The 121,896-nt window shown below is 45.4% G+C and overlaps 1 protein-coding gene across 1 annotated transcript; it reads left to right on the top strand.

The window, feature by feature from the left end:
* The first annotated feature begins 1,401 nt into the window (after nucleotides 1–1,401).
* msna (moesin a) lies at nucleotides 1,402–110,433 on the top strand. Its single transcript, XM_072505582.1, has 13 exons — nucleotides 1,402–1,771; nucleotides 62,230–62,313; nucleotides 83,758–83,853; nucleotides 87,505–87,779; nucleotides 90,317–90,400; nucleotides 93,324–93,470; nucleotides 94,521–94,617; nucleotides 96,030–96,193; nucleotides 97,036–97,166; nucleotides 100,383–100,543; nucleotides 103,063–103,155; nucleotides 107,070–107,306; nucleotides 108,455–110,433. Exons 1-13 carry the CDS (start codon nucleotides 1,760–1,762, stop codon nucleotides 108,617–108,619), a joined length of 1,746 nt encoding a protein of 581 aa, XP_072361683.1. The 5' UTR covers nucleotides 1,402–1,759; the 3' UTR covers nucleotides 108,620–110,433.
* Nucleotides 110,434–121,896: the final 11,463 nt, after the last annotated feature.

The following is a 121,896-nucleotide window of genomic DNA, read 5'->3' as shown; positions in this document are numbered from 1 at the left end:
AATACTTGTGAGTGGTGTGGGAGGGGCCTGTCCAATCATGTGTATATGGTCTGGTTGGGCCCTAAGTTGGAGAAATTTTGGATGTCGTTCTTCAGCACCATGTCAGCGGTCTTGCACATGGATTTGGAGCCCTGACCGCCGGAGGCCATATTAGAGATGTCGGTAGCGGTGGCAGACGTTTTAGCCTTTGCCTCGCTGATCACTCGTGGGCAGGTCCTGTTGAGGTGGAGGTCAGTTGCTCCACCCTGTGCCTCGGTGTGGTTGGGGGATTTAATGGGAGATTTTGTATCTGGAAGAGGTAAAATTTGCTTTGAGGGGGAGAGTGAGGTGTTCCACAAGAGATGGGGTTTGTTTATACTACTTTCAAGGAGCTGGTTACCATTAGCTGTTAAGGAGGAAGGGGGGTGCAAAGTGGGGTGTTTGATTGAGGTTATGGGGGGGGGGGGGAGTTGTGTTGTTTTTTCTTTGCTATGTTGTGTGCATAAAATGTGAAAATATCAAAAACTTGAGTAAACATATTTTCAAAAAATGTTTCATGGTCAAGATGAGCTCGGAGAGGGGCATACTGGGAGATAGCCAGCAAATAAGTTTTACTCAAAGTTTAAATTACATTACTGATAAGTGGTTAGTGATACAATGCCTTATCACTGTGCCAACACTAACATGACTGTTCCTCAAGTATGGTTTGTAAATCTGAGTTCCTCAAGTATGGTTTGTAAATCTGATAGGCCGTGGAATGGTTACAGAACAGACTGAGGCCATTCACCCCATCAGGTTGGTGTCTTCGAAAAAAGATTTCAAGAATTTGACAAAGCTCCATATATAGTGAAGGCCATTTGCTCTGTTTAGATTGATCCATCCACAGTACATGGGTAAAAGCAAATTACTGCGGGTGTCGCAATCTGAAACAAAAACAGAAATTGCTGGAAAATCCCAAGCAGGTCTGACAGCATCTGTGGGGAAAGAACCGAGCTACCGTTCCGAGGCTGATGACTGCCAGTGCTGAATAGGCGATCATGGGTGATAATTTCCACCTATTTCCTCGGACTGCTAACGCCCAAATCGTAGGAACATTAAGTTCCTTCTCCAATTCATTAGGGAAAAAAATAGTACCATTGATACTTTTGAGAACTCCCACCTCGTTTGTTGAGAAATGGCTCCAAGAGTTGCCATTAATGTGTTAATTGATTCAGCAAAATCTTTTTATCTCTCTTTAAGATTAGAGCTTGCTGAAGGCAAATATAAAGCACGAAAAATGTTTCAGACAATGTGTTAAATATGCTTTGTCTACTTATGTATCAAACAGTTGTAACCCAGAAGCCTATTTATTACAACATTGCGAGGCGGGGTCTGTTTCCTCATCACTTAAAATGTGAACGTTTTCCTGGGTGTGGTGTCAGATTCAGACATTGAAGTTCCGTTAGCAGGAAGTTGGGGCTGTGGTTCAATACTAAATACAAGTGGAGACGTTCAGCAGCGTGCAGAGAATATAGCTCCAGGCTCCTTTTATTTTTTTGCTATCCACCGGCTTTGAAGGGCGCGTGTTTGATTCGTGTGTGCTGATTTCCAATCTGAATCGCAGCAGGGGCGGCCAGAAGCCGATGGGCAGAAGAAGCCTCTGATTTCAACACAGAAACCGGCAATTCGTGGCCGGGGGCGAGAGGGGGTGGTGGTGGTGGTGGGGAAATAGAGAAGAAAAACTGGTAATTCGAGCAGCGTTTCAAACTGAAAGTAAGAGGACGCCTGCAAAGAAAACAAAATGCCGAAAACGGTAAGCAGACCATCTGACATCCATCCGCATTTGTATAAACGCGGCGTAATGTCTGCCTCCTGGAGGAGTGAACCCTTCATCTTACTTTTGAAAAAGTCATTTATAACTGGGGTTATTGGCGTGACTGCTTTTTTGTTGCGGCTTTTTTTTTGGCATGGTCTCTTGAGGCTTATTTTGAGCAAAAAAATGGTTTTATTGCTTCTTCTCTGGCCTCCTCTTATCTGTAACTATATTGAAACTTCAATTTCCGCTCAAGCTACTGCTGACGATGAGGATGGTTTGGAGTGTGGCTGCTCTGATGTCCAGGACACGGGCCGCCACAGCTCCTGCTGCGGAGTGGGGAATACACTCGGGTCAGTGGCAGTGGGTTCACTGCCAAATCCCAGGCCTGCCTCGGGTGGAGCGGAGCACTGAACCGCCGTTACTTTGTAACTCGCTCAAACTCCTGACAGCTTTTCTGGAAACGAAATTGGTAACGGCTGTTCCAGTTTGCATCGGGCCAACCTCCTTATCACCCACTTGAATCATCATTTTTTTTGTCAAGGGGGGAGGGGAGGAGCAACAACAAGTTTGGATTTTGATTTTTTTTTTTTTTCGTTATTGCAAATGTGCTGCTTGCTATCTGGACGTCGCTTTTTAAAAAAAAAAACATTTTAAAACATTCTTAATGTCTTTGATATTTGGATGTTGTTCAATTTCTAACGGAACTAACTAAAATGACTCAAAGCTTCCTGCAATGCGTCATGTATGGGATTCTTTCCTAAAAGTAATCTAGTGGGCAATGGAAGAACCTTATTTGGCAGTTTGGCTGCTGCCTTGTGCTGTAAGGCCCAGCTTGAGGACAATGGCCTGTTTTTATCTGAATTTAACTCCGCATAATCACTCACCCCTGCTTCCCTGCCCGCCCTCGCGACAAGCTAGTTTAGTCAAGTCCCACTTCAACGCTGACAGGCAATTTCTCGTGAAGCACCCACCCAGAATTTATTTATTTTTGGTCTTAAAACTGGCAACTTGTTGTGCGTTCTTGCGAACTTCTGAATTTCCTACTAAATAAGGTCAAGGACGAAACGTTAATTTGAAGTAATGCAAGTTTATAATCTTGGCGTCCTTTAGGCGCATCTGGTCACCACGATTTAATTGGCGGGAAAAGGTCACAGAAATTCTCTTGTGGATGTTTATGGGTAAAACTTTAAAAAGCACCTCACTTGAAATTCGAAACTTGGGGTCGTTTATTTTTCTAGACAGAAGATCTGGGTGGTGGCAAGGAATAAGGGTTGTTTAATAAGCTGGAAGTTGGCATTTACATTTCTACTCTTAATTTGTGCCGTCTGCATTTTAATTCAAATTCCATTGTTAAACAATGTGTAGGAAAACATTTTTTCCCCTGGCAATCCTGAATGGCAATAAAGTTGCAATGCATTGGTTCCTTTTTAAGAAGGCTATTGTGAGTCTTGAGCTTTTTATGCTCCTCCACTCTGGAATGTGTTTGCTATCTCTGTCACTGCCCTGTGCTCTGCTGACATCATCGATTGCTGCTGTCACCTCACATTGTGTGTGCACGTCCCTTTCTAAATTAATGGATCCCATTTTGGTTTTACAGGAAATTTGGTGTTCTTGTTCACACTGGGTGTTGTTCCATAGATAATGTGTGGTGCCTCACCCAAGAGGCCACTCTTGTGTGTGCCTTGATGTTGAGCATGCAATTCCAGTGGCTAAAATTAGCTGATGTAGGGTTGAAACTGGCTCCGTGCCAAGTCAGGGCAGTGCGTTTATTGAATGAGCCTCCAGAGGAACTTAAGTACAAATCAGTCTTGTGAACATGTTGTCTCTTGAAAATCCTCACCACATTATGACTTTAATTGAAGTTCACTTGGTGATTGGCTGACATTACCAATTTTTTTTTCCGGAGTCTGGAGCTTCTCGTTTGAACAGTCTTGTACTTGCAGTCTTGTACTTGGAGCTTGAAGACTTCAACACAGTTGGAGTCCCGATTCATCTTTTTGTGCAGCTCCTTGTAAACTATCGCCCAGCCCAAATCTGCCTTTCCTCTTGAGTCCATAGCCACCTCGTTTGTTTCCAATCTGGTCTCTTATCATACCACCAAAATTACTCTTACTATAAACTGTTCCTTCACTACTTGTCTGCAGCCTTTAACATGGTTGACCACATCCTGTTTCTCCAGCTGGGTGAGATTGTACTCGCCTGGTCCTATTTTTACCTAATTGTAGTCGGAATATCATTTTCAATGCATCTCATTTTGCATCTGCACCATTAACTTGCTGTCCCTAAGGAGCTATCCTTGGACACCTTCCAAGCTCTCATCCACATGCTTCCCTTTGATATTATGTGTGCTGATGCCACCCAGCTCTACTTCACCACCACCTTTCTTGACTCCTCCATTGTTGCAAAATTATTAGGCTGCTGTCCTATATCCGGCACCGGATGACCAAATATTTCCTCCCAACTAAATGTCGTGAAGACTGAAGCCATTATCTTATTTAACTATTAATTCCATCCCTCTCCCTGGCAACTGCCTGAGGCTGACCCAGACTGTTCGTAACATTGGTGCCATATTTGACCCTGAGTTGAGCTTCCAAACACATCCTTACTGTCACTGTGAGACTGCTGATGTCTACCATTCGCATTCCCTGACTCTGTCCCTGACTCAGCTCTTTTGCTGCTGCTGAAATTCTCATGCATGCCCTGTAACCTCTTGGATATTCCAATGTACTCTTGACCAATTGTGCGCTGTGTCCTTATTTGTACCAAGTCCTGGTCCCCAATGATCTCTGCTAAGTAACCTGGTTGGGCAACACTTTTATTTCTGTGTATTATAAATCCTTCCAAGCCTCACTTCCTCCATCTCCTGTAATGCCCTCCTGCCCCTCAATTCACCAATCTGCACTCATTTAATTCTGCCCTCTTGGAACACGTGGGGCGGGGTGCTCCGTTTTGATGGCGCCTGTCGGTTTCCCGACGGCGTGGGGCTGCCCCACAATGGGAAACCGCATTGACCGGCCGGCATAACTGAGCATCCTGCCAGCGTGTTGAGGCAGAAATGTGGTGGGGCGGAGCATCCCGCCCCTGATTTTCATTGCTCTACCATGGGCAGTCACGCCTTTAGCGGCCCAGGCCCAAAGTTCTTCAATTCCCTCCCTGTAACCTCTCTACATTTTCTACTTCTCTTTTGTCCTTTTTGAGAAAGAAAATATTCAAATTGAGCTCTTAATTTGTTTTGATCATGAATATGGGGGTAGAACATTTGTATCCATTTACTCCCTTCACTCCCACCAGCCTATGGAACATGGGAGTATTTGTAAACTTGTAGCTGTACCATCCATTTGGGACAAAACATTTCCAAACAGTCTATTTTCTCTGCCAAGCTGAAAATGGGGCGGGGGGGGGGCTGTTGACTGCCGATGTGAGAAACTTATTGTCTCTTCTCTTCTCTTCACCCCCCCCCCCCCCCAAAAAAAAAAAACAACTTGTTGGGTGGGCTCTATATTTAGCATATAAATGATAGTTTTGCCTTTGTGACACACCCAAATGTAAAACTGAAAAATTGTAACTATATTTTTAAGAGATGATTTGGAAGTCATCTATTTTAAACTGCTGAGCGTTCCATTTAGCTTTTTTTATTTTCTCTCCACAATAGTTTGTTCCTAAAAGTTCTGACTGCAATATTTGGCTGCTTTTCCAGAGTTGCTGCTACTATGTTTGAGTCTTAACACCTGATGCACCGAATTTTAACTGCGAATGAGTTGAAATTGGGTGGTGACAACAGGCTTTTTTATATATACCATGGGAGGGAAGTTCTTTTTCACCAGATTGGTTTCACCAGATTGGTCTGATGTTTACATCTGTGTACACCCGAGGAGAGGCTTCTGGTTAGTGTTTGAATGCAGCCCCTGTCATCGTTGCTGTCCCTGGCACGGATGCTGAACCAATTTGGTACTTGTGTCATTGCTGACTGAAATTAACTAGCTCAACAAACACTAGGTATCAAACCTGAGCGTTTCAGCTTTATGTTGTCATTGCCACTCAAGTTAGCAGTTGGGGGAAAGTTGTGCTGAGGAATTTTCTAATGTAAATCCTGAAAACAAATCATGAATATTTAATTGCTACCAGGATCTTCACTTGGATGATGTGCTACTTTACAAAGAAAGGTGTTTTATATCATGTAATGCACACTTGTATGACCAGTTAAACTGTGAAGTGAACAAAAATTGACTTGTTTCCTCGGCGAACTTTGTAGATTGTGAAGTCAGTTTTTTGCTTGGCTTTTTAATTACATCTATAAAGCATTCTAATACACTTTAGGAAGTATTATATTACACTTCTGGCAGTGGGGACACATTTCCCCTTGTTTCACAGAAGTTACACTTGTCTGTGTCCACAGTGGCTTTCTTAACTTTGATTTCAGCTTCCTGCTTTTAATATGGGCCAAATGGACGATAATTGTGCTTTCCTGTGAAATATATATGTTTGAAAAATTATTCTGCCAGTGTTGATCATAAAGAGGTGCTTAGTCTCTCCTTGTTTAGTATTTTTTACCACTGCACACCTTGTTTTGTCGTTAACAGGAAACCGTTTACAAACACAAAAACAAAATGCTGTTTTCTATTTCCCTTTCCGTATTTGATCCGGAATCTACAAAAGCCCACTTCCAAGCCACATGTACTTCCTTGGAAAGTAGCTCTGGCTCCAATGTATTGCCAGTTAGCTGAAATTTCACCTGCACATTTCGGATATGTGGACGATTACCGATATATCTTCTAAATGTTCTGAATTCCTCCAACTGCTGTTCATGCTGCATCCTAAGATGCACTTGCATATGTCCATTTGATCTCTTCCCTTCGGCTCTGTTGCAAAACTGTCTTGATCCACAGTTTCATTTCCTCCTTTGCCTCATTCGGTGCTTTAACAAAAAACATTTTATCTTCCTTTCAAATGTGAAGAGTCGCAAGCTTCAGCAATTGATGAGTACCAACAGCCCTCTGGCCTTTCCTCCCCATCCCTCCAAGTCTGTTCCTCTTTTGAATCTCGCCCGTTGTTGTGTTTTCATTGATCTCTGCTCTCTGAAATATTTGTCCTCTGGCAAGGCCTCCAATTCATCCCCTTGCCTCATTGAATTTTGAGCCCGACATGACACTGAGCTCATCTTCCATTGTCTCCCCGCTCTTTGGCCAGGAATTTTAACCCTGTCCAGTGGACATTTTTATCTATCTTCAATATTCTTCCAAACCTTTTTATTGAGAACTGTGATGTATGCTTTCTCAATTTCTCTACACTCGTTCCCTCCAACCCGTCTCCCTGTAAACTTGTAGCGTTCTGTATTCCTAGGTTCAACCCTTAACATCAAATCTGCTGACCAGGGTTGTGCCGTGCTTCTCTGGCACACTGACCCCAACCAAGGTGATGTTGAATGCCATCTCTTGTGTAATAGAAAAGCAAAGTACCGCAGATGCTGGAAGTCTGGCCAACTCTCACATGCTTCTTCCTACCTGGTTTCTCTGGTTGGCAATCAGTAGTTAGTGGTGTCCCTCAGGGATCAGTGTTGGACCCACAATTGTTCACATTTACATAGATGATTTGGAGTTGGGGACCAAGGGCAATGTGTCCAAGTTTGCAGACGACACTAAGATGAGTGGGAAAGCAAAAAGTGCAGAGGATACTGGAAGTCTGCAGAGGGATTTGGATAGGCTAAGTGAATGGGCTAGGGTCTGGCAGATGGAATACAATGTTGGCAAATGTGAGGTTACCCATTTTGGTAGGAATAACAGCAAAAGGGGTTATTATTTAAATGAAATATCAAAACATGGTGATGTGCAGAGAGACCTGGGTGTGCTAGTGCATGAGTTGCAAAAAATTGGTTTGCAGGTGCAACAGGTGATTAAGAAGGCAAATGGAATTTTGTCCTTCATTGCTAGAGGTATGGAGTTTAAGACTAGGGAGGTTCTGCTGCAATTGTATAAGGTGTTAGTGAGGTCACACCTGGAGTATTGTGTGGTCAGTTTTGGTCTCCTTGCTTGAGAAAGGACGTACTGGCACTGGAGGGTGTGCAGAGGAGATTCACTAGGTTAATCCCAGAGCTGAAGGGGTTGGATTATGAGGAGAGGTTGAGTAGACTGGGACTGTACTCGTTGGAATTTAGAAGGAGGAGGAGGGATTTATAGAAACATATAAAATTATGAAGGGAATAGATAGGATAGATGCGGGCAGGTTGTTTCCACTGACAGGTGAAAGCAGAACTAGGGGGCACAGCCTCAAAATAAGGGGAAGTAGATTTAGGACTGCGTATAGGAGGAACTTCTTCACCCAAAGGGCTGTGAATCTATGGAATTCCTTGCCCAGTGAAGCAGTAGAGGCTCCTTCATTAAATGTTTTTAAGATAAAGATAGATAGATTTTTGAAGAATTAAGGGTTGTGGTGTTTGGGCCAGAAAGTGGAGCTGAGTCCACAAAAGATCAGCCATGATCTCATTGAATGGCAGAGCAGGCTCGAGGGGCCAGATGGCCTACTCCTGCTCCTAGTTGTTATGTTCTTATGTACCTCAACGACCATGGTCCCACTGCTGAGCTTCAAACCATTACATCCAGGACTTTCAGTATCCTGCTCTCCTCTGGAGATCTTGCACGCACATTCTCAAACCTGAACAGCACAATTATAATAGCACTGTGGGTATACCTGCAGCATAAGGACTGCAGCAGTTCTAAGGCAGCTCATTGCCTTTTTGAGGGCAGTTAGGTGTAGGCAAAAGAATTGCTGCCCTAGCCACTGATGCCCATAGTCTGTGAATGAATCTTTTAAAAAAAAAAAAAAACTCCCCTCTTATCTCCCATCATCCTGCCACTTCTTCCCATCATCCCGCCCCTTCTTCCCATCATCCCGCCCCATACAAGCAGAGGAAACCGTTTTACCTCCTACCTTCTTACGTGCAAGGCCCCAAATGCTCCTGTGAAGTCAAACTGCTTTACTTGTGCTACTTTTTCGTTTGTATACTGTGCTTGTTGCTTACAATGTGGTCTCCTTCACATTGTGAAAGATTATATGTTTAAAAGAAAACATTGTTTCCTGGTTACTTGTCCTCCTTTTCCCTTCCTCTATCCTGTTGTCAGTCTTGGTGAAAATCTGTTGAGAAAGTCTGTTAGTAAGCACTGGAGCTGCCTCTGGTCTTTCCTAAAATCTACATCCACACTTGTTCAACAGGAGTCACCAGCTTGTAATCGCCAGCAGGAATGCTGACAACAATTCTTATCATGGATTGGGGAACTCTGTTTATCAACCAGGACTGTTGGACAGGCTGCCATCAACTTGAGTCTCTACAGAGAAGGAACCATCCACTCTGTAATGGTCAATGCTTTATGGTCCGTGCTTTACTAAGTGATTTTGATGGAATGCAAGGCCAGTCACAATTTATCTCCTTGAGCACAAAAGGGGTAGTACAGGGATGAAAGTTTCTATATTGCTCACTTTTATAGTGGGTCTGGGTTGTAAGCTAATGCCTTTAGCTGTCAGACAAAGGTCTGAACTTTGCTGAGGCGACCCACAGTTGTCTTAGACAGTATTTGATCAGAGTACACATTGCAGTTACTGAAGGTAGCTTTTGCAATTGTACTACCCTAACAGCATTGGTACAATTTTTTTTTCTAGGCTATAAGATCTGTGGTACTAGTCACATTCCCATGTCCAATCACATTCTCATATCCAATCAGCAAGATAAGCAAAATGCTACAGGTGTGGCAACATCTATGGCGACAGAAACTGCATTAATGTTTCGGGTCCAAATTCTTTTAGCTGAACTGGGGAATGCAGCCAGTTTTAGAAGTGCCCATGACGTTGAGATGGTGGTGGTCCCATGTGTCATCTACCCCCATCCTTTTGGATGATAAAAGTTTGGAAGATGTCATCAAAGGAGCCTTGCTGTCACTATGCATCAGTGGTGGATGGGGTGTCAGTCAAGCAGCCAACTGTGTTCTTGACGGTGTCTCGCTTGAGGTGTTGAAGCTGCACTCATTTAGGCAAGTGGTGAGTATTCTCATCACACTCCTGACATGTGCCTTGTAGATTGTGGACAGGCTTTGGGAGTCGGGGGCTGAGTTACTTGCTGCAGAATTCTCAGCCTCTGACCTGTTTTTGTAGCCACAGTATTTATATAGCAAGTCCAGTTAGGCTTCTGGCCAGCAGTAAACCCCAAGATGTTGCTTTGTTGTTTTTTTTTCCTTTTTCTGCAATTTTCCTTCTGCATAAGTGCTTATAGTACAAGGGCTAAAGTAGCCCTGCTTATGGAAAAATATTTATATCTTGGCATTGGCATACCTAGTGTTGTACTTGAGCATATTTATTTGGGACAGTATTTAATAATCTTCATTAGTGTCACAAGTAGGCTTACATAAACACGGCAATGAAGTTACTGTGAAAAGCTCCTAGTCGCCACACTCGGGCGCCTGTTCGTGTACACTGAGGGAGAATTCGGAATGTCCAATTCACCTAACCAGCACAAGACCGTGACCTAAGCTGGGAATCAAATCCAGTTCCTTGGCGCTGTGAAGCAACAGTGCTAACCACTGTGCTAATGTGCTGCCCACAGTTTGACCAGATTACACTATTGTGGACATTATTTAGTTCCCAGTTGCACCATAGCACCATCCCAGATATTGCAAATAAGCCAGTGTTGTGGTACTTAATTGTTGGGCTTTCCTTTTGCTTTATTGCCCAATTATACTGGAATTACACGGCACTGCTCTAAAGTGCCTCCAGTTTATAGAATTTTGCCTTCCTCACATTTTTGCTCTGTCGAGGAAATATTTTCCAAGTGGGGTTCTCCAGGACGAGAAACTTCCATTTTTTTTTTTTAGAAACAAAAAACATTGTGCAAAGGGATCAAAAATTCAGATGGTAAATAATTCCTTCCTTGGAGATAAAATTATTTAAAATTTAAAAAAAAAAAAAAAAAACTTTCTACAGTTGCTGTTACTAGTTCTTACTTTTGTCAAGCTTTTCATGTTTGCCCACATGGGCTTAAAAGATCAAGTCGATTAATTAAGTTACTTGGTATGAAGCTTCCAAAACCGAAAGTCATTAAGTTTTAGACTGTTCAAAGCATTTGATCAACAAGTCTGTGCAGGCAGACTCGAGGTGTGCTGGGGTACTCACTCCAATTGCAAATAGCTGATGGCACCCCAAAGTAAACTTGCGTTTGGTGAGGCTAGTAGCAGGGAAAATCCATTTTTTTAAAAAAACTACTTTGCCGGGTGACTTAAATGAATGATTTTGAATCTGGCCGCTTTTCAATTGGGACCGTTACCAATGTGGAGCTCCCATCAGCTGATTCTTGCAGGTCAGGAATCAGCAATTCTCATGCTCCACTAAATCCAAACAACAACACATTTTCAATTGCGCTCTACCAGTGGACTGAATGTTTCCCCTCTCTGATTGATCGTGGGTTACAAACACTAATAACATCCCTACCTTACCTGCTGGGATAAAGTAATATTACACATCATGGATTAAGCATGCTGACCAGATATCTTGAAAGCCTGCACTCGGCACTAATGGAAAACAATGAACCTTTTTCATTGAGGTCAGCTTTGTTGGTTCAAACAAGCTTTTTCTTTTGAATGCCATGCTTGCTGGAAGCCGGCACTTTAATTGAGTTCCATCATAGATTTGTAGGGGTGGCAAAGACTTGAATGACAGGTTTTTTGGCATGCTGGTCGTCTTGGTACTGGAGAAAATGAATAAACCGAGTGAAAAAACTTAGCTTGCTGGATGCAGAGAGCTGCTGATAGCAATACGTTCTTGACGAGCTAAAATTCTGAAATATGATAAGTCTTAGGGAAAACCTCTGAATGCAAATGCTAGATTGCACTTCTATTTAAAAATAAAATGCAAGTAATTTATAACCTGTTCATGGGTTATGTTATTATTGGGTGAATTTCCAATTGAGCTTGTGAACAAACTTGCAAAAAAGACTCACTTTAATTTGATAATTAGGTGGGTGCATTTTACTGTGCATCTGATGGTGCAACATCTAGCCTCAATTCCTTGGTGACTATCCTATCCCATAACACCCATATGCTCTAGATCAAACCTCACAGTTAAGGAAAAATAGAGAATAAAAGTGACATTTGCCCAGTTCCTAGCAGCTTTTAAGATGTGAAGCTCTGGGAGATCAGCAAACTGCTTGCCATAATGTCTCAAAATAACAACATATTTGCTCTATTTACTACATACTGTAGGCATAATCTTCCCAAAGGGGAACAAATTCCCTAGCGAGCGTGTTTAGCTTCGCATTTCCCAGCACCCGCAGTGCTGAGAAACACGTGGCTATTCAACATGAGTAGTGTTGAATAAGGGGCTTACATGGGGCCGAACCCATGAACGGGCAACTTGCTGAAACACCCCTTTGTAGCAAGATATCTGGCGTCCCGATCTCCGCACATAGCCCTGTTTTTTTACAACCGGGAGCTCTGCTTGCTGAAACTCTGTTGTAGAAAAATATCTGCGCCCCGATCTCCGAGGCCCACAAAGATCCCTAACCTCTTGCACCTCCCCCCGAATGCAACATGAGGGTCCCCGGTCCAATCGTGTGCGTGCAAAAGAAATGCCAGAAATGACTGTGACATAAGTACTGGGGATTGAATCCCAAAGCCTCGGGTACCTTGGGAATCTGTACGTTAGAGTAAGGCTACTGCCTTGCTCTAATATGCAGATTTGCCAAAAGACTGATGGGTAGGATTCTCCTAGCAACATTGTGTTGCATCTTGTGAGGCGGGTGGATCCAGGGAGTGGGTCTCCCGGCTTTCACAGGGCACGCTGTGCAGCTTCGAGCTGCTTTTCTGGGGCAGCGTGACCGCAAGTTGACAGTATTTAAAAAAATTCCAATTGAGGGGCAATTTATTGTGGCCAACCCAGCTATTCTGCAAATCTTTGGGTTGTGGGGGTGAGACCCACTCCGACATGGGGAGAGTGTGCAAACTCCACATGGACAGTGACCCGGGAACGGGATCAAACTCAGATCATCGGTCCCAATGAGGCAATAGTGCTAGCTATTTTCTCTGCTCAGCAATTCTTGTATTTTTTTCAAAGCTTGGCTGATGACCATATGGAACAGAAGATCCAAACAGGTAGCAGGATTTTCTTCAAAATTAAATGGAGCTGGGAGATTGCTAACGATAAAGTGGCTCATGTCAATGTCTGAATTATGAGGAAAGTTCCAATGCTGTTCAAAGTTGCTGAGTTGTATTCCAGGATGTTAAAGGAAGTAGCTGCAGAGATAGTGGATTCACTGATGTTAATCTTCCAGGACTCTTAAATTCTGGAAAAGTTCCAGAAGATTGGAAAACTACAAATGCAACACCCATATTCACTCAAAAAGGGAGGGAGAGAAAAAAAACAGTAACTTTCGGCCATTTAGCTTAACCTCCTGTAATTCGGAAAATGTTCAAATCCATTATAAAGGATGTAATAGCAGAGCACTTGGAAATGTGTAATATAATCCGGCAGCGTCAGCATGGCTTAATGAAGGGGAAATCCTGCCTGACCGATTTTAGAATTCTTTTGAGGTGCTAACCAGCACGGTGGATGTAATTTACTTGAATTTCCAAAAAGCGTTCCAATAAGAACCCATGGTGTTGGGGGTACTAAAAGCCTGCTTGTGACAATAAAGATTATTATACATTATAGTATATTAGCATGGCTAGACGATTGGCTAACTGATCGATAGAGTTGGGATAAGAGGGGCATTTTAAGGATGGCAACCTGTAACTAGTGGAGTGTCAGTGATCCATGCTGGCGCCACAATTATTTACAATATATGTTAATGACTTGAATGAGGGAAATGAATGCACTATTGCCAAGTTTGTGGGTTAGATGGGAAGGCAGCTGGTGAGGATGACGGACTACAGAGGGATATAGACAGGATAGGTGAGTAGCCAAAAACTTGGCAAGTGAGAAACTATATTCATTATATTTCCGTCATTGTCACCATACAAGTGAGAAACAAACACAACACCACCAGCAATATATAAAAGAGACGACAACCCCCCTCAACAGTCAATGGTAACAAACTCCCAAAAGTGCATAGTGAACAAACCCCTCCTCCCCTGTTTGGCGCGCACCCCCGCCCCCCCCCCCCCCCCCCCCCCCCCAACCCCCAGCCTAACCTTCACACTCTCCAGGGAGGAAAAACTCCAGCAGGTCCCCCCCCGCTAGGCCGAGGCACAGGGTGGAGAAGCTGACCTCCACCTCAACAGGACCTGCCTGTGAGCGATCAGCGAAACAACATCTGCTCCCGTCTGCAACCCGGGCCGGTCCGACACCGTGAATATGGCTTCTAGGGGACCAAGCTCTGCATCCATATGCAACAACCCCGAGATTGTGCTAAATACCGTCCTCCAAAAACTTCCCCGCTTCGGTCAGCACCAAAACCTATGAACATGGTTTGCGGGAGCCCCTCCCATATCACTCCCAGACCTCTCCGCCCCCTCGAGCAGCCGGCTCATCCTTGGACTTTGAGGTGCACCTTGTTACAGACTATTGCCCTTCTGCTCCCACTTTGCTTTAATCCCTTCCATAGACACCTTTCCTCCTCCAGGGTACTCCCATAGATTGCCAAAACAACCCCCCTCTCCAGCCCTCCCACTGACAGCACTGCCTCCAACAACGAGGATGCCGGTGCTATTGGGTGTGTTGGGAAACCTTTCTTGCAGAATTTGGCAGGTCGAATATAATATAGGAAAATGTGAAGTTATGCACTTTGGTAGGAAGAATAAAGAAGCTGAATATTATTTGCATGGAGAAAGACTGCAAAAAAAACCCAAAAACAGCGAGGATTAGGGATCCTCGTGCATAAGTCATAAACAAGCTAGCTTGCAAGTCCAGCAGGAAATGGAGTATAAAGGTAGGGAGGTGACGCAAGACACTAGTTGGACCATGCCTGGAATAGAAAGTCATAGAAATTCATAGAATGTACAGTGCAGAAGGAGGCCATTCGGCCCATCGAGTCTGCACCGGCTCTTGGAAAGAGCACCCCACCCAAGGTCAACTCCTCCACCCTATCCCCATAACCCAGTAACCCCACAAACACTAAGGGCAATTTTGGACACTAAGCGCAATTTATCATGGCCAATCCACCTAACCTGCACATCTTTGGACTGTGGGAGGAAACCAGAGCACCCGGAGGAAACCCGCGCACACACTGGGAGGATGTGCAGACTCCGCACAGACAGTGACCCAAGCCGGAATCGAACCTGGGCCCCTGGAGCTGTGAAGCAATTGTGCTATCCACAATGCTACCGTTTGTCCCCTTGTCCAAGGACTGATATGCTGGCAGGGAGGCAGTCCAGAGAAGGTTCAGTGATCTTTGCATGGAGGGATTTTCTTGTACGAGGGGAGGTTGAGAAGTTTGGGCCTGAGTTCAGAAGACTGAGAGGCGACCTTATTGGGACATAAAGGTATTTCAGGGGGCTTAACAGGGTAGATGCTGAAAGATTGTTTATTCTTATGGGGGAGTCTCCGGTCGGAGGGCAAAATCAAAGAGTAGGAGTTCCCCATTTTAATAAAATAGAGATTAAGAGGAATTTCTTCTGAGGTGAGTGAATCGGTGGAATTCCTTAGTGCAGAGAGCTGGGTTATTAAGCATCTTCAAGGCTGATAAACAGATTTTTAATCAGTAAGGGAATCCGGGGTTATGGTGGGAAAGTGGAGTTGATAATCAGATCAGTCATAGTTTCATTGAATGGTGGAACACTCAATGGGCTGAATGGCCTACTTCTATGTCAGGGAAAGGAGGTGGTGGGGGCTTGCAATTGCACCTTTTCACATTAATTATGCACAGATTTGGAATGTTTAAACAATGTTTTGCTAGTTTGGTCACCCACTATGCAGACTAGTGGCAGTTATGTATAGATGGCAGTGATTCCAAGAACACCCCAATTGCCCTTCTTTGTTTTTTTTTTGGTTTCAGATATCAATGTTGTGAAGGAAAATTCCACCTGTGGGCCTTAAATACCCTAGGATCTTTTACATCCATCTGACTAGGTGGCTAGGATCTTTATTTAATATATTTGTATTTATTACCTGGGAGGTGATAATCCTTGAGTCGTAAATTGAATTTCAGTCTAGATTTTCCAGCCTTGGAATGAAATTAGAACATGGAACAGTCCAGGCCCTTCAGCCCACTATGTTGTGCTGACCATTTATCCTAATCTAAGATCAACCTAACCTATACCTCTTCATTTACTGCTGTCCAAGAGTCGCTTAAATGTCCCTAATGACGCTGACTCCACCACCTCCGCTGGCAGTGCATTCCCCACACCCACCACTTTCTGTGCAAAGAACCTACCTCGACATCTCCCCTATACCTTCCTCCAAACACCTTAAAATTATGTCCCCTTGTGACGGCCATTTCCGCCTGGGGGGGGGGGGGGGGAGAGACAGTCTCAGGCCATCCACTCTATCTATGCCTCTCATCACCTTGTACACCTCTATCAAGTCACCTCTCTTCCTTCTTTGCTCCAGTGAGAAGAGCCCTAGTTCCCTCAACCTTTCTTCATAAGACATGCCTTGGGCAGCACGGTAGCATTGTGGATAGCACAATTGCTTCACAGCTCCAGGGTCCCAGGTTCGATTCCGGCTTGGGTCACTGTCTGTGCGGAGTCTGCACATCCTCCCCGTGTGTGCGTGGGTTTCCTCCGGGTGCTCCGGTTGCCTCCCATAGTCCAAAGATGTGCAGGTTAGGTGGATTGGCCATGATAACTTGCCCTTAGTGTCCAAAATTGCCCTTAGTGTTGGGTGGGGTTACTGGGTTATGGGGTTATGGGGATAGGGTGGAGGTGTTGACCTTGGGTGGGGTGCTCCTTCCAAGAGCCGGTGCAGACTCGATGGGCCGAATGGCCTCCATCTGCACTGTAAATTCTATGATTCTATGCCCGCCAGTCCAGGCTGCACCCTTTCCAATGAGGTGGTCAGAACTGGACACAATACAAGTGTGGTCTAACCAGGGTTTTATTAAGGTGCAGCAAAACCTCGCGGCTCTTAAACTCAATCCCCCTGTTGATGAAAGCCAACACACCATACGCCTTCTTAACAACCCTATCAACCTGGGTGGCAACTTTGAGAGATCTATGTACGTGGACCCCAAGATCCCTGTGTTCTGCCACACTTCCAAGAATCCTGTCTTCAACCCTGTATTCAGCATTCAACCCATTATTTCGTGACTCCAGTCTTGGTCCTAAATGCACTGTATGAGTGATTCAATAATGGCTTTCCACATGGAATTGGATAATTTCTGAGGATACTGAGAGTGGCACGTTAGCACAGTTACTTCACAGCTCCAGGGTCCCAGGTTCGATTCCCGGCTTGGGTCACTGGCTGTGTGGAGTTTGCACTTTCTCCCCGTGTCTGCATGGGTTACCCTCGGCTGCTCCAGTTCCCTCCCACAGTCTAAAGATGTGCAGGTTAGGTGGATTGTCCCCACTAAATTGCCCTTGGTATCCAGAAAGGTAAGATGGGGTTACTGGGTTACGGGGATGGAGTGGCGGTGTGGGCTTATGTAAGGTGCTCTTTCCAAGGGCCGGTGCAGACTAGATGGACCGAATGGCCTCCTGCCGGTGCAGACTAGATGGGCCGAATGGCCCCCTGCACTATGTCTAAAGGCATGGACTAATCGGGGATTTGTAGGGCTAAGGGGGGAAATGATTGTCGTGCGGTGCTAGTTAAGTCACACTTTCAGAGATGGCAGAGACACTGGCCAAATGGCGGCCTGCTGTGCTGTAACTGTTCTATAATACTATTCGGAGGGTGCTACCAATGAGTCAAAATTACACTAGTGACCTTGAGAAATGTGAAAACAAAATCGATAAATTTTCCACTTGCTAATGGGAAAATCCTTTAATTATCGGAAGCTAATTGGGCTTTTTGTGTGGAGAAATATATAGCCTGCATAACATTGATTTTGCCCTTGTAATCTTTTAATATCAACTAGCCAGTGTGATTTATCCTCCTAACAGTAATAGCCCCAATTTCGCATCTACCTTTTCACCCCCGTTAACCTGCTTGGCATCTAGGTGGGCCACTCTGGCATCTGCCTTGCTGTTCATGTATCTGATGAGGGTAAGGCAAAAATTTGCAAACAACACTGTTTTGTTTTTACTTAGTTGCGAATAACTGCTTCGTTCAGAAGGCTTATCTACAATGTAAGCAGTTGGATATTGTACGTTGGGTGAAAGATGACTATTTTGGGAGGAAGGAGATCAATGACCATCCACGTTATCATAACTGGTTACTGAACGATATTTAATGCATAGTATGGAATTAACCGGTGGTGGATTATGGTTTTAGTCTAGTAACACAAATTTCAAGCAATTGCTGTTCGATTAACCAGCAGAAGTAAAACGTTAACTTGGACTTGATGATGGACCAATTAAAATTGTGATGGGGTGGGGCTGCAGGTGAAGGAGGGTGGTGCCTTAGCTGTCACAATCTTTTCAACGTTGCTCAAAAAGAAACCATGGGCGGGATTCTCCCCTACCCGGCGGGGCGGGGGGGGGTTCCGGCGTAATGGAGTGGCGGGAACCACTCCAGCGTCTGGTCGCCCTAAAGGTGCAGGGGCTAAGCCCTCACCTTGAGGGGCTCGGCCCACGCCGGAGTGGTTTGCGCTCCGCCAGCTGACGGGAAAGGCCTTTGGCGCCATGCCAGCTGGGGCCGAAGGGTCGCTAGGCGACGCCTGCGTGGGAGCGTCAGCTGACGTTATCCCTGCGCATGCGCAGGGGAGGCGGTCTCTTCTGCCTCTGCCATAGTGAAGACCATGGCGAAGGCGGAAGAAAAAGAAAGAGTGTCCCTGCGGCACAGGCCCGCCCGCGGATCGGTGGGCCCCAATCGCGGGCCAGGCCACCATGGAGGCAACCCCTGGGGCCAGATTTCCCCGCGCCCTCCCGAGGACCCCAGAGCCTGCCCGCGCCACCTTGTCCCGCCGTTCAAAAGGTGGTTTAATCCACGCTGGTGGATTCCAGCAGCGGGACTTCGGCCCATCGCGGGCCGGAGAATCAGCGGAGGTGGGCCCGCCGACCGGCGTGGCGTGATTCCCGCCCCCACCAAATCTCTGGTGGCGGTGACTTCGGGACATGGCGGGGGCGGAATCCCGCCCCATGTTATTGTTGCAGAAAACATTTTGGTTATATTAGGAATGCAGGGACCCGCAGATTTCTTTTCATAATGAGAGTTCTAGATAGTTGATTGTAAGTGAACGTTTTGTTTACTTGGCTGAATAAAGGTAGTAAAATCATGGACATCTCGAATACAGTTCACTATCACTTTCAAGCTGCAAGTAGTGCAGAAGCAAAATGCATTTATATGAAACATTGTTGGTTTATTTAAAAAAAACTTGGTTTGAAACAGATCCTTGGTGTAAATCCGTTGGTTCACAAGTGACGTCACGTTTTGGAGCCATAAATGGCACAATTGCTGCAGAATGTACTGTGTAGTGAAGCTGACTGTTTGTGTTTTTTCTAAATGAGATCAAGGCCTTTTTAAGTAAAGGAACTACATTTCTCTCTGGGAAGACACCGCAATGGTGGATTAAAGATGCAAAACAACATTAAAAAAAGGTGTATAAATGGAAAAATTCCAAGCTGCTTAATACAACTACTTGGTTTAAACCCCGTGCCAATGGCATTAGGTGAGTTGGAGACACTTTGTGTTTGGTCTATTTTCTGAGACCAATTTAAGATGTATGTTGAGGTCTTAATTACGATCTAGTTCGGCACAGAATAGGCCAGAATACCGGCCTCTTTCGCCTCCTGCACTCCCAGCTCCTCTGCAACCCCAAATATTGTGAGCCCCCCAGCCCGATTTGACCCTGGATCCTACCACCCTCGACAACGTCCTCGCTACGCCCTTCCAAAATTCCTCCAGCGCTGGGCACGCCCAGAACATATAGGTGTGATTTGCTGGGCTCCCTAAGCACCTAACATGCCTGTCCTCACCCCCAAAAAACATCTGGGATTTTTAAGCACCAAAGATATTGTTAACAAAACAGAAAGGAATGTACTAATCCTATTTTCCTCTAATGCTGTAACATTGAAATTGTAACCAACGGATACTCATTAGTGTATTAGAATTGGTTGCAATCTCCGTTTTTGTTTGAACCATAACTGAATTTTGACTTCATAACCTTCTCCATTAAAAAGGCTGTTCTAAATATTATCAGTCTCCACATCTGCCAAAACCCATCAAGCACGCCTTTTGCTATCTTCAAACGCTGCCTCACATTGCCAGGGACCCGGGTTCAATTCCACCAGTAGGTGACTGTCTGTGTGAAATTTGCACTTCTCCCTGTGTCTGCGTGGGTTTCCTCCCATAGCCGAAAGATATGCAGATTGGGTGAATTGGCCATGATAAATTGATCCTTAGTCTCCAAAGATGTGCAGGTTAGGTGGGGTTACAGGGATAGGGAAGGGGAGTGGCCCTGGGTAGTGTGCTCCTTGAAGGTCGGTGCAGACTCTAGGCCAAATGTCCTCCTTTTGTACTGTAGGTTTTCTATGGTTCTCTGTATTGACTGCAACCTCATTTTCCACGCTCCATGAACTTCAGTTTGTACCAAAATTCTGCTACCTGTTCTATTCTGTTTGTCATCATCGAGAACTATAATGAATAGTGGTGCAGATGCTTTTGTTATCATAGAATTATCATAGAATTTACAGTACAGAAGGAGCCTGTAAGTGCAATGTTTAAGTGTGTTTCACAGAATTGTTACTTTGTAGAAGGAGGCCATTTGGCCCATTCTGTCTGCACTGGCTCTCCAAATGAACATCATGAGTTTGCCATTCCCCTGCAAATTGTTTCTATTCAAAATAATCATCTAATACCCTCTTGAATGCCTCAATTGAACTCACCTCCACCTCACTTGCAGGCAGTGTGTTCCAGACCCGAACCACTGATTGTGTGAAATTCTCTCTTTTCCCCCACCTCCCATCAAATTTTTTTGCTTCTTTTGCAAATCACTTTAAATCTGTGCCCTCTTGTTCCTGGCCCTTTATGACTGGGAACAGTTTCTCCCTATTTACTCTGTCCAGTCCCCTCATGATTTTGAGCATCTCTATCAAATCTCCACTTGGCCTTCATTTTTCCTAAAACAGTTCGAACCTCCCCAATCTATTTTCATAACTGAAGTTTCTCATCGCTGGACCATTCTCATAAACCCCTGCAATGCATTCTTCACCTTCCAGCTTCTACAAAATTTGAACCTTCTTCTGTACTACTTTAAGGAAATTGTTCTGTACTACCTTAAGGAAATTATACATGTGATAACTCACAAGGATGTTATAAACATCTTTAACCTTCAAATAATGGAAAACGCAAAACATTTGTATCACGATAAACTCTCTCCAATGCATTCACATCCTTTCTGTAGTGTACACAGCACTCCAGTTGAGGTCTAATGAGTGTCTTCAATGATCTGTGCGCATACACACCCAGGCCCTTCTTGGATTCAATTGGATTTGTTTATTGTCACGTGTACAGAGGTACAGTGAACAGTATTTTTCTGCGAGCAGCTCAGCACATCATTAAGTGCATGGGAAGGAAAGGGAATAAAATAAAATACATAATAGGGCTATACAAGGTATACATAAGCACTGGCATCGGATGAAGCATACAGGGTGTAGTGTTAATAAAGTCAGTCCATAAGAGGGTCATTTAGGAGTCTGGTGACAGTGGGGAAGAAGCTGTTTTTGAGTCTGTTCGTGCGTGTTCTCAGACTTCTGTATCTCCTGCCCGATTTGAAGAAGTTGAAGAGTGAGTAAGTCGGGTGGGAGGGATATTTGATTATGCTGCCCACTTTCCCCAGGCAGCGGGAGGTGTAGATGGAGTAAATGGATGGGAGGCAGATTCGTGTGATGGACTGGGCGGTGTTCATGACTCTCTTGAAGTTTCTTGCGGTCCTGGGCCGAGCAGTTGCCATACCAGGCTGTGATGCAGCCTGATAGGATGCTTTCTACGGTGCATCTGTAAAAGTTGGTAAGGGTTAATGTGGACATGCCGAATTTCCTTGGTTTCCTGAGGAAGTATAGGCGCTGTTGTGCTTTCTTGGTGGCATCGTCGACGTGAGTGGACCAGGACAGATTTTTGGTGATGTGCACCCCTAAGAATTTGAAACTGCCAACCATCTCCACCTCGGCCCGTTGATGCTGACAGGTGTGTGCAGTACTTTGCTTCCTGAAGTCAATGACCAGCTCTTTAGTTTTGCTGGCATTGAGGGAGAGATAGTTGTCTCTGCACCACTCCACTAGGTTCTCTATCTCCCTCCTGTATTCTGACTCGTTGTTATTCGAGATCCAGCCCAATATGGTATCGTCAGCAAACTTGCAGATGGAGTTGGAACCAAATTTTGCCACGCAGGCGTGTGTGTGTATACAGGGAGTAGAGTGGGGGGCTAAGTACGCAGCCTTCTGGGGCCCTGCTATTGAGGACTATTGTGGAGGAGGTGTTGTTCATCCTTGCTGATTGTGGTCTGTTGGTCAGAAAATCGTGGATCCAGTTGCAGAGTGGGGAGCCAAGTCCTAGGTTTTGGAGCTTTGATATGAGCTTGGCTGGGATAATGGTATTGAAGGCAGCGCTGTAGTCAATAACTAGAAGTCTGCTCCTGTGCCACCCCCCTCAAAAAAAAAAGACTGCAACCAAGGATACCTTCATCTTGATATTACAAACTACTATTGCTTGGAAATATGTAACTAATTTATCGCAGGGTCATCTCTTGGGAGTTCCCTACCTAACTCTGTGCTGTGGGAGTAAGTTCAAATCCGCCCACCTTTTGGCAATTGGTGTGTGCAAGAAGTGACCCCCCTCCCTCCCCCCCCCCCTCTCCCCACCCCATGCAGTGAATCAATGGAGAAATAAATCCAAACTTAATTGCCAAGATATGAAAATGGTACTAGGAATTCCCATTCAATCCAGAACTGGCGGTATGATCTGTGCACTGGAAACCAGTTGTAATAACCTTGCGCCCACCAAAATGGAGATGGTCTTAATCTGTGATACAAATGTTTTGCATTTTCCATTATTTGAAGGTTAAAGATGTTTATAACATCCTTGAGTTATCACATGCATAATTTCCTTAAGGTAGTACAGAAGAAGGTTCAGATTTTGTAGAAGCTGGAAGGTGAAGATTGTTGAGGTGCTGAAGAAAATGAATGTTTTGTTTCATCTTGCATTTGTTCTGGAAAAGTGCAAATCCTGGCCTCAATGGCTACATTTTGCGAATAGAAAAAGTGACTGATCCATTTGCAATGATCCTATCCCAAAATAACTTGAATTAGTAGCATGCACATGTACTTATCGTCCTTGCTCTCTTCCTTTCCTGCTAGGCCCCTGTTTTGTAATTTAACTTCTTTTGGAAGTGGCATGTATTGTGTGTGCACATCCTGAACATTACTGCTTGCTCCTTCCTACCAAATTGCTTGACTACTTTTGCTGTACAACTAGATGACTCAGCACAGCTGTAAAACTATGGGGTCAGCAGGAGTTTATTGCATGTTCCAATGAGGCCAATGCAGCATTTGCTACTGAGAGATTAGATGTTGGTCCTTAGCACTTCAAACACAATGGGGGTTGTTTGTTTTACAGAATGGGGGTAGGGTGGGTAAGGTGTAAACTGATGAAATGCAGTAATTCTGATAAGCTTGCAATCTTTCCATATTAAAGTGGGGACATTCAGCCAATCGGATACGTTGTGTATAAATCCTGTACCTATTATGGTATACTCGTAGGAACTACATTTCACAAAGTTTTAGATAGAAATGTAAAATACTTGATGTTGCTAGGAATAGTATGATATTGAGTTTGTCACCTTTTCAAGCCCAAGTGAATTATGACGCATGTAACTAAATATATTGCACCTGTGAACATATTGTACTCTTGAATAGTAGAAATAATGATGGCTACAAATCTGTCACGAGTGATGGGAACAATTTTGAGAGGATGAATTGTGATTACTGCGCAAGTTGTTACACGACATTCAAAACACTCGAGTGCCCAATCTTAAAATCCACAGCCAAAAGAGTAAGAGACTTCAATATAAATTTTAGGATATCGAGCTTTATTTAAAAGCCTGTAGATTGGTGATGGGTTATTCCTCTTATATATATTTGATGACTTTCTGTGAGAATTGTGGGGGGGTTGTTCAGTAAGTGCCTGCATCATCTTGAATATGATTAGTTGTTTTCTAACTAACCAGGTTAGTAATATGTGCAGCATGGTTTTTGAGATATCTACTCGTTTTGGATCAAATTTTGGTGCCTCTTCCTAATGTACATCAAAACTTGGGGGGGGGGGGGGGTGTGCAAGATGTGTCAGCAGCTCTTGAACTGCAAGGGAACTATAGTTGACCTCAGTACTGTTAACATGCATCCACATGCTTCCGGTTCCCAGCAGAGGTAACAATTTTTAAAAAACAATATACGGTGAAACAAATTGATAACTTGGTGATTCTACTGAATCGGAAATGGGTATTAACTGTTGCTCTTTTTAACCTTAGTCTATTTGCTCTGATTACGTCACCTTTGCTCATGAGTCGCCAGGTATCTTTATGATACCGCCACGTGGTTCAAGTTCAGGTTATGATTAATAACACAGCACACCGCTTAGTAAGGTTTAAAACAACGGTCATTTATTATATACAACAAGCCATATTATTACCTAATACTACTTTCTAATATAATAAACCTATCACTACTGGCCAATACTTAACTTAGGAAGAGCCCACCAGGTCAGGGAAACGAATGGCTTGTCCAATCAAATCTGGCCCGCGGGATTCAAAAGGCTGCGACAGGTCGGTGGCTAGGTGTCTCTACCGGATAGCGATCGCTGGATTCAAACTTACTATACACGGTGGCTGGTCTTGTGAAGGTCTCGAGCAGGCGAAGAGGAGAGAGAGATCTGAACTTGGCCCCTCACTTTTATAGGGCCCAGGGGCTTCCCGCCTCCCGGGGCGGCCCATGACCCTGAGTCCCAAGTGATTGGATTTGTTCCCAATCCCTGGGGTCGATGTGTCCAATGGTGAGGTGATTCCTCGATCGGGGGGGTGGTCGTTCACCTGTCTTTGTTTCGGCCACTGCAGGCGCCGACAGGTCTGGCCTGGTATTCAATTGCTAATATGTTGCAATTGTTCCCGGGGATAGCCGATTTAACTGCAGATGTCTGGATAGATGGGCTGAAAACTGTCCTGAATGTAACTGCAAATACCTGGGTTGATGGGCCGTTGATAGCCCTGAGTATCGATCTGGGCTAACTTCCCCAGAGCCGAATATACAATACTGTCTGCAGCTGCCTGCTTGTGTCTTGTTAGCTGCTTTTCCCAGCAGTCTTTTGGGTTAGCCATTTCAAACTGGGTTTTGGCCAGATTAATCGGAACGCAGCCATTTTACGTGGCTACATAACATGCAGTATAAATGTGCAGCCAAAAGCCATTTGGCCCATCGAGTATCTGTCAGCTCATTGTAAAGCAATCCAGTCTGTCTCCATTTTCCCTCTATTCCCATGCAAGTGCCCATCCAATTTCCACTCTCCCACAGTGAGTTCCTGTTCTTCCCGCTCATTCTGTAAATCATATTTTTCCCCTCATCCTCCTTCATCTCTTGCTCAAAATCTTTACATCAATGTCCATCAGTCCTTGTACAATTAGTCGTGGGTACAGCTTTTCATTGCCCAACTTCATCATAACCTCTGCCCAACTTAATCATAATCTCTGACAAATCTAATCTAAGGAGAACCAGCCCAGCTTCTCCAACATAACTTTTTGTAGCTAAAATTCCTCATCCCTGGAGCCATTCTGGTACATCTCCACTGCATTCTAACTTAAGTGTAGTGACCAGAACTGGATACACTACACCAGTTGTGGTCGAACAAGGGCTTTATAAAGGTCAGCGTAACCCTTCCTTTTGTATTCTGTACCTCTATGCATGAGGTTCAAGATCCCATATCCCTTGTTACCTATATGTCCTTCCTTCAAAGATTTATTTGCATGAACCCCAGGGTCCCTCTGTCCCTGCTCACTCCATAGAACTGTGCCATTATTGGTCTATAGTTGCCTTTCCTATTCCTTCAGCCATAGTGCATCACCTCACTTCTTGGTCTGCATATTCAGCCAACCCATCCATGCACTGTTGCAGTCAGTTGCTATCATCCTCATTCTTGCTCCACTTCCAAGTTGGGTATCCGCAAGTTTGGAAATTTTAATGTGTTCCAAGTCATTAATATAGAGTAATTCCAAGTAATTTACTCAGTGGTCTCAGCACTGGCACTTGGGAAATGCCACAGTCTACCATCTTCCAGTCATCTACCACTATTGTTTTTTGCCCCTCAAACAATTTTCAATTCAAGTTGACACTGACCCTCTGTCTCAATTTGGCATGTCAGTGTTTTTTTATGATGAGTATCACTAGTGTAGACTGAGTGGTAAAATGATGACATGTCTACAAAGAGATCATGTGGCGGGAGCTTGGGAGTGCAAGCAGAGTGCAGGTTTTGCATATAGCTGTTGAGCTTAGAAATAAACCACCTGGAAATCCTTGATATCGGTGATTTTCAGAAACCCACAACATTCTACAACTGGAAAAGCTAATATTTGGTGGTGGTGGTAGCAAGCTGCGTTCTGCAGTGCAGCATAGATGGAGCTACATTTAATGCTTGTAGGAAGGGAGTTCCCGAGATTTTGACCCAGTGGCAATAAAGGAATAGCAGTACAGTTCCAAGTCCAGATGGTGTACAGCTGGAAGGCCCATGCATCTGCTGCCCTTGTCCTAGGTGGAGGCCACAGGTTTGGAAGGTGTTGTCAGAAGAGCCTTAGTGCAATGCATCCTGTAGATAGTAAATAAATAACGACAGTCCTGTTTGATACTGGGGTCGTTCTTGGCATTGCAAGCCTGCTGTATCTGCCCGAAATGAGACTGTTTTTGCCCGTTAGATCACGCCTGTAGTCCCATCCAACCTCCTGTGATGCCCCCTTCCTTCATCGGTTTCTTCAGCAAAAAAAACTCAGCTGGATTAGTTGAGCACAGATTGCTTTTTACAGATCTGTGCTGGCTCTCCTTAAAAACTTGATTATTGCTTCTAAAACCTTGCCCACCACTGATCACAGGCTGGTCTGTTTAACTTTGAATGTCCGTTCACCTTTTCTTGACTGGTGACATTTTTACCACTCCAATTCTCTGGCACCTCCACTGTATGTAAGGAAGATTATAGCAAGCTCATCTGCTCGCTCCATTCCTATTTCCTATCCGTTCTTGAGCATATTCACTCTCCATTAGTTTCCACCATGGCTTTGCCTGCCTTGTCTCTATATAACCTACAAACATTTATTTCTGTACTTTTTCAACTCTTGATCTTCTGCACATCCCTGACTTTAATCACTCCTCCATTGCCAATCTTAGATGCTGAGACCCGAAGCTCTAGAACTTCTTCCTCAAACTGTCTATGTCTGTCTACCTCTCTTTCCTCTTTTAAAACGCACGTTTAAAACCCACACTGGTTTCTTGCCTAATATCCCACCTCAAGGTAACTCTCAGGAATGTCAATACATTAGAGATATTAAATAAACACATTATTTCAAATTAGTGGGTTGAAACTTGCGATATGCGAAGCTTGCAGAGCTCATTGAATATTTTGGTTTAATTACTTGCCAGCGGAAGGTTTGCTTTCCATCCATCCATGTGGGATGGTCAGTGGACATCCTAGTCAGTGGAACAAATCAGCAGATGGGGAAGAGGTAAATGAGAGTTCACCAGCATTCTTTAATTCTTCACCAGTGTGACCAAAATATTCCCATCAAATCAGTCCCCACTTTTAGAATTCTCTTCTGTACCAAAGCTACTTGGCTGCTGTTGTGTGGCCTAATTCCCATTTGAGAAGAGTAGATTCGAATAGTTGGTACCAAAAGCAGAAATGGGTTGGTTATTCCTATGTTTTGCTTATAATGTGAACTGTGCAAACTGTCACAGAAGTAACAAAGTTTTGTTTAAAGGCCCAGGACCTGTGACTTGGCAAGCTGCGGTTTACATGTGGATAGACTAAAGTACAATGCAATACGGTTTATCCAACTGCTTTGCTGCAAAACTGAAATTATGTAAATTGTTTTATTCAAGCCTCCCCTTCATCCCCCATGCGCATGCCCAGGGAGAAAAATTAGCCTTAACTTACATCTACTACAGCAAAGGCAACACCTTGTTGGATCCATAGCCATCTGCAAAGTTGAAGTTGTATGATCTCTTTTTCCTGCGTTCTCTAGCACTGCATGAAATTTTCGCATTGGCTGATGTCATCTACGAAACTGGAACAAAATCAATGTACTGAGAGCTAGCCTATAACTCAGTACGATACAGTACTTCATTGAAAGCTGGGAACAAGTTTCTATTTAACCACTGAAGCTGTGTATCCTAGGTTTCTAAATCATCACAAATATTCTCACAAGAGATTCAATTGTTAGTGCTGCATATGTTGTAATGGATTTGCCATCTGGCTGAGGCAGCTGTTCTGCCATCCAGTACCATATGTTTTGCAACTTCCCTTGCTTACTGACTGAGCTTCCCTTTAGAAGTAGATCGTTCCATTTTAATGTTGCCCTTTTTCGGGTGTACAGCTTGACCATTTTTACTCCGCTTTGTTATATTGTCCTTCATCTGCTTCTTGAAAATTCTAGTTTCAGCTCTACAGCCTTGCATGTATTGCCTTGTTTCTGCATGAGTGCCAGAAGGTTAAGCCTCCTGCAAGGAAGTAGAAGGAATTTGTGGAACATTACCATGTCCCAACAGATCAGGACAAGTTGCACAGCGACAACCTGCAGAGCAATAATCATGAACTGTTTTTAATTTTGTCAGTGGGCTGTTGGAGAATTTTCAGCAGAGCAGGGTTATTATTATTGCTTCTAGTAAAGTATGCATATGACCAAGGACACACTCTGGAGCTGATGGGTATTTGCAAACATCAATAACTCTTGGGAGTTGAGCTGCAACCTCCAGTTCTGCTACTTGTAATCTTTTTCTAAGCGTTTCAAAACTATTCATGTTTCTTTTGTATTTAAATCTTGAAATCTAGCATTTCTGAAAGCCTGTTTTTAAACTTTAATGGTAATTCTGCTTGGACAGCCATTCTGCCTGAGTTGTAAATTTACACCTGGGTAAGCTAGAAGTCCGAAGTTGTATCACAATACAGCAGTATTTTGCAACAGATTCTCAGGCAGCCCAAATTTGCAAAGGTTAGTTGTTGCTGCTCTTTTCAATCATTTAAAGAACTGGACTCTCTGGGTCCACATTACTAAATGGTGAAAGTTGGCCTTGCAAGTGGAACTTCTCAATTTGTTGTAATGTGCAGTCGATTCGCCAAAGGGGAGAATGTTCACCGTGAACTGCCGTAAACAAAAATCCAAAGCCAGTGTGAACAAAACAGCACAGATCAGACTTTTTTTGAATACTGAATGTCACTCCGAATTTAACGGCTTAAAAACTGCATAGTTCTGGGATTTGGTTCTCTAGTTTGTAGATCTTGTCCTCCAGGAGAAAGGAGAGAATTAGCAGAAAGAGCTTTTTCCAACATTGCACTTTGCTTGTGAAATAATTTGTAAATATTCGTTACGAGACATTTTTTAACTAAAATTATACAAGTGCAGCAAAATTTGTCTTGTCTTGTCTAATTTCAATGCCCTTGATATTTGCAAAAGTACATCCAATGTCAGACATCCAGCTCCAGGGTTTGACAAATTTTCCAGCCCCTTGTATATGATGGCTGAAAGAACTTCGATAGAGACCTTTTCCCATTGCGCCTCTGCGATAGCTGCCCATGCTTTACTGCATCCCTCAACACAAAGTCCTGGACCTGGGATTGTGGCAATCTGCAACATTCAGTTGGAAGACAAATCAACCAACCAATTTTTGGGGAGGCCAAGAGCCTCTTTTGTTTGCAGAGTTGTTGATTCTCCAGCTGAAGTTAGCGTGTGGTGTGCACGTGTGCCTGTTCATCCATCTGCGGTAATACCCTGTAGAGGACAGAATCCTGCATGAGCTGCTGGGGATGAACCTCTACAATAACGACTGCATCCACTTTGCAAAGGCACATTGCAGAAGAAGGTGACCAATGGTCTCTTCCCACCACAGCTACCTGTGGGCAACATGACTGGGTGAGACTCTAGACATTTGGGAAAGACCTGAAGCAGAGGGAAGGCCTTCTCTTTCCCCCACCAGCTAAGTTATATCTTGGTGCTTGAAAGTTCTGACAATGAGACTTCCTGCCAGATGACTTTGACAACCTGCTCAGAGAACCATCTGATAAGATCTGCCATCTCTCTTTCCTTCAGGTCCCCTGGGACATTGTGCAGACCTCTGCCTGGTGGACTTCCATGAGGGATGGTAGTATGGCACGGTCCAACTGTTTTTGTGCATTCTGTGGCACAATCCCATCCTTTGCAACAGTGGTGGCAGGCAGTACTTGACATTTAGCGACAGTTGACATTTGCGTATCCAGGGTCTAAGCACCGCTTGATGCAGCCATACAAAAGGTAGCCATCGGAATGAGGGTGATTTGTTTTTATTTTGTTTTTCCTTCAATAATTACATCAGACTTGGCTTCAAGCTTGATTTTAAATTATCTAACTGTAACCAACTTTAGGCTTTGTTTAATTTCGAAGACAAGACATTATACGAAAGCAGCTTAACCTCCATCTTGTATTTTTTTTATTCGTTCATGGAACGTGGATATCGCAAGCTGTGCCGGCATTTATTGTCCATCCCTAACTGCCCTTGAAGGGGCAGTTAAGAGTCAACCACATAAAGTGAGCTGTGGGTCTGGAGTCACATGTAGGCCAGACCAGGTAAGGATTGTTGCTAACTTTAGCCTTAGAAACTATCACCTTTGCTCTTGAGTCGCCAGGTATCTTTCTGATACTGCCACGTGGTTCAAGTCTGAGTAATGATCAGTAATTCAACACACCGCTTAGTAAGAGTTTATTTATTATAATCAGTAATCAATACTCCTGCATAAATTCTACGTCTAAGCTGCTTCCTACAACTAACAGGCCAATACTTAACTTGGAAATGGCCCACCAGGTCAGGGAAACGAATGGCCTTTCGTTTGGGTTCTGAGCCTGCGGGATTCGAAGCTGGTACAGATCGATAGCTAGGAGCGCCTATCTCGTAGCGAGCATTGAAGTAAGACTTACGATTTGAGCGGCTGTTGCAGAAGGGTCGCAGGAGGGTGCAGAAGGGGTAGCAGAAGGTCAATTTGAACTTGGACTCTCTTCTTATAGTCCCCAGGGGCTTCCCACCTTTCGGGGCGGACCCTATACCTGGTTCCAAGTGATTGGACTTTGTCCCAATCACTTGGTTCGATATTCTCCAATGCTGGAGCGATTCCTTGATCGATGGGCGGTCTTGAGGTGATCGTTCACCTCCCTTTGTGTAGGCTCCTGTTGGCGCCGAAAGAGTCTGTCTAAATTGTTGCACATTGTTCCTGGGGACTTCTCATTTGTATTCAGATGGCTGGTGTTTTGTTGTGCTGATGGCTGCAGGTATCGATCTTGTCTGGCCTTCCCAGAGGTGAATACACAGTTTGCCTGCAGCTGCTTGTTTTAGTCCTGCTGGCTGATTTTCCCCATCAACCTTTTCCGTTCGCCATTTAAAATCGGGAATTAGCCATTTTAACTGGCTACATTCCCTCCTTGTGATCCTTCACGCTTCGCGTTAGGATCACATGTTGCTTTCCATTCTCTGACCTGTGGGGGGGGGGGGGGTGGCACTTCCTTCATGGCCTCTGCACTGACCATAGCTGTGCACAAAAACTTGTTAACTAACAATTCTAAGGGCACTATGTCAGACAGGGACATGCATTACAAAACAATAAACTGGGAACCTCTAACTTATTCTTAATATACTACACTCACTTAAACATTCCATTATCCTACCTTCCTCAGTCATACAACAAAATCATAGCATTTCAGGATCATACAATTTGCTCATGAAAAGGTTCTTTGTTTACAATAATAATCAACGCAAGTGAATGTACTTTTATAGATCGCGGGGGTCGGGTCGTAACCGAACATAGGGGATCTGATCCTATATACCGGGGTTCGAGCGCGGTAGGCTCTCCTTCTCCATTTCCGTAGACTCATAGTCTGCACGATGCAGCAGAGTATCGCCAACGCTAGTAGTGTTTCGATCACATAGGACAGGGAGTACCAGGTTATGAACCTGGCACACCAAGATGATGTAGTGTGGCTGGGCTCTGGGTACTGCGGGAAAGTGAAACATTAACGGCTGGGGGTCTTGAAGTCATGGGGTTCGCGGTCACGCGAAACCAAATGTCCAATAGCACAAGGGTGATCCACTTGAAGGAAGTCCTCATGGCTGTTCTTTCCTTTTCTTTCTTTGGTTTCTCCGGTCCTGGAGTTCTGTAGAAACGAGCATAGTGTCTGTAACTATCTTTGTTTGGTCACTGTGACTCCCACATTTTTTTTCCCAAAAACAAATTTTAGGACACGGCACACTTCCCAATAATGAACCAGTGCTGATTTACCATCCAAATGTTCCAGGATGTAAATAGCAGATGGCTAGCAACCTAAAGGTTACCTAAACGAAACACAACTTTTTTGAACTGAAAAATGCCGAAATGAGGTGCGTATGGGCCGTGGCGGGTACGAGTTGGATGGAGTCCCCGGGTCGGACGGCTACCAATGCCGTATCTCTCCTACTTGAGCGTAGTTGACCAGCCGGGGGGGGGGGTTCCCAGGCAGGGTGGGTCTCAAGCCGTTTCTCCACTGCCTGAGCAACCGACAAGAACAGGCAAAAAATGTAGTCATCGTGGTGGGGCTGCCATGGTGGTTCTATCCTTCGAACCAGAAGGGTAGTTACGAACGGGTGTCTGGTTCCGTAACCAGTCTCTGCAGACAAGCTCTCCGAGGTTTCTGCTGAACTAGTGTCTGGCAATGATGAGTCTCTGTAGGCAAGTCCTCGGAGGTTTCGGGCGAGTAGGCGTGGGGCAGTGAGAAAAAATTCTCCTGTCGGACATACAACATTTAACAAACTTACAAACAACATAAAACATTCTGCAGGTTCCATCAGAAAGGACAACACTTCACCCAAGCGGTTCCTTTAAAGTATCATCTGGACACCTCAGTTCTCAGCTGCGAACAGGGTCGCAAAGGGGTTCTCGGTTTGGGAGTCAGACCCAAGGTCGTCCTCTTCTCCCGGATTAGGGCTGAAAGGGCTGCATGGTGTGAGTTGGGGTTGCTCTCGTCGTTGCGGACGAGTCGGTATGAGTTGTCACGGTGCCAGTAATTGGTGTCTAGTTGTGTGGGGACAAAATCGGGGTTGTCAGTGTAGTTCGGTGGTGGGGCTCGTTCAGGAAAGTGATCAGGAAGGGATCACTTGGATCGTGAGTCGCTGGGTGTGGGTCCGGTTGCATGGGGATAGTAGGGAGGCGTGCTGTGGCTATCGTCTGAGTCACAGTCGCTGTCTCTGCTGCTGCAGACTGGGCGTTCTGGGGTGGAGTGTATATTTCGGGGGTGGGGTTGAGGCTGGGCTGGACGTGGTGGGGGTTGATAGGGTTACGTTGGCTGTGGGCGGGGTGTGGCGAGCTGTGTCGAGCTCGGCGTGGTTCGACTGTGTTCCATAAGCCTTCAGCTGGTTTATATGAAACCACACAGTCTTACCATTGGGGTACTTCATTTTATAAACGGAAGGGCTTACTTTATCCGCAATGGAATACGGACCTGAGTATTTTGGCGACCGGAATGTGCTGGGGTTATATACAGAAAGCATCACTTGCTGTCCGATACTATACTCAGTCGCATGCACTATCTTGTCGAAACAAGCCTTGCTTTGTTTTGTGAGGGCCACGAAGAGTCCAGGATGAGTTTTAAGGATATATATATATAATCAGCAGCAGCAACTTCCCTTGCTGCACACTTCTTCCTGCTGGTTCCAAACTGGCCAGCTTTATTTATACATGGAGTTTACTAATGGTTTCTCCGCCCCCCCCCCCCCCCCCCCCCCCCCCCCCCCCCCCCCCCCCTCATTGGGGAAGCTCATACTCCCACAGGATTGTGGGATTGTCATTAGTCCCCAGCCAATGGTAAGCAGGCAGGTTATAACATTCTCCTCCCCCCCCCCCCCCACACCGAAGACCCTGGCGAAGGAGGGCGTCGGACTCATTTTGCCGCAGGCCGGACACCATTTGCACGCGGCGCTGGATCATGCGGCGTGTAACGAGACGGAGAACGGCGCTTCTGTGATGAACGGCGTAACGGTTGTACATCCACGGCCGTGGGCCCGAGGATTCCCCCTTTGATGCGTCCTGTGTCTCCATCTCGGAGTCAGAGTCTGCTGCCTCTGTCATCTCGGCGTCTCTATCTCCACGCGGTTCTGTAACGACCTGCGCAGGCTTTGAGTGAGGCACCCGAGGAAGATTGCGGACTACCTACCATTGCTACAGCCACAGAGACCAGAGACAATGAGCTCCGGGGGCGGGGAATCTTTCGAAGGGATAGTCTTCTGGACCAAACGTGGTCTACATGTTTGCGCTGGAGACGACCCTGGGCTTGCACCTGGTAAGATATAGGGCCTGTTTGGTGAAATATTACGCCAGGAACCCACTGGGCACCACCAGCCGGGTGGTAAGGGGCATGTGGCGTATGCCGTTCATCTTCATGAACCTCGCAAACTCCTCACTCGTGAAAGGAGTGCTGTTATCCGTGACCAGCACCTCTGGGAGGCCATGCATACTAAAAAACAAACGCATCTTTTCAATTGTTGCGCAGGACGTTGTCCCCTGCATCTTGTGCACCTCTAGCCATCTAGACTGGACGTCGATTAATAGAGGGAACATGGATCCTTGAAAAGGGCCTGAGAAATCCGCATGCAAGGCCGCCCTGGCCATTCCCAGTGATGTAGGGGCACGGCCGGCAGAAGCTTCTGATGCTCCTGGCAAATGGAGCAGTTTTGGGCCACCTTCTCAATGTCTGTGTCGAGGCCTGGCCACCAGACATGACTCCGGGCCAACATTTTCATTTTGGTCACACCTGGATGCCCATTGTGCAAGTCTCTTCGTATCAGCTCCTGTCCTTTTTCCGGGACAATCACACGCGTCCCCCACAAGAGGATGCTGTCTTCCACGCTGAATTCTGACAGCTTGGAGGAAATTGCCTGCAACTCGCCTGGGAGCTGTCTATGCTGCCCACCATACAGGACTATGTGCTGAACCTTTGACAGGACTGGCTCCGTATGGGTCCACTCACGGATCTGTGATGCCGTGACGGGCAAGGTGTCCATAAAATATAGGGTTGCAACCACCTCACCGGTCGTGGGGGTCGACATGGGGCTTGTCGATAAAGGCAATCGGCTCAGTGCGTCGGCATTTGCTATCTGCGTTCCTGGTTTGTGCTCCAGAGAATACTCATATGCAGCAAGCAACAAAGCCCAGCGCTGGATCCGTGCTGAAGTAATGGGCGGTATTGGCTTATCCTCTGGAAAGTCCCAGCAGAGGCTTATGATCAGTCACGATAGTGAAATGGCGGCCATACACGTACTGGTGGAAGCGTTTCACCGCAAAAACCACTGCCAGTCCCTCCTCGATCTGCGTGTACTTTTTCTCTGCTGCAGTCAATGTGCGGGAGGCGAAAGCTATCGGCCGCTCGGCCCCGTTCTCCATCTTGTGGTACAGGACGGCCCCAATACCATACGGGGATGCATCACGTGACGAGCAAAGGCTTTCCAGGATCATAGTGGGTTAGTAACCCAGACGATGACAATTGTTGCTTTACCCGCCGGAAAGCGGTTTCTTGCGGCTGACCCCAAACCCAGGTGTGATTTTTCTTTAGCAGAAGGTGCAACGGGGCCAGCGTAGTTGCCAGATTGGGGAGGAACTTCCCGTAATAGTTTACGAGACTGAGAATAGAACGAATAGAACGAAGTTGCAAGTGTCAATTGGGGCGGGGGCCTGTTGAATCGCGCGCACCTTCTCTGCGACGGGGTGCAAACCTTCGCGGTCCACCCGATAACCTAGGTAGACTACTCCCTTCGCCTGAAATACGCACTTTGTGCAACGTAAACGGACTTCCAGCCTCCGAAAAGCATCTAAGGACAGCCTCCAGATTTTCCAAATGTTCCTGCTCCGACGTCCCTGTAAGCAAAACGTCATCTAAGTAGTCAGCGACACGCGGTAAACCTCTCAAAATGCCCTCCATAACATGTTGAAAAATAGCGCAGGCAGAGGATACTCCAAAGGGCAACTGTGTATATTCATACAGGCCCCGGTGTGTATTAATCGGTACATATGGTCGGGAGGCAGGGTCCAGCTCCAACTGTAGGTAGGAGTGACTCGTATCTAATTTTGTGAACGAGAGTCCGTCCGCAAGCTTCGCGTAGAGATCCTCTATGCGAGGCATTTGATATCGGTCGAGTCGGGAAACTGTATTCATTAAGTTTTATAGTCGCCACACAAGCGAACTGTGGCATCTGGCTTCATTACAGGTACAATTGGTGCTGCCCAGTCAGCGAAACGGATGGGCCTGATAATACCCAAACTCTCCAAACGGGTGAGCTCCCCTTGTACCTTCTCGAGCAAGGCGTAAGGCACCGGGCGCGCCCGGAAATAGCGCGGCGTGGCTCCTGGTTCGACTTGGCTACGGCCCCTTTTATTTTCCCCAAACCAGGCTGGAATACATCTGGGTATCGTCCTAGCACCTCAGTCAACCCTCCAGAAACTGTTTGGAGGATGTGCTGCCATTGCAACCGCAAATGGCACAACCAGCCCCGACCCAACAGGCTGGGCCCATGGCCGCGCACCACAATAAGTGGGAAACGCCCCTCCTGGCGTCCATAAACAACAGGGGTCATTGTAGTTCCTGCAATGTCCAGTGGTTTCCCTGTGTAGGTGGCCAACCTGGCCTGTGAGTCGGTTAATGTAAGGGTCTGTAAACCCTGCTTGATGCGGTTGAATGTGCTCTGGGCGATCACGGAGACCGCTGCGCCAGTATCCAACTCCAGCTCAAGCGGGTGACCATTGATCCGTACTGTCGCCTTAATAGGGGCCACACTGGGAGCTGCCACACAATGCAGCTGCAGGCAGTTGTCCTCCGTCTCCACGTCCTCAGTAGTTGCCGCAGGTTCATCCACATGGAAGGTACGGCCCCTGGGCTGGTCCCAGTTTCAGTCGGAACGATGGCGCCCCCAGGACCGGCGTCCGTGACGGGGTCGGCGCCTACAAGTCTGACACGGACATGGCTTGTCATCCATTTGTTCTGGAGAAGGCTCCCTTCGGGGAGGAATGGTCACTGGCGTCGATCCGGATGTCGCCTCGCCCAAGCTACCGCCGGAGTGCGGGGGGACGTTTTTGGACAGAAGGGGTTGCGCCCCAAGGCATGCACCTCCATTCCCTGTAGCTCCTGCACTCCTCGTTCTGCACTCTCTCGGGACAAGACTATTTGTATTGCCTGTTGAAAAGTCAATATTGGCTCAGCTAACCACTTTCTCTGGGTGGCCGCATTAATACCGCAAACCAAACGGTCGCGTAACATTTCTGACAAGGTCTCACCATAGTCACAGTACTCCGCAATCCTGCGTAGCCTGGATAGAAAGCCGGCAAGGGATTCTCCTGGGGTCCTCTCAGCAGTATTAAACCGGTAACGCTGGACTATCGTGGACGGGGTTGGGTTAAAATGTTGCCCCACTATATTCACAAGTTCATCAAACATTTTGGTGTCTGGCGCAGCTGGGTACATAAGGCTCCTAATCACCCCAAACGAATGCGGGCCGCAGGCAGTGAGCAATATGACCCTGGCGCTCGTTTTCGGTGATATTGTTTGCCTGGAAATAGTAACGCATCCGTTGTGCGTACTGGTTCCAGCTTTCCAACGCAGCATCAAAAACATCCAAACATCCGTACAGAGGCATGGTATAATAGAAAACAACTTCCAACCTGTAGCCAACAAAAGTCCAGGGAGGTGGCTTCAGCAGTGTTGACAGCTATTCACTTTAACCCTCGTCGCCAGTTTTGTGACGGCCACAAAGAATCCAGCACGAGTTTTAAGGATACCAAGTAATAACATTTATTTACTATAACATATATATATATAACAGCAGCAGCAACTTCCCTTGCTGCACACTTCTTCTTCCTGCTGGTTCCAAACTGGCCAGCTTTATTTATACATGGAGTTTTCTAATGGTTTCTCCGCCCCCCCCCCCCCCCCCCCCCCCCCCCCTCATTGGGGAAGCTCATACTCCCACAGGATTGTGGGATTGTCATTAGTCCCCAGCCAATGGTAAGCAGGCAGGTTATAACACTTTGTTTCTTTCTGGTGCCCAATTTTACTGCGGCTGCTAGCTGAGCCGTTTTAACATTTGCAACTAATTGCTCCACTGCTTTCTCGTGTGTGAGGGTCGTCACTTCGGGGCTGGTCAGGTCCAAACCTAACAAATATTCTATGCCTTTCATGGGGTGTCCGGTCAAGAGTGTGTGGGGTGTAACCTGTGGAAGTAGAAATAGTGTTACGCAAAAACATCAGCGCAAAAGGGAGGACTGAGTCCCAAGTGGTGGTATTCTGCTGGACCATTTTTCTGAGGGTGGATTTCAGGGTCCGATTCATGCGCTCCACGATACCACTTGACTGTGGGTGGTATGCTATGTGGAATTTTTGGGTGATGCCAAATATCGTGAGGATGTTCTGCATGACACGTCCCGTAAAATGGGAACCTTGGTCTGATTCAATGCTGCGGGGGAGTCCCCGTCTTGTAAAGATGTGGTGGGTCAAAATCTTGGCTGTGGTTTTTGCAGTGTTTGTGCGGGCTGGAAATGCTTCCACTAATTTCGTAAATGTGTCAATTACCACAAGTACATATTTATAGCCACTCCTGCAAGGGGGCAATGGTCCTATAAAATCGATCTGTAAGTTAGTCCAGGGGCTATTAACGGGTCGGGTGTGGCTGAGCTGAGCCTTTTTGGCATATCTGACCGGATTATTCTGGGCACAGATAAGACAATTCTCGATGTAGTGATTTACATCATCCTTTAAATTCGGCCACCAACAAAGCTGCTTGAGATGGGCTGTAGTGGGATCGATTCCCTGATGTCCATGACCGTCATGGAACAAACAAATCAATTGATTCCTGTCCTGTTCAGGAACCACAAAGGGTGTCTTTTAACAGCACACCGTCATGTGTGGTCAGTGTATTTCTAAATCTCTCATAGGGAGATCTCCTTGAGATTGGTGTCCAGCTTCTGGGCCTCCACTAGATCCTCTATCTTTGTCTGTGTGACCCGAACTGCACTCACTGGCGCGCTTTCGGGGGGTTTCCAAAAATATCCATGTCTGGAATCTGCTTTAGCCAGTGCGTCGGCTTTTACATTTCCTGGGGGGGAGGAACGATGGTGGCTGCTGACTTTGATGATCCCAAAAGTCCTGTTCTGGGCTTTTTCTAAAATATGACTGAGCAATGGGACTGAGGGGAAGGGTTTTCCATCTGTGGAAACAAATCCTCTTGCTTCCCACAGGGGCAGAAATTCCGTAAGGCTGTTACAGACATAGAGGCTGTCCGAGTATATGTCTGCTGGGCTGGGGAAGGAATCTGGGTGTTCAACTATATACGCCCATGGCCGCAAGCTCTGCTGCCTGCGCGCCCAAGTGTCCAGGTAGTTTTAACGATATTTCTTCGAGGGCGCGTCCCTGCGCGTCCTCGACATGTATACCGCAACCTGTTATGCGCTGCCCATCCAAGACTGTGGAAGATCCATCCACATAAATCTTTATGGGCTCACACGTGTCCATGTGCGGGGGGGCTCTGAGTTGAATTACCTATCTTTCTGGGGGGTGTTTTAGCAATAAAGGGGCCTGTGTTGTGGTGTGGAGAAAGAATCTCACATTCATGGGGGGTTCCGGGGTACTGTAAGTTGTCAGCTAGGTGATGCCCCGTCCCTGCAAGAGAAGGGTCCATCTAGCTGCTCTTATTTGACTGACTGTACCGTCCTTGAGTCGTCCGTCCAGTGACAGTTGGGTGGGGGTGTGTTCTGTGAGGATTGTGATGGGGTTCAGTCCGGTAATGTATGAAAAGTACTGGACTGCCCAGAACACTGCGAGCAGGTGCCTCTCACAGGCTGAAAATCCCTGCTCCACAGCATCTAAGAGTCTGGAGGCGTAAGCGACGGGCCTTAACTGGTCGTGCCGTTCCTGGAGGAGCACTGCCGAAAGGGTGTGATCTGTAGTCGCTACCTCTATGGCGTAAGGGGAAAGCGGGTCTGGAACTTGTAGTGCGGGAGCTGCTATGAGTGCCTGTTTTAAAGAGTCCACAGCATCCGTTTGCTGCGGAAGCCATTCCCAGGGGGCTCCTTTCTTTAGGAGGTCTGAGAGGGGCGCTGCCTTGCTGGCGAAACCGTCAATGTGGTTTCGTCAGTAGCCAACCAGTCCTAAAAACGACCGGAGGGCTGAAACGTTCTGGGGAAGGGGCAATTTAGCAATAGAGTCAATCCTTTTGTGCTCTTATCTCGCATTTACCATGCGTGATAATTGTTCCCAAATATATCACTTTCTTCCAAAATCTGGGCCTTTGTGGGGTTGACTTTACAACCAATTGAATGTAATAGTTCCAGGAGTTCGGACAGGAGCTCAATGTGCTCTTCCTTGGTGTCTGTCTGCAGTAGTAGGTCGTCTACATACTGGACCAGACATTTGGGGCGAGAGAATTTGGCTAAACCATTTGCCAGCTGTTGGTGGAAAATGGAGGGGGAGTTGTGGAATCCTTGTGGCAGGCATGTCCACGTGTACTGCTGTGCTTTAAAGGTGAAGGCAAATTTGTACTGGCACGCCTTTGCCTATGGAATGGACCAGAATCCATTACTGACATCCAAAACCGTAAAGAATCGGGAATTGAGTCCCTGCTTGAGCATGGTCTCGGGGCATGTTGCTACGGTGGGGGCTGCTGCGGGGGTGACTTTTGAGTTCCTGATAATCGATGGTCCGTCGCCATGATCCATTGGGCTTTCTCACTAGCCAAATCGGGGCATTATTAGTGGAGGCTACTGATCTAAGTACGCCCTGCTCTAATAAGCTTTCTATTACTTTTGAGATTTCTCCCTTTGCCTCTTGGGGAAATCCGTACTGTTTCTGGGGTCTAGTGTCAGGTCCTGTTACTTGTACGGAGCCAGTCATCTGTCCACAGTCGTGCTTGTGGGTCACGAATGCTGCCCTGCTCTTTTGCAGAACTACCCCAACCTGCTTGTCCGTGCTAAGCGTCGTCGGGTTGAACCAAAATTCGCTCACGGCGCTAATTTTGTTCATGTATTCGCCTATGTTGAGCGTTGCGGGGGCTCTTGTGGATTTTGCCATCTTCCAGACACACTGGTTGACTGGATCGAATGATAAGTTGTGGGAATTCATGAAGTCATGAAGTGGGGGGCTGTTCTTTCCCTCATTTACCCATGCGGGGTTGTGGTGTTGTTTTTGCTGCCTGCATATCTGCGCCGGCCTGCTTTTCCTCCCTATTCTTAACGGTGGGTTTACTTTGAACAGATTGTTCCCAAAAGCGGGACAATCTGTTCACTACCCACTTCTCGTTATGGGCCTACTCTGAGGGATCATAACTCGTACAGGCTTTCTGTCCTGTTTCTGTGGCATGGGAGATGAGGGAACATTTGGCCATGTCTGGGGACAAATGTGCACGGTCTACGTCTCCAAAGACTGCTGCAAAGTGGATCCACAGGCAACCAGCAAACGCTGTGGTGTGCACTTGTTGAGGCCATCTACGGGGTCACCCCGGTTATACCCGATCGCATCCAGGATCGCGGTATGCATTTCTGCAAGGGTGCCTCCTCCTACATTCTGTGGGTCGGGATGGGCTGCTGCTACTGATGGATCTAAACTTAAAACTGTGAGTTTTACATGCTCTCGCTCATCCAGGCCGTACATGTGCGCCTGATGTCTAACTGTGGCAAAGAAATGGTGAGGGTCTGAGGTGGGGAGGAACGGTGTGATCTTCCCGCACGCGTCCCGTAATTGGGTCACTGTTAAAGGGGTGGAATATAGATATTCCGCATCGTCTGATGTGGCTGTGCGGTGGGTGGTTACAGGGTTCATTGGAGCGTGAACTATCTGCTGTGTGGGGGGTTGGGGTGCTTTTCTCTTTTGGGGCTTTCCCTGCGCACATGTTCCCTGAACATATCTCTGCGCTGTTTCGTTTAACTCGTCCCAATCAGGGCCGTCTTCCTGATCTAACTTTTCCCCAAAGGTTTCCTTTTTGAACAGAAAGCAGCGATTGCAGCTCTGCAATCTGCATCCGGCACTTTGCATGATCTAAGGTGCTTTGTCTTTGTTCTGTGGTGGCAGCATGGAGTGCTCTTAACGCTGCCTTGAGATCACTACACTGTTTCTGTAATGTCTCTACCTGTTTTTCTGTCTCCTCTCGTACCAGGACTGCACGTTGCGTGTCCTGAAAGGCCTTTTCGTATTGAGACTGGAAGCTGCTTAAATGCGCCAGACAAGACTGGTGAGCCCGTTTGGCGTCATCCACCTCCATCTTTTGCTGTCAGTTTTCTCCTCCATTCTAAATTTTCTTTTTTTCCCCCGATCCCCAGTGAAATTCTGTCTTTCTGCTTCGCTTACATCGACCGTACTCATCTGATGTATGCCCTCAACTTCTTTCCGGAGCGCCCTAACGACCTCCTCTGTGCCTCGCAATTGTGCCAAGCAGGACACAATTGCCATCGGCTTGTGAGCTTTTCCCAAGCTCTTTTTGTGGATCTCGCTCAGGTTCTCCCACCAAGTATGTCCTATACTCCTGGGACCTGATTCCTCATTATTACAGAAATCATTCCAAAGGGGCCATCCTTTCCCTTTGAGATATTTCTTGATTTCTTCCTCCAAAATGGGACATTGTCCCACTCTACTGCTGCTGGTCGCTGCGACCGCAAATTCCTCCGGGTTCATGAGGCGCTGCATTGCCTGCATTGCCATCTTGCCTATCCGAATGCCTCTTCTCAATTTTGAACAGGGGAGCTAAGGCGGTGCTGTAAATACGGGTACGGCTTTCGCTACTTTCCGATATACAAACTTCCGACAGTTTTGACGTAACAAAAATCTATCAGTTTTACCTTATAGCCCTGTTAGTTACGCATGCATACACACACTTCCGAATTATGACTATTGATCAGAAACTGCTTGAACACTTCTGGTTTTCTGTTTCCAATTGGACTTCTAATTCAAATTCTTGGGTTCTCCCGGAGTGGTTTTCCACTTCTAGATCGGGTCCCGGCGGAGTCGCCAAATGTAGCTGCTAACTTTAGCCTTCGTTTAATTGCTCTTGTTCTATCACCTTTGCTCTTGAGTCGCCAGGTATCTTTCTGATACCGCCGCGTGGTTCAAGTCCGAGTAATGATCAATAATTCAACACACCGCTTAGTAAGAGTTAAATCAACGCACATTTATTATAATCAGTAATCAATACTCCTGCATAAATTCTACGTCTAAGCTACTTCCTACAACTAACAGGCCAATACTTAACTTGGAAATGGCCCACCAGGTCAGGGAAACGAATGGCCTTTCGTTTGGGTTCTGAGCCTGCGGGATTCGAAGCTGGTACAGATCGATAGCTAGGAGCGCCTATCTCGTAGCGAGCATTGAAGTAAGACTTACGATTTGAGCGGCTGTTGCAGAAGGCTAGCAGAAGGGTCGCAGGAGGGTGCAGAAGGGGTAGCAGAAGGTCAATTTGAACTTGGACTCTCTTCTTATAGTCCCCAGGGGCTTCCCACCTTTCGGGGCGGACCCTGTACCTGGTTCCAAGTGATTGGACTTTGTCCCAATCACTTGGTTCCATATTCTCCAATACTGGAGCGATTCCTTGATCGATGGGCGGTCTTGGGGTGATCGTTCACCTCCCTTTGTGTAGGCTCCTGTTGGCGCCGAAAGAGTCTGTCTAAATTGTTGCACATTGTTCCTGGGGACTTCTCATTTGTATTCAGATGGCTGGTGTTTTGTTGTGCTGATGGCTGCAGGTATCGATCTTGTCTGGCCTTCCCAGAGGTCAATACACAGTTTACCTGCAGCTGCTTGTTTTAGTCCTGTTGGCTGATTTTCCCGTCAGCCTTTTCCGTTCGCCATTTTAAATCCGGGTTAGCCATTCTAAATCGGGAGTTAGCCATTTTAACTGGCTACAGGATGGCAGATTTATATTCCCTTCAGGACATCAGTGAACCAGATGGGTTTTTACAGCAATCGACATTGGCTTCATGGACATAATTAAACTTTTAAATCCAGATGTTTTACGAATTCAAATTTCACCACCTGCAGTGGCACGATTCGAACCCGGGTCCCCAGAGCATTACACTGGGTTTCTGGTTTACTAGTCCAGTGACAATGCCACCACCTCCAATTTATATGGCAAGTGTTCCTCCAATAACCCTCTTGGGCAAATCAGTTTCACTTGTGGACCCTGGCTATCTTCCTAGTTGTGGAATTTTATTTTGACTAAAAAATTCATGCTGTTGCGAGTGAATAAGAAGTTGGTGGATAATCTTGGGAGGCAAGATCAACCCAGTTTCTCTCCAGCAGCAAGGTAACATTCCAATTCTAGAGGAAGGCAGCGATTTTTGTAGTGGGTTTGTCATTGCACTGGTAATCCAGAGATGCAGGGTAATGCTCGTGAGGGTCTGAGTTCAAATCTCACCACAACGAGAAATTTCAATTCTGTTTCTCAAAAAAAGGAAATCTGACTTCATGATCATTAGACTTAATTCTTGAATCTGGTAGGGAAGGAAGTCGGTCATCCTCTGCGTGACTTCAGGTCCACAACAATATGATTGATACTTAAAATGGCCTAACGAGCCGAGCCATTCACATAAAGGGCAATTGGGGATGGGCACATCCATGAATGAATAAAAAAAAAACTTTGGAATCATGTCCCTCATAATTCCAGAGAATATTGACATTTTGGTGAGAGGGACAATTTATGCATTTACTATGTTTGATTTTAATGTTCACAAAATAAGTCTGTATCTAGCTCCCATACACGAGTGGTCTTTTGAGCTATTTTGTAGAAATGTTTGTTCAAAAGTGAAGTCTAACAGTCTCTCATCTGTGTTTTATTTTGTTTTTGGAAAATAAATACTTGCTAAAATAGGAGAAATTTTCTGCTTTTGCCATGAGATTTCTAGAAACCGGGACTTTCTGTCCATGTGTGTGCTGGCTGAGAAAGAGCTGTCTAGCCTAATCCCAATTTTCAGGTATTTGTGCATATCATAGAATCCCTGGGAGGCCATTCAGCCCATCAAGCCTACACCGGTCCTGGCCCCTGCTCTGATAGAGCACCCTACCTGGACGCAATCCCTGTAACCCCACTTAACCATTGAGCAATACTAGCATGGCCAATTCACCTAACCTTCGCATCTTTGGACTGTGGGAGAAGTCTGGAGCACCCGGATGAAACCCATGCAGACACTGGGAGAACGTGCAAACTTCACACACTGTCACCTGCCGCACAAACTCCACACACAGTCGCCTGCCGCCCCAAGTGCATGCAAAAGCAATTAGTTTACTGCCTTCATACTTTCAGGCAATGAGTTCCAGACACCAACCACCACCCTCTTCCTCTGTCACCATACACTGAAGTAAGTCGATGAGGTTTGAGATTAACAATTCGCTAGAACATTTTGGGCTGCGTTTTCATCTGCCTGAATTGTGGCTTATGTTCATAAATTGTGGCTGAAATAAGACCAAGCTGACTCCTTTTCTTCGATATGCTATTAACAGCATTTCAGTCCCCTCCCCACCCTTGTTAATTTCATAACTTCCAATGGCCAAAGTTATTTTGGGATTTCCTGTGACAGTGTAGTGTCCCACCCAAAGCTGCATTAAATGTGGTGCTCTGCCTTCTTGTAACTAGACACTTTGTGTCAGGTGGCTTAGTGACCTTTAGTTGGATATAATTTTTGAATAGGTCTGTCTCTTTGCAGGATGTGACTCAGACAGTGATCTGATGTAGTGATTTCAAAGAAGTAGGCTCATAGTTACACTGATGGATTTTTGAGAAATTGGATATTAAACCAGACATCAACGAGATGAACTGTCAACGAAAGAAATTGAACCAACACTGACAACGTTAATGGTAACAGAAATTCAAGATTAATTGACGATGGTAACCGTGGCAGACATTAAACATGCATCCGATTCAGAAAGTTAACCCTGAAGTCAGTCTCTTTGTGAGATCATTGACACCTTGCTCCCCTATGACCTGTACTTGAACAGATGCATTTCCCCCCTTGACTGGGATGGATGGAGTTCCCAGAGCCAAGTTCAGAACGGGGCAAACATAAATCAGCTTTGCGATAATGGACCAATTGAAAGGTGGGGAGATCCCCACAGGATGCACAGGAATTATCTGCTCAATCCTGTATCGTAGAAACCTATTCCAATCAGCAGTCACTTGGTTTTGGGTGGGAGATGTAGGCCTGGGAAAAGAAAAAGTACGAATCACCGCTGGAAACTAACTTTTGTGCAGATTTTTTTCTTTTAAACTCTTCAGTTGCAGGTGTTGACTAACCTGGCTGATCAGCTGCTGCAGAAACTGGAGTGGCTGCTGGAGGCTGTGTCAATGACTGTGACGATAACAGTGACCCAAGGAGGCAGAAAATCCACGACACTGGCTTCTACATCAGCTTCACGAGGCCACACACTGCACTGTAGCCAGAATTCCCCCGGGGGGGGGGGGGAGAAAATATCGGACGATCCTCGGATCAGTTTTGAAGACCTTTTGGCGACCCATTTTACATCATCCCGCGAGTCGCAACCCGCACTTTGAAAAACACAGTTTTAAGGTATCAATGCTCCAGTGGTGTGAGTCAACACAATGTGGGTGGTATCTTTACCCACAAGACCAAAGAAGCTTTCTGTTTTAATGGCCAGCATCGCACATTACCCAAGAGGACTTACAACCAGCTTCTTAAGGTATACCTGAATAATTTCCCGATGCAGATGAGCCTGATTTCACGGATTTCTGACCTGGGGGAAGTATGCAAATTAGTCAGAAAATGGTAGATGCAGTTGAGCAGAGACATGATCAGAAACAAAATAATCAACCCATGTACTTCTGAATGGCAACAAAATGGAGGACCTCTGAGTCTCTGTGACCGTGACAAAACCAGCAGAATAGTGAACAATGTAACCAAAACCTTCTGCAGAAGTGACCTATTCGGCTCAACACATTAACTGTCTCGCTCAGCAAATGAGCATTTTCTGATTTCTAGCTTCTACAGCATTTTGCTTTTAGCTAAAAGTGTGGTGGTTGCCGACCATGTACAGAAACTTGTGCCTAATTTGTCTTGCCAGAACCTAGGAACGGGAGTAGGCCATTCAGCCTGCTGTGTCGTTCAATACAATCATGGCTGATTGGGCGTCATTCAATTGGGCACATCCAATGCCTTTTGCACCCACTATCCCCATAACCCTTGAAGTTATTAATCAGAAATCTATCAATGTCTGCTTTAAAATATACTCAATGACCTGAGCTTCCACAACACTCTGGGGTAGAGAATTCCAATTCTCTGTGTAAAGAAATTTCTCATCTCTGCTCTAAGTGGCATCGCCCCCAAATTTGGAAATTGTGCCCCATGATTCTAGTTTCTTACTTGCATCTACCCTGTCTATTCCTTGGAAGTAATTTGTAGGTTTACGTGAGATCACCTCTCCTCCTTCAAAGGTCCAGGAGAATACAAGCCCAGTTTACCCAAACACTCTTCATAAACAATCCCACCATCCACTGACTAGTCTAGTGAACCTTTGTTACACCTCCTTTTATGGCAATAATATCCTTTTTTCTGAGGAGTCTAGGTGTGGTCTGACCAAGTTTCTGTACAAGTGCAGTGAGGAATCTACCTCCAGAAGCAGGATGGAGGGTGATGCCAATTCAACTAGGGAGACTGACTGGAATTTTCCAGTTGGCCTCCCAAGTTTCCAGAGGCATCAACAGTGTAGCTGACTCTTAATTGCAGACCAGGGTCCTAGGCAAGTTTAGGAGGCCCTCCTGGCTTCACCTGGATCCACAGGCTACTCCTGGAGGGGAAGGACCACCCAGAATTTTGGCCCAGCCGCTAAGTCTAAAATAAAAACTTACTTGCCATTTAGAAAAAGGAGACAGTGCCTCCTCACCAGTAAGCAGCTAACTGCTGCTGATTTTGAGCTGAAAAGGCTTATATTGGTCCTCCATCTTGGTGAGCCTGCTATTATTTGTTGGACAGTGAGCCCTTCCTCTGGCCAATTGGGGGAAATTACAGATGAGTGATGATTTCTTGCCCCTAGTTTCAAAATGAATGAAATCGGAGGGAAGATGAGGAAACTTTGGGCTTTTCTGGCAATGGGATGTCAGAGAGAGGTAATCTAGTACAAGTATGTAACACTATAAGGTAATGGGGGGGGGGGATCTGGATTTTTAAAATTGTACGAGTAGGGCAAGGTGACATATGGAGAAGGTAATTTTGGGCTGTGACACCGGAAAAAAAAGTGTGTAGGAAATGAGGGGCCTTGAGAGCGCAAGGTAGCAGGATAGGTTGCTAAGGGGGTTAAGAAGACATGGAATCCTTTCGTATATTAGCCAAGTTCTCCTTGGAACAGAGGGGACTTGAGGGATGTAAAATTGAGGGGCTTGGATACAGTGGATGGAAAATACCTATTTATCTTAGCAGAGAGGTCTGTGCCTAAGCAACATGGATGAGGAAAGCTTTTATTTTTACCCAGAAGACGGCAGGGGTCTGCTCACTACCTCCAAAGGGTGATAGGTCAGAAATCTTCAAGGTGTCGCGATGGGCGTGCACATGAAGTGCCAGAACCAGCTGAGCTACAGACCCTGGACAGGATTTACCAGCCGTTCATGCCAGTGGGATATTCCGGTCCCATGACTGTGCACGCATGGATTTCCTGGAAACAAGGGAGTGCACTCAACGGAATATCCCATTGACAATGGCGGGACCAGTAAATCTTGTTGGCGGGCTGCCTCCACCGTGGCGGCTTGGACAGTAAATCCCACCCCAAATGCTGGAAAGTGGGATTAGGCTGAGTGGCCTTTCTTTTGGATAAAGTGGATGAGCAGGCACTCTTTTTCCCAGGGTAGAGGGGTCAGTCACCAGGGAGCATAGGTTTAAGATCCGTGGGTCTTAGAGGAAATGTGAGGCAGGTTTTTTACGCAGAGGGTGGTGGGTGCCTGGAACGCATTGCCAAGGGAGGTTGTGCAAGCAGATACATTAACGGCGTTCAAAAGGCATCTTGACAAACACATGGATAGGATGGGTATAGAGGGATACGGCACAAGGAAATGCTGAGGGTTTTGGCAAAAGTTGATATACCGGTGCAGGCTTGTGGGGCCTGTACCTGTGCTGTATTGGGTAGCTATAAATAGTCTCAATTATGAGATTTCTGGTTCTTGAAAAATGTTATATCCTATTTAATTGTACAAAGCTCCCCCAATTACATTGGACATACACATTAAGCATAATAGGATGTACAACCCTTGGGTTACTGAAGTATGTTGCCACACTGCATTTGGCTCAGCTGTTGTACTTTTGCTAAACTAAAGCCAATACATCTTGACGGAGGACTGTAAAACTCCATCCAAGTGGGAGTCCGTGCATTCTGCAGAACCAGGAGGGGGAGGGGGGAGGGATCCTTTTTATAAAAAGAAAAATAGGAGGGGAAAATAGGGCACATGGTAATATAGCAGGTTTATCCACATTTGAGACTGTCCACTGGTATGCTTAAGTCTGTTTGACCAGTGAATGGATCATTAAAGGCAGATCCTGATTGGATTGCGTATTTTGCTGCTGGACCTCTATTAATGTTGCTTTGCTTTGCAGGATGGGGGGAACTGGTGCCAAAGCTTGGTGTGCATTTTGTCTACTGGCACCATTTGTCACATTGGCCAAAAGAGAAATGCTGGAAAATCTCAGCAGGTCTGGCAGCATCTGTAAGGAGAGAAAAGAGCGAACATTTCCAAGTCCAGATGACCCTTTATCAAAGCTTTGGTTTCAGATTCCAGTATCCTCAGTAATTTGCTTTTATTATTTGTCACGTTAATCCTGACCATGTGAGATGGGAACTGGCGCCAAGACGTGGTGTGCATTTTGCCTACTGGCACCATTTGCCATGTTAGTTCTGACCACATTGATCATGGCTGTGGGACAAAAATCAGCACTGTGTTAATTTGATTTAATATATCATCCAAATATTTCAGTGACCGTTTTTGTGATTGTATTGTGTGCCTGCCATCGAGTCTGCACCGGCCCTCGGAAAGGACACCCTGCAGAAGCCCACACCTCCACCTTATCCCCATAACCCAGTAAACCCCACCCCACCTTTTTGGGCACGAAAGGCAATTTCGCATAACCAATCCACTAACCTTCATATCTTTGGACTGTGGGAGGAAACCCACGCAGACACGGGAGAGCGTGGACCAAGCTGGGAATCGAACCCGAGACCCTGGAGCGGTGAAGCAACTGTGCTAACCACTCTGCTAGCGTGTTGATAGGGCACGCTCTCATTTATTTTAATTAATGCATAAAAGTCATTAATTATGGGCTGGAATGCTACACCTTAAGTGTCACTTAATGAACAAATATGTAAAGCCTATGGCTTATTTTTTATATTGTTAGCTTCATGTGCAGTTGATGAAGGTGCTTGCTCCATTAGTTCTGTTGAATTTAACTTCTTCTTAAATCAATACAAATTCATACTTCCATGATCCTTCACCTAGCTTCTTGAGTTTTAATAATATTTTTCTGTAACCATGACCGTTTCCTGCAGTTATGCTGTAGGCCATTTGGTTGTAACCCGTTTCCTGCAGTTATGCTGTAGGCCATTTGGTTGTAACCTAAATTTGTATCTAGTAGAATCCTCCTATTGGATTTGTTGGCATGAATGGTGTGTTTAATCAAAGCCAAAATGGAGCATGGTTTTAATTAAACATAATCCTCACAAAAATTGCAAGCCCTTTCATGTGACTTTAATTTGAGACTTGAGCTGGTTTGCAAGCGTGTTCTCTTCTGGGAATACCGGACCAAACTTCCTACATTCTGGCATGTTTAATTTTTTTTCTTCTTGAAACACAATTATGCTTCCTGGGGGTAAAAGAAATGCAGAATGCAGAAGTATGTTCAGTACTGCCTGTTCATCAAACATAACACTAAGGAAAAGAATAAGAGTTGGTTATAAACAGAAAATGAATGAGAATGTTTGTTTAAGAGCAAAAAGGCCCAACTAGAAAGGTGAGAATTGTCCTTTCTTACTTAACCGGAAAATGCTAGCTAGATGTGCGCCATTAAAGAAATAAATCTTGAGGAGGTGAATTCTGAACTGGTTGGGAGCATGTTGAGTGTTTATAAAGCAACCAGGTTTTTAGCTAAGTTATTGTAAGTCCTAGCACCAGGGTATGATGGGATGCATCCTCAAGGGTCCAGGTCCCTGAATACTTTCAGGACTCTATTTGCACTAGACTAGAGGACTGAAAGTCGCAAATATCCTTTCGTCTGAATCCATGCAAATTAATTTAACCCACTTTGTTTTGGAGGATGAAGTTGGGGTTTCGACAGGAAGGAAAAGTGGTTGGAACTAGCTTGTATAGATTTCAATAAAAATAGTCATGCTCAATACACCTCATCGAATTGCATGATTGTGAAGATAATAGACGACGATGGGAGAAATTAAGTGACCGTTTGAAGATTCTTGGATATGGATTTGAGATGAGGATAGAAATTTGCATTCTAGACTGGTTGAAGAGAGAAAACAAAAAGTAAGTAGTGGGTAATTTTAGCACAAAGGGTTCAGTCCTGAGATTGCCGTTGTGGATGTAGATGATGGGGGGCAGTGTGTGGAAGAAGGGCCAGGGTGGGTGAAGAGTGAGGGGGGCACAATGGCAGGCAAAGGTGCAAGGGGCTGGATGAAGCTGGTGAACAATGGAAGACCGAGGGGAGGGAAGCTGGACCCTGACCAGGCTGAACGGGTCAAAAGGAAGGGGATGCATGTAGACTTTAGGTGGAGTGAGGTCCATGTGGGGCTTTGGTGCATCACAGCTAAGCTGAAGGGTGAAAATGTCCATTGCAACAACGACCGGACCCAAAGCGTCTGCAGGGATGTTTGCTGCGGGATGAGGACTACCCACTGAAACACTGGTGCATCGCCCTGGACTTGTACCGAGGAGAGGTATGCTTGCCAGACAAATTGGCTGCTTATTCGGAGAGATGCTTGCTCATGCATAATGAGGCTGCAAGTGCTGAGTCGGGCAGGAGTTCAGCAGGAATGGTGCCGCCAGAACTGCCCGTCATTGTACTTGGCCTATGAGTGGAATTCTCTTTTTTTTCTATTTACGGAAAGCAGCACCCAAGAGTTAAGGCATTAGAAATCTAACACCAGGCCCCATAAATCTTAGAAGGACCCTTTCTTGTGGACCATTTTAGGGAAGAGGATTGAAGGTGTAACAGATTCCCTAGAATGTGACCTGCTGCTGGGAAATAGAAATGAAAATGTGATTATTAAAAATTGGGACTTAAATGATAACTTGTGGACGGGACAGGGTAGATGACAGAAGACTAACTCACAGCTAATAAAGTTCAATCATGTTCTCAATCCAATTGCATTTAAATTGAGTGAAATTTACCTGACCTATTTGCATAAAGTTTGTCTGATATCTGTGGGGAGCAGTTGTGGTTATGCTGAGGACCAGGTGATCCAAATGTGAACCACAGCGCCCTGCTGCCTATAAGCTGTTCTTCTCCGAGATCCTGGCAGACTAATCTAGTTACGGGGATATCTTGGGCTTTTGAGAGGGGGAAGGATTTCCATTTCCATGGCAATGTGAATCACATGGGCCTTGCCATTTTTCATGGTGTGGGCGTTGCTATCAAGGCCAGGGTTTATTGCCCTTGAGAAGGTGGTGGTGAGCTGCCTTCTTGAACTGCTGCAGTCCATGTGGTGTACATACACCCACAGTGCTGTTAGCGAGGAAGTTCAAAGATTTTGACCCAGGACCGTTGATTTATTTCCAAGTCCAGATAGTGAGTGGCTTAAGAGGGGAACTTGCAGGTGGTGGTGTTCCCATGCATCTGCTGTCTGCTGCCTTAGTCCTTCTAGGTGGTAGTGGTCATGGGTTTGGAAGGTGCTGTCTAAGGAGCCTCGAGTTCCTGCACTGCATCTTGTGTAGAGGTACACCGTGCTACCATTGAGCGCCTGGTGGTGAGAGAATATTTGTTGATGGGGTACCAACCAAGCAGACTGCTTTGTCCTGGATGGTGTTGAACTGTGTGTTTTTGGAGCTGCACTCATCCAGGCAAGTCAAGTTATTCCATCACACTCCTGACTTGTGCATTATAGGTGGCGGGTGGCCTATGGGGATTCTGGAAGTGAGTTCCTCTAGGAGTAATGGCTTCTGACCTGCTTGTGTCGCCACAGTATCTACATGGCTGGTCTAGTTCAGTTTCTGGGCAATGGTCACTGTTGGATCATGGAGGATATTTAATGGGAGGGGAATTTTTCTTTAGCATCCCTGCCTTTAGGTGATCATTTCAACTGGAGCTATTGTTGTCAAGGTTCAAATACTCTTCACAAATGGTTCTTAATCTGCATGTGTGCATGCCTGTTTTACTAGGTTTTGTGCATTCATCTCTAACCTCAGCTTTGGCATTTCGGTGGTGGGTTGTCGGGACCTGTTGTACTGTGGGCTGCAGTAGGTACAAGAAAAACAATTTCAATTCTCTTCCAGCATCTATCTGCAAGTACCAGTGCTCTTCAAATTACATTGGACATTGATTGGGTTATTTGTCAATGCTGGACACAAGAGCTTGGAATGGCCTACTATTCATCTAATGTGCTTTTCTAAGCAGCAGTAAGAAGCAAGAACCTTGTCATACTAGATCTAGTATAGTTCAAATTCCAGCCATCTCCACTGCGAAAGCATTGGTAGCTGAAATAAAACATTGGAAATGCATAGCTGTCTCATCAGCATTCAAGAGAACAAATTGGTTATTATTCTAATTCTCTACTCTTCATTTAACCACTTACTGAAACATACTTTATCCCCTCTTCCTTTGCTACCAATGCTAATGGACCTTTTGTGCATTTGTGGGGTTTTTTTTGGTTTTTTTTTGCTTCTGTTCCAGCGAGTATTTCTTTTGGCCTATTGAACTTCCTTCTACTATTAATGGCCTGCTCTAAATACACTACGACAGGAACAACAAAGCAGAAGTTCAATTTCTTGTGCCCACACACTGGCTCCCCACCCAAAAGTCACGCGGCTCTCATCAATTCCTTGATTGAATGAAGCAATACCACTGTTTTATTGGCTTGGTGGTGAGGAAATGGGGAGGGAAAGAGATGGAGAAGAGAACCACCAGATTGCGTGTTTTTCTTTGTAAATGGCAATACAAATGCTGGAAGATTTTTTAAAAAGGAAGTGCTGACATTGTCATGGATGTGACGTCGTGTGAACAACCATCACATGACTGATGTGGGTGATTTTGGCCCCTTGTCTGGCAAATTACTTGAATGTTTTCTTTCATTTGAGCACTTTTAAAAGTTGAAGCATGAAACACTTGGCAAGCCCTTGCCTGAAGAATTTGTTGGTTCTTGAATGTGAAGCTTAACAGTTTCTAGGTGTTTGTGAATTGCTTGAGGCTGGTGATTAACACATCTGTATTATTGGGGGGGTTGAATGAGTGTGCATGAGAATTTTCAAGAGGCCTGATAAGCAGCCTATTCAAAATCCATTCATTTACTGATGTGCAGGGAGGGGGGAAGAGAGGGTCACAATACTTTTTTTTAAAAAAAACACTCACTGAAAGCCAATAATGCAAATGTTGTACTTCCTCCTGCAGATATACTTGACTATGTTACCTTTCTGATGAAGAAGTTTACTTTTATGCGCCGGAGTACTTTATGTGCCGGGGACCTGGGTTCGAACCTGGCGGGTCACTGTCCGTGTGCAGTTTGCACATTCTCCCAGTGACTGTGTGGGTCTCACCCCCACAGCACGAAGATGTGCAGGGTAGGTGTATTGAACATAAACCTAGAACATACAGTGCAGAAGGAGGCCATTCGGCCCATCGAATCTGCACCGGCCCATTTAAGCCCTCACTTCCACCCTATCCCTATAACCCCACCTAACCTCACTGGTTATTAAGGGCAATTTATCATGGCCAATCCACCTAACCTGCACATCTTTGGACTGTGGGAGGAAACCGGAGCACCCGGAGGAAACCCATGCAGACACGGGGAGAACGTGCAGACTCCGCACAGACAGTGACCCAGCAGGGAATCGAACCTGGGACCCTGGCTCTGTGAAGCCACAGTGCTAGCCACTTGTGCTGCCCCATTGGCCATGCTAAATTGCCCCTTAATTGGGGGAAAATATGAATTTGGGGGGGGGGGGGGGGGGAGTTTTTTTCTGTATTTGTGCCTCTTTTCAGGTGGGACATTTCACGGTGGGGCACAGTTGGGTAAAGTTGAATAGTACTTCAAAAAATGTTCTTGAAGTCACTGCTTTATATCCATGGTGGAATATTGAATTGGCAACCAGTAATGAAATACTTTTATTTCCCACCTCCATTAATCTGAAAACTGTTCTCCAGCATCTTGGCCCAGAGTATATTCTGTTAGCAGACTATTTAACTGTGGAATTTATCATGGGATGTGGGCTTCGCTGACAAGGTCAGCATTTGTTTCCCATCCCTAATTACACTTGAAAGAGCTACCTTGACATCAGTCCATCAAATAAGTATACTTGTACTGCTGTTCAGGAGGAAGTTCCAGGATTTTGACTCTGTGCCAGTGAATGGTAATTTTAGTTCCAATTCCGGATGGTGTGTAGCTTGGAGGGAAACTTGCAGGTGATCCTTTTAGGTGGTAAGAGGCCAGTTTTGGCAGGCACTTTTGAAGGAACCTGGTGGGCTGCTTCAATTCAATTCAATTTGTAGAAGGTACACGCTGTTGCAACTTTTGTACCAGTGGTGGACAGAGTGAATGTGTAATGATGGAATGCTTTGCCTCCTCTCTGAACACATTGGATTAGTGATACCAGGTTCAGGTCAACTAACTCATGGACTGAAAAAAATAGGAGTAACTATGTAAAGGTAAAGTTTCCACAGCCCCAGACAACCATCGGCTGCTTTCCCCTTTTGAGGGGGAGAGCTGACTGGTGGTGATCTAACCTGAGGATCACCACACCTTGGGCGAGGAATGAGGTTGAAGATGGGCCTTATAAAAACATCAGCCGGTACGGGAATTGAACCCGCGCTGCTGGCGCCTCTCTGCATCATAGACCAGCTGTCTAGCCAACTGAGTTGTACTGCTTGGTGAAACACGGCATAAACTGGGGTCCTTTGTATCAGATAAGGGTGTTTTTCAGTTTTCAAAGCTTAATAACAATTTGAAATATTGACTTTGTGCACTAGGATGGTGGGCAGGTCAGAGGGTCCGAATATCTTGATCCGTAGATGGGGGTTAGAATTTTCTCCCTTCCACATTGTAGGTAATTATCTACAAGGGCTCGGAAACATTTGGGAGTATTTTTCCCCTCCCTTATCTTTTTCTGCAGTTTGATAACTAACTGCAGAAATGTTGTTTCATTTCCTGTTTTAAACATGAGTCTACAAAGTTACTTCCTCATAACCTCTTGTAGAAGGAAACTAATAATGCAAAGCAAAACGTGGCAGCATATTGAGCTGGGCAGATGTCCACTTTGACCTCTTGCAGGTGTTTGTAATGTGAAAATGAAGACTTTGCTATCTTGCCTATGTTTGGTAGGAATTTAATCCTTCCACGCACCATCCAACAATTAATTGTGAGACTAATTATTTCGGAATTGATAACTGCCTGATCTGTCCACTTGGTTGGGTTGGGTTGGGGGGTGGGAGGGGGGGGGGAGAAAGAAAGTGAGTCACCGCTGTTGTCGTCTTATTTGGAGCCAAATAGAGTTTTCCTTGGTTTTGCCTGGCTGATTGGGTAGCTGCTTGATGCCGTCTTTAGCTTTCGCTAGGACATGTTACTCAAAATTCCTTGTTTTCCAGTAAGTCATGCATCATTGGATTTGTGCGTTTAGCGGGGTGTTTCGCAGTGCAGAGAGTAACCCCGCTATTAAACAGGACTCTGCTTCGTTTGTGGGCCTCGGTGAGCGCGCGCCCCCCCCCCTCCCCAAGGGCAGGGCACCCCCAGGCCCGATGCCTGGCATGGGCAAGATGCCACCTTGGCACTGCTACCCCAGTAGTGCCAGAGTGCCCAGGTAGCAATGCCAGGGTTTGTAGATGCTGGGAGTGCCAGTGCCCAAGTGTTTTTGTTTTATTGAAGCATTTGTAATTTTCACAGTTTAACTCATTAACATCTCTTAAACAACTGCGTGGGCCGACACACGCAAAGAAAGAAAAAAATAACTTAACAGAACCACTCCCCCGCTCTATTCCCTAGCTGCCCGTAAATTAAGTTCTCTGTCCCGTGTAACATTGCCATGCCTCCTATCTCTCTCCACCGCCCCCCCCCTTTTTTTTTTACTGCTGACGTTCAATTTTCCTTGAAGTAGTCTATGAATGGCTGCCATCTCTGGGGCCCAGGTGGTATTGGGCATGCCAGGGTACAAGAGTATCAGCCTCATCGCAGAGTCAGTTAGATCACACACAACATCTCTACCTTCCATTACTTCAAACTGCCAGTATAAGATTTGTTTCACCTACACTTTTCCCAACAACTGTGACTGGGCTGTACTGCAGTGGCTTAGCTTGACATTGCCAGTATTTTCCTCTAATATTCTCTAGAGATGATCTCCAGCTGTAACTTCTGAGGAAGATCAGAAACTCTAGAGAAATAGTGTAAATGTCTGATGCGGTTGTTTCCTGCAATTCCAACAGTGCATTGGAGCAATTCTGCTCCCTGAACCTATGGACAGGTATGTTTTATATAGACGGGCATTCTGTCTGATGAAGAATTTACTGTTTTTTGCCTATTGTACCGGTTCAGCATTTTGACTGTTATTGTTTTCCTATTACCTAACTATGAGCACAACAGTTGCCATTCTCTCCTGACAACTTGATTCCCAACCAGTGAGCTGGTTTACTGGGCAAATTTAGTTTGGGTGTTTTTCTACAAGATTGCTATGGTCAATTTAGTGATGCTGTCAAATTGCCAAAAACAAAATGAAGTCTTGCTGAACTAAGGTTTCTTTAATTTGCAGTCCTATATGATACTGTAGGCTCTTGATGTCAGTACTTTCCAATTTATGATTACATTTTAAAACCGACAACACTTACTCCAAACAATGCTGATGTGGAGTGTGTTTGGGTGCAAGGGGAAGAATTCCCAAATTGTCTCATCATTTTACCTAGTTCTGATTGTGTGCTAGGATTTTTTGGTCAGTAGGGGTTGCACAAATAGGTGACATACTAAACTGGTGTGATCGCTTTCAGGTAATTCTCGATCTCCTGACACATGGAGAGTAACAAAGTTTCCTAGTGTCCTAGCTAGTCTTCCCTCCTTCCCAGTTTAACTGGCTGTTTTTTTAAACCTGTTTTTTTTTTCTGTTTGTGAGACTTTGCTGGTAAAATTTAGATGCTGAGATTGCCTACTATGTCAGACTCTTCAGCCAGTTTTGAGCTTCAAACTTGAACTGAGAGGGTTTTTCCCCAATTAAGGGGCAATTTAGCGTGGCCAATCCACCTACCCTGCACATCTTTGGGTTTTGAGGGGGAGACCCACGCAGATACTGGGCGAATGTCCATGTGGAGTTTGCACAGTGACCCGGGGTCAGGATCGAACCCGGGACCTCGGTGCCGTGAGGCAGCAGTGCTAACCACTGCGCCACCGCGCTGCCCTTGAACTGGGAGGTTGATTGCATTTCAGAATTGTGCCTCCGCCAGGTGGTTAGTGTAGATGTAGTGGCATGGGGGAGAATTCAGTGAGACAGGAAAATTTGTTGGATATTTAAATTCTAGTACACCTGAGTTTAAATCACTTTTTGCTTTGGTAAAGAATACAATATGACCCATGGTATTATCTCATATTTATTTGTTCTTTTAGACCAACTAGATATAGATCAGTGAGGTCCTTGACCTGTTATAAATGTTGCAGTTAACCTTGTGAACTTTGACTTGGGTAATGCAAATACTTGACTGTACTGTATAGCTTGTTGCAAATTTGGTTATTGGTGTCTTTTAATGCCATGTTGTCATAGTTAGTTGCTAAAAACATCATCAGATTCCCGTGTATAGGAATGTTTTTTTTTTACTTGGGAGCTTCATAGCAAAATCTAACTGGTTTTTCAGCTCGGATTTTTTTTTTTACACTTTAATCTATGTTGAACCACCTAGGAAGCTAAAATTCCAAGTTAATTGAACCACCTAGGAAGCTAAAATTCCAAGTTAATTGAAGTGTTCAGATTTTGCAGTCTTGTGACAATTTTAAATATTAAACTCCTGTTGTGCACAGTAAATCACACCCAAGGCCTGCTCTAGGAATTTGACATTGTTTGACATTGAATCTCTCCAAATTGTCTTAAATGGACATCATGCACTATGGAACTGTTTGAATTTGTCAAGTGCATAATGTCACTGCGCTGACCGTGAAAGCCTTGGGGTGTGGGGGGTGCATAATATCATAATATCACTGCACTGACTGTGGAAGCATGTGGGGTGGGGGGGGGTCTGTTTGTATACTATGGGGGGGACGATGATGGCAGAGGCCTGGGCTACTGATCTTAGGAAATGGGTTCAAATCCCACCATGGCAACTGCTTGATTGATATCTGGAATTGAAAACTAGTCTGTAATAGTGACCATTAACATAGATTTAGGTAAAAACCCATTTTGCTCACTAATGTCCCGTTTTCGAGGAAGGAAATCGGTTGCCCTTCACCCTTGCCTGGTGCGGCCTGACTCCAGACACAGGACAATGTGGCTAATTCTTAACTGTCTTTTTGATATGGACAAACCAGTCACTCTGTTCAAGGGCAATTGGGGATGGGCAGCCGTTGTTGGCCCGGCCAGTGATGCCTCTATCTTATTGAAGAATTAAGGAAAAATCCAAATGTTGTGATAATTGCACTGTGTAAATTGCCATGGCTTTAATAGGACTGTTGATTATACTAACTAAACTTGGAGGAAGGAGCTGACCAATGATGGGAACCGCTTACCGATTTCTCACCAGATTTTTGCTCTTCATTGACCTGCAAGGGTTAATCTAGAAATGCATTTCTACAGCACAGAGTGAAGGCCAACTTGGATATTTTTGCTGCAGTTAAAAGGTTAAAGTCTGTCCATCGCTGTGCCTGTGAAAAAAACCTAGTTGGCTGTTCCTACCCCTAATTTGGGGCCCCTATTAAATTTGTTTACTTCCAAGCTCTTACAAGAGTCACTGGCAAGAGTAACATTTATTGCTCTTCCCAAATTGCCCTTTAAGGTGGTGGTGTGCCATTTTCTTGAACTGCTGGTGTAGGAACACCTACAATGGTGTTATGAAGAGTTTGCTTACAGTGAAGGAAATGTGATACAGTTCCAAACTAGGATGATATATGGTTTGAAGGGGAACTTTAAGGTGTTGGTGGTGTTACCGTGTATCTGCTACCCGCCACACTTACCCTTTCATTCATGATTTGAAGTTGCTATCGAAGGAGGCTGGGTCGAGTTGTTGCAGTGCATTTTGCATGAGGTACAGCAGCCACTCTCTTGGTGGCGGAGGGGGAGGTTGGTAGATTGGATATTAATAAGTAGGCTGCTTTGTCCTGCATACTGGGCTGCTTGTGTGTTTGAGCTGCACCTATCGAGGTGAGTAAGAGTATTCCACCACATTAGAGTTCTGTGTTGTACAAATTGGATGGACTTTGGGGAATCAGGAGGTGGGGTACTTGTAGCATGATTCCCAGCCTCTGACCTTGTCACAGTATTTGTATGGCTGGTGCGGTTCTATGCCTGGCCAATGGTAATGCCCCATGGTGGTGGTGGTGGGAGGATCTAGCAGTGATATGTGATTTTATGTCAAAGGGCATGGTCAGATTCTCCCTTGAGTGGCAAGTAACATTTGCATCACACATCAGCCCAAGCCTGAATGTTGTATAGGCCTTGCTGCATTTGGACACCAGCTATCTGTGGAGTCATGAATGATACTGAACATTGTACAATCATCAATGAATGTCCTCACTTCTTGGAAGGCAATTGATTTTGAGGCTAGTCATTCCTGAGCTTACATGGCTTGTAACAACCACACACATCTTCCTTTTATGATAGGTATGTCTCCAATCCCTCTCCCCCCTCCCTCTCTCCTATTTAATCCCTCATCAAATTTAATGGGACCTTTGATATTACATTTGGTCAAATTCTGTATTAATGAAGTGTAGTCACAGTCACCACCTCTTCTTGGGCATTTAGCTGTTTTTAATCCATCGGGTCTGTTGACTCTTTCTCCCTCTCCATAGATGCTGATGTTTTGAGTCCGTGTGACCCTTCAGAGCTCCGAAGTTACACAACTTGAAACAATTAACTCTGTTTTCTCTCCTCAGATGCTGCTGTTATTTCAGATTTCCACCTTCTGTAGTATTTACTTTTGTTGTTTGTTTTTTAATCAATGTTTGGATCCAGACTGTAACGAGGTGCAACCCAAGCTGAGCATCCACACACAGCTTGCTGTTCAGTAACTGGTGTTTGTTCGAATTGTTGGTGCAACATTCCATCCCCTACGATTGGGAGTAGTTTGATGGGGCAGTAATTGGTTGGTTTGGATTGGTTGGTTTGGATTTGTCCTGTTTATTTCTTGTGTGGACATCGGGGCAATTTTCCACATTGAGCAGAAGCCAGCGTTGCTGCTGTATTGGAGCAGCTTGGTTAGGAACACAGCTAGTTCTGGAGCAGAAGTCTTCAGTACAGTTGCCAAGACCCATAACCTTTGCCATAATCAGTGCCATCAGCTATTCCTGATGTCTCATTGGAGTGGATTGAATTGACTGAATACTGACGCCTGCGATGGGAGAAAGCCAGAGCCTTTTTTTAATGTTGCAACTGTGAACACACTTTCAAAAGAACAGTGAGGACAGTGTCAGCTGCCATTCAATTAGTGCATGAATATATTCATCATGGGGTGCCTTGATGAATTGCAGAAATATATGGGGTGTCTCCCGCTTTATTTCGAATCTGCCGGTGCGGAAGCATTGAATCTAGCACCAAATGCCTGGAGATCATAGTTTGAAAATGCAGAGTGTAGCCGTTTTTTTGGTTTGGAGTCTTTGCCCAGTAACTGTACCGCAGCAAGTCGGTCTCTTGGGATTTATTCCCATCTTGGGATCTTTTTCTTGTGCTGAAATTAGATTATTTTTTTCTAACACCATACTGGGTTTAGGAAAGTCAGTAAGAAATAGATTTGTGTCCAGCTTCCTTTAACTTATTGCTCACCTTGTTCATTTTAGATCTAATGGAAGTGTCTCTTTTTTATTTCAACAGATCAATGTTCGGGTTACCACCATGGACGCAGAGCTGGAGTTTGCAATCCAACCCAACACCACTGGCAAGCAGCTCTTCGATCAGGTATGATAAACCAAATCACTCCAACTGGCTTCATCTAATCGCCTAAATAGCTGGGACCCTCTGCTGCACCCAGGTTCTGTAGCTGAACGTTTACGGATTGGGGAAATCGGCAGTTTATTATTACTTGAAATTTTAATGTATACTTCAGTGTGTTGACGCAATAACCAGGATATGTGACAGTACTTCAAATGTGCATCTCCTGCTGAAGCACCACCCCACCACATCTTTAATAAAAGAATGATCTTTTTTAAAAAGTGATCTTTAAGAGTACAGGTTCATAGCTCCTTGAAAGTGGGGTCACGGGTGGACTGGGAGGGAAGTCGGCATGCTTGGTTTCATCGGTCAGAACATTGAATACAGGAGTTGGGATGTCTTGCTGAAGTTGTAGAGGACATTAGTAAGGCCACACTTGGAATACTGTGTACAGTTCTGGTCACCCTATTATGAAAAATATATTAAACTAGAAAAAGATTTACTAGGATTCGACCGGGACTTGATGGTTTGAGTTATAAGGGGAGGCTGGATAGACTGGGACTTTTTTTCCCTGGAGCATAGGAGGCTTAGTGGTGATCTTGTAGAGGTCTAAAAAATAATGAGGGGCATAGATAAGGTCAACATCTTTTCCCAAAGGTAGGGGAATCTAAAATTAGAGGGTATAAGTTTAAGGTGAGGGGGGAAAGAGAGTCATTTTTTCCCCAGAGGGTGGGGAGTGTCTGGAACGAGCTGGTAGAGGCAGGTACAATTTTGTCTTTTAAAAAGCATTTAGACATGTTATATGGAAAAGATGGGGATAGAGGAATTTGGGCAATTGGGGGTAGCTTTGTTGTTTAAAGACTTGGCGGCATGGACAAGTTGGGCCGAAGGGTCTGTTTTCATGCTGTAAACATCTATGACTCTATCTGAATATAACTCCTCATGGGAGACTGTGATCCACATGATGCTTGACGGGATGTACCACAGCAAAATAGTGCCACAACAGTCCTTTTGTTAAATTGCTTCCATGCATTTCCTTTTTCTTTTATAAAAAAAAAAATCTCTTTATTGGCATTTCTCATATTTATAAATGGTTGTGTGTGTATATGTGTATATATATATATATATATATATATATATATATTGCCCTCTGGATCGGTCTGTGGTTACCCCCCCCCCCGGTTTAGTAATAAAAAAATTAATTAAAAAAGATAAAACCATTCTTATTAGGTTACTCCTCGTTGTTGGCCTCGAACAGATTTTCGAACTGACTGACAAACTGCCCCCAAGTATCCAGGAAGCCTTCCTCTGACCCTCGGGTGGCGTACTTAATCTTCTCCAGGTGGAGAAATTCCGAGAGGTCAGCGAGCCAGTCTGCAGCTGTGGGTGGTGCTGCCAATCGCCAGCCGAGCAGGATTCTCCGGCGTGCGATTAGGGAAGCGAAAGCAAGGGCGTTGGCCCCCTTCCCCATGTGTAACTCTGGCTGCTCTGATACCCCGAAGATTGCCACTATTGGACATGGCTTCACCCTCACAACCTTGGACATTGCCTCGGAGAAGGCTGTCCAGAACCCAGCAAGCTTGGGGCAAGCCCAAAACATGTGGGTGTGGTTGGCCGGGCCCCTCTGGCACCGCTCACATTTGTCCTCCACCTCCGGGAAGAACCTGCTCATTTGGGTTCTGGTCAGGTGCACTCTGTGCACCACTTTGAGCTGCATTAGGCTTAGCCTTGTGCAGGAGGAGGTGGAGTTCACCCTGCTCAGTGCTTCGCTCCAGAGTCCCCATCCTACATCTTGTCCCCAGTTCGTCCTCCCATTTTTGCCTGGGCTCTGTCCAGTAGCTGTACGTATATTTTCCCACATAGCCCCCCCTCCTCGTTGCTTGTGCCTATCAGGTCCTCTAGTAGTGTGCTTTCTGGGGCCCCAGGGTACCCCACTGTCTCTTTGCGGAGGAAGTGTTTTATTTGGAGGCGTCTCATTTCCTGTCCTTTTGCTAGCCTCCACTTCCTCGTCAGTTTGTCTAGTGTCGCCAGTCTGTGCCCTACGTAGAAGTCCCTGACCGTCAATGTGCCCCCGTCCCGCCTCCATCTTTTGAAGGTGGTATCTAGCATGGCTGGGGTGAATCTGTGATTGCCACAGATGGGGGCCATGGGGGACATTTTAGTTATCCCGAAGTGTTGTCTGAGCTGGGTCCATGTTCTCAGCGTGGCCGCTACCACTGGGTTTGTTGTGTATCTTGTTGAGGGTGATGGGAGTGCTGCTGTAGCCAGGGCCCGGAGGGTCGTTCCTTTACAGGATGCCTCGTCCATTTGTACCCAATCTATGTCAGGTTCTTGTACCCATCCCCTCACTCCTTCTGCCGTTGCTGCCCAGTGGTAGTATTGTAGGTTTGGTAAGGCCAAGCCCTTTGATTTTCCTTCTTTGCAGTGTCCATTTTGGGATTCTCGGTGAACCCCGCTCCTAGCCCAAACCGTTCCAGTACCTCGAGGAGGTATTTCCATTCGACTCTGTCGAAGGCCTTTTCTGCGTCCAGGGAGACGATCGCCTCTGGTGTTCTCTTCCCAGAGTGGGTCATTATTACGTTCGGCAGCCGCCTGATGTTCGCTGTGAGCTGCCTACCCTTGACAAAGCCCGTTTGGTCCTCTGCGACCACCTCTGGTACACAGCCCTCCAGCCTCTTGGCCAGAACCTTTTGCGAGTATTTTTGCATCCACGTTCAGCAGTGAAATGGGTCTGTGTGATCCGCATTCCGTCAGGTCTTTATCTTTTTTTGGTTATCCGTGAAATTGTGGCCTGCGCTAGCGTTGGGGACAGGGTGCCCCTTGCCAGTGAGTCCGCGAACATGTCCCTTAGGTGTGGGGCCAGGACTGGTGCAAATTTTTTGTAGAAGTCTGCCGGAAACCCATCGGGTCCCGGTGCCTTCCCCGCCTGCATGGAGCTGATGCTCTCCATGATTTCTCCCAGGTCTATTGGTGCTTCCAGCTCCGCCCACCTGTCTTCCCCCACAACTGAACATCTGCTCGGCCCAGGACCGCAAGAAACTTCAGAGAGTCGTGAACACCGCCCAGTCCATCACACAAACCTGCCTCCCATCCATTGACTCCATCTACACCTCCTGCTGCCTTGGGAAAGTGGGCAGCATAATCAAATATCCCTCCCACCCGACTTACTCACTCTTCAACTTCTTCAAATCGGGCAGGAGATACAGAAGTCTGAGAACACGCACGAACAGACTCAAACAGCTTCTTTCCCACTGTCACCAGACTCCTAAATGACCCTCTTATGGACTGACTTTATTAACACTACACCCTGTATGCTTCATCCGATGCCAGTGCTTATGTAGTTACATTGTATATGTTTTGTTGCCCCATTATGTATTTTCTTTTATTCCCCTTTCTTCTCATGTACTTAATGATCTGTTGAGCAGCTCGCAGAAAAATACTTTTCACTGTACCTCTGTACACGTGACAATAAACAAATCCAATCCAACTGGTAGATCCAGTCCGTCTAGGAACAGTTTCATCCCCGCGTCCCCGTTGGGGGGCTCGGAGGTGTACAGTCCCTGGTAGAAGGTCTCAAATGCCCGATTGACCTCCTTTGGTTCTGTTACCAGTCTACCTCTGCTATCCTTTACCTGCGCTATTTCCCTTATGGCTGCCTGCCTTCTCAGCTAGTGAGCCAATAGGCAGCCAGCCTTGTCTCCGTGTTCGTAGAAGGGCATTTACTTTTTCTTCAGACAATCCTGTATTGTCAGGATTTCACAAATAATAGGCTATATTTAAACTTTTGTCATTTTATACTGAAATACAAACAATAACAGCAACTGTAAACCAAAAGGAACAATCAACTAATCTGCGTAACCCCCCACCCCCAAAGCAACTAAAAGTGACCAATTCCTTGAGATATAGTAACGGTTGCCATCTCCGGTAGAACACTTCATTTGACTCCCTCACTGTATATTTGACCTTCTCGAGGTGCAAAAACTCCCCAGGTCCCCTAGCCACGTAGAGGCACTAGGTGGCATCACCCACCCTCCAACTCAACAAGACTCTCATCCAAGCAGCCAGCAATGAGATGAAGGCAAGGATACCTGCCCCTGCACTCGTATACAGCTCCGGCACATCCAAAACCCTAAACATTGCTGTTAAAGGATAGGTCTGCAGCTCAATGTTCAGGATTGTCGACTTGGTGCTGAGACAGGAGACCCAAAAACCCATCAGCTTGGGACAGGACCAGAACATGTGTATAAATAATGGGCAGCCTCAAACAGCGCTCACGCCTACTCTCAACCCCTGCAAGTAAGGTGCGCCCGAAACCCAAGCTGGCTCCGCCTCAGACACGATAACGTGGCGTTCAACCTATGAAGTGCCTCACTCCACACCTCTTCCTCCGATATAGACCCCAGCTCCTCCTCCCATTTAACCTTCACCCCAATTACCGAGACCGAATCCTCCCCCAAAATCTGTCCATACATGCCCGACATACTACCCTCTTGCGACCCCGAACAGGAATGGATCCCGTCCAGCATGGAAGATGGTGGCACCACCAGGAATGGTGGGAACATCTGTTTAGCAAAGTTTTGTATTTGGAAGTACCTAAACATGTCCGAATCTCTTTCAATTCTTCCAGGCTGCCAACCACCCCTCCAGGAATAGATCATACACTCTCTGTAGCCCTTTCCCCTCCCACACCCCAAACGTAGCATCTAACCTTGCTGGTGTGAACAGGTGGCTAACACGGGTAGGGCCAGCCTTGACCCTTGCCCCTTGAAATGTTCACTTGTGTTACCTCCTTACTTTTAAGTGGAGATGACCGCCGGGTTTGTCGGAGGAAATGGAAGGGAAGCTGTGCCCCCCAAACTGGACCATCTTCATAACCCAGACTCCATGCGCACCCAGTAAGACTCTGGGTCCCCACATCTTCTCTGCAATAGCAGCCCAATAATAAAATATCAGATTTGACAACGCATTTCCTGCCCATATGAAGCATAATATAAGCCACCCAATCCCTGGAAAAAGGACTTTGGTAGAAGAGGACACCGAAATAGAAATAAGAATCTTAGCAAGATATTCATCTTGATTGAGTGAGCCATGTCTGCCAAGGACAATGGGAAGCTGTCCCAGCTTTGCAGGTCAACTTTGACCGTGCTCACAGGGCTAGTATAATTCAAATTGCCGAGCCCAATCTCGTGTCACTGGAACTCCCATACACCAAAATCTCAACCCAGCTAGGCGGAAAGGTAGTATCCCTAGCCCGGCTCCCTTCTCCAAAGTGCTGAACAAATCAACAAAAAATACTCGCTCGCATACCTATGGTCCACTCCCATGACCTCAACAACAAACTTCTGGCACTCGTTCCTAGTCTCCCTGTCCATGTGTACCTTAAATGATATGATCTCCCCCCTAATGCGACAGCCCTCCACCCCATGTGTCCGGCCAGCCTCTAACACCTGTCTACCAAGTGGGGAGCATGGTCAGAAATAACCTCCTCTGGGTGAAAAAGGCAGAATATGCAACAGTGAAGAGTCCCATCCGTGATGAAAGCCTTATCCTTGAGTACACCGGGGGATAAAAAACACAAACTCCACTGCTGGGGTGCATAAACACACTCTCGTATACACACTTACTGAGACTTTCCTTCCAATGTGCCCCTCTGATCAGCCAAAACCTTCCTGCCTGGAAGTGGATCCTCTTATTGATTAAAATTGGCCTGCTATCAAAGCTGGAAAAAATAACCTGGCTCACCCAGGCCTTCAGAGCCTAGTCTGGTCCTGCCCTCTCAAATGGGTCTCCTGTAACAAGACCACATCAGCCTCCAAACACTTTTGAATTTTCATAGGCCCCACACAAGGTGATCAGCCTTGTCGGGAGTGACTCGTCTCTTTATCTATGGTTGACTTGGTTGACCTGGAGGTCTCCACCGGCTCCGGCAACCCCACCATCCTGAAATTCCATTGCCTCAACCTGTTTTCCAAGTCCTTAACTTTTGCCTTCAGGCCTTTGTTGCTCTCCACGGGCAGTATCTCTGCTTCCAGAGAGGTGAACTGCCACTCGCGCCTCGATAAAGCGTCCGTGAACTTCAGCATTTTGCCGTGCCCTTTCACAGCCTTCGGCGTCTTACCCAGCTGCTCTCTGATCGGGTCCAATGTCGCCTCAATTTTTTGAAAGACTCTTTTCCATGCCAATCCAACTCTGTCCATCTGCATCCCAAACATTTCTCTAGTTCCTGTGCCATCACCACAGCTAGTGTGTCTACCGTGATGGGCGTGGCCACCCCCTCCATCATCTCTCCCTCCGATTTCCTTCCTCACCAGACTACCAGTCTGGGGTTTCTTTCCAGTGAGTTTTTTTGGATAAAATATTTGACATGGCTCCGTTGACTAGCCCTTACCCAGTTCGGCCAGCTGGGTGTAAACAAAAATCTCCCAAACTATGGGCAAAAGAGGTAAAATAAACGAGGACCCTAGCAGGAGCCACCTTTCGTCAGCTCCCACATGACATCACCGGAAGTCATAATAGGGCTATGTTAAATGTAAAACATCTCCTCTTCTTGTGAAGCCGGTGTGCTTGGTAAGCCGGGCATTATTTGATTGCAAAGTGGTACCTAAAGAGACCTTGATTATTTTTAACATTTTAGATCGTACTTCCGAGTTTCTTTTTTACAGAGGGAGCGGGGAGCAGAGGTGAGGTATGTTGATCATTAGGAATTATGTTGGGTCATGTATGGATATGTACAAGATCCTGAGGAGAAGATTTTTAATGTTCATAACTTGTTTGGAGAGTTTCCAGATGTTTTTTTTTATGTAGCCAGTATTGGGTAAGGCTAGTGACCTGAATTATGAGTGAGATACTTGTTGCAGCGCAATTTCCATCTGCAGAACGTATAGGTAAAATGACTGCAGCCCATGGTCTGCATTTCTTGCCATTGAGCAGACCACAACTCTTTTGAGACATTAAATTGCGACCGCATTCTTTCTTTGCATCTTTATCATGCCATGGGTTTTGTAAAAGGTGCTAAAGTTATATTAGCTAGCTTCATTGGTGGTTGTTCTTCTTGAGAGTTGACATCCCCCAAGTCACGTGTCCCCCAAGTCATGGTGCCAGCACAATTTTAATGATCTGCTCTGCCAATTTTCATGCTTGCCATTTTATTTTCATTTTTAAAAAGCTTGTCAAATAACCCTTGAGGCATTTCAGCAGCCTGTGGATACAGCACTCAATCGGATACAATGCTGCAGCATGCTATGACAATGTAGAAGGCGATTAAGCCAGCAATGGGGTTTCTTTCCTGCCCTGTGCTTCAGTCAAGGGCCGGATGTGAGAACTTCCTGTACACTTGGGACTGTACGCAGAGTAACGGACTAATTCTTGATCTCATGCAAATAAGTTTACAAGCTGTTCTATTGCAGAAATGCTCTTGCTGCTGAAGTTGTCTGTCTCTTTGTTGGAAATTTTGACGAGTATTGCACAGGCTGCTCAGGGTAACTGTATTAGTTAGTACATTTGAGAAGGAAGTGGATAGATAGTTTAATACATGTTTTGTGGCGTGAGAAAGCTGGTGTAATTGGCCTGTACTGTCTCTCGGCAGGAGTCATTTGTGCTACTCCCCTGGTCTTTTCGCTGTAGCACTTTTTTTTTTTGATGCTTATCCAATTTCCTTTTGAATGCCTCATACTCTGAGTAGTGCACCCAAGTTGCAACTACTTGCTGTGTTTTGAAGCAGGTTTTTCCTCACGCCATCTTGGGTTTTTTGCTAATCATTTTAAATTTGTCGCCTCTGGTTCTAAACACTTCGACCAATTTATTTTCCATCTACTCTTCAACCCTCTCACCCTTCAAGGCACACCCTTCAAGGCAAACAGCCCCAGCCAAGTCTCATTCCTGGAACCATTCTTTCAAATCTTCTCTGCACCCTCCCTCAAGCCTTCATTTTGTTAGTAGCTCTTGTGCATTTTCCTCTGCTCCTGATGCTATATCCACCCTTTCTTCACGGGCGGCACACTGGTTAGCACTACTGCCTCACCGCTCCAGGGACCCAGGTTTGATTCGGACCTCCGGGTAATTGGCTGGTTCTCTGTTTTTCCTCCCCCAATCCCCATAACGCCAAGGGGAAATTTAGCATGGCCACCAAACCTGAACATCTTTGGACTGTGGGAGGAAACAGGAAACTGGAGCACCAGGAGGAAACTCACACTGGGAGAATGTGTAAACTCCAAAGTTGCCTTTCATTGTCCGGGAATCGAACCCAGGCCTCCCATGTGGCAGGTGGGAATTCTACCACTGAACCAGCAATGCAAGTGACAATGATTTAACTTTGTTGTTGTCTCCCCTGCCCCCATGGTCACTGACATGTTTAACCTTTTGAAAGGAGTTTAAAGAAAATGACTTGTTTCACTGTAACATCTTCTTTAAATTTATTCTTTCAAAGGATGGGGGCATCGCTGGCAAGGCCAGCAACTGTTAATCCCTAATTGCCCTTGAACTGGATGGGGTTTTATGAACAAACCAGCAATGGCTTAATTGTCATTAGACTTTGAAAATTTAGATTTTTATTGAATTCAAATTCCACCATCTGCCAAGGTGGAATTCAAACCTGGGTCTCTGGATTACTTGTCCAGTGGCGATACCACTACAGCACTGCCTCTCTTGTCCTTTTAATGTGTTCACTTTCTTTCCTTTTGAATGTATCCGCCTCCAAGAAGCCTCAGTTTGGGCTTAATGCAACAAGCCTTTAACAGTGGAAGGGGCATAAGTGAGCAATTTCGGGTTAGCTTCAAAGGAAAATAAAGGTTAGCACCTAATCATGCTGCCTATTTTACTCCCCCGCTGAACCTAACAGTTGTACTCTATTGTTTTTTTCTCTGTTCAAGCCTGGGGCCCTGCAAACTAAATTTGAATTGTGCAGTGTACCTAATTTCTCAGCATTTATTTCCTCCATGACTGTGTCAACTGCTCCAAAAACATGCTTTAAAAAAAGACAAAATTGTCACAGACAGTGGTTATCAAAGGGTATAAAAAAAGTGGCACAGTGGTTGTCACTGCCAAGGACACAGGTTCGATTCCCACTCTGGGTGACTGTTTGCTCTTGATCTTTTCATTCAGAACTGTCAGCGTGACCATTCAGAACTGTCGGCGTGACATTGATCGTCTCCGTTTCTCTGCTTCTCTGATCTCTGTTGCTTTCTGAGCGTGCTGCACTCGCTCAGTTCAACCCTGACTTTGTCGTCAAACCAGCTGACAACGGTGGGGCTGTCTGACATACTGACCTCTACCTCGCAGAGGCTGAACACCAACTCTCGGACACTTCCTCCTCCCTCACCATGGACCATGACCCCCACCAGCAAGCTTCAAGCCATTGTTTCCAGGGCTGTCACTGACCTCCATTCCTCTAGAGATCCTCCCTCCACAGCTTCCAACCTCATAATCTCGCAACCCCGGACAACCCGCTTCTACCCCCTTCCCAAAATCCACAAACCAGACTGTCCCAGTTAGCCCATCGTGTCAGCCTGTTCCTGCCCCACCAAACTAATTTCTTCCTATCATGACTCTATATTCTTCCCTCTCGTTCAGTCCCTTCCCACCTACATTCGGGATTCCTCTGATGCCCTACATGAGACAAGAACTTCTAATTCTTCCCCCCCCCCCCCCCCCCCCCCCCCCCTCTTTACCATGGATTCTCAATTCCTCTATATACCTCCATTCCCCACCAGGATGGTCTGACGGCGCTCCACTCTCCCAACAGAGGCCTGAATAATCCCCATCCACCACCATACTCCTCTGTCTGGCTGAACTTGTCCGCTCGCTCAACAATTTCTACACCTCCTGTAAGGAGTCCATCCCTTGTAAGACACTATTCACAGCACCCTATGCTGCTCTCGCTCATGTCGTATTTGCCTTGTTCCACACTGTAACCAATTCCTTATTTGTCAATGTACGTTATCGATTATTCTTTTTGTTTACTGTGAAAATTCCCTTGGCCACATAAAAATACTTTTCACTGCACTTGGGAACATGTGACAAATCAATCAATCACTCCCACTCTCCCTGTTCCTTCAACTCCGTTGCATCTGGTCTGATGATGCCACTTTCTAAGACCATGCTGCTGACAAGTCTTCATTCTTCCTTAATCATGGTTTCCCACCCAATGTGGTCGACAGGGCTCTCAACTGTCTCTGACCCATCTCCCGTATCTCTACCCTCGCTCCTCTCCCCTCTCACTCTCACTCTCACTAACCATGCAATCGCAGAAGGTATAACACCAGCCCCTTCCTCCCTGCTCACATCCCAAGGGTCTAAACACTATTTCCAAAGGAGGCAGTGCGTCACGTGCACCTCCTTCAATCTGGTCTATGGTCTCATTTCCTAGTCCCAATGCGGTCTATGGAGAGACTAAACACAGACTGGGTGACTGCATTGCAGAACACCTCAGGTCCATCCGTAAGCAGGATCCAGACCTTCCTGTCACTTGCTATTTCAACTCGCCCTTCTGCTCTCATGTCCACATGTCCATCCTGGGCCTCATTTGCCCAGGGCCTACTATAGTGTTTTGGTGAAGCCCAGCACAAACTGGAGGAACAGCCCCTCTCCCTCCGATTTAGGCATGTTACAGCCTTCCGGACTGAACATTTTCAACAACTTCCGACTGTAAACTCTCTCCTCCACCTTCACCCCAATATATTTCACTTGAGCCCATCTTCTGTTCCTTGTCCTAGGTTGTCCATTAACAAATTCTAATCTCTTTTTATATGCCACAATCAGCACTCTTCTTGGCCTTAATCACACCCATTTTCATTCCCTTTGTCTTTCTGTCCACAACATCTTTGTCAATCTCCACCTATCGCTGGCACCTTTTCCAGCCCCACTGCTCTCTCTCTCTAACCCCCCCCCCCCAACCCCCCGGGGCCAACAACAGCAGAAATCTGACCCTATTTCTAGTTAACTTCAGCTTTGACAAAGAGCCATCCAGACTCCAAACGTTAGCTTCCTTCTCCCTCCACAGATGCCGTCAGACCTGCTGAGATTGTCTAGTTATTTTGGGTTTTGGTTATCAATTGGTCATGATTATTGAAATGCAAATGTCTCCTCTTAGTCATTACAAAGTAAACAATAATTGATGTTTAAGAGCTGTGTTAGTGACTGGTTTTGCTCCTCTTCATTGCCCAGCTAATGAAGATGGTCACAAGCCACACCGAATGAAGGTTCTAGTTTCGGTGCTGAGTTAGCTGATCTTGGCCAGGATGGTATAGTAATTGGATACTAAAGCTGGTGCACCTCACTCCTGGTTTAGACATTGTGTGGTAGGGGAGTAGAAATACCTAGGATTCTTCCCACATTACCACTAACTAGAAAATGTTGGGTGTGACCAAGCTTAAGGTTGAATAGCCTTTTTCCTTGAAGCAGGAATCACTTTGCTAGGATGAGTGCCTTAATTCTACTTTTGCATATAGTGTCACACTTTTTAACCTGAGCTGGCGTGTGTGGGTTGATGGCTTCAGCCTATGTTTAAATGCTAATATGAAGTTAAGAGGGCGGGGGTAGGGGTGGTGGAATAAGTTGGTTCATGCGGAGTGTTTACCCACGGTGAACCTAATACTGGAATAGATGGATTCTATTTAATAACATGGTGCAACATTTAAGCACTATTTAGTAGAGTCCCAATGGGAAATTCTTTACCACACCCCAAATCCTGTTTCAGAGAAAAAGAAATGTCACCTGGGCTAAGCGACACGAGATAAAATATAATTGAGATATTTATACGGTTCCTGCTTGCAGTGTTTTTCAAACTTTTTTTCCCGGGGACCCGTTTTTAGCAACCGTCTGACCTTCGTGACCCACGCCAACCGACTTGCGCGACCCACCATTTTCTCTTACATTGTTTGTGGCCCCAATGGTCCCTTTGTCCCTTTGGTCCCCCGAACTTGGGGGAAAAAAAAGGCTGCGACCGTATATATATAAAAAAAATGCGGCTGTACTGTACATGTGTGCCCGATCATCGGCGTGCATGCGCATCGATGATCGGACACGCATGCGCAATGCGGCCGCGAATATTTTTTATCTGTTCCTGGCCATTTTGAAGGCTGCTTGCAGCCAGCATTATTAAAAGTCGGCTGTTGCGCGTGGATTTGCGCGATCGGGAGCGCCGCGACGGATGGCTCCACGACCCTCCCAACATCCACCCGCGGGTCGCGCCCCCGAGTTTGACAATACCTGATTTCAAGCATCTGGTGGCACAAATGTAGATTCAGTTCAGGAGGTAACGTTATATTAATGGGGCAACTTGAGGGTCCTTTAAACTAGTTAAAATAGTTTATACTATTTTCTTTCAAAATCTTTCATTTCATAATATTTTTTCAAATTTCTTGCATTGACCGTTATGAGCTAAGTCACGAAACCAGCTTGTGGGAAATACTTGTGACAATTTATTTACTGATTCCTTATCAAAATGGCAGAAAGACCCGTGACCTGAATATACTGTGTTGGTTGACTCTATTCGAATTTCACACAAGCCTGGGCATGCTATGTAATATATTGCAGGTCATAGTTCTTAAGCCAGCACTGTCATCAGCATGAAAAGAGCAATTTTGCTCCATTGTTACCTGGGTGTTGGATTGTTGAAGTTGAATTAAGTTGCCAGGTCTCCAGATCAACATATACCTAACAGACCATTTGGGACATTACATCTTTCTGTCTAGATGACTAAACCAAGAAGTACCCCTCATGCACAGCAGCTAACCATTTCCTGCCTCTATGCTCAGGGGTGTGCTGTAAACCCAAAAGATTGAATGTGGCCATATATGGCCTTGTACATTTTGGCTACCTCAGCCAAGAATATTAGTAATGTCCTGCCAAAGTGGCCACAGACATTCCAGTCTCTTGTGTTATGTCTGAATGAGATGATAGGCTTGTGTAGATCATTGCATTTCGGCGTTGATTAGATTGCCGTGAAACCGTGTGAATGATGAGGTTGTAAATAAAAGCCTGAGACTTGACTGTTCAAAGCACAGCTCATTAACTCCTTCGAGCCTATAGAGAAAAGGGACAGTGTTTTTGATCCATGTTTTTTTTGGAGTAACACTCTTACTGGTTACTTTTTAACTTTTCAGTTCCTCTAGTTTGCTCAATGAGTCAATGCCTTGTGTGAGCACAGCAAGCATTAGTGGGTGTGCAAATGTAATGATCTGTGGTGCAGAAGTGGGGGGGGGGGGCATGGTGAATTTAGTTGCCATTCTGAGGTTGATTGGCTCAATGTGATTGCACTGTTCAAGACTTTATTAATGTCCATTTGCATTCTATTGAATTTGAACATTTAATGCTTTACATGTTTGAGTCTAGAGTGGAATCTGAAATCGGAAGTAAATACCATTTTAAGATAATGTGTGAACATTTCCTTTTGGGCGACTAATAAATGTCAGCACATTGGTGTTGCCTCTTCCTTGCCCTGCCCCCTCCCTCACTCAACTGGCCTGTAATATTGCAACTGCATCCTAGTATGAATTTAACATTTTTAAGCTGCCTACTTTTTGTTGGCAGAGGAAGAACAGGAGGCTTACCAAAGCTTATAGCATGCCAACCCAACAACCCATTGAGCTGTTGGGTGGTTAGTTACCAGGAAAGTGGCAAATAGATCCACCAAACACCAAAAAAGGTGCTTTTGGTCCGTTCCACTGCACGTGAAATTACATGGGCCACTTGGGCCCATCAAAAAAGTATGGCATGTTGCTGACCAAACATGCAGCTTAACGAAGGCATGGAAACCTGCAGGTATGCCAGTTGTGAAGTATGTAAAGCTTGGAGGGACTTGGGCCTCAGTAAGAATGAAGTTGCTGGTTAATTATAGAGCTGGGATGAATAGTAAATGTTAGGCAAGGAGACCAAGAAAACATTGAATATGAAGTACAAGCTGAAATGTGTAGATTGTAATTTCAATAAGCTTTTATTCACTCTTTCTTTTCCCCCCCCCCCCCCCACAAGAGATGTGTTGTTTTTGTAAATAGCTCAACTTTTTCTTCTGATTCCAAAGATCCATCGCATTTCTAAAAATGAAATCGGTTGAAGGACTTTTGTTATAAAAGGTAGCTTACGAAAGCTAATGTGTACCCAATGCAAAATGGCGGTGCTGCAATGGGGCCTATAGCTTTCCAGCAGCATTCTTTGTGGCGTCTCTCTTTTTTTTTTTTTAGTAACTTAAAATCCATCCCCCCCCCCCACACACACACACCAGTACTGGCATGATGGCACAGTGGTTAGCACTGCTGCCTCACAGCACCAGGGACCAGGTTTGCTTCTGACCGTTGGTGATTGTGTGGCATTTGCACGTTCTCCCCATGTCTGTGTGGGTTTTCTCCGCATGCTCCGGTTTCCTCCCACAGTCCAAAGATGTGCGCGTTGGGTGGATTGAGCATGCTTAATTGCCCCTTTGTGTTCAAAGGTTAGGTGGGGTTATGGGGATAGGATGAGGGCGTGAGCTGAGGTAGGGTTCTCTTGGTGTGTGAGTGCAGCCTCTGGGCTGAATGGCTTTCTTCTGCACTGAAACCAGATAAAAAGCAGAAGAACTGTTCGTTATTTTGATTTGTACAGTACTAAGAACACTGGCGATGTGCACCAAATCTGCAGTCGATGTGCACCAAACCTGCAGTACAGAAACTGGCTCTTTTGGCCCAACTGGTTTGGTGTTTGCTGCATTTGAATCTCCTTCCACACCTTTATCCAACTTTCTCATCAGGACACCAATGCCATTTGTCCCAAGCCTACTCCTTGTGGTAACCTGTTGCATGTTCTTCGCTGTTGGATTTGTGATTTTATGGGGCGGGATTCTCTGAGCCCGCGCCGGGTCGGAGAATCGCCGGGGGGGGCGGGACATTCCCGCCACGCCGGGATGCGATTCTCCGGGGATTCGGCGCCAACCGTGCTGTCGGTCGGGGGCTGCTGGAATAGGCCCCTGCGGCGAATCTCTGCGGGCGACAGGCCGAATCCCCGCCGAGTCCCACCGGCGTGATTCCACCTGGTACCACCCGGTGGGAGTTCGGACCCGCGGCCACAATGGACGTCCTGGGGGGGGGGTTCTGGCTCCGGGGGAGGCCTCCACGGGGTCCAGGCCCATTATCTGGGGCTTCCGATCGGCAGGGAGCCTACCTCCTTCCGCGCGGCCCGCTGTAAGGTTCCCGACATGTTGCTCCGCGGAGACGGCAACCACGCTGGTGCAGGGCGTCCTGGCGGCGGAGCAGCTCGCAGTACTCCGGCACCGTGCTAGCCCCCTGAAGACCAGTGAATTGCTGGGCCAGGGGGCCTGTAGGTGCCGGCGTACACCACTCCGGTGTCAACACTTGGCCGGGATTTCGGAGAATCCCGGCCTTGACTTCTTCTTTTGGTCTCCTGCACAAATTGAAATGTGTTTTATCTACATTTACCCCACTGGCCTAGTTTTGCACTCTCCAGTCTTCTATGTAGCCATTTACAATTCTGCAGATCGTATTTGGCGTCACACCCTCTTGGTATATGTGGCTTCTGTGAACTGGGTGATGCTTGCCCTATCACATTACAGGGCAGTATTTTCTCAGGCTGTTGGAGGCAGGTTTGGGGACAAGTCCCATAATGGCAACATTCCAACATGGCACTCCCTTCTGGATTCCTTGGAATGGCATTGAAGGTGAGCGGGAACTCCCTTTGATCTGTCCAATAAGTACATGAGGTAATAGTAGTTATGCCAATTATGCTCTCCTTTGCTCTGATTCCTGGATTTTCTAGCCTTGAACCCTGTTTATTTTTAAATTATTTTTTCCCCTCAAATTAAGGGGCAATTTAGTGTGCCAATCCACTTACCATGCGCATCTTTTGGGTTGGGGGGGGGGAAGAGAAGAGAGGGGGAGAATGTGAAAGCTCCACACGGGCAGTGGGGTCGATCAATCCTAGGTGCCATGAGGACCACAGACCGGATCAAACCCTGGTCCTCGGTGCTGTGAAGATCAAAATAGACCACATCAACATGTGCTGTGACTGGCAATGTGCCTGTTGCCTGGAAGGCCTACCTCCCTCTCCTATGTCTCCCTCTCCTATTGCCAAATTGCGTGCTCTCTTTAAGGAGAGAAGCAGAGAGGACTGGTAAATTTTGTGCGCAGAGGAGGGAAGGACACTATTTGTTGAGGTGACCGTGAGACACGTGTGTGAGAGAGCTGCAGGTAAGCGAGTTTCGGCTGCTTCGATCGGGATGCAAGATGTCTACATAAAGAGGAATGAGTGGAGTTTCAAGGTATGCTGAACTGAGGTGTGCAATGCCAAGAATGCTGGGCAGGTTGGTGTAAGCCTCGACACCTGAGAATATTTTGCCACTTGACCTGTCATGCCCTCTTGATGTGCTGTTTCCAGGGTGGAGGGATCACAGTCCTGCTGCTTACTTTCTTAGCCACGTCTATCTGCAGCTGCTTGTTTAAAATGGTGGTTCTCTTCTTTTGTCTATGGCTCCCCTGATCATGGAGACACACATGGAACATGCGTGAAAAAAGTATTTATTCTTCATACGTAGAAAGGTAACCAGCAATTCTACGTACAGCCAATTGTGTCTTTTACTGTGGAGCTAAGGTGATCTGCGACTCTCGTTGTCCGTCCTGCTACTAAGTGCCTGTGGGTCGTCCGTCCCCCGGTATATGTATGTCTCCATGTGGTGTCTGGTTCCATCTACTGGCAGGAGGTCATGACTGTCACTACATGTATTGATCATTAACATTGGTACTGTTATATACATTGGTGCAACTATGCACAGTTTTATGCCTATGTGCATATCACCTCTTCCTCTCGGTGAGCTCACCACTACAGTCCCACATCCTTCAAGCAAGGCCTCCCAAGTAAGAGCAAGAGAACCAGGGCTCAACCTTCCCACATCCCTCTCCATTCATGTGGGCACTACAGGCCTAGAATGCCAGTGAGCCTTCTGACCCACCTTGTGATTCCTTTAATTTGAAATCTGTCCTTTTTCTTAAATGGCTGGGTTTCTTATTTGCATAGCACCCTGCTCCCCCCGGCCCCATTCCTCCAAATTGGTCAAGATGGGATTCCAGTTGGTTTGCTTTGTTTAAGAGCAGCTGCCTGGTGTGCTGTGCAGAGTTGGGTTCCAAACCTGAAATATTCCCAATGGGTGGCAGACACGAAGATGATGAGATTACAGCCACCATTTTAAACCAGGTAGCATCAATTAAATATTCATTGCAAAATTTTGAGTGCAGGTGATACAAGGAGGGAAAGCTGGGATTGAGACGGTAAGTGTCCCAAAAAATGTTTAAATAATCTCCAGATCATTCTTGCACCCTCTCTCCAGTACCTCTCTGTCCTCTTTATAATATGATGTGGAGATGCTGGCGTTGGACTGGGATGGGCACAGCAAGAAGTCTTGCAAAACCACATTATAAGTCCAACAGGTTTGTTTTGAATCACAAGCTTTCGGAGCACAGCTCCTTCATCAGGTGAATGATGAAGGAGCTGCGCTCCGATAAGCTAGTGATTCAAAACAAACCTATTGGACTTTACCTGGTGCTGTAAGACTTCTTACTATTTATAATACAGAGATTAAAATTCAGTGAGTGTAGCCTAACCAAGGTTCATTAAGAGAAAAGCAAAATCTAAATAAAAACAGAATGCTGAGAAACCTCAGGATGTCTCACAGCATCTGTGGAGAGAAATTGGTTAACGTTTCGTATGGCTGCTTTTCAGAGTTATAAAGTTCCAGTTTAAGCACGACTTTCCTGCTTTTCAATGCTTTCTCTTTTAAAATGAACACTTACTTGTTTGTTTTTTCTGTGTCCTCATTAACCTGTGTTGCTACATTTTTAAATGATTTTTAATATCTGTACCCCAGGTCTCTGTTTTCACCTCCCATTCAAACTCCTTGCTATTGAGCCAGGTGACTCCATTATTCTTTTGTCTCACACTGGTCGATATTAAAATGTATTTTTCCCTTAATTTCTTGGCCATTCTACAAACTTCCTGTGTATTTTGTCCCTTTTTCTTTTTATTAAAGGCACATCTCAACTTGGTAATCTGTTAGCAAAAATGTCAGTAACATGGGTGTACACTTTCTAATTGTACAGTGAATCTTTAAACATTTGAAACAGTGAAAAGTCTTGCAGTTTAGTTTTTTGATTTCTACCCTTTCAAATATATCAATGTGTCTGTCGAGTTTTTATTAGACTGTATAACACTAGGTCACAAATCTTGTAGCTGTCAATGGTGAAACAAACCATGGCCAAACAAGCATTTGGTACACCATGATGAATTGTTTATTTAGATAACATAGCAATACACTTTGTATACCGGTGCATGGCATTTTTCGTGGTTTAGACTTTATTTCCTAACACTATTGATTCAGCTGAATTTGTGGCGCTATTATTTGCGTATGCTTCTTGCAATTCTTCAGTGTTCTAATTTGTGAACAAAAGAATGGTCTGTCATTTCATTTTCTAATCTATTTAATCTGGTTGTGTGTACGAAAGAACGGATCTGTGAGTTTGTATTGATCATTGTCTCTTTGTAAATGAATAACTAAACTCATGGTTTACTTTATTATAATACTTGCATCTGCCCATTATTCTTGGCTGTAACCTTTGAAGATTTTCAGATTGGGCGAGACTGGTTTGACTATCGTTTAACTTTTTTTTAGGACATCTTGGGGATGGAATAAGTCTAATTATATCTGAAGTGCCGGGCTGAACTCGAATGGATCTTACTCTAATATATCTGAACAATAAATTAGTATAAAACAATTTGGGTCTAAGCGTGCACTAAAATAAAAGTGAATGCTGGAAAACTAGTGAAAATGTGCTTGAAATACTCAGCAAGCATGGTAGCATCTGTGGCGATAGCGTTCATGTTTCTAAGTCGGGGTGCTCTTTCAGAGGGTCGGTGAGGACTCGATGGGCCGAATGGCTTCCTTTTGCTCTGGATTCTCTGTTTCAATGACTCTCCCTTCAGTTCTGAAGAAACATTGAGAGGGTGGAAGTGCAAAAAGGGAAGGTCTGGCTGATTAAATAATTAAAAGATCCTCTTGATCAAAAGGCAATGGAAGTGGTAATGGTTGTAGCAAAGAAACCACACGTTGGTCCAGAGTGAAGTGTTAATGGCAGAATAATGAATTGCTGTGTCTGAAAGCAAAACCATGAAAACAAGATGGGGTGATTTCGATCTTGCATCACCTATCTCTAAGCTCCAATTTATTCAGTCATCATTTGTGCACATTAGGCACATGTTTAAGAAATAGTCAGGGAAGCATTTCAACTTTTCATATGAATTTATATTTGTACTATAAAACTGCATTACATACAATTAAGTGCTTTGCAGATTTCGATTTGTAAAGAAATCTGAAGGCGGGGCAGGGTCAGTTTTTTTTGGTGGTGTTAAGGTGGAGGGATTGATGGGGACAATTTTGAACCTATTGCACTTATCCGTGTAACTCGCTTTGATTTCAGCAGATTACGTTATCAGTTATTAACCGAAAAGACCACGACACACAATTTCACACTTGGAATATTACTTTTGTTCTTGCTACTAAATTAGCATTATATATCTTGTAAATATTTCTAATTTAAATCAAAACTCTGATTTCCTGTTCCATTTTCAAAAATGTCAACTACAAATCCCGTTTAAAATGTGGTAGGTTTTTGAGGGTTCGTTCAATTCTCCTGGATCTAAACCAAAGTGTGACGCAGGTTCCATTGATTCACTCTGATTTCCTTAATTTCCCCAATTATCTCCCAAGATAGGGCAGGGGTAGAGAGGAGGAGAGTGTTTCTTGGTGATCGGGCAGCAGCCTGGAAGAAGCTGGTGTCCTTGCCCAAGATATGCCTCTCATTGAGGTATTCCAAGAGGCCACTATAATCCTAGGTGTGAATACCTCTCGCCGCCATTCCGGTAACACACTTGAGTTCCCCTTTCGATCTGCAACTCCAAGATTAAAGCTATCAAAACCAACCTTTTCTCGTGCCTGTCCTACATTTAAAAATTACAATTTCCTTACATCCAATATTCCATAACTTTTTAGATTGTGTGAGTAATCTGTGCCTCAGCCATGTGCATTTCTGGGTGCATTCAACAAGAGAAGTGAAAGACCGTGGAACTCCTGTTAGCATGTATTCCTTTGTGAGAACTAGTTGTAGGCAATTCAACCCCTCAAGCCTGCTCCACCATTCAATAAGATCATGGCTGATGTCGTCTTGACTTGAACTCTACTTTCCTGCCCATTCTCTATCGCTCCAACCCATTACTAATTAAAAATCTGTCAAATTTACACTCATCCTGGCATTTACCGTACTCGGGTAGTGAATTTCACAAATTCACCATCCTTGAAAGAAGTAATTTCTACTCGTCTGTTTTAAATCCGTCACCCCTTATCCTAAAATGATGGCTTCCTCTTTTAGATTGCACCACCAGAGGAAGTATCCTTTCTGTCTAATTTGTCATTCTCTTTATCATCTTGTCTACCTCAATTAGATCTCCTCTCATTCTTCTAAACTCGAGTATAGGCCACGACTGTTCAATGCATAATGCCTTATCTCTGGAGTCAATCTCATGAAAGTTGAGCAGGTTGTGCTGGTAGTAGTTTTACTAAACCCCTGTGCAAACGGGGAGAACATTTGATGCAGAATTAGTTTGTTTGCCATTTTTACGCATGTTTAAATTTAAGGTAAAAGTAAATTACATGATCTAAATGGAGATCAGATATTTTCAACACTTAATCCAGCACTCATTAATATTTTGTGAAATATCAGTTTTAAATGTGACGTGTGTGTACAGTTTAGATTTCAGCATCACAATAAGCAAAACGCTTGCGACTTTCCCAAGTTTTTAATTTAGCTGGGCGTGACACCAGTCGAAAGAAATGCTGCCATCTTGAATGAGCTACCTGGTGGGTGCACAGTACCACAGTGGGTAGCACTGCTGCCTCACAGTGCCAGAAACCTGGGTTTGATGCCAGCCGTGGGCCACTCTGCCTGGAGTTTGTACGTTCTCCCCGTGTCTGCGTAGGTTTCCTACGGGTGCTGTGATTTTCTCCCACACTCCAAAGAGGTGCAAGTTAGGATGGAATGCCCATGCTAAATTGCCCCTTAGTGTCCAAAGATGTGGAGGTTGGGTTACAGGGTTGTGGGCCTGGGTGGAGTGCCCATTTGGAGGGTCGGTGCAGACTCAATGGGACAAATGGCCGCCTTCTGCACTGTGGGGATTCTATATGTTGATTTTTTTTATTTTTATGATCTGTTTAAAATGAACCAAAATAGCTTTAGGTGGTTTTCTGTCCCTGCAATGCTATCCCTCAGTCCCACCACCACGCCCATCCCAAAACTGCAACAAACATTCAATGCAGTGCTATTCAATATCCGCTATTGCCCAAGTTTCCTTTTTTGTACTTGGGGGAAAAAAATGCCTTCTTTACACTTGTGTTGAATAGATTTTTTTCTCTCTTACTCTGATGCCCCTGTTTGTGTTCTTCCTTAGGTCGTGAAGACCATTGGGCTTCGTGAGGTCTGGTTCTTTGGACTTCAGTATCAAGATACAAAGGGCTTCTCTACCTGGCTGAAACTCAACAAAAAGGTCCGTTACTAAATATGCTTTGCAAGTGCCACATAGAAGAGTTGTCATTGCTTGCTAATATTCAGGGGATAAGTAAGTAAATTGTCTGTTGTAAAGGATTAAAATTTTTAACACTTTTTTTTTTGGTTTTGGAGAAGCGGTGGCGTAGTGGTATTGTCACTAGACTCCAGAGACCCAGGGTAATTCTCTGGGGTCCCAGGTTCGAATCTCACCATGGCAGATGGTAAAATTTGAATTAAATCTGGAATTCGAAGTCAAATGACCATGAAACCATTGCCGATTGTCATAAAAACCCATCACTAATGTCCTTTTTAGGGAAGGAAATCTGAGGTCCTTACCCGCTCTGGCCGACATGTGACTCCGGACCCACACAGCGATGCGGTTAACTCTTAACAACCCTCCGCTGAAATGGTCTAGCAAGCCACTCCGTTCAAGGGCAATTAGGGATGGGCAACAAATGCTGGTCCAGCCAGCGACGCCCACATCCCAAGAACTAATTTAAAAAATAAAAAAAAATTACTCCACCATACTATGTATTTATATAACCGCTTTAAAAAATTTGAAATAAATCTTCTGGTACTTGAGGTTAAAAAAGACCACCAGGGTGCTGAGCCAAAGGAGAAGATCTGAAGGGGTGGTTTACTTTATTTATTTAATTAATTAATTTTTTTGCTGCCTCTGATGCAGGTTTCAGTGTTATTAAAGTCAGCAAGTCCATTTATTTACCTAATGGCCTGGATCTTGCAGCCCCAATGGTGGCGATTGAGTTATTTGCGGCTATTGGGGGTTGCAGTGGAGGCGCAGCTTCTGGGAAGCTGAATTGTGATTGAATCCAGACATTGTGGTTTGCTAGAATGGGCTCTTGGGGAGTGCATACTGATGGTCTTGCCTGGACTTGTTAGTGTGGAGACTTGGGCTGTTTGCCTGGTACTTGCCTCGATATTTATTTAGGGCTGCTGCTAGGAGCACAGCCCATGAAGCCAGGAGACGTGTCAAAGCATTCCCACTCCTGGCTCTGCTCCACGCTCATCTTGTCCATCCTGTCATTGTCGAAGAAGAGTTGGGTAGGAAATGAGCGTGCTGGTGGTGAGCACTATCTGGGCTGCTGGGAGGGCAGCTAGAACTGAAAGTAGAATAAAGGAAACATTTAAAATGATTAAGAGCAGTTATCATTGAGCTGAAGGCAGACTCAAAGGGGGTGTCTTCACTTTGTGTGATGTCAAAAGGAGGCATTGCTTTGCTGGAGATGTGCCTTGTCACTAGACCCCTCACTGGTGTATTCATGCTCCAGCAGGGGGTGCCTTGTCACTAGGCCTCTCTCTGGTGTATTCATGTTCCAGCAGGGAGAGAAGTACTGTTGTAGCCTATGAACAAAGCAAGAATGTAATTTTAAATGCAGTCAGCAGTGTAGGTCTCTTCTCTTCCACTGGCCACAAGATCCAGGCCAATATTTTCCAATGTGCATGAGAGCTAGTTGTTAAAACACAGTTGGCTGGCACCATTGGATTTAAGAAGGGAGACCTGAGAGATGGTCTTTTGGAGCCAGACTGCATGCATTGAAGATGGTCTTTTGGAGCCAGACGGCATGCATTGAAGAAAGTCTATCCTGTGTGATTTCAGATTTAAATTTATTGTTAGGATAACTTGAGCCACTGTGAGGATAACACAGGCCTACTGGTAGGTTATATTTAAATTGGTTATTTAACCTCTCTCCCTGTAGCCCCCTCTTGAGACACTGATTTCTGCTTTCTTTTCCTCAAAACAAGATTTTAGAAATTATAAAATCCAAACTTGACACCCATCCGACCATTATTTACTGATTGACGTGGTTGCCTGGGCCTTTTCCGTTCCGGTTCAGGCTACCACCGAAACATTATTATCATTGGCACTTCATTTGGCTTTCTTGAGACCTGTTCTGCCAGCTAAACTAGGTTGTCTGATCCTGGTTGTGGAGCTGAAGCGCTTAACACATTTTTTGGAGGGCTTGTACATTAAATCAAACTAGAGACTGTTCAAAGTCAATGAGACCTGTAGGTAATTTCTTTTTCCATGATTCACACTTGTGTACGAATGAAGGAATATTATAACTGTGGGGCAAATGTGACACTCAGCAGGGTTAAGTCCTAACTGGAATGACTTTGAAGAATCCTCATGGTCAAGAGGGCAATTCCACTAAACTGGATTGGCCTGTTTCTGGAGCGTGTCTTCTGTGTGCATTTTTCTCATGGGGGCTTTTCCTAATGCTGTACAAGCTCCACTCACTTGTTTGCCAAGACCTAATAAATTAAATCCTGTACTGCCCTCGTATAGTTGAAAATGGCATGCAGCCATCACACTGATCTGCATTGTGCAATGACTGGCAGTGCAATGTTTTGGATGAAATGCAAAAGAGCAGTTGGTGTCTCAGCTTTGAGAGCCAAGAAATAAAAGAAATACAATTAGTTAGAAGAACTGTCTTGCTTTTGCTATTTAAAGCATGTGTATTCATTTTTCTGATTCTGTCTTGCATATTGTTTTCAGGTTGGGCAAAGCAAAATCATTTTGTGCCTTTGAAATCTGGTCAGTCGAGTACTTTTAATGTTTACATAGTATATCTATTTAAAAAAGAACCCTGGAAATGCCACCATGTATAAGTTTTTCCCCCCCCCCCCCCTAAGCCACATGCCATCATGACTTTAAAAAATTGCCATTGTCAATGTACCCTGCGCCAGATGAACTGCAGCTGTTCCAGAAGTTGGCTCTCCACCAGCTTCTTGAGGGCAATTAGAGTTGGGCAGCCAATGCTAGCCTTGCCAGCAATGCCCACATCCCATAAAATAATTGGAAATACTGCGTTGTCAGGTGTACCACCTCGGTGAGGCATCAAGGTATTGACTGTCTAATGCCAAGATCCTGTCTGATCATTCAGGTGGATGTTAAGATTCAGTGATGTCATTCAAATAAAGAGCAGACATACTCCTGTTGTCTTTGCTATTATTCATTCTCCTGGTTGCTATTTTTGGACCAGTACCAGCCAGGAATGGCTGCTATATTTGCCATGCACGAAGGGATTCATTCTTGCAAACAGTTTTTGAAACATTGCAATGATGTGCTTTATAACCTTTTTCCACTTTTGTCATGAAGCACATCTGCAATGCCTCTGCTATCATTTTTTTAACCCACTGTGTTGGCAATTCTGAAAGAATAGCCCATTAAAACGTTCCTATTTAAAAACGTTTTCCTCCCTAATAAGCATCACCTGGCCAATTGCAGGGGGGTGTGAAGGTGCAATATAATTTATTTTCTGAAGGTTATAGCTCTCAATCTGAAACACAAATGAACTTAATGGACTTTATATCTAATTATTTTTTAACGATTATCGTTTGGCACTTGCAACCATCCTGTACTTTGTCAAAGTCACATCATTGCAGTTTTTTTTATGTTGAAGGTCAGTATATCCAAGCACAAGATCATGGTCGAGTTCAATCCTGTCGCTTAAAAGAATTGTGTCGAGGACTTCAGTCCTTGTCCGTCTGCACATGGAAGCAGAGTAGATTAAGAGACCAATATTCCAAGTGAAATTATTCAAATTGGACTAATGTACTTGTTTTTGATCATCTACATTTCTGCACAGACTTGAGATACATTAAGTTGTGATTTTGTGTGTTTTAGGTAACTCAGCAAGATGTTCGAAAGGAATCTCCACTGCTTTTCAAGTTTAGAGCAAAATTCTTTCCAGAAGATGTATCTGAGGAACTCATTCAGGAGATAACGCAGCGCCTCTTCTTTCTACAAGTGAAAGAGGGCATTCTGAACGATGACATCTACTGCCCCCCAGAGACTGCAGTGCTATTGGCTTCTTATGCTGTGCAGGTCAAATATGGAGATTTCAATAAAGATGCCCACAAAACAGGCTATTTGTCAAATGACCGTCTACTTCCACAGCGGTAAATGTCTTTCTTTTGCTTTACAATAATGGCCACAATTATTTTGCATCAACCTGAGCCGTTTAGTCTTGAGTTGTAGGTAGATGGATGAAGTTAAATAGGCAAACCAAAATGGCGCTACCTAAATTAAGTTTCTACATTGCCAAAATGTGATTCAGTGGTGAATGAGCACCACAGTTCAGGGATTCTGTGCAAGAGGCCAATGTTTTGCTTTGTTAATAAGATGACTATTAACAATCAATTTACAGACTATTAACTAAAATGAAATTTCTGATTTTATAGTGTCGGTATAGTAAAGAGCCATGGGCACAAAGGTCCCAAGTTTTGTTTTGGAAGCTTTATTAAATCTCTGCCAGGGCAGCAGTTAAAGGTTTGATGCCATAGCAGTGATGGAGCAAAGGATTAATGATCAGGCCTACTCCTGATCCCAATCTGAAGACCAATGCTGACATATATACATCTGATGATATATATGATGGGCTGAGATGTGATTGGTCAGGGGTAGAGAGCGATTGGAAATGTTGATGCATCATATTGAAATAGATATAGATTATTTAAGTTACATTTTGGTAAAGTTGAATTATTTTATGTTGGCCTATTTCTTATGCCATTTGTTATAGTGAACACTTTCCTCATTGTTTTGCATTTGTCCTCCTTTACTCTCCCATTTCATAGCAAAAGGACTGGTAGTTATTAACTTTCTGCATTGTACACTTGTATATTTTAGCTGAGCCAGTCATCTCTATCTCTTGTATAGGCTGCCTGATTTGGTTGTCCCAAATGTAGTCTTTGATTATTTTCTGTGTCTTAATCACATTGCCTGGCTTGTGCAGAGAAACCAAGGTAGCACAATGGTTAGCACAGTTGCTTCGACTCCAGGGTCCCAGGTTCGATTCCTGGCTTGTGTCATGTCTATGCGGAGTCTGCACATTCTCCCCGTGTGTGCGTGGGTTTCCTCCAGGTGCTCCGGTTTCCTCCCACAGTCCAAAGATGTGCAGTTTAGGTGGATTGGCCATGATAAATTGCTCTTGGGTTAGGTGGGGTTACTGGGCCAAGGGGATATGTGGAGTTCTCTTTCCAAGAGCCTGTGCAGACTCTGTGCCGAATGGCCTCCTTCTGCACGAAATTCTATGAATCTATTAATTTTTCTTTCCCACTTGCAAAATGGCCAAATGTCCAGGCAGTTGGATACAACCCAAGTTGTATTGCCTTTCTCTGATCAGTTTTTAGTCTTAATTCTTGCTTTAAATTGTTAACCTGGGTATATTTTAGTAATCCAATTTTGTTGAGTAGATTTTTAATGAGTTAAATATCCACTCTTCTTTCAGTGCCTGGAGACGCAGGTGATATTTCAATTACTAGTTTGTTTTTATTTATATATAACAGACTAAGGGATTTTCACAGTAATTTCATTGCAGTGTTTATGCAAGCCTACTTGTGGCACTAGTAAAGATTATTATTGTATCTCAATACCACCTTCTTCCCTGTTATATTACTGGCCCCCACTAGCCATTTTGTAGAATTTTGGCAGTTTTTAAATATTCAGGGGGGGGTTGTTGTATATGGACCCATGTCCAAACTATTTAGTCCCACTTGCTTAAGCTGAGGGATGTTTGTCTTTGAGAACAGAGCTTTCCATTTTGGTTAGCACCTGCAAGTATAGAGTACTCCAAATCATAGAAATCGATCCTCTACTTTGTCCCTAGAATGCATTGTAGCCCCAAGCTTGAGCACTGTCTGCTTCAATGTTTTCCATTGCACATACTAGTTGGCCTATGGTCTTTGGTGCTGAATTAAGGGCCTATTTTGTTTCTGCCTGGAACTAAAGTCAGGTTGCGCTAACTTAGCATGCTGGTTATAGGGATACAAAATATTATGTTCAAGAAACAAATAACATTTATTGGGAGTTTTTCTAATACTTGGTACATGGCTGCTAGGCAGTGCTGAAAAAGTTCAGGGTGATTGTTTCTTTCCCCCCCCCCCCCCCCCCCCCCCCGCAATAACTCTACCTGGGAGAAAGCCAAGGAGAAGCTTCAGATAGCCTGTAGTGCGCGCAACTCCCTTCGCACTACATTCTTGCCTCCGTTGAAATAAATGCACCAGCCTCCTCGCTTTTTTTTTTCCCCCCAAGACTTCAACTGTGGAACTCCACCTGCCTGGGGTTAACCCTACCTCTTGCAGTCAAAGTACTTTCAGCTTGGCATCACCTAAACACTCTTTGTAGGTTGATTAGTGGCTTAATGCTTCAAAATTTGATATCCAATCCTATGAACAGATTTGGTTTATGAATTTGCAGAGTGGTATTCCATTTTGAAATGTACAACTTCAGTTGAAAGTGCAGCTATCGATCTAAAAGTATGACTGCTAAACTGATGAATTTAATGAGATAAATGTAGGAATACAGCTGCACTGGTGCTTTTTCAGTTTTAAATAATCAGTCGCTAGGCATACACATAGGGATATAACCCAACTTATTTAAGATGACTTTCCTCTGGGAATCTGTTTTTAATGGTGCAACTATTCCTTCCTCCCTTCAGTGTCCTGGAACAGCACAAGTTAAACAAAGAGCAATGGGAGGATCGGATCCAGATCTGGCATGAAGAGCACCGAGGGATGATCAGGTATACCAGGAGTTGTCAGTGCAATCCTTTTGTAGAGAAGTTAATCTTTTTAACTAAACTGTGGAGTAATTTACAGTTAGTCTTACAAAAAAAATTTGTTCACTCAACAATGAATCTGAAATTCTAATATTGACTGAGTGGCAATTCCTTCAACGGCAAGTATCTTTGTTTAGGACCAAAATGCCAACTGTTTGCATTGACGCCCGCAGTATTAGCAGCAGAGACATGGCGGACTTGCATGCTGTGACTGCTTTTAGTGACAGATGTAACTTGGCTTATTGATGGATTGTGTGGAGTGAAGAAGAGACTGGACCATATTGTGTGGTATGCTAGAAGGTAGCCCTGCAGTTTTGAGTGGGGAAATTGTAGGCCTTGTATGCCTTCATCTCCATCTTCAAAATGCATCCTATATTTCATCGGTATGGTGTCCAAGTTGATCACGAACTAATACTTTTGGAAAAAGTCAAGATGTTTTGCATTGAATAAGGCTGTCCCAGCTTTCGATTTCATCTGTGTTGGATTTGGAACACCCAGGTATTCAATCCGTCGTCCATGTCTTGTTTATGGTGGTTACGTTTATGATGGTTACATTTGTCAATGTCAGGAGAAGACAATTAAAACTTGCAAATTGCTGAAGTATGCCTTTTCTTTAGATTACTGATACTATACAGAAATAAACCTAATTGAGTTCATTGTTCTGATCTTTAGTAAGCTGTAATTTGGCCACCTCCTTGAGACTGCTGTGCTTCCCAATACACTAATTTTTAAACTTCTGAAATGAGTTCTGGGCAAATTTATTCTGCATTCATTATAATGCAAGCATATTGTGTGTACTTTATTTTTACGGGTTTAAATTTTTGATTTTTCAAGTTCCGGACCCGAGTGAGTATAAGAGCCAGTGCAAATAAGTATGGTTTCTATTATATACATCTTCCTTTCTTTAAATTATATTGGCCAAATTAATTTAATTTCAATCAAAATTAAATTGTTGCTCATGACGGATCCAAATATTTTGTGCTTAACTTGGGTTATAATTATTGCCAATGAGACTCATTGAAAAGATGTGAGCTGTGTGCAAAATTAATTTCAGCAGGTCCTATGACGTGACCCTCACCAACCCCCAACAGAACTAGGGAAATATCCAGGAAGCCAAAATGTCCTCATAGCATTGGACTTCTTGTTAGCAGCATCATTTTCTGTTGTCCCGTACCCATTCCCCACTGTTAATTTCGCTAAAAAAACAACTTGCAAATGTTTTGTCTTATAGATAGTTAGGTTTTGGTTTGAACCAGATTACATAATTAGACTGGGGGGTGGAGGAGAAAATGCCGAGGGTGGGGGTGGGAGAAAATGCTGAGGGTCAGGGGGGGGGGGGAGGAGGAAATGCTAGGGGGGGGCGGGGTGAAGGTGAGAGAGGAGAACAAGACACACCTGATTGCAGTCATACCTAGCACACAGGAAGTTGGTTGTTGGAGGTCAATCATCATAGTCCCAGGCCACCACTGCGGGAGTTTGTCTAGGTAGCGCCCTAAGCCCCAACCATCTTCAGTTGTTTCTTCAGCGACTGTCCCTCCATAACAGTCAGAACTGTTGGTGATTGCACCAGAGTTCAGCATGATTCTTGACTCCTCTGATACTGTAGCAGTCTCTGTCCATAAGCTTTCACTTCTGGCAATATCCTGGGCTGACAAATGGCAAGAAACATTGGTGCCACAAATGCCAGGCAATGCCCATTCCCAACTAGAGAGAATGTGTCATCTCCACTGGACATTCAATGACATTGCTATCTTTGAATTCTCCCACTATCACCATCCTGGGGTTTGCCATTGACCAGGAACTGGACTGCACAAGACCAATAAATGCTGTGGCTATAAGAGCAAGTCGGAGGCAGGGAATTTGTGCAGTGAGTAACTCTACCTCCTGACTCCCCAAAGCCTGTTCACCATCTGCAAGGCACAAGCAGGATTGTGATGGAATACTTCCCACTTGCCTGGATAAGGGTGGGTGCAGCTCCAACAACACTCGAAGCAGCACTTAGTCCCGTTTCCTGCACTGAGGAGCCCCACTCACCAGAATTCTTCAGTGCAGCAGAGATTGGGCCGTCATTTTTTTCCCAATCTCTCTTACCAACACCCCCCCCCCCCCCCCCCCCCCCCCGGGCCCTGTTTCCAGGGCCCTTGGGGTGGGGGTCACCTCACCTCACCACACATGCACATCTGGGCCCGGTCCCTGTCAGTGTAAAAATGCCAGCTTGGCACCTTGGCAGTGCCTGGGTGGCACCAGCAGTGCCAGGGTACCATCCTGTCCAAAGGGCATGCACCTGAGGGGCCTCCAATCCCCTAGGAGGCCCCCACAAGTGCCGTTCTATCTGGTCCCTGTTTGTGGGTCCAGTACTGAATGGTGCTTGCCTGAGGTCTGATGCGAAGGGGTTAGATACCAATGTGTCGGTTCCCTCCAGAACCTGCAGTTTAGAGTGAGACTAACTGTCTCGCTCTAATACACAGATTTGCCAAAAAGTGATTGCGATTCACATCGCGACGTCTCTCGAGATCGCGTTGGATCTCACGAGGCATAGCCGGGCAGATCCTAGCAACGGGGTCTCCCAGCATCTACTGGCCATGTTGCACTGTGCTGACTTTCGGGCGTAATGTGGCCATTAGATCGTGCCCTTTATTTCCGTTCCTTCAATTCTGGAACTGCTTTCTAATAGCACGGTGGGTGTACCTACACCACATGGACTGCGGGTGACTCCTCATCACCACATTCCCAACAGCAATTGGGGATGGGTAATAAAGCTGGCCAAGCCCGTGGCATCCAAATTAAAAAAACATATATATATTTTTTGTTTCTTCATCCTCTTGTCTTAAAACTGGTATTTAAACATTTAATGGAATTTAATATTGATGCCTACTTTCATTGATAGGGAGGATGCTATGATGGAATATCTGAAGATTGCTCAAGATCTTGAAATGTATGGTGTTAACTACTTCAACATCAAAAACAAAAAAGGCTCTGAACTGTGGCTTGGAGTCGACGCTCTTGGATTGAACATCTATGAACATGATGATCGGTAAGTGCCTCCCATGTGGAATGCTGTCTGTAATATAAGCAAATGGGTGATGAAATAGAGGCAGATAAGTACATTTTTAACACCCTTGGGCCGCTGTACTGCCCTCGACGTTAAACCCTGGGGTTGCAAAACTAGCCACAAATGGTTAGCTAGATATCCAAATTCACATTTAATTTGGAGTAATGAGCACAGTCATTTCGATCCATGGACCCCCTGCAGCAGCAGTGCACAGAAGTTTTTTAATTCGGAGTAATGGACACAGTCAGTCATTCAGCTTGACTTATTAGAATAACTGATCCAGAGCAGTAGAAATAAGTAAGCTAACCATAATGAGCAGCTCCAACAGGGAACATCATGGCAATGGGCAAGCAACATCCAAGCATTTTAATAATCTAAACCTTCTGTGCGTCCACATCTCAGCAAATACCACTTAACTGCTGGAAGCTACACTGATTAGAATCATTGCAGAGTTCAATGAAAAGTGATAAAACATGTTAGCATGTGAGTAAATGGATACATGGAAGTGCATTTATCTGTATTTTAAAGCTTTGCATAAGCCAAAACAGCTGTTGGCACAGTCATGCCTGTGGCTGGTCAGGGGTTTGTTATGTATTAACTTAAACACGTGGCTGGCTGGTATATTGACCTGTGAACTGCACACCACAACCAAGACCAATCCTGCCCTCGCCTGCTATTTACCCATGCAATTTAAGGCGAGAATCTTGCCTGCGAGTTTTTTCTTCCTCCCTTTCTCAGTCCCCCACATCTGCACCAAATCCCAGGGCCCCACAAATAAATTATAAAGTTCTAATTGCTGCTTTGACTGCAATTAGTTAATGCAACATAAAACCAGTAATTGAGCCTAGAATCTAATCTAAATGACTTATTACACTGGGGCAGTGCTTTAACCCATGTGGAAGCTGCTGAGTTTACAGTGAAGGAAGTGGGGCAGAAGATAAGAGGTGGGAGAAGATTTTGAATGTACTGTGAGGACTGGGAAGTGTGGGTATCCTTTTGTGGTTGTTGAACTGGAATATTTCTATTTTTAAGGTTGACACCCAAGATTGGGTTCCCATGGAGTGAAATCCGAAACATTTCATTTAATGACAAGAAATTTATTATCAAACCGATTGATAAGAAAGCACCAGTAAGTATGTTACATCAAAAAATAGGCCAGCTGAGCTTCACCTGCAAACTAATCCCTCCACCTTCAGCTTACTGTATTGGTCTTTATCCTGGAGTCAATTACTCTTAGTTTCGGAGTCCAGATGTAGCCCTACCAGAGCACTGTAGCTGAAATGTGACTTCAGTTGATAATGGAACCCAATACCCCTCCAGAATGAAAGAGTACTTGTTGCAGTGACATCATGGTTGTGTTGTAATTCACCGACTGACCACAAGGAGTCTCTTTAGTATGTAAGTGAATGTTAGAGTCAGGTGACCTCAAATGGATGAGGGGGCTGGAAGAGCAGTTGCTTGTGCATGTTCGTACTGTTATTCATCTGTTTTGTATATATTTGACTCACAGTTCATGTTAATAAATTGTTTATAGCTTTAGCTACAAGTATTTTTGTAATATAAATCAGGCCATCCAACAAGAAAATATTTTGTTTATTTGTTCATGGGGTGTGGGTGTTGTGGGCTGGCAAGCATTTATTGCCCTTGAGGGGGCAGTTAAGAGTCAACCACATTGCTGTGGGTCTGGACACATGTAGGCCAGACCAGATAAGGACGGCAGATTTCCTTCTCTAAAGGGCATTAGTGAACCAGATGGGTTTTTACAACAATCAGCAATTACACTTGTGTTCCAAATAACGGTCACTGGCAACAGTTTTGGCAATGGGCAGGTTAAACTGTTCAACAGTGGGACTTCTGCTCTTCAGTGGGAGGAAGTCCTGCCATTGGGCATTGCAGGCCCATCTAATTGGTCAGCATCTCCCTCAATCTGAATAGTGCCAGAGCTCATTAGTGAGCACTGCAGAAAGAAGCCCAAAGAGGATCATGGCTGCCTAGGAAAGGCAAGTTTTAAAGTGCGAGGGATCTTAAAGCCCAGAGAGGTGGGGGGTTGGGTTTGTAGGACTGACAGCGCACCAGGAAAATGGGGGAAAGTACTCCTTCCCTCCTACCTTTTTTCCTGCGGGCTTTAAAAGAATGGACCACACCCTCCTGACTGTGCACGCCAACCATATTATGGCCTGGGCAGCATATTATTCAGTCAATAGGCGTGCTAAACAGCAATTATTCATTTGAAAAGTCCGTGTTGGCTGCCTGCCCATCTAGTGTATTATGGGGATTGAGTTAGGGGTGGGTAGGAAGGTGGTGAGTCAGGCTGCCATAATATTTTACGTGCTCCTCTGCTGGAAACCTGATTGGCAGGGGCATGTAAAATCCAGGCCTTGAAATGTTGAAAGATCTATCTTTGTTCATGCAGTTTTCCTAGTTGAGAGCCTGGGGAGTAACACAGGATAAAGTGGAGAAGAGGTAGTGATATGGGTTTGTGCTCTCTGATTATATGCATGATGCAGTCTGCTTTGTAATGTATTAATTCTATCTTCATAGGATTTCATATTCTATGCACCTCGTCTCCGCATTAACAAACGTATCCTGGCATTGTGCATGGGGAACCATGAACTGTATATGCGCAGACGTAAGCCAGATACCATTGAAGTCCAGCAGATGAAGGCTCAGGCTAGAGAAGAGAAACATCAGAAACAGCTGGAAAGGTCAGGAATGTTTTCTGATTTGAAGCAGTAGTGATTTTCAATCTGTAGACTTTAATCGTGGAAGTTAAAAATAATGTTGGTGTGTTCTATTTCACTGACTGCACGCACATTCCATTGGAGGAGCTTCCCATTGTCTGAGATTGCAATATCCACATTGGGCAATGCAACAGGACTCTTAGCAAAATTTTTGGTTGTGCTTTGGAGATTCTTGTATGTATCCCATTCTTCAAATGAAACGCGCAACTAAGGTCCTGCTGTCTTTTTAACCGGATGATCCGAATATGCCATTGAGGAACAAGGAACTTTGGCAAGCTGTATTGTGCCTAATGCTATTCCTTCAACAGAGTTATGGTTATAAAATATTTATGGTTTGAAATGGCTGCTACTTCTATCTGCATAACTCGCTGCACTCCCAAGAGAAATTAATTCCGGAGAACCGATTGATGCATTTAAGCTGAAGAAGAAGGCACTGTTTATATTAACACATTTAAAAAAAAAAAAAAAAAAAAAAAAGTTACATCCCCCTCTTTTCCCAATTACCAAGAGCTGGTGTTTTCAAAAATCATCGGCAGGATTTTCCAGCCCTTCCCGCCATCTGGATCTTCCAGTCCTGCCAAAGTCAACTCCAGTTCAATGGGTTCCCCGACAATGGGGCGGGTCAGCCATGCAAAGCCCATAGACTTTGGCAGGACCAGAAGATACCAATGGCTTGCAGCAGCCAATTTTTTTTTTGGGTGGGGGAGGGGGGAGAAAGAGGGGAGATATCAGCTTATATTTGACATTCCGTTTTGATTAAAATTTAATTTTAAAAGTTGATTTCTAAAAGTGTTTGTTGTCTCTAGAGCACAGCTAGAAAATGAGAGAAAGAAGAGAGAGCAAGCGGAGAAAGAGAGAGAGAATATAGAACGTGAAAAGGATGAATTGATGGAGAGGCTGAAGCAGATCGAAGAACAGACTCAAAAAGCCCAAAAAGGTACATTGATTTGGTAGAGGAGCAATTGATCTGAATGGACGACATGCTTCTGTTGTTGTCTTGATATTGATTATTTAATGAGTTAGAACGAAGGAAAGCCTCTGAACCATAAGTATTCCTTAAAGAAGCTTCTCATCCTATTGCATTTCTAGGAGAGGGACAAACCTATTCTTCAGCACTGATTTGTAATTATATAGGATATCATATTTTCTACATGGGAATGAATGGCCTTTCTGGGAATTATTATACTTTATAAACATGAAAAAGTCTTTATAAACATGAAAAAGACTCAAATAATGATTCAACAATATTTCTCCTCTCCAATAATTTGATCTCCTGGGAAAAGTTAAATTTTGTAGAGAACAAAGTTGGTCAATATATTGAATTTGGGAGGAGGGGTAGAATTTAGACTTGTGTCCCAACACCTCCCTATCTTTCATCCAGTCACATTAACCTCCTCGCTTAGTCAGATCTATTTTAATAATCTGATTAGTAGGTGCCAAGGACCTGGGTTCAATCCTGACCCCGGGTCACTGTCCGTGTGGAGTTGGCACATCCTCCCCATGTCTGTGGGTCTCGGTTCAGCAGACCTGACCGGGATTTATTTCTGCTGTGAAGCGGAATCTTCTTTGACTTCGGCATCCCCAATAGCCAAATAAACTGCTGACTCCAAGACTGGACAGGATGCCAGACAGTAATTGGAGGTGATTCTTTTATATAGAACAAGGGGAAATTATTCTATGGATCACTGAGCAATTGTGAAATTATTTTGCTCAGGTTTGTGGGTGTAAGGACCCGGGTGGAGAAAGGAAGGAAAAACCCCCACCAATGTTTAGTTGTCATTCTCCTCGGCCCTTTACTTTCCTCCCTGCTTGAAACAGAGTGGGCACATAAATCACAAGAAAGGGCCCCATTGGGGGCCACACAGTCAAATATTTTCAATTTTGTTTTTCAAACAAGAAGTGGAACTGTCCAGCTACAGGCAATAACATCGCTTTCTTTTATTTGGGGTGGGGGCGGGGGGTTGTTTTGTGTAGCTGCAATACTTTCTATTTTTAATATTTTCTTGAAGCTGGCCATGTGGCTTTTTAAAAAGAAAACTATTCTGCCTTTTTTTTTAATTTAAAAAAAAAAAATAAAAAAATACGCTCCAGTATCCCAGGCTGAGGGCTGAATTGTTTATGAATTCGTGGATCATCGGTATAATGCAATAAAGGCTAAATGGACATTAGCTGACAAGGCTGCCATTGTTTGAAAAGGTGGGGCTGATTTAGGGCGGTATGATATAAATGGGCAAGAAATAAACAGTGGGGCAGGAAAGGTGGAACATGCAGCAGAGCCAGAGCAGGGTGATTTTTAAATAGCGCATGGGCAATGATGGCAAATGCTAGATTTTATTTTTGATTTGAGCAGTTGTGCCTCGATAAGCAGAAAGCAGTGAAAGGCCAATTGGTTGCCATAGGGGCTATAAGGCTGATTTTGATAAGCTGAATCATGAGTGTACGGGGGGTGTGGGGGGAAGGAATGGGGCAATTTTTAAGTCAGCAACTATATGTAATCTGTGATGCCCTCTTAACTGGCGAATAAGGGAAGCTAAGAGAATGCAAGGGTGCCACCTAATGGTCATTGGCCTGCGACTATAGACATGGATGGGGTAAGCATTTACTTTTTTTTTTTTATAAATTTATTTTTTTTCTTCTCCTTTTTCACATCTTCTCCCAAATTTACACCCACCAACAATTAACAAATGTCAATCCCCATATCAATAACAACAATCCCATCCTCCCACCAAACACTAGCCCGCATGTTCACACAAACAAATGTCAGAAAGGAATTGGGGATCACCCATAGTCACCATTAACACACACAGCCCCCCTCAACCCACACGCCCCAACTAATGTTCAATATTATCCAGTTCTTCAAAGTGCATAATGAATAATGCCCATGAATTGTAGAACCCCTCCATCCTTCCCCCTCAGTTCAAACTTAACCTTCTCAAGAGTCAAGAATTCCAACAGGTCTCCCTGCCATGCCAGGGCATAGGGTGGAGAGGGTGCTCTCCAACCTATCAGGATCCGCCTTCGGGCATCAACGAGGCGAAGGAACGAGGCGAAGGCTCCAACATCTGCCTCTGCACCCGTTTCCAACCCTGGCTGGTCCGACAACCCGAATATGGCCGCCCGGGTCCAGTTTCACGTGCACCACTTTAGAAATTACCCTAAAAACCTCCTTCCAGTAATCCTCTAGCTTTGGACAGGACCAAAACATATGAACGTGATTAGCGGGCACTCTTTCCCCCCCCCCCCCCCCCCCCCCCCCCCCCCCCCCAACGTTCACATGCATCTTCTACTCCTTCAAAGAATTGGCTCATCCTCACCCTCGTGAGGTGTGCTCTCTATACCACCTTCAGGTGTACCAGCCCCAACCTCACGCACAAAGTGGAGGCATTCACTCTCCGGAGCACCTCACACCAGAACCCCTCCTCTATATCCTCTCCTAACTCTTCCTCCCACTTTGCTTTGATCCCTTCCAGTGGTGCCTTCTCTTCCAAAATAGCTCCGTAAACCGCCAGCAATGTGGTGGCCGGCTCCACTGGGAAGCTCCATATCTCCTTTCTGGCAAAATCTCAAACCTGCATGTATGTACACATTTCCCCCTGCTCCAGCCCATACGTCACTTCCAGCTCCTTCAATCCTCCAAACCGACCCCTAAGAAACAATTCTTTTAGTGTCTTAATCCCCTTCTCCTCCCATTTCCGAAAATTTCCATCCCACTTCCCTGGCTCAAATCGGTGGTGCCCCTGAATTGGCATTTCCCTTGACCCTGCCCCCAACCCTAAGTGTTGGCAAAACTGCCTCCAAATTCTCGATGAAGCTATTATTACTGGACTCCGAGTATTTCCCCGGGGCCGTCGGGAGCGGCGCTGTTGCTAGTGTTTTCAATCCCGACCCCCTGCACAAACTCTCCCCTATTCTGATCCACTGGGAATCAACCCCTCTTACCCAGCTCCGCACCTTCTCCACATTCGCCGCCCAGTAATAATACATCCGGTTCAGAAGACCCAAACCCCCTCCCTGCCTTCCCCTCTGTAGCAGCAGGGGTAAGCATTTACAACATCTTGGCAGAAAATAAGCTTTTGTGGTCAGAATGCTTGATGTGCATGAGAATCATTATCCTGGGTAAATTGTAACATGCTGCTTCCATGTTATCTTCCAGAACTGGAACAACAAACTCGCAAAGCACTGGAGCTGGATCAAGAGAGGAAAACTGCCCAGGAGGAAGCTGAACGACTGGAACAAGAGCGTAGGTCTGCAGAGGAAACCAAGGCTGCCTTATTTGAGCAGTCCAAAAATCAGATGAAAAATCAGGAGGACCTGGTAAATAATTTCACTGCTACTATCAAAAGGAACTTAAATTTCTTTATAAATATGCTCAGTAAGGAATTTCAGTCCAATAGCTCAAGGTTCTAGACTCTAGATTTCTGCCAACATGCACAGTTCTGGCTCTTTTGTTTTGCTTATTATCATCCCACAGTCTAAGGAATGTGTGGGCGGAGCGGAGGGGGTCCCAAATTGAAGGCTTGCAACTTTATCCTCCGGTCTCCTGCATGGTCACTCAACTGACCAACCACATGATGGGAGGTCTGGGAATATAATCCCTTGCCTAATATCAGTGTCAATGTCAGCCTCTCCTCTGTTGCAGTTGACCCCCACCCCGTTAGCTGTGAATGATGGTGCTGCCATCCAGCACTGATGAATACTGAGCGACAATGCCCCATTAAAATGCTTTGTGTTCCAAAGGCTCAACACTAATTTTTTGATCCAGAGATGGTTTGGATCTTGATGGATGGAATTATATCTATTGAAGTGGCAGCACCACACAGCTGAGGCATTATCATTTTGGGGCTGGTCTGTTAACAGCAGTGTGATGCTTTACTACACACAGCAGGCGGCATTATAAGCAAGTTGATTCATTTTTACATTTGACATTTCCATTGTGATGGTGAAATGCATGCAGCATTGACTTGCCCAGTGCTTGGGCAGCACGGTGGCACAGTGGTTAGTACAGTTCCTTCACTGTTCCAGGATCCCAGGTTTGATTCCCGGCTTGAGTCACTGTCTGTGCGGAGTCTGCACTTTCTCCCCTTGTCTGCGTGGGTTTCCTCCGGCTGCTCCAGTTTCCTCCCACAGTCCAAAGATGTGCAGATTAGATGGATTGCCGTTGATAAATTGCCCGTGTCAAAAAGGTTACGTGGGCTTACGGATATAGGGTGGAGTCGCGGGGTGCTCTTTCCTTGGGGCCGGTGCAGACTCGATTGGCCAAATGACCTTCTGCACTGTAGATTCTATGATTGCTAAAACATGCTGCCATGGCTCAGCGTTTGGGCTGGGATTTTCAGGTCCCATCCATGGTGGGAAGTGGGGGGAAATCTGTGTCCAGCCACAGGTCCATTGACATTGGATGAGATTTTCCCAGTCCTTGGAAAATCGTGGCCTTTGTCTTTACTGTTAACTGACTTCAACCCCTGCAAAAAATCTCTGTTATACTGTGGATTTTGTTTTTGCATTTATATGTTAATTTTGAGATCAAACTTTTGCTGTGACTTTATTTCCAAAACAAGGTGAAAAGTGCTATGGAATGGAACATACCATTTCAGGTACACCATGCTGTAAACATCTATCTATTAAACATTGCAAAAATAGGTGTAGCAGTTAAATGCTGAGTAATGTGTGTTTGATTTTACTCTGATGTGTACCTCGGCCACCGGCACCAGAAGAGCATCCTCTGATGAATCAATGTGACTTTGTTTTTTCCAGTTTCATCCTGTCTGAGACTTTTGTGCTAAATATTGATCCTGATCATTACAAAAATGAACTTGTGGCTTGGACCTACAGTAAGATTTGTGCTAGGATTTTCCAGTGCACTTTTCCCAAAACCAGCACAAAGATCACAGTGCAAATCAAGCTTCTGTGAACCTTCGCACTATAAAAATAATCATGCTCGCAATTTGCATGCCCCATATTGAATTAAACACCCCCGGAGTCAAACTAATTGCACCTATTTGTGAGTCTTTATAGGCATACCAGATCTTTTGGGCAGACGGACTTTTTTTTTTTCTCCAATTAAGGAGCAATTTAACGTGGCCAATCCACCTACCCTGCAAATCTTTGGGTTGTGGGGGTGAGACCCACACAGACACAGGGAGAATGTGCAAATTCCACACGGACAGTGACATGGGGCCGGGATCAAACCGGGATATTTGGCGCCATGAGGTAGCAGTGCTAACTGTGCCATTTTTAAAGTTTTTTTAAATAAACTTTTTGCTCTATGTAGGGTGCTCTTTCAAAGGGTCGGTGCAGAGTCACTGGCCAAATGGGTTCCTGCATTGTAGGGATTCTATAATAACCAGAAAATGATCATGTATAGCTGCTTATTTTTAGTCATTTGTAATTTTAAAATCTATAATTTCGAGTCCTGTTTGGACTAGACATTTTTGGTGGTAAATCCTTTTCAGCTGTATAATCAAATTGCTCTAGGTTAGTATATCAAAAAGCAAACTAGAAGATAAATTACATTGCCAAATGCTGAATGTGCTAGCTCAGCAGAATTTGTTCAGTGGTATGCAAATGAGTGAGCAAGCAGGAACTCTGGGCAAAAAACTTTTCTCCAAACGAATGGTTTAAGGGTCCTGATTGCCGATTGAGCCCTCAGCATTAACTCTACCCCAGATATTTAAATTTTCTTCTAGTTTCCAAAACACTAATTTTGATGCAATATTAGCGCTCCTTTTATTAAAAAAAATCTTAAAGACTGAAGCAAATTTGGTTTATGAAGTTTACTCCTTCCATTTTGATGGGCAAGTCACTCCATGGGACCTTATCTTTTTTCTTCGTAGGCTGCTGAACTTGAACATCTCACTTCCAAAATAAATATATTAGAGGAAACCAAGAAGAAGAAGGAAGAGGAGGCCTCTGAGTGGCAGCAGAAGGTAAGGCTATATGACTCTTGAGGGATTAGAATACCCGGTTGCTTGTATATTTTTCCTGATTCCCCTCTGTTGCTGAGCTACAGTTCCATGTAAACAAACAGAGCATGCTCAAACATAGTTCTTGGGTGCAGATGCTGGTTGACCATGGAAAGTAACACCGAGCTACCAAACCTCATCTTGTTGCACTACATTTCTATCCCTCTTCGGTTCTGTGAAGAGTCATTTGGATTTGAAACATTAACTCTGCTTCTCTCTCCACAGCTGCTGCCAGAACTGCTGAGTTTATCCAGCACTGTTTTTATCTCCTTGTTGCGATGCCTACACATGGGTTCTTTCCAGCAGGAACCATTTGAGTTTTTTTATTTCCCCCCTCCCCCCACCTCTTCTTCATCTTGTATGAGTTATCATTAAACAATTAGTGGAATGTGATATTAATATAGGGGTTTCCCATTTTAAATGTTGGCTTAAGCAGTTTCAATATTAAATGTCAGTCCAATTATGTGTCAATTGTGACTCCAATATAGATGTGGTTTGTGAGCTATGCACAAGATTTTAAATGAGAGAGAATACTTGAAGACAAGTATTTGTTCTTCCCTTATAAGGATATGACTGTGATTCTATTTCTGGATTGTTTGGCTTTCCTGCCTTGTCCTTGCAAATGGTACATGATTTCCTTTTTTTGAAAAATAGTATGTTCCTGCCTCTCCAGACATCAGAGTCAACTAGAACTGCAGTGTGGGTATAACCTTGCAATAGAGCAGCAGGGATGTAACGGCCAAGGCTCCCAATTCCAATCTCCATACAATTCCCCCTGCTGGCAAATGTTTTGAGTGAATTTGGGGGCCTCCATAGTCACATTGTCTCTTCAATTGCTGCGTGATTAAGAGGGGTCCTGAACACAAACTAGAAGATAATTTAGCCGCAATCTAGATTTGGCGATTACAAAGCTAATACTACGAAAGTCAATGGTAAATGAGCTGTTTTCACTAGAATAGTTTGTTAACAACCTCTCATAGAGACTGTTGATGTTTAGAAAGAAATTTAAACTTCCAATTAATCGGGTCTTAACTATGCACGGTAGCACCGTGGTTAGCACTGTTGCTTCGCAGCTCCAGGGTCCCACGTTCGATTCCTGGCTTGGTTCACTATCTGTGCAGAGTCTGCACATTCTCCTGTGCCTGCATGGGTTTCCTCCAGGTGCTCCAGTTTCCTCCCACAAGTCCCGAAAGACATACTGTTGGGTAATTTGGACGTTCTGAATACTCCCTCTGTGTACCCAAACAGTGGCAACTAGGGGCTTTTTACAGTAACTTCATTGCAGTAAGCCTACTTGTGACACAGATTATTATATTAAATTATTAAAATAATCACACTTTTTGTCGGCAACTTGATCTTCACCTATTGCAAATTACGGTCCTTTTAGCAAGCAGACCATAGTTGTTCCCAATGGCATCCTGTTTTGCCGAGGTGTAACTTCAAGTGACCACCTTCCTCAAGTATCCATCACCAGCAGTAAAGCCTGCCCTGATGATTTCCTCCCCTCTGTCGTGTTGGGTGTTCTGATGCACAAATGATCCAACACGGCTGTAGATGGTACAACTCTGTTTTATTGTCTTAAACAATGACAACTACTAACTACTGGCTTAGGTTCGTGCTTCACCGGCTAACCTGTGGACCCAGCCCTATCACTGTCTTAGTGAGGCACTCAGCACATGGTCTATGTCTGAGTGGCACGCTGTGAGCTCTGTGCTCTGAGCTATCTCCTGGTAAAATGAGCGGGAACTGTGGTGTTCCCTGTTTTATAGTGCGTGTGCTCTCACTGGTGATTGGCTGCGATGTTATGTGTGCTGGTTGGTCCAACTCCCTGACAATCAGTGTGTGTGTGATTGCACCATGATATGCTGATGTGGATATCATGACACCCTCCACCCCACCAAATCTGTCGACGACTGCAGCCCAACCATCTCCCGACTGCAGCCCAACCATCTGCCTCCATATCTGGCTGTGGTAGCTCATAAAGTCGAGCAGCCTTTTCTCTCTCTGCTAAGCCTCTGATGTCTCTCTATGTTGTTCGTGTGGGAAAGTCTAGTAACCTTATCTGCAAATTAAAAATGGCTTGACCCACCTCCCCACGACAGCATGAAACACATTAATTTGCATCCAGGTAGCAATGCACTAATTAGCTATCTTTTCCTCCCAACTCCCTTCAATGTTGGAAGTAAATGGACAATGTACTGTGCAGCTGCTTGCAACCAGATACCTATAACTCCATGTGGGGCTTTCCGTCTGGGCTGTACTCCTGGTAAACCCAGAGACTGCTTGGGGCTTTAGGAGACTGGGCTACACTCTTGGTTAACTTGGACTGTTCCTATGGTCTCCCAAGTGCCTTTTGCCACCTCGGTAAAATCAAATCCCTCTTTTGATCTCTTAACAATCAAACCACCCAGGCTTGCTTTCAGAACATGATGACCCTTCATTTACTCAAACTTTAAAGCTAGAATCCCTAAATATTATCTTTTTAAACCATGAAATTGAAATCCCTACAGTGCAGAAGGAGGCCATTTGGTCCATGAGTCTGCACTGACCCTCCGAAAGAGCACACTGCCTCGGCCCACTCCCCTGCCCTATCCCTGTAACCCCATCAACCTGCGCATCTTTTGGATAACTGGGCCTTGCAAACTGTTCATTGCACATCCTGGACAAAAAACTAAGATATTCATTGTTAGATTAGTTGGTTTGTTTCAATCTTCACACTGAAACTGGGTATTGACAGTGCAGCTACTACCGCTCCTTAAGGGGTAATGGTTCAGTTGAGGCAGCGAGCATCCAATGCAATTTTACTGTAGGGGGAAATGAATTGGCTATATGGGAGGTGAGAACGAAAAGGATTCAACAGATAGTGGGCTCTTCAGCACCCCCACCACATTTTGCCCATTTGCTGCCATGCTGATTGATGCCAGAGGATGGTGCAATTAAACATCAGCTCTTCCATTTGTCCTAGTGAGTTTTCAGAAATTTTTTATTAATACCAACCCATTTAACATTCGTGTCAATTTTCTTCAGTGGGTGTTTATTGGCTGCAGCATGGCTCTGACTCAGCTGCTTCAGTTTTTGTGTCCGGCTTAAAATCATCTGCGACATGTCTTTTTGGCTTGAATCTATTGGAGGCTGTCGCAAGTTTACTTGGATTATGAATCAACTAATTGTCTCGTTGGGCAGGGCAGGTGGTCTTTTTAAGGTATTTTTTTTACAATACAGCTGTGGCGGTGATGGTTCACACTGTACTTGGGACTGAGGTGAGAAGAAATGTTTTCACCCAAGGAGTGAAAAAATGTGTCGAATTCACTACCACAAAGTGGTTGAGGTGAAAACATTGTGTAATTTCAAGAAAGAATTAGATCTAGCTCTTGGGGCTATATGGGGGAGGGGGGGAGAAAGGTGTGATCAGGTATTGAACTTGATGATCAGCTGTGATCATAATGAATGGCAGAGCAGGTTCAAAGGGCCAAATGCCCTTCTCCCTAATGTGCACTGCCCAAAAGTCATGATCTGACACAACCTCACTCTCATTTTGAGATCAAGTCTTGGCACTTTTAGCTTCCACTTTGCAAGTTTTGTATTATTCCAAAGCCGTCAACACCTGACACCAAACATGTAGGGTCCATGTGCCTTAAACTAGTTTTCTGCCAATGTTTGAGTTTTCCTTTCCACTTTTGTCTCTTGCTTTCGGGCAACCTAATCAAGCAAATGAAATTGTCTGCCATCACAAAAAAAGTGTGTTTTGTCATTGCTTTGGTCAGGAACTGTACAGAACAAAATTGTAATGTTTGTGACTATGACTTTATTATTGGTATGATGAAAGTTCATTGTTGAGTCAAATGTAGTAGTAATTGCAATTATGCACTATTGTGCAGGCTGCAGTAGCACAAAATGATCTGGAAAAGACCAAAGAGGAACTTAAATTAGCCACAGCAGCCCCACCCATCCAAGTGACCATCCTGCAAGCGGAGAATGAGCATGCTGATGAGCAGGATGAGAATAGTGCAGAGGCTAGTGCTGAACTCATTTCGGAGGGAACCGTTCAAGATCGCAGTGAGGAAGAGAGGTTGACTGAGGCAGAGAAAAACCAACGTGTACAGAAGCAGCTACAGGTATGTACATTTACCAATCTGATGTACAGTTGGGATTCAGCTCAAATGATTGTTATTAGCACTACCCTCTTGTGAACAGGAACAGCAGAAGGCTATTCCATTATGGGCTATTCCATACCTGGCCTGTTCTGACTTTTTCATTGCGCTTTCCAATTAAGTATTTGCCTTTTTTAAGCACTTGATTTTGCATCTTTAGTTTTCCATGTTTTGTGCAATATTCGCGTACACACCACTTTTGGTTTGAAATTTTTCTTGATTTTTGATTAATTGACTTCCTATCAATTTATGGTTGTCCATTTTATTCTAGAGAGCCCTACTACATGGAAAAGCAATATACCCTTTCCATTCTATTATTTTAAGTCCCTCCAATTAGAATCTTGCCTTTCAACGAATATGGCCCACATTTGCCAATCACGAACGTTGTTCCTTCAGTGAATCGTTGCTGAATTCTCCCAAGTCAGTGTATTTATAAGGTAGGGTGGCCAAAATTTAGCACAATTTGGCACTATGTAAATTCTGAAGTGTATATGCTTGCAGTGAAGCTAGCATAGCATATCAGTAGCTTTTATTTTTACCTCTTTGACCAAACTGCTGATGTTTATTTACTGATCCCTATCCTAATCTTCGATTATATGATCCTCTCTATGACTGGAATTAGTGTGCTTGGATCGATCCAAGCCCTGAATTGGACACATGTAGGTGAAAATGTTACAAGGGAGTTTCCTCAAAGTATTGAAGGCAGCTTGAAATCAAGTATGAGTGAATTAGATTCAAAATGGATTGTTTGGATTCTTGCTTAAGTGGTGTTGAATTCTGGTCCGAAAAATGTCGTGATCGAGCACACCCAAATGGGGAGAAGCATCTAAGATTTGGCCAAAGTGCTACTGCCCAATTTTATATTTAGGGTATTTTTCTGTAAAAAAATTTATTTTAAATATTTGAATTTGTTTATTGTTGTAATCAGCGACTCTGAGCTGTGTAGATGGGTAAAGTCTCTCTTGCCACAAGACTGTTCTAGGGAGGTCAATGGTCAGAAGTATCCGAGAGTGGCTCCATTAATTTTGCACTGGGGGCCAGCTAGAAATTTAATCTGGGCAACTTGCCTACAACCATCTTTTCTGATGACTGAAATGGTACTTTATCCATAGGCATTGACTTCTGAGCTGGCCCAGGCACGCGATGAGACCAAGAAAACGCGGAATGACCTGCTACATGCCGAGAACATGAAGGCAGGACGAGACAAATACAAAACCCTGAGACAGATTCGACAGGGCAACACCAAGCAGCGGATTGATGAATTTGAATCCATGTAAATCCCCATTTCCTGTGACCTGCGTAAGCCACTATATGGGAATGAATTTGGTTTAAATTAGGAGTTGCCGAGAAACCTTTTTTTTTTTTTTTTTTTAATTTTATTAATATATAGCTTGTGCAGATCAGCAACAGAGATGTATTAAATTGTTGTTTCGGAGTGTAGCAGAAATGTAGTCTTTGGTTATGAAGTTCAGAAAGATTGCCTTTTTTCTCCATGACGCAACTAGAATCTTCTCGAAGCCTTTTCCTTTATGCGCACACTTTCTGAGTAATTTAGTATTTGGGCTAATCTTTGATATGAGAATCTTCCTAAACTTTGGGATTTAAAATCCAAACTTTGGGTGTGGGTGGGGGGGGGATTGGGAAGAGAAAGATTTACTCAAGTTGGGTAGGAAGTTGCTAGATAATGGTCCACACCACACAAGAAGTGTGGCTCCTGGAATGTTCATACTTATAACTGTTGTGTTTGCCGTCTCACTTTAGCCTGTGGGTTGGTTTTCACAGTCTGGAGAATCTGGTTGCTACTCCCTATCCTGAGTCGGTGATTATTGCCAAGTGACCATCAGAACACTAAATGACTTTTGTTTAGTTGAGTTATGCCATTACAAAGATTATTGAACCATTATCTGTCTGAGAAGCCTCTATTCTTCCTCTATTCCTGTGAAACTAATTCTTATTGAATATTATAGAAGATTGGGCAGCAGTCAGGGCGATCCCTGTATTCCTTTGAGGTAATTTATGTTCCACTTTAAAAGATTTTATATGCACACTTCACTTAGTTGGCTGAAATTAGTGAGGCTATGCCTCTAATTTTTCAAGCTGCATATATATAATTCAGCTATGACTGGAGTACATTGCACTAAAATGTTAAATTCATAAGAAATTGCTAAGCTTGTAGGGGGGTTTTCTCCTTTGAGTGTCCACTCAAAGGTTATTGGGTTATCACTGGGTAGTAGCATTTCATGTGCATAGAGTTTTAATTTTGGAGAAATGTGCAAATTTGTACTATACCTTAGTGCCACAAAATTAGTAAGGAAGAATTTTATGTCAAGATTTCAAATTTGATTTACTTCAACTAAAATCCTTTTTCCAGCTGTACATTAAGGCCGGAAGCACTTGAGATATTGCTAATGCAGCCTGTTTTTGAGCTTCGTATTCCTAACTGAACCTCTCTTGCCAAGGGCTACCATTTAATGCTAAGTCGTATTCTTTTTTTATATAGAAATGAAAGTGCCAAAAAAAATCTATCTCAGTGTTACAATGTCTGTCTATTTTATTTGCAACCAAGATCACTCTGTGCAGTTGGTTGTTTTTTTCTAAATAGTATTATGTACTTGATGTAGTTACTTTGAACTTTAACTATGCAAAGTAGGAAGAGCAAAATTATTTTTTGTAACCAGATTATTGGTTTTGCAGACTATCATGTAACCATGCATTATGTATTTTGCAGGGTAATTGATTATAAGAACTGTGCAGTATTATATTAAGGAGACCGAATTGTTCAAGTCAAGTGTTGATCTTTTTATGGTATCTATTGCAATGACTTGTAAAATGGGCAATTTTGGTCAATAATAATGGGATTCTTCAGCTCTTTTGAGAAATGCTGCTTGATCTCCTTCTCAGTGGTTTGAATATTTTCTATATACATTTAAATAGAAAGTTGGCCAGTGTAAATTTTTTCTGCACTAGTGAAATCTACTCCCTATTTAACAATTAACAAATGGGATCTCGGTAACAAACTATTTGCTGTTTTGGGGGTTTGTATTCAATTTGTGGTCTTTCGGCTCTAATAAATTTTCATATTTCTGCATTAGTTTTGGTTGCCTTTTTTCACCCTTTTTAATATATTTTTAAACTTGTATCTTAGGAAAGTGGTTTTCATGTGTATGTGAGTGGGGCGTTGTTACAAATATGAACGGGGAGATCCTTCAACTTCCAAAGCCGTGTTGGCTCGCTATCCAAAAGGAAACGGTGTATTGATGCAAAATATGCTTTTTTTTTGTGTACAGTGACCAGAAATCTATAGGTCAACAAAATAAACTTTATCTCCTTTCAGACTCCAGTTTGAAAACCCATTTGCTGGTGTGTAGTAGTAAGAAGTATCTTTATTCTGAGCTGGCAGAGTGACAGATGTTATTTATCATAGAAGTTACAGTGCAGAAGGAGGCCATTCAGCCCATCGAGTCTGCACCAGCTCTTGGAAAGAGCACCCTACCCAAGGCAACACCTCCACCCTATCCCCATAACCCAGTAACCCCACCCAACACTAAGGGCAATTTTGGTCACTAAGGGCAATTTATCATGGCCAATCCACCTAATCTGCACGTCTTTGGACTGTGGGAGGAAACCGGAGCACCCGGAGGAAACCCACGTATACACTGGGAGGATGTGCAGACTCCACACAGACAGTGACCCAGCGGGGAATTGAACCTGGGACCCTGGAGCTGTGAAGCAATTGTGCTATCCACAATGCTACCGTGCTGCCACTATTTGGGAAGATTTCTTCACTGCTCGGTGCGCAAACGATGCAGGAAATGTCGTAAGACGGGAAAATCACATGAAAGCCTGCTCTCTTCCCAGCTGCTCTATTCATCCCAGATTCTGTCCACCTTTTAACCAGGGACACCATGTTTTCTGGGTTTGCATGCAAATGGACCCTGTGTACATTAGATTAAGAAAGTGTGCAGCAGCTGTCAATCCCAGGTGAAAGCGAGTTTAAAAAAATGTCTGCAAGTTCAAACTTTTTTACTTTTGCAAAGCTTGGAAACTAGTTTCTTTTAATTATTTGGATTCGGACTTCCGGTTGCGGCTATGCGGAGCTAAGCCGCACATTCGGCGGCTCCCGCTAAAACGGACTTTTGGGCTCTCCAGAGGAGCCCTTTTTCAAATTGTGTGTCGGGGGGAAACACAAAAGCTGTGACCTGAGTGGCTGGTTGGGAATCTGCACTAAATTTTAAAAAATTAAGCATTGGTAACTAATTAAACATAATTACTTAATTATAATTTAGAGGGGTATCTAAGCCAGAGATCGAAGAGTGCTATATTTAGCTTTCGCATTTATATTAGAAATCTAGAGCTAGGAAACAGATAGTTAACAGTAACTTAAAAAAAAAATATATATATATTTTGGCTTCATCTGCAGAAAGTGCACCCAACTGGAGCTCCTCACAGACCGCATGGTTCGGTTGGAGCAGCAATTGGATGCACTTAGGAGCATGCAGGTGGTGGAAAGCGTCATAGATCGCAGTTATATAAATGTGGTCACACCCAAGGTGCAGGCAGAGAAATGGGTGACCACCAGAAAGGGCAGGCAGTCAGTGCAGGAATCCCCTGTGGTTGTCCCCCTCTTGAACAGGTATACCCCTTAGGCTATCCCCCCCCCCCGACAGTATCCAATCAGGGGAAAATAGCAGCAGCCAGAGCAGTGGCATCACGGCTGGCTCTGATGTTCAGAAGGGAGGGTCAAAGCGCAGAAGAGCAATAGTAATAGGGGACTCTATAGTCAGGGGCACAGATAGGCGCTTCTGTGGACGTGAAAGAGACTCCAGGATGGTATGTTGCCTCCCTGGTGCCAGGGTCCAGGATGTCTCCGAACGGGTAGAGGGCATCCTGAAGGGGGAGGGCAAACAGGCAGAGGTCATTGTCCATATTGGTACTAACGACATAGGCAGGAAGGGGCATGAGGTCCTGCAGCAGGAGTTCAGGGAGCTAGGCAGAAAGTTAAAAGACAGGACCTTGAGGGTTGTAATCTCGGGATTACTCCCTGTGCCACGTGCCAGTGAGGCTAGAAATAGGAAGATAGAGCAGCTAAACACGTGGCTAAACAGCTGGTGTAGGAGGGAGGGTTTCCGTTATCTGGACCACTGGGAGCTCTTCCGGGGCAGATGTGACCTATATAAGAAGGACGGGTTGCATCTAAACTGGAGAGGCAGAAATATCCTGGCCGCGAGGTTTGCTAGTGTCACACGGGAGGGTTTAAACTAGTATGGCAGGGGGGCACGGGAGCAATAGGTGAGAAGGTGAGAGCATTGAGGGAGAACTAGGGAATAGGGACAGTGGGGCTCTGCGGAAGAGCAGACAGGGAGAAGTTGCTGAACACAGCGGGTCTGGTGGCCTGAAGTGCATATGTTTTAATGCAAGAAGTATTACGGGTAAGGCAGATGAACTTAGAGCTTGGATTACTACTTGGAACTATGATGTTGTTGCCATTACAGAGACCTGGTTGAGGGAAGGGCAGGATTGGCAGCTAAACGTTCCTGGATTTAGATGTTTCAGGCGGGATAGAGGGGGATGTAAAAGGGGTGGCAGAGTTGCGCTACTGGTTAGGCAGAATATCACAGCTGTACTGCGGGAGGACACCTCAGAGGGCAGTGAGGCTATATGGGTAGAGATCAGGAATAAGAAGGGTGCAGTCACAATGTTGGGGGTTTACTACAGGCCTCCCAACAGCCAGCGGGAGATAGAAGAGCAGATAGGTACCACAATTCAGTAAGTTTTAAAGTGCTGGTGGACAAGGATAAGAGTGGTCCTAGGATGAATGTGCTAAATTGGGGGAAGGCTAATTATAACAATATTAGGTGGGAACTGAAGAACCTAGATTGGGGGCGGATGTTTGAGGGCAAATCAACATCTGACATGTGGGAGGCTTTCAAGTGGCAGTTGAAAGGAATTCAGGACCGGCCTGTTCCTGTGAGTAAGAAGGATAAATACGGCAATTTTCGGGAACCTTGGATAACGAGAGATATTGTAGACCTCGTCAAAAAGAAAAATGAGGCATTTGTCAGGGCTAGAAGGCTGGGAACAGACTAAGTCTGTGTGGAATATAAGGAAAGTAGGAAGGAACTTAAGCAAGGAGTCAGGAGGGCTAGAAGGGGTCACGAAAAGTCATTGGCAAATAGGGTTAAGGAAAATCCCAAGGCTTTTTACACGTACATAAAAAGCAAGAGGGTAGCCAGGGAAAGGGTTGGCCCACTGAAGGATAGGCAAGGGAATCTATGTGTGGAGCCAGAGGAAATGGGCGAGGTACTAAATGAATACTTTGCATCAGTATTCACCAAAGAGAAGAAATTGGTAGATGTTGAGTCTGGAGAAGGGTGTGTAGATAGCCTGGGTCACATTGAGATCCAAAAAAACGAGGTGTTGGGTGTCTTAAAAAATATTAAGGTAGATAAGTCCCCAGGGCCTGATGGGATCTACCCCAGAATATTGAAGGTGGCTGGAGAGGAAATTGCTGAGGCCTTGACAGAAATTTTTGGATCCTCACTGTCTTCAGGGGATGTCCCGGAGGACTGGAGAATAGCCAATGTTGTTCCTCTGTTTAAGAAGGGTAGCAAGGATAATCCAGGGAACTACAGGCCGGTGAGCCTTACTTCAGTGGTAGGGAAATTACTGGAGAGAATTCTTCGAGACAGGATCTACTCCCTTTTGGAAGCAAATGGATGTATTAGTGAGGGGCAGCATGGTTTTGTGAAGGGGAGGTCGTGTCTCACTAACTTGATAGAGTTTTTCGAGGAGGTCACTAAGATGATTGCAGGTAGGGCAGTGGATGTTGTCTATATGGACTTCAGTAAGGCCTTTGACAAGATCCCTCATGGTAGACTAGTACAAAAGGTGAAGTCACACGGGATCAAGGGTGAGCTGGCAAGGTGGATACAGAACTGGCTAGGTCATAGAAGGCAGAGAGTAGCAATGGAAGGATGCTTTTCCAATTGGAGGGCTGTGACCAGTGGTGTTCCACAGGGATCAGTGCTGGGACCTTTGCTGTTTGTAGTATATATAAATGATTTGGAGGAAAATGTAACTGGTCTGATTAGTAAGTTTGCAGACTACACAAAGATTGGTGGAATTGCGGGTAGCGATGAGGACTGTCGGAGGATACAGCAGGATTTAGATTGTTTGGAGACTTGGGCGGAGAGATGGCAGATGGAGTTTAATCCGGACCCGGACAAATGTGAGGTAATGCATTTTGGAAGGTCTAATGCAGGTAGGGAATATACAGTGAATGGTAGAACCCTCAAGAGCATTGAAAGTCAAAGAGATCTAGGGGTACAGATCCACCGGTCACTGAAAGGGGCAACACAGGTGGAGAAGGTAGTCAAGAAGGCATACGGCATGCTTGCCTTCATTGGCCGGGGCATTGAGTATAAGAATTGGCAAGTCATGTTGCAGCTGTATAGAACCTTAGTTAGGCCACACTTGGAGTATAGTGTTCAATTCTGGTCGCCACACTACCAGAAGGATGTGGAGGCTTCAGAGAGGGTGCAGAAGAGATTTACCAGAATGTTGCCTGGTATGGAGGGCATTAGCTATGAGGAGTGGTTGAATAAACTCGGTTTGTTCTCACTGGAACGAAGGAGGTTGAGTGGCGACCTGATAGAGGTCTACAAAATTATGAGGGGCATAGACAGAGTGGATAGTCAGAGGCTTTTCCCCAGGGTAGAGGGGTCAATTACTCGGGGGCACAGGTTTAAGGTGCGAGGGGCAAGGTTTAGAGTAGATGTACGAGGCAAGTTTTTTACGCAGAGGGTAGTGGGTGCCTGGAACTCGCTACCGGAGGAGGTGGTGGAAGCAGGGACGATAGTGACATTTAAGGGGCATCTTGACAAATACATGGATGGGAATAGAGGGATACGGACCCAGGAAGTGTAGAAGATTGTAGTTTAGTCGGGCAGCATGGTCGGCACGGGCTTGGAGGGCCGAAGGGCCTGTTCCTGTGCTGTACATTTCTTTGTTCTTTGAGTGGAGGGGGCCGATGCCAGGGCATATGTGAGCATGATGCTCAAGTCGCTGATGGGTGCGGGGGCCTTTTCGAGTCCCCTGGAGCTAGAAGGGGCTCATCCGGTCCTGGCGCGGAGACCCAAGGCCAACGAGCCGCCAAGGGTGGTAGTGGTGAGGTTTCACCGTTTCGTGGATAGAGAATGTGTCTTGAGATGGGTCAAGAAAGAGCGGAGCAGCAGGTGGGAGAATACGGAGATCCGAATCTATCAGGACTGGAGTGCAGAGGTGGCAAAGAAGAGAGCTGGTTTTAATCGGGCCAAGGCGGTGCTCCATCGGAAGGGGGTAAGGTTCGGAATGCTGCAGCCAGCGCGATTGTGGGTCATGTTTCAGGATCAACACCACTTCGAAACGCCTGAGGAGGCTTGGACCTTCATACAAACTGAAAAGTTGGACTCAAACTGAGTGTGGGTGTGGGGTGGATGTCGGTTGTATACAGTGTTTTAACTATGCGTAGGGAATGTTCCATGAGTTGGGTGAGGGATGGGGATGGGGGAAGAGATCTGATGGGGGGACTGTGAGAGAATGTGGGCTGGAGGGAGGGGAGGCCTGGGGATGGGGGAATTGAGATAAGGCCGCAACAGGAGTGGTGCCAGAGGGGGCGGGGCCGGCTCAGGAAAGTGCAGGCTTTTCCAGCGCTAGGGAAGGATGGGGAGGGGGGTGGAGGAGCGCACACTGATTGCTGGGGAGGGGGGTGTCAATGGGATGGCGGGGAGGCTGGGGTCAGCAGGAGTCAGCTGACTTACGGGAGTGTTATGGGGGGAGTAGAAGAGCTAGATACAGATCTAGCGGGGGGAAGGGGGGGGAAATAGGGTTGCTGCTGCATTGGCCGATGGGGAACTGGAAACAGAAGAGGTGGTCAGGGCGGGGCCCCCCCGTCTGGGGGACTGGAGGGTGCGGGAGGTGTGGGCACGGGACTGGCCTAGAAAAGGAGATGGCTAGTCGGCAGGGGGATGGGGGTTGGGGGGGGGGGCCAATCCGGCTGATAACGCGGAATGTGAGGGGCCTGAATGGGCCGGTTCAGAGGGCCCGAGTGTTCGCGCACTTAAAGGGACTGAATGCTGACGTGGTCATGCTTCAGGAGACCCATCTGAAGGTGGCAGATCAGGTCAGGTCAAGGAAGGGATGGGTAGGACAGGTATTCCATTCGGGGCTGGATGCGAAGAACAGAGGGGTGGCAATACTGGTGGGGAAGCGGGTGTCGTTTGAGGCCAAGAATATTGTTGTGGACAATGGAGGTCAATACGTGATGGTGAGCGGTAGGTTGCAGGGGGCGTGGGTGGTGTTGGTAAACCTATACGCCCTGAACTGGGATGATGCTGGATTTATGAAGCGCATGTTGGGGCAGATTCCGGATCTGGAGGCAGGAAGTTTGATAATGGGTGGGGATTTCAACACATTGTTGGACCCAGCATTAGATCGCTCCAGATCTAGGATGGGGAAGAGGCTGGCTGCGGCCAAGGTGCTTAGGGGGTTTATGGACCAGGTGGGGGGAGTAGACCCGTGGAGATTTGCTAGGCCCCTGGCCAGGGAATTTTCTTTTTTCTCTCACGTACACAGAGCCTACTCCCGGATATATTTTTTTCTTCTGAGCAGGGCGCTGATTCCGAAAGTGGAGGGAACGGAGTACTCGGCCATAGCTATCTCAGACCACGACCCGCACTGGGTGGAGCTGGAGTTGGGAGAGGAGAGGGACCAACGCCCGCTGTGGCGTCTGGATGTGGGATTACTGGCAGATGAGGGAGGTGTGCGGGGGTGCATTGAAGGGTATTTGGAGGCCAACGACAACGGGAAGGTGCAGGTGAGGGTAGTATGGGAGGCGGTGGTCAGGGGAGAGTTCATCTCCATCAGGGCTCACAGGGAGAAGAGAGAGGGCAGGGAAAGGGAGAGGTTAGTGGGGGAGATCCTAAGGGTAGACAGGAGATATGCAGAGGCCCCCGAGGAGGGACTACTTGGGGAGCGGCGAAGTATCCAGACGGAATTCGACCTGTTGACCACAGGGAAGATAGAGGCACAGTTGAGGAAAGCACGGGGGGCGACGTACGAGTATGGGGAGAAGGCGAGCCGGATGCTGGCATATCAGCTCCGTAAGAGGATGGCAGAGAGGGAGATAGGTGGAGTCAAGGATAGCAGGGGAACTACGGTGCGGAGTGCGGTGAAAGTAAATGAGGCATTCAAGGCCTTTTATGAGGAGCTGTACAGATCTCAGCCCCCAGCGGGGGAAGAGGTGATGCGACGATTTCTAGATCAACTGAGGTTCCCGAGGGTGGAGGAGCAGGAGGTGGCTGGTTTGGGGGCGCCAATTGGGTTGGAGGAGCTAGTTAAAGGACCGGGGAGCATGCAGGTGGGGAAGGCCCCGGGGCCAGATGGGTTCCCGGTTGAGTTTTACAGGAAGTATGCGGACCTGTTAGCCCCATTGCTAGTGAGGACTTTCAATGAGGCAAGGGAGGGGGGGACCCTGCCCCCGACAATGTCCGGGGCGCTGATCTCTCTGATCCTGAAGCGGGACAAGGTCCAATTGCAATGTGGGTCGTATAGACCGATCTCGCTCCTCAATGTGGATGTTAAGTTGCTGGCAAAAGTGCTGGCTACGAGAATTGAGGACTGTGTCCCGGGGGTGATTCATGAGGACCAGACGGGATTTGTAAAGGGCAGGCAGCTAAACACCAATGTGCGGAGGCTCCTCAATGTGATTATGATGCCCTCGGTGGAGGGAGAGGCGGAGATAGTGGGAGCTATGGATGCGGAGAAGGCCTTTGACCGGGTGGAGTGGGAGTATCTCTGGGAAGTGTTGCGGAGGTTTGGGTTTGGGGAGGGGTTTATCAGGTGGGTTAAGCTCCTATATAGAGCCCCGGTGGCGAGTGTGGCTACGAACCGGCGGAGGTCGGAGTATTTTCGGCTGTATCGAGGGACGAGGCAGGGGTGCTCCCTGTCCCCCTTGTTGTTTGCATTAGCAATTAAGCCTTTGGCCATGGCTTTAAGGGAGTCCAGGAAATGGAGGGGGGTGGTCCGAGGTGGAGAGGAGCATCGGGTGTCGCTGTATGCGGATGACCTGTTGCTGTACGTGGCAGATCCAGTGGAGGGGATGGTGGAGGTCATGCGTATCCTAAGGGAGTTTGGGACTTCTCAACGTAGGGAAAAGTGAGCTCTTTGTGGTGCATCCAGGGGACCAGGGAAGAGGGATAGACGACCTCCCGTTGAGGAGGGCGGAAAGGAGCTTTCGGTACTTGGGGATCCAGGTAGCTAGGAGCTGGGGGGCCCTGCACAAACTTAATTTGACGCGGCTGGTGGAGCAGATGGAGGAGGACTTCAAAAGATGGGATATGTTGCCACTCTCGCTAGCGGGCAGGGTGCAGTCGATTAAAATGATGGTCCTCCCGAGGTTTCTTTTTGTGTTCCAGTGCCTTCCTATTATGGTTAACAAGGCCTTTTTTAAGCGGGTAGGTAGGAGTATCATGGGTTTTGTGTAGGCAAACAAGACCCCGAGGGTAAGGAGGGGGTTTCTGGAGCGTAGTAGGGACAGGGAGGGCTGGTGTTGCCGAATCTGGGTGACTATTATTGGGCAGCCAACGTGGCGATGATCTGTAAGTGGGTAATAGAGGGGGAGGCATGGAAGAGGTTGGAGGTGGCGTCCTGCAAAGGAACGAGCCTGAGGACGCTGGTGACGGCACCGCTGCCGCTCTCGCCGACAAGGTACACCACGAGTCCGGTGGTGGCCGCAACGCTAAAGATCTGGGGGCAGTGGAGACGACATAGGGGTGAGATGGGAGCCTCGGTGTAGTCCCCGATCCGGGAGAACCATCGGTTCGTCCCAGGAAGGATGGACGGGGGGTTCCTGAGCTGCCATCAGGCAGGGATCAGAAGGATGGGCGACCTGTTTATAGAAGGGACGTTTGCGAGCTTAGGGGGCGCTGGAGGAGAAGTTTGGGTTACCCCCGGGAAATGTGTTCAGGTATATGCAAGTGAGGGTGTTTGTGAGGCGGCAGGTGAGGGGATTCCCGTTGCTCCCGACACAGGGGATTCAGGACAGGGTGATTTCAGGTGTAGGGGTTGGAGAAGGCAAGGTTTCAGCGATTTATCAGGAGATGAAGGAAGAGGAGGAGGCTTCGGTAGAGGAGCTGAAGACCAAGTGGGAGGAGGAGCTGGGGGAGGAGATTGAAGAGGGTCTGTCGGCTGATGCCCTGAGTAGGGTTAATTCCTCTTCCTCATGCGCCAGGCTCAGCCTGATACAGTTTAAGGTTATTCACAGAGCGCATATGACAGGGGCGAGGTTGAGTAGGTTCTTTGGGATGGAGGACAGATGCGGGAGGTGCTCAGGAAGCCCGGCGAATCACGGCCACATGTTCTGGTCGTGCCCAGCACATGGATGTGTTCTGGAGGGGTTTCGCGAAGACTATGTTCAAGGTGGTGAAAGTCCAGGTCAAGCCAAGTTGGGGGCTGGCATTATTTGGGGTGGCGGACGAGCCGGGAGTGCAGGACGCGAAAGAGGCCGGTATTCTGGCCTTTGCGTCCCTGGTAGCCCGGCGGAGGATCTTGTTCATGTGGAAGGACGTGAAGCCTTGAGAGGGTCTGCGCAGGGGTTCTTCAGGCGGTGGCAACCGTTCCTAGACTATCTCGCGGAGCGTTAGAATGAGGTCGGTCAGCAGCAGCAGCAACCCAGGGAGGGGGGGGGAGTAGTTGGGCGGATGGGGGAGGGTTTGTTTCCCCTAGGGGTACTTGTAAAAAGCGTATGGGAGGGTTATTATATGTGGGAGAAACCCATTGTATAAGTTCTGTAGTATGTTTGATTGATATGTTTATGTTTTGTTCTGTTCTTTTCTTTTTCTCTTTTCTGTTACGGGGGGGGGGGGGGGGTTTAATTGGTTGAGAATTTTTGTTGGAAAAACTTTGAATAAACATTTTTTTTTTTTTAAATTAAAAAATTATTTGGATTTCATGAGGAGCAAAATGCACGGATTTTTAGTTTGCTCAGATATTTAACTTCCTTTCTCTTTTCTCTCTCTTTCTCCTCCCCCCCCCCCACCCCACACCCATCCCCACCAAGCTTGAACTGGGGCCTGTTGGCAGCAAATACAGCATCCCCTTGGCCCCTATCATAAGATGATGAAGAGGAGCACAAGGATCTGCAGAGAGACTGGCACTATTTGGAAGTCTAGCTCACCAAATATTTGTCATAGCGGATGTGTAGATACTACATATAGGGTCACCTGACCTGGGAGGGGTTTGTTGAGGGTCATATAGCAGATGTTAGAGAGTTGGTTAACACAACAGATCAAATTGCATTGTCCTTGCAATTAAATATTTGGCTTTGAGTGTTGCTCTTTCAGCCTGAGATCTGACATTGACATTGAGGATAAATAAAGAGATTTAGGTCTACATGTCACACCATTTTCCAGAGCTGATATGTCTCCAGTCCAGTGAATTGAGCCATTTGATCTGGCCGGTGACCTCAGCACAGTCAGTGTGGAATGGAAAGCGTGACTGGAGGGGTTCGAAGCAAATGCAGGCAGTTGCGGTGTGTTTTTGGATGGGCTGACTGGAGGTATGGAAAGCACAGTGAGGCGGAGGGGGAGGCGGAGGGGGGGGGGGGCGGAGGGGGGGAGGGGGGGGGGGCGAGGCGGGAGGGGGGAGGGGGGGCGAGGCGGGGCGGGGGGGGTGGAGCCTTGGTGTTCAATGCAGGTGTAGTCGCAGTGAAAGTTTTGAAGAAACATTTATGTGGTGATGCCAAATGCCACATTCCAAAGGTGTGCTGATGATGATACAGAAAGAGGGGGAACCAGTCACCCAATTTCTGGCCTGTTTGAGGCTGTCGTTGGGTTGGTGCAATCCTGTTGTGACAGATATGAATAATGGATCAGATAGTCATACATTACACGTTTAATCAGCTGGAAAACATGCGTTGGTGGATTACAAAAATATCTGTATTGGAAGCAATGGCTAGACAACAGCATGAACCTCAATCCCAACATATTCCACTGGCCCAACAAAAGTTGAGAATGAGTGGCACAACAGAATCCAGGTATGTGTAAATTTAAGCAGCCAAAAGTCAGAGAAAGTGTTTAAATGTATACCTGGGCAGTATGGGAAACATGCCTGCTGCCCCACCAAGGGGCAGTGTACAGTGTACAAGTGTACAGAGAATATAGGGGCAAAAACCATTTTGCCAAAGAATGCAGAAGCAAAGCTGAATAGTGTGCTTGGCAAAACCTGCAAACCATGGGCCTTATTGCAGTTTCAGACTAACGGTAATACTATTGACCGGGCACTGGGGGAGGAACTCTAGACCGAGAGCCAAGTGCACTGTGGGAGGAACTGAAGACCGAGAACCCAGTGCACTGTGAAAGGAACTGAAGACTGAGAGCAAGTGCACTGTGGGAGGAACTGAAGACTTAAGAGAACCAAGTGCATGTCTCCAGTGTGTCAAAAAGCTCTAGCCGTACACATGTAAAACCCCATCTCAAGCTGTTGGATGTTTCATTGTGAATGAGTGCTGAGGATCCAA

This window comes from Scyliorhinus torazame, chromosome 5 (assembly GCF_047496885.1).
Source record: "Scyliorhinus torazame isolate Kashiwa2021f chromosome 5, sScyTor2.1, whole genome shotgun sequence".
Classification (NCBI taxonomy): Eukaryota; Metazoa; Chordata; class Chondrichthyes; order Carcharhiniformes; family Scyliorhinidae; genus Scyliorhinus; species Scyliorhinus torazame.
Note: the sequence above shows the minus strand (reverse complement) of the source record. Positions and strands in the feature narration are given on the sequence as shown.

What these genes read in the sequence shown, in the direction of transcription:
- msna (XM_072505582.1), top strand. An exon ending in CATCAGAAACAGCTGGAAAG is followed by an intron (nt 96,194 to 97,035) that starts GTCAGGAATGTT and finishes TGTTGTCTCTAG; the next exon opens with AGCACAGCTAGAAAATGAGA. An exon ending in GACTCAAAAAGCCCAAAAAG is followed by an intron (nt 97,167 to 100,382) that starts GTACATTGATTT and finishes GTTATCTTCCAG; the next exon opens with AACTGGAACAACAAACTCGC.